Raw genomic sequence first — 122,145 nt, forward strand, 5'->3', positions numbered from 1 at the left:
GAAAGCAAAATTCTGGATGTTTTCTGTGGAAATAACATTCATTTCATTCTATACAATATTTTAAATGCATATCACATTCTAAAGCTGATTTCTTCAAAACTTATGTATTATAAGAACAATAAAAATAGAACAAGAACAAGAAATTTATTCAGGATCAGAAGTCACATGGTCAAGAGTACAAAGCATTGGATCACCCATGTGCAAAGGACACAGGTGGGGACAAATATTACATTTATCTTAATGCAGTGATGAAAATGTACAGCTTTTTAGGAATATGGCATGTTTTCATTATATAATGCACATAATAATTAATGAAACATTAGTAGACCAGCATTTGTGTGTTTTTGCTTACTATATTTAAGATTCTTTTTGTGGATCTCTACGAAATTTAAAATATATTTGGGTATGACATGGAAGCAGCATGAGCATATTTACTGATATTAAATATCTTGATATTGATAAAAGTGTAGGTCCCTGGATGTGATTTTAAATCTATAAATTGTGAAAGAATAGTGATAATGAGTAGTTTGGACTGCTTGGTATTCTTCAATAAAATATTTGTTATGCAGTCAGGAGCAGCTATGTGAAATATGATATCCAACTTATATCCAGTGCAAATCATCAACCCATCGGAATGTTCCAGTAATGAATGGTGAAAATGCCTATAAATGGTTTTAGGTCTTAGAAATACCAGCACCTATATAATATACAAAGTGAAATGGTGTGTGAGCATGCGCTTATGATTAAGGCACTTAAGAGAAAGAGCGAGTAGGTAGTGAGTATGGTTTTATGTTACTTTTTAGCAATATTCAGCAATAGCATCTAGAACCCGGGGTCTTGGGTCTTGAAGACCTTAACCACTAGAGATACCCCACCTGCGCCAGAAGAAGAAGAAATTATTTTCTCAAAAGTAATGCATGCTGTGATTACAAATTGTATAGACATAGTGATATGATACATTAAAAGGGCCACCCACAGCCAGTTGGCCTACGAGACCACTCATTACTTGATGAGAACAAATAAAAGATATAAAGAAGTGAAGAAGATAGTTATAACCACACACACGCACGCACACACACACACACACGGGTGGTTGGTTGTGTGTCCAAGCACTTGATAAATGTTACAAGGTTTTAAGCAGCTAGCTGAAGATATATGTGACTTGCATTTTGCATGTATGTCACAGCATATCAATACAACAAAGAAACCATTTTTCTTCCCGCCCCCACCCATCCACTTTTAATTTTCAGGTCATTTTGTAAAGCCTTCACTCTCTCCGACTTGTTAAGTTATGATAAGCCCATGCCATTACCGACATTATCTTGACTATAGCGTCTATTTTTGCAATGTTTTTGCTCACTTTCTACATTCAAATTTCGGAATAGTAGAATTCTTTTGTGGGCTAGATGGCACCAGGAGGCATAGGTAGCCACGGCTGGGTAACAAAGATTTGGAAACCAGTTCGCACACTGACTTATGATATCCCCTCATTGCCAATAATGGATTTGTCCACCCCCTTCGATTACCCACCCAATTGGAGAGGTTTGGGTGTGTGTGGGGTTGGGGTGATTCGAGGGAGGGGAGGAGGGGGAGTGACCAACCATTATTGGCATGGGTATATATTAAACATGCTATGCACACCCCTCCCTCACCTTCAGTCTGAATGAATGGGAACAAAGCCGGTGTGCAACCTCTCCCGTCTTTCATTCTGCTTAAGGGGTCAGTTTATCTCCGATAGACCCTTCCGTCTTTCATTTCTGTGTGGGTGTAAAGTTATATGTCCGATATACCCTTCCGTCTTTCATTCTGTGAGGTGTAACTTATATATCCGATATACCGTTCCCGTCTTTCATTCTGTGGCGGTGTAAAGTTATATATCCGATATACCCTTCCCGCCTTTCATTCTGTGTGGCTTAGTTTTTTATCCGATAGACCCTTCCCGTCTTTCATTCTGTGGGGGTTAGTTTTATATCAATATACCCTTCCCGCCTTTTCTTCTGTGAGGTGTGAAGTTATATATCCGATATACCTTCCCGTCTTTCATTCTGTGAGGTGTAATTTATATATCCGATATACCGTTCCGTCTTTCATTCTGTGTGGTATAAGTTATATATCCGATATACCCTTCCGCCTTTCATTCTGTGTGGCTTGAGTTTTTTATCCGATAGAATGCTTCCCGTCTTTCATTCTGTAGGGGGGTTAGTTTTATATCAATATACCTTCCCGCCTTTTCTTCTGTGAGGTGTAAGTTATATATCCGATATACCCTTCCCGCATTTATTCTGTGAGTGTAAAGTTATATGTCACGATATACCCTTCCCGTCTTTCATTCTGTGAGGGTGTAAGTTATATATCCGATATACCGTTCCCGTCTTTCATTTCTAGCATGGTGTAAGTTATATATCCGATATACCCTTCCGTCTTTCATTCTGTGTGGTGTAAGTTATATATCCGATATACCATTTCCGTCTTTTCATTCTGTGAGGTGTAAAGTTATATATCCGATATACCATTTCCGTCTTTCATTCTGTGTGGCTTGGATTTTTTATCCGATACTTACCGTTCCCGTCTTTCATTCTGTTGGGGTTAGTTTTATATCTGATAGACCCTTCCCGCCTTTTACATTCTTTGAGGGTGTAGAAGTTATATATCCGATATACCCTTCCCGTCTTTCATTCTGTGAGGTGTAAAGTTATATATCCGATATACCCTTCCCGCCTTTTCTTCTGTGTGTGGTGTAAGTTATGTATATCCGATGAACCCTTCCCATCTTTCATTCTGTGAGGTGTAAAGTTATATATCCGATATGCTGCCTTGCCGCCGTTATTCTGTGAGGTAATAAGTTATATGTCCAATTTTTCCTTCCCCGACTTTCGTTCTGTGTGGTGTAAGTTATATATCCGATATACCCTTCCCGACTTTTCATTTCTGAGGGTGTAAGTTATATATCGATATACCTTTCCCGCCTTTTATTCTGTGAGGTGTAAATTATATATCCGATACACCCTTCCCGACTTTCATTCTGTGTAGTGTAAAGTTATATATCCGATATACCCTTCCCGACTTTCACATTCTGTGAGATGTCGTATGATGACAATCAATGACTGTTTACCAACAACATCGCACACCTGTAATACTGCTAAAACAAATACATGCTCATGATATAGTCAGAATTGTACATTCGACTCTGCTTTTAGTAGAGATTACTTATCGACGTGGAAAAGGTTTGGCCTCTTCTATTAATATATCCAATATACGCCCTTCCCTCCTTTCATTCGCTGTGAAGGAAGTTATATATGTGTGTACACACACACACACACACACACACACACACACACACACACACACACACCTTGCCTTTCAGCTTGAATGATAATTACAATATTTTGTTTTCAACACTTTTATCTAAGGGATAGTTCATAATTGATGGGGTGTGATGCTGATCTTTATGGAGTAGCATGAGCAAAGTGAATAACCCACTCCCCTTACAATTTATTTACAAAGTAAGTGACACCCCCATGCAGCATGTAAAGTACTCTCTCTCTCTCTCTCACACACACACACCCACCCCACCCCTAGTATTTGTGTACAAAATTGATGTCCCTTCTACCTCCCCAGAACAAAGTGGGTGACCCCCTAAAATCATCACCGCCAGCCATAAATTATAAACAGTCCCAAATGTGATTTGTTTGGCTTCAGCTTTGAGCCATTACCCAAAACAGCTGAACTAAGCAACCAATTTAAAGGAGTTAAGGATCATGTATAAATGCAGCAAATTCTGTCCACAAACACCTGTATACGGACATGTTTTCACAGTTACATAACTAATTACGACAAAAAATCAGAATTATTTCCAGAACACAATGGGGTGTTTGAGGCTATTTCCATTAACGTTGCCGATTATATGATATTTATTACGTGATGTAAATTACATGATGCTTGCATTATAAAACAACACAGTTAATGAAAATGAACGCATCATTACACCATGAGGAGGTTTATGAAATGTGGACGCCGGCCAGGTTTGGAGCACGTTTGTGCCCAAGGTATAAAAATAAGGCCTCCCCAAGCAATAGCAGCCATTGTATCCTGAGAGCAGCATGAACCCCAAGATGAAGAAGATTGTGTGTTAGTGTGTTTGCTGGGGAGAGGGAATGACAGAGAATGCAACGTGCCTTATCTCGCCAGCCCTGTAAACCGTCACATGCCTGGATGCGTCGTGATAAAACGGGACGAATCCGCTACCATACAAACTAGCTTTAGATATATGGCCACGCCAAACAAACGTGGCCGAACGTGACAAAACTTGAAAGGACCGTGAGATGCCGGGGAATACACATGCCCCCGGTCCCACTACGTACCCACTACTGACCGCCTACAAGTACACAAGTTTTGTTACGGCCTGTTACGTGCTGTCAAGTTTCTTTGCGTTCCCCCCGTTTTACTACGGCCAAGCACTTTCTCATTAGATTATGAACCGTGACTGCCGGGGCAAATGTTTGAACAGTTTAAAAATCTGGCATAGCATCCACGGCAACCACGGACTGACATGTTCGCTCATTCAGTCCCCTACGTTGTCTCACGTCCATCCCGTTTGGTCCCCGTTTCAACACGGGGCTGCCGTGGCCACCGGGAACAGTGTAACCCTAGCATTAGTTGGTTGGTTGTTTAACGCCGCAGTCAACCCCCAAAAGTACTAGAATCTGTACTTTACTAAGAAAGTGTAATCCCAAATATAACATATGTTATAAATGTGTATTTGTTGGCTTTCACCCTGAAGAACCAATTTCCTCGAGGCTGGCAGATCTAACCTATCCCATTTGGGTAGACCGATGCACATGCTGTCAGTTACTGGATTGTCTGGCCCAGACTCGACTTTGAACAGACCATCGTCATATATAATGAATGCTGAGGGCAACAAACGAACCAACCAACCAAACATGCGAACCAACTAGATGCATGGTCATGAAGGGATAATTGAGGAACGGATGAAGAACAGGTGGAGGGATAAATGCAGAAAGAATGGTGGTACAAATGAACAGATTAAGAAATACTGTATTTATTACATAGTATGAGAGTTTTGTTTCTTAACGCCTTGTAAGAAGCAATGTGACCGCTGACCTAGACCAGAATCTGCTTCACAGTCTGACGTACCCCACTCAAAATGTGGTTGGACCGTTATTTTCAGTTTGCCCTGGCAGCGTAGACATCCTATGACCTAGGGGCTGACAGATACACCACATGTAAAGGCAACATTTCTATGTCTTTCACATAGCCCCGTGAACTAAAGTTGAGTCGGTCGGTCGGATTCCAATAAAAAAGAATAATATAAAATCTGAATTTGTTCATATCTGCATCAGAAAAGAAGATTAAGAACATCTATAAGTTATTTCTGCTTTATGGAAAAACCCAGACGAGCGGTCTTAAAAACCAATTTATTCTGTTTTCATTTGGTATTCAAGAAATATATATGTCAGCAAGATCATTTTGTTAGAACTTCCTTATGTGTATCACTTGTAAATGCCATTCAAAGACCAAGATCATTTGTTGTCAAATTTGCAGATTTAGAATCTATAACAAAGATTGTACTGCAAAGCAAAACCAGCAGAAAATATGGAATAGATTGAATCAGATGTTACTGCCACAACGTTAGACACCTCGACGTTTTATGTTTTAATACCTTAATGTATTAATGTTAATAATCAACAAATGTTAATACCAAGCGATTATCTTGTTTGTTTTATTAATTTTCACGACTATCTACAGCCTTCACCATACCACTGACACAGGCAGGAAGCAATTGAACGAGCAGTCAGTTGGTCCTGATTTCGAGTGGATTTTTTATCATTGGGTCGGTGGCCAATTTACAGTCGGGCGAAGAGAAACACAGAAATAAAGAATTTTCTTTAATCATTGCGAAATGTCTCGCATCACTTGATTGTTAATTGACACAAAGCATAGAAGGAATCAGTCACGACATAGGTATCCCATCATGGTGTTCGTAATAGTCTGTACAACAGCAGGCGGTGGATGGAAGTCAGGCAGTCCGAGCGCTGAAGTCATATCCCAAAAGTCAAGGAAGATAACTCTGTCTTTCAAGGGACGGAACTCTTCGTGGAGTATATCGCGGAATACCAGACCCCAGTAGGAGTACATTTCATGGTACGGTTGCCTGAAATAAGCATGCGGTCCTCTGACTGCCACTACGACATTAGGGGCCCGTTGCATGAGGGTTTTGGTTCTTGAGACCAGTTTTCTGACGTGCAGTCTGTAGACGTCTTGGTGCACCACGATGAAGTGGGTGTTCATGTACAACACAATGATATCTCGAGAATTGTTTTGGATTTTATCAAAATGGTGAGATTCGGGTTTGGTATACGTTTTCGGGTAGTGTATGAGTCCAGGAAAGTAGGGGAACTCATGGGGCTCCCAGTGGACGGAGTAGTTGTGATGAGGATGGAAGAGGACTTTAGGCTCGTGGGGTGCGGGGAACGACAGGAGCAACCCTCAACACGTTGTTCATCTCCATGAAGATCTGTATGCTCGTCGAGTCGCCGGGTATCCACAAATTCCTGTTTTCAGACATGCGCGGTAGGCCGGCTCTGTGATGGGAATAGTCACTACGCACAGTCAGGGAAATCCACGCGCCCCTGTAGAAGAATCCAGACGGCGCTTCAACCCGCCAGGTGGCGCGAGGTGACACGGCGCTGCAGGGGTCGACGTCTTAGAGGAAAGGACGCCCTGGTTTTCAGGACCTGCGGAAGAAAATATTTAATGAGATCCAGGACAAATACTTGCAAGTACGTTAAAGACTTTTTCATGTTACTATAGCTAATGTGTCATGCCTTTTTCTTTTAAGTTGTATATAATCGGAAAAAATAAAAGCCATACAAATAAATAGGTATTATAATGAAACTTTATTTGAGATGAATCTGTAATGAATGTTATTATTGTTGCCGTGCATCTGTATATACAAATGTTAATAACTGAGAAATTAATCGTGATTTCATATTACCTTTGGATATATTCACCGTAATATTTTGTACGAATAATTCCTGTTCTGTATCACGTGACCTGCAAATTTAAAAGTTTGTAGGTAAAAACATATATCTACATAGTTTACGTTACATGCCAAATAGTATATTTCACAATAACACTAAATTTGAACACGCAAATATCAGCGTTCACGAGATAATATGAACATCCTGATGATAAGAAGTAATGTTACATTATTTTAAATTGTTTACAGGAAACGTATATTAATGGGTATCTGTAAAACTTGGATTATGATGTGTGAGTTTCGTTATTTGTTTCCTTCAGTATAGTTTTGAAAGTAAGTGCAGGCAGAAATGGATAACCTTGAGTACAGAGCAGTCATAAATTTTTGGTCCTCCAGGGCCACGCGGCGAAGCACAGTGAAGAGCGATTGACAGCAGTACGAGTACCCCATGTGACAGCAGTACGAGTACCCCATGTGACTCAGTACCCGTACTGCTATACTGATGGAGTACATGCGATTAGATGTCACGTGACCAGAAACTAGCGACATGTGCATGTCACATATTACGTTTATGTGAATGATAAAAACCATTCTTCAATATCATACAGTTATTTCTATCTTGCGCATATCAGAAGTATTTTAGGCTGAAAACGTTTTGATAGCCCCTCGTACTTAGTCAATGCTCAAACAATTTACTTACGTCCCTTCAACTTCAACGGTGAATGTTGATTAAAAGACATATTAATATGAAGGTCGTGAATCGTGTACTCACAAGTCGTAAATAAGCTTCTCTATTGGCGACATCGGTATCCGTCGCCGATATGTCCACGTGTTCACCAACATGCTACAGTTGAGGTCTGGATGCAAGGGGCGGACACAGTAGTACGGCAGGTCACCGTTGTGCGCGGCCAAGTCGCAATATTCCGCTGGGGGCATTGGCCGCGTGAAACAGAGAGTCGACTCCATCGCGACGCCATTGAAGAAGTCTGCGTGCGCAGACCACAATGTGTCATATTGATGATATTTCCGATAAATGAGAGCGATTTCTTCTTTACGTTTTTCAATATGACAGAAAATGGTTGGCGTCCCAGCCCAAACTGCTCTAAAAAATGCCGGTGTAACTTCCGTTATTATGGTCCATGACGTCACCGGTAACGCTGGCTCCCAATCCACGTTCTTCCATCCATAACCGGAAGTAGTCTCCGCCGCCAGTTCGTCTGTTTCCGTAACTGTCGTATGTTTCTATTCTGACGTTGATGGTGTCGTTTAGGGCAAACGTTGTCTGTCCATGAAGGTACAGCCTAGACAACCGTGCGTCCGTCACCGTCTTGAGATCAATATCCAAAGGATTTCGCAGAATGTCCTCTTCCGACAAGTAGCGCCTCGGTTTCTCCACCATCTCCATGTTAGTGTCGATCTTTGACCACTGTTTCATCACGACGTATAATCTATAACATGCAGTGTTGAACAGGTTCAAAGAAAAAGTGAGTTCGTATATATGCCGCCTTGATGATACAGTATTTTATTCATAGCGTCAGCTCCATATGTGGGAGAATGCTTTTGTTGCCATGGAAATGATGCAGTTCTTAGACATTACGTTGGCCCTATAATTAAGGACATACATTTTGGCTATCAGTGTCTTTTCTTAATTAGTCTGAATTAGTGGCCGCGGGATAATGAATGGCAGAAAAACAGAATAAATAGACTCGACGTAATGAAGGCAAAGAATCTAACATTTTAGATTTTACTCACCTTTAGGAAACTTGTGATCGGTACATCCGGAAATACATGTACTGCAGTAATTATTTGTATTATTGGGAATCATTTTAAAAGAATCCAGCCCATCCCACTTTATTCAATGGACTCAGTGGGTATTTTATTCCAGCATTTACGTCCTACACTTCAGGGGTTCAAAAATCCAATCGCCCGACGCCCGGGACAAGTCAGTTTTCATTTCGGGCAAATAATAGTATCTTACTTGTCCGTGGGCTACTAGATAATTTCCACTTATGGTTTCAAACTGCAAATAAACTTAGATTTAATTTCGTATATGCTCAAAATGTAGCTATTAAATTTCGCAATGATAATAAAGTAGAGTTATCTTTCTTTGCTATTTATCACTTTTCAATAAATAGTCCAGTAAACATTAACATCAAATACCATTTTGATTTCTTCTTTCATAATTACATCATCATAATTATGTCATAAAATCAGGGCAAGTGTAAAAATTAGTCAGGACAAGTTACTTTCTTAAAGTGACTTGCCCTGAGGCAAGTAACTTTAAAATTTTTTTGAACCCCTGCACTTACATATCCCCTCGTGTTCATTCATGGAAAGATGAGGTTTATCTAGACTAACACTTGGTCTCTGAATATATTCAATTTTGATTGAAACAAATAATTCCGTTAAAAGTGATAAGGATGCCCAGTGACATGGAAGACTCAGAACCTGAGCAACTCTAGACTTGTTTCGTTAAGTAGTATAGCATTGAAGAAAGGGGTGGGTGGAAGGGAAATAATGCGGTTATAGAACTGTGAGATTAATGTTTACCTTGTTGCTTGTTGGTTGACTAGCGTCGTCATCTGACTGTGCATGTACAGAACGCTGAACATCCCCAAAACACACACGCACAGCAACGTCTTGGACGTCCTTGCACGTCTCCCTTGCCACATCATGCCTTGTGTGCGCCAGCAGTAGGCTCCTGTAAGCATCTGTGTATGTGTATATTAGTCGTGGCTGGGCAACATCTGCCACCACCTTAAAGGTCTTAACCTAATCACGCCCACCACACTGTGCCTTGATCTACCATAAATATAACACGTTCTGGAATCGCAATTATGGTAACAGGTATGTAACCTCTTAAAAATCACAAATTGTATTGGTGACGCGAACAGTATAGTTTCCATGTCCAATCGCTTCGTTCATATTCCGAGGAAAATATGTTGCAGTCTGCAATTTTTCAGACGCAGTATGTCTATAACTTTCCATTCTCTAGGGAGCGAACGAGTATTGTTTTACGCCGCTTTTAGCAATATTCCAGCAATATCACGGCGGGGGACACCAGAAATGGGCTTCACACATTTTACCCATGACGTTTGACAAAACAAGCATTTCACAAATAACACGTTATCGGGAATTTTAGCACGAAGCAGGCCAAATATGACACGTTCAAAACATTATTAAAATCCCCATCATATGCATGTGCTTTGCATTCTGTTACTCATAAACCCTATAGATCTTTCAGTGCATTACTACAAATGGCCCAGGAAGTTATATTGCAAGTTCAGTTGTAAGTTTTATTACATTACAATGGCCAAAAGGGTTATTCAGTATGTTGTAACAACACAGGGACATTTCAGAAGAAAAATGGCGTTATTCACAGCATTCCTTACGTTTACATATCTTCGTAAACATTCGTACACATTTACGTAAACGTTTTTTTTGTTAAATCAGGGTTTCAGACAAAATAATGAATTTTCTATGCAATTACCCTTAAACATCTCCTTTTCAGATAGAAACAGGGGCGGCGGGGTATTTAGTGGTTAAAGCGTTGGCTTGTCACGCCGAAGACCCGGGTTCGAATCAGTCAAAGGGTACAATGTGTGAAGCCCATTTCTGGTGTTCCCCGCGTGAATTGGAATATTGCTAAAGCGGCGTAACGCAAACTCAGTCAGTCAGATAGAACAGAACTGAATAAAGTTATTCACAACGTTATGTTAACACAAACATATTTAGAACCCCCAACCCCTAAAAACAAAAATCCCCTTTGTTACTATTCGATCAGTAAATGTCCCCGTATGAGTCATCGAAATGTGAGATGTTTGATGGATCAGATCCACCTTACTACGACTGAACGTGTAACAGAGCTATGACGTTTTCATGTCAACACATACATTATTACATTCGACCCGTGAAGATCAGGGGTAGAATAGGTCTTCAGCAGCCCATGCTTGCCACAAAAGGCGAATATGCTTGTCGTAAGAGGCGACTAACGGGATCGGGTGGTCAGGCTCGCTGACTTGGTTGACACATGTCATCGGTTCCCAATTGCGCAGATCGATGCTCATGCTGTTGATCACTGGCTTGTCTGGTCCAGACTCGATTATTTACAGCCCGCCGTCATATAGCTGGAATATTGCTGAGTGCGGCGTTAAACTAAACTCACTCACTCACTCATTATTACATTCATGGCAGATTATTGACATCGTGATATTGATATGTCCACAGGTGTGTTGTGGTTTGCAGACTGAACTATCAATATATTATTAAATGTAATGGATGACTTGCACCAAACTCCAGGTACATTGCGGCAGTCTGAAATAATTAGGTCTGGACCGGAAACTCCAGTCATTGATTGTAAGCAACAACACCCAGTACCCGCTGCACTCAGTGTAACAGGAGTATCCAAGCAGTTGGCGTTAAGGGCTCCTTAAGCCAGCATAGCTTCCTATTATTAACCTCTGCCACAGGCCAGAAAAATGTGACGATTCGTCACACCTTGCAATGTCAAATTCATCCATAAAACTAAAATGTACAAATTTCTTTTACTCATATATTTTTGACGAGTTTACACATCAAACTAAACATCTTTAATAGAATGGTTTTAGTTTCACTGAGAAAATATCCAAAACATGTGACACTATTTCGATTTGCGTAGCGATCCTTTGTTTACATAGGTTGTACGGCTCCACGTGCAGTCATCGAAGCCGACGGAGAGACAAACGATGCAGCCAGTTTGATATCTAAATATGTTATGTCATAGACCTAACTGTCGCAGTTGTGGAAGAATATATGTGTAACAATGTAAAACATTATGAAGAGAGCGCCGAAAAGCTTTCGTGAGTCCAATCTCTTCTTATTATGAATATGCACGTTTGATTACAAACAAGAGAAAAGTCCGGTCACGTGATATGCAAATTAGCCTGTGGCAGTGATGTCCGGCTAACGTTGACATGAAATCAACTATGGCACCGTGACTGCTGTATCCGCTAAGTCGGTTCTTAGATCGGCACCGGTTGCTGACGATCCTTTTAAACTCAGCATCTCCTAGAAGTGTGCAGTGCTCTATCCAAGTGACTTCATTGGTACATAATGAGATGACGGTCTGTACAGATGACGAACCTGTTTTGATAAAGAGATAAGGGCTACGTTTAAGAGCCCCTTAGGAACTGAAAATGCTGGGGTTCAAGTTGTTTTAAATAGTACTTCAGTGTTATCATGGGCGTGACAGCTTTACGTGGTAGGAGTTCCAGAAGTGATGCAGGTTGTGGACGGTTTTCACCATCACGGGCATGTTGCTGACACAACAACAGTTATCAAGGCGACTTTGGGATTCGAACCCTCGATCCTTGGAATCTGGCCCTCCCTAGAGACCAAAGTGTGATGGGAAATCACCCGAATCTGTTAATTCCGGAAGTACAGAATGGTCAGACGCCACGAAGGGGCGAGTTGGTTCCACGTTCGGAATCAACAGATTCGGGTGATTTTTCATTTTTTAAAATGATGTTTCCTCCCATGTCATGGCTAAGCTCCAATTTATTTGTAATTTTGCAATACGACCTTAGTGCTAGGTCAGTTGTACGTGTAAATACAAGATGAGGATTACAGGTGAATTATCTGCTTCAAAGCAAATTGCATGACGTCGTCATGTTTTGAGTAAAACACAAAGCGGTGACGAATACGTACCTTTGTCAACTGTCAACTCTCTCACAACACTGTGTTAATTCTCCCTTCCAAAGAACAGTCATTCCTAATGACTGACTCGCGCCAATCAGTATGTTTTTTAGCAAACATTTACACTGAAAATTCCTGTTCGCATCTAATTAAACAGTACACAATCGTCTATAAATACGCTTACTGTTTCCATTGCTCCAAAGGTACGACAATTACACAAAACTGATGATCGATTCAGTGTCCATCTCTTGCTATAGCAGTGTTTTGTACGGTTTGCCTACACACAATTAAACACCCAACCAAACCTTGCCAATGATTCGATCTCAATGCAAACACTTTGTTGTGTGTTAGCGTTTAGCTGATTTCAGGTTCCCAGTGTGGATGTTGACATTCCACCTATAACACATCAATGTCTGTCCGACTTCATTAGTGGACAATGATTTCAACGGGGCGTAATGGTGCAGCTATGATAGCCTACAGCAGTCTGGGTTTGGAAGTCAACACATCGTTTTTCGTACTATGATACTCTTCAGGTGACTCCAACAGAGATAGTCTTTCAGAAAGCCCTATGTACAGCGTAGTACGTTACCAAGGCAACATTTATTTTCTCACAATGGTGATTTAAGCGTGACTTCAACAACGCAGTGGGTCTTTTAACCTCTCGGAATGCAAGATGGGTGCTTGTAGTTTGTGTTTGACGTTCCTGCTGGGTACGTATGTAGTCACGGCTAAAGGACAAATCAACAGCACAGTGAAGACAGAAATTATAGGTCTACGATCAGAACTTTTAAGGAACCTGGGGCCCAATGTACCACCAATCATGTCCGAAGGAAGTGCTATCAAACTTGAGTTATCCTTGAAGTCGCTATATATCAATAATCTCAACTCAGCGACGGAGACTCTCCATACCACAGCTTGTGTCCTTATGACCTGGTACGACAGGTCTGTCTCCTGGTCACCTGGCAACCATTCCGGTATCCAACAAGTACAGTTCGACATGTCCGAAGTGTGGACGCCCGTGTTGGTGCTCAGCAACTCCGTCGGGAATTCCGCCCCTCTCTCCACCACCGTGCCTGTCGTCCTAACGGCTGACGGGAGGTTCATGTGGCAGATCCCAGCGACGTGGGCCACAACTTGTACGATTAGCATAGAAAAGTATCCTTTTGACGAACAGTTCTGTGATCTGAAGTTCACGACAGTTGAAGGGCCCCTGCTTGAAATGACAGCCGACGCCAACGACGATCCAAAAAACGACGACATCGGTATTCTGCCTGACGGGACTGGTGAATGGGAGATTCGAAACTTGTCTTTGGTTAAAGCTGGAAAGGAAGGACAATTGCCCGGTCTACAGTATCGACTACACATGAAGCGGAGGTACCTGTTCCACATGCTGAACGTTGTGTTCCCGATGTCTGTGCTGTCGTTCACGAGCACTATGGTGTTCCTACTTCCCACACGGTCGGGAGAAAAGATAGGCTTTCTTATGGCTGTGTTTGTGTCTAACGCCCTCTTCCTCACCTACAACCAGGAGTCGATGCCTCACACCTCCAACTCTGTGTCCAGTCTATCGCTATATCTCACACTCATCCAAGTTCAGGAGTTTCTCACCATATTTGGAACCATCATGGTGTACATAGTGTATGATCAGCGAATGGTAGACCAAGAGTTGAAGGTGAAGGTCAACAAAGTACAGGTAACTCCGGTTGACAGTGCCACCTCAGATCTCAGGAAGCGCAGGTCTTTAAGGGATCGTTTCCGAGAGACCCCAGCTGACCGAAAACTGGACTGCATATTCTTTTGTATCTCCTTGTTCTTAGCTATTACGGCGTACATGACTATTCTTTTATAACGATGCAAGTGAAAAGAAACACTTCAGTTCATTGTCACATTGGCAATATCATCAGTGATTCACGATATGTAAAGGGAGATTATGTTGCCATGTCGTTGCAGTATATAGAGTTATCCCCCTTGATGTAAACGCCACTTCAGAATATCTGGTCATTCGTTTGAGAGGCATATAGGCACAGAAACATGCATTTGTACCTTTCATATTTAATAGCATCTATATGATATAAGTCTAACAAATTTCGTTTTTGTTGATTTTAAAGGAAATCTGAACGTGGCCGAAATCTTACTCGTTAAAATCGTCTGCTTCATCTTCGTTCATGAAGCATACATAACACTGATACATAGGAATGTTTCCAAGAGGTGACATGTAGAAAGTGTAAAGGCTGCCTGAGTATACCTAAAGGATCGCGATGTCAGCCAGGGAATGTTTCCAAGAGGTGACATGTAGAAAGTGTAAAGGCTGCCTGAGTATACCTAAAGGATCGCGATGTCAGCCAGGGCGACTTAGTTTCTGTAAACGCTGCCCGAAGGAGGCGTGGATCGTGGCTCACAGTGTCGATCTTTGAGTCGATCATCGATCATTTACCAATTTTGTTGAGGAAGAAATACAACACAGAGAAACCACCCTCAGTGAACACAAAAAGTGGGTGAGTGAGTCTGGTTTTACGCCAATTTTAGCAATATTATGGCGGTTGTGGAATCGGGTCTTCGGCGTGACGAGCGGACGCTTTCACCATAATCTACCCCACCGCCCCGAACAAATTGTCACTGGAACATAGTAATGTTTCAGTACTATGTACAACTCTCGTTACAAACTATCACTGTATATACTTTCAGGATATAAACATGATGTTTTATTGAACAGTGCTGTCTAGACTGAAATGATTGTGTGGACCGTATTGATTTGTATAATATATTTTAATATCGTTTTTCTGCCCGCTTGTTGTTTGGTTCCATATGCAGTAATTTCCAGCAATGAGGCAGCTGTCTGTAAGTAATGGAATCTGGACCAAACAATCCAGTGATTGACATTATAAGCGAAGGTCCACACCATCACGTTGGCATTCAATAAACCATGTCGCCGTGCCTGACCATCCGATCAATTCCGTTGTCACTTACGACCAGCAACCTGGAATTCCCTCGGGCTGTGGAAGGTTCCTTTTGACAAACTCGTGTGGAACAGTTCCAGATGATGTGCTTGAGAGATAAGAAAGTTGGTTTGATTAAATACTCGTGAAGATCGGGTTATAAATTGCCCTTCAGCAGCCCACGCTTGTTGTAAGAAACGACTTACATTATTCGGGTGAATAGGCTCGCTGACTTGATTGACACGTCATCGTCTCCCAATTGCCTAGATCGATGTTCATGCTGTTGATCACTGGATTGTCTGGTCCATACTCACTTATTTACAGACCGTCGCCATATAGCTGGAATACTGCTGAGTGCGGCGTTAAACAACAACCAACAACCATGGTTTGATAAACAGATAAAGATTGACTGTTCTAGCGGCATTAAATGGCAGCCTAGCAAGCTTAATTGACTTATGTACACTTAAATACGTTTAATATATTTCCTTATTTTTGGCCTGTGAGTTTCTATTTTTGTTGAAGAGTTTGTATACACATAGTAAAGGATATCCAAACGGGCATACAATTCTCAAGAAATAACGTAAGTATTACTAACCGAGCACAAAATAACCTTCACCAACCGCAATAGCTATCAAGCTTGTGCAGTGGAGGATCTCTACGTATCCTGCGATCCGTAATGTCCCAAACATGTGATTGAAATCTCGACTCATGCCAAGTTAGAATTGCTACCGAGAAATTTCCAATGGCTAGTGCATGGCAAGACCGAAAGCTAGCATGTCGTCCTTGAATACTGACCTTGTGCTTCAGAGGATGGTCATATAAATGTGGTACAACAACCCGGTCTAGGATGATGTGAGGTACCATTGTCCATTCAGATTTTGCCTGATCGTCACAAGGTCGGTTTTACAGTCATATGAGAGGCATCCGTGCGCCACCAATTGCCCCCAGATTCCGTTGCCCGTATGCAGTGTGTCTGCTTTGCCAAACATGAACAGAAGTAGTCGACTTCCCCATGACGTCACATTCCAGTGACGTCGAACTTGACATCAAATAGTTGTGCTACGTTGTGCTCTGGGGATAACACCATACCTCTGATAGGCCGTCTGACTCTATGCCCGGCCGATTATAGGCGAGTTCAGGCCGTTCTATTGGACAAACAACGATGTTGAAGCTACTGATTCTGAGTGGGGGTGTATCTTTCTAAGGACTTGTCACTCGTGGTCCACCTGAACGCTGACAACCATTAACATCATCAGGTTGTTTTCTGGCCAGTCGATGGCTGACAACCAACATCTACTGCAACAGCCCTCAGTACCATGCCAGCATTCTGCATACCGATAACCATCGTTGAGATGTTAAGGAGACCCGATATCAACATCGAAATCCATTGGGTTTCTAAGTTATCGAGCTATTAGAACAATTTATTGAAACTTCTTATTTGCTTAATGACGGGCACACGCATTGCAAATGGCGTCTTTAATCTTAGCATCTGCACATCTAAAAAGCATAGTGCGGGCATCAGAATCATCATACAAAAAACAGAATTATGATGTGACTACAGCGCAGATTAAAAGTCATAGATTTTGCAAAACATTTTTTCCATGTCCACATTTCAAGCACATGTAATTGCGGCGAGATAGACGACCGTGCCCATTTTTCTAAATACATGTAACGTCAATAATTCATCCGCAGCAGCATTGTACGTGGTATTATTCAAGGCAACACGTCCGTTCTAATGAACGATCAGGTATTTCTATTGAGGAGGCCATGCTAAACAGTCTGTCCATTATCAGACAATTACTCTATTCCTGTTTTCCAACTCAATATATTAAGATTTAATCCGGCCTTGTGCTTCCTCTATTCCAGTGTCACCTCTGGTGCACACACCTGCTTATCAATTCAGCACCCATTAGCAGCTACGAAGCTGATAAACTAAATGTTTAAACACGTTTTGCGTGTTCTCACAAAGCTGTAGTTCACGTGACTTTCCACGTATCAGTGTCTGTACGATCCATTAGCGGACAATGATTCCAACGGAACGTAATGGTTCAGCTTTGATAGCCTACAGCATTCTGGGATTGGAAGTCAACGTATTGTTTTCCCCACAATGATACACCTCATATGACTCCAACAGAGATAGTCTTTCAGAATGCTCTACAACGTGGTATTTTGCCAAGGCAACATTTATTTTCTCACAATGGTGATTTTCCCGTGACTTCAACAACGCAGTGGGTCTCTTCGCCTCTCGGAATGCAAGATGGGTGCTTGTCGGCTATGTTTGACGTTCCTGCTGGGTACGTGGGTAGTCAAGGCCGAAGGGCAGATCAACAGCACAGTGAAGAGAGAAATTATAGGTCTACGATCAGAACTTTTAAGGAACCTGGGGCCCAATGTACCACCAATCATGTCCGAAGAAAGTGCTATCAAACTTGAGTTATCCTTGAAGTCGCTATATATCAATGATCTCAATTCAGCGACGGAGACTCTCCATACCACAGTTTGTGTTATTATGACCTGGTACGACAGGTCTGTCTCCTGGTCACCTGGCAACCATTCCGGTATCCAACAAGTACAGTTCGACATGTCCGAAGTGTGGACGCCCGTGTTTGTGCTCAGCAACTCCGTCGGGAATTCCGGCCCTGTCTCCACCACCGTGCCCGTCGTCCTAACGGCTGACGGGAGGTTCATGTGGCAGATTCCAGCGACGTGGGCCACAACTTGTACGATTAACATAGAAAGGTATCCTTATGACGAGCAGCACTGTGCTCTGAAGTTCACAACAGTTGAAGGGGTCCTGCTTGACATAACAGCCGACGCCAACGACGACCCAAACAACGACATCGGCTTTCAGATTGACGGGACTGGTGAATGGGAGATTCTCAACTTGTCTTTGGTTAAAGCTGGAAAGGAAAGACAATCGCCCGGTCTACAGTATCGACTACACATGAAGCGGAGGTACCTGTTCCACATGCTGAACGTTGTGTTTCCGATGTCTGTCCTGTTGTTCACGAGCACTATGGTGTTCCTACTTCCCACACGGTCGGGAGAAAAGATTGGCTTTCTTATGGCTGTGTTTGTGTCTAACGCCCTCTTCCTCACCTACAACCAGGAGTCGATGCCTCACACCTCCAGCTCTGTGTCCAGTCTATCGCTATATCTCACAATCATCCAAGTTCAGGAGTTTTTAATCGTGCTGGCAACCATCGTGGTGCACATAGTGTATGATCAGCGAATAGTGGACCAAGAGTTGAAGGTGAAGGTCAACAAAGTACAGGTAACTCCGGTTGACAGGGCCACCTCAGATCTCAGGAAGCGCAGGTCTTTACGGGATCGTTTCCGAGAGACCCCAGCTGACCGAAAACTGGACTGCATATTCTTTTGTATCTCCTTGTTCTTAGCTATTACGGCGTACATGACTATTCTTTTATAACGATGCAATATTATGGTTGCTGTTGGTGGAAGTTTGTTGTTTAACGCCGCACTCAGCAATATTCCAGCTATATGGCGGTAGTCTGTAAATGATCGAGTCTGGACCAGACAATTCAGTGATCAACAGCATGAGCATCGATCTAGGCAATTGGCATGAGCTTGACCACCCGATCCCGTTAGTTGCCTCTTACGACAAGCAATGGGTTGCTGTTGACCAGTTCCAACCCGGATCTTCACGCGTAAAATATTATGGCTAGATGACTGTTGTCCATTTTAAAGAGTTCAGACATAAAGATGAAAACGTCTTCTGACCAGCTTTATACTTATAAATACCGATGTGCTACACACACATGCACGCACGCACGCACGCACGCACGCACGCACGCACTCAAACACACATCGAGGCGGGAAGATCTTGGTTCTAATTGGCCTTCAGCAACCAAAGCTTTTCAAAATGGCGACTCACCGTATCAGGCTTGCTGACTTGGTTTAAGCATGTTATCTGATCATATCTGCTTATATCGTTCAAGTGTCAATGCCTGGAATGTCTGGTCCCGACTCGAGTTTTAACAGATCGCCACCGTGCAACTGGAATTTTGGCTGAAAGGGTGAGTTCTGACGGGGTAGTCATTAAATATCGACTTATGCCTTTAACGTCTCTATGTGTATGTTACTGATAATCACTGTCTGCTTTGAGTACGACCAGGGACCGGTGGGGTAGTCTACTGGTTAAAGCGTTCGCTCGTCACACCGATGACCCAAGTTCGATTCCCCACAGGGGTACAATGTGAAGCCCGTTTCTGGGGTCCCCGACGTGATATTACTGGATTGTTGCAAAAAGCGGCGTAAAACTAAACTCACTCACACTGTATGACCCACGGTTGTGACAGACGTGACCTCAGTGCGATCTTATGGGAAAGAGGTTGCATTGTGAAGCACCAAATGTGCTTAAGGGATCTCAATAGTTTTCAGGTTTCAGAGGTGATTACCTGTTAAATCATGATGAATACTATGTCATCAGTTTTAATGAAAACTCTTCAAGGGGTAGATTTCCATGTCATACAAATTGAATTATTTTTCAAGCTCTCTCAGGCTGTTATGGAAGCGTTTGAATGGTTTCCCGCTTGTGTTTACATGCTATATTGTGCTACCTTTCCTCTAAAGGAATAACACTTCTTCGGCTGGGTTTTCCCTCGTTTTTTAGGAGATCCTTCGACCCATGTTGCTTTAAATTTGGTAAAATTTATCGGCGTCATTTGTGAATTTCCCGATTCAGAAGATAAAACAGTAATTTACTTTTATTATATTGATAACATGATTAATAAAGAGCTAAATGTTTTCAGACTTCGCCGTTTTGTTTTAAATGAAATATTAAACCATGTCTGTATTTAAGGCAATAAATTCTTTCTAAAACACTTGCATATTGATACTGGGTATAGAGTGAGTGAGTAAAACGTACATTCAGAATATCTCAACTTTCGTCCAATTACTAAAGTAATTATATATCTTTCAAATTGAATTGTGTGATATGAATGTTAAGCACACTGACAGGAAATTTGCAAATAACATATCTTATACAGTGTAGATTAGAATATGTATACATAGATGGCGGTATTTCTACCTTGTACAATTAAGTGTCTTTCGACGACAACCAAAGGCAGTGCATTATTATGGCAATTTTTCACTGCTTCTGCTTGATAATTAGATATCTTGTGCATCCTTCGTTTCCATAAGATTTTATCCGCACTTGCTAAAGGACATCAAACCAATTGTTTTCCATACTATATATCAGAACTTTTCTTCCACATAGAAATACAAATGAAATAGTGCTCATGGTCCTAGATCGAAATGATTGTTGACACGAAAACATGACTTTCGTCCATGATGCACGAAAACCGATGACGTCATCGCAATTGTTTGACGTCACGTTTCTCAGGGAGATCCAGTCAGTCAGTGTGACGTCGGGAAACAGACAAAAGTACACGTCGGCCAATCTGCTTCAGGTGGGTATCTTAACTTTCCGTGTTTTTCGGGTAATAGTGAATTTTTAACAGAGGATTAATTTCCCTTGTGAATTCTTCTCGTGGAATGTTATGCTTAGGGGTACCTACTTAGGTTATTTCTTTGTTCCGGAAAATGTAATATAGATAGAGGATCTATTCCACATCTACATGTTGGTAAACTGGCAGGGGAATCCTACACCTAGAATATATACTCATGCCAATAATGGTTGTCACCCCCTTCATTTTTTTTAATTGGAGAGGGTGTGTGGGGTTGGGGTGGGGAGTGACAACCATTATTGGCATGAGTATATTTGTCCAACCCGTAAACAATGTAGAGGGGGAATGAATTATTCTCTTGCTGACACTGTCGAGAACCACAGTGTGCAATATTCGAAAACTAGTTTTAATTAGATCTGGAAGATAATTTAAATAACATATATGTTTTAAATTACATCTATGATGTTTTCAGTTGAATCTGTGAAATTGCCAGTTATTCAAATGTGTTTTATATTGAAGTATGTTACAATTTGAGCATCAGTGGTATCTCAGTTACGTCAATCGTCTAGCGTGGAAATAACCAAGCTATCATTGTGAACATTATGGAATATATTCAGTATGACATACAGGAAACAAAGGACACCGTACACCTGTTTAATGGTGAATGAATAAAACAAACAAGAAAAGGATATTTGAGAGTAATGAATGTGGTGATGATACGGGTATCCTTGTAGTTGTTGACCTAAGATTTGCATTGTTCCGTTTCCGCGTCTGTTCTAATCCTAGTAACGTGTATATTTTTTTTATTGATATTAAGTTTTGTCAGATCAAACTTTCAGGTGCAAATGTCCTTTTGCTCTTGTGCGTGTGCGTGCGTGCGCGCGCGTGCGTGTGTGTGTAAACAAAGATTAATGGTTTGAAAGTAAAAAATTCCACACGCAACCCCAGGCAGTTACAATTTGACATACAACACCCAACTAGGCCCGCCAAAATTTACAGATTCATGCACAAATCCGGTTTTATGCTTGACTCAAAGCCTAGGCTTACTTATAGGGCCTACATAATCTGAGAATGTCTCCGAGATTAAGGTAACCTCGGACACCTGTGTGGGGGCGGTGGGGTAGCCTAATGGTTAAAGCGTTGGCTCGTCACGCCGAAGACCCGGGTTCGAATCCCCACATGGGCATAATGTGTGAAGCCCATTTCCGGTGTCCCCCGCCGTGATGTTGCTGGAATATTGCTAAAAGCGGCGTAAAACCAAAACTCAGTCAGTCAGTCGGACACCTGTGATCTGTGGATCATCACCGCATCACCATCGTCCCCGTCATGTTGCAGATGTCGGAGACTGCGGTGGCAACGTTCAACTACATGGCAGAGTACCTAGCCGCCATGTACAGACACCTCCCAGCTGTTGTCACCAGAGTCTGCAACGTGGTCTACGACACCCTGGGGTCAGGCTCAACGTTAGTCGTCCAGGGGACCCAGAGTGCCAGGCGACGGATCAGCGCCATGATGGGCTGGACGACAACCAAAGACAAATGATCCAGTTCGATCCAGTCTGATGCAAATCTCCCTTGTCTGTTGAACGGAACACATTGGGCTAATGGCATGATTAAACTTTGACACAGCCATTACTGTTTTATGTTCTGCTCCGCGCACAATAGAAGATGCCTGTTGTGCGACAGCTGCTTGTTGCCATACCAACCAAACCAGTATGTATATATACTTCATTTAGAAGTGTGCCAGGGATATATTTGGATGATAATGGACAGAGTATTAAACAATTGATAATGTTTAAAGCGAGGTTGTGAGTGACCTTGCTTGTACGCCTATTACCCATTGATACAGCGACATCACAAATGTATATGACAATGATCTATTGGGGCTTCTGTTTGTCTACCACACTCAGCAATATTCAAGGTATATGCCAGCGAACTGTAAATAATCGGGTCTGGATCAGACACACCAGTGATTATGATTATTATGATGATCATCATGCCATCTATGTACAGAGCCCAACCACCCCATCCGTTAGATCGCCTCGTACGTCCAGGCGGTCTTTTCTAACCCACGGTCCGTGCTTGGCTGCAAATATTTAATACGTACATAACAAACAATAACACCAAAATATAACAATCCATTTGGACATTTAATTTCTAAAACCGGTCTTCTACAGTCCAGCCAGGAACCTCAAGTCATATCTACCGTATTCCTGTCACTCTGGCGTATTCTCTGCTAAAAAAGATTGAGACCCACCCGATTTTGTCGTGACTCAAAGTAAGGACTCATGACATATTAATAACGAGTGAGTGAGTTTAGTTCGCCGCTTTCAGCAATATTCCAGCAACATCATGGCGGGGGAACACCAGAAATAAGCTTCACACATTGTACCCATGTGGGGAATCGAACCCGGGTCTTCGGCATGGCGAGCGAACGCTTTAACCACTAGGCTCCAATAATAATAGGAGTACAATGAAAGAATCAGGTGGCCCTTGCGTTTTTGAGCAGTGAAGGTGAGGATGGAGGAACATTCGTTTTTCAACTTATCTTGCTTCGACTTCATTTCAGACAGCCGCCACATTACTGGAGTATTTTTGATTGCGTTAAACGAACAAAACAAACAAAACTCAGATGCATTTTTTCTCATAAACGATGGATCAAATTCTAGTTGATGACGAAAACTAACTTTACAACACCCAGAAAGATGAGAATCTTGTGCTTTAATCTTGAATAATTTATTTCATCACAAAAAGAGGCACAACATATTTTGTATGTGCCTTGTCCAGGCGACAAACGGCCAGACCATGACATTGTCACTATGGACAGAAAATGCAAACGAAGAATCTTCCTCTCATAAATTTATTTTCTATTTCATACAAAAATATACATGTACTCACACAATATGGAGTAAACAAGGGGTATTTTGCAAAGTAACACATGTCAACTTGCCAGTTCTTTACACTGACATGGCACTTCACCAATCTCTAGACAGTGGTAAGTCAGCATACTGAGGGTTTGCATATTGAAACATGCATAGAACACCTGCAGGCGCGCAGCAAGCCAGTTTTTTTTGTGTAAGCCCGATAGGTTGCAAAGCTTACATTCAGATAGTATTGAGGGCTTGACCATGCTTTCTAGCAACAATCATGTGTAAGCCTGGGCTTTTTGTTTTAAAGGTAGCTATGCCCCTGAACACAGTGGGCGAAGTCGGCCATACGTACTGTTACATCGCATACCAAGCTATCATCATGAGTTACAAACATTGTATTTGGATTGCCAAGGAAACTCTGCTTATAGTTTGAAATATGAGCTAAATCTTTTGGTGCAACCAACTCTTCATATTCCTAATCCAGCTCAAGGTATGTTGTGACTCAGTTGGAACAATTACCTCTTTTCATCCCAAACAATTATATTATGTGGTGACTTAATAAGGACAACCAACTCTTTATATTCACTATATTTAGTTCCAGGTATGTGGTGCCTTGATTAGACAACCAACTCTCCATGTTCCTAATACTTAGTTCAATGTAGGTATTAACTTATAAAGAAGAACCAACTCTTCATATCTACAACATATTTTCCACCCAAAACAGTTCTCTGCCGAAGGTGCCCAGAGCACAGCGAAACTCTGTATTCCTAAACACCTTCAGACGGTACAGTGTTCTCGCTTCATGAAAATAATCTTAAAATGTGTGTCAACAAGATATTCAAAGTTTAATTCATATTCAAAAAGCATAAAAAAAGTTTAAAATCTGAGACAACATCTTTGCTTGACTCGCCTTTCTTCAGAACAGACATTTTTACACCCTCACGAGAGGACACACACTTTGTTGATATCCTTTTGGTGAGTCATTTCCTTGTTCTAACCTGCCAGCACTATAAAAATAGGTCTTTGAGCTACAAAAGGATCACATCATTATATGTGTACATATGCACACACTTTCATGTATATACACATGCATTCATTGACACACCTGAGCTTGCATACACATGCACACCTTACCATGCACACAATGCTGTAACTGAACATGCACACACACACACACGAGACACACAAGACACACACTAGTTAATCACAGGAATGTAAGGAAGACCTATACAGCTCCGTCTCACAATGATCAGGACTGATCACGTCTCCCCAGCCTCTGCTGTTGATGCTGCTGCCTCTGCTGAAGGAGTGACATGTTTCTCTGGGACCACACCCAGGTAGTCGCTGGTGTGGAATATCTGGGGCTGAACAAAGCCTGGCTGTTTGGACCGCCGCTCAGGATCCTGACTTCGTTTCTGTAAACCAGAGATGTTTGCTGTTAATGGATGTCCACATAGCTAATGCCACGGAAACAGTGTACACTGTTTGTTTGTTTAATACTGTACTCTACAGTACTCAACCTGTATGACAGTGTTTCTTTAAATAATGACCCTTGACCTCACAATCCAGTGATCAACATCATGAGCACTAATCTATACTGACTGACTGACCGACTGAGTTTGGTTTTACGCTGCTTTTAGCAATATTCCAGCAACATCACAGCGGGGACACCAGAAATGGGCTTCACACATTGTACCCATGTGGGGATTCGAACCCGGGCCTTCAGCGTGACGAGCCAACGCTTTAACCACTAGGCTACCCCACCGCCCACTAATCTATACAAATTGGGACATGGTTTCACTGATGTAATGGACTTGGCAAATCTGACCACCAGATCTTGTCAGTAACCTCTCAAGGTCGGCATGGGTTGCTGAAGACCGATTCTAACCTTCATGTGTTAGATGGCCAGGGAATGGTCATGTGATATTGCTCTTATGGTGGTATATGGCTGTTTCACAAACTAGCTAGGTTGGGTTGGTTTGAAGTTGAACATAATAAATATAACAACTATAATGATAATGAATATTATTAGTGTGGGCAGCACTGCAAAATATACCCCCTAACATCTAGTGTCTGAGAATTTAAGAAATAACAGTTTCACAAAAATTCCAAACATCTACCTGCACCCTAACAGTTTTACTACCAGTACCTTTATATCTGCTCTTAAAATATTGTGTGAAAATCAAGACCAATACACAAAGCATGCTCACAGGAAATGAATGGCCCTCTGATTCTATCAATATGCAATCATCATGCAACCACCCGATCCCCTTTTTCTGACCAGTCAGAGATCCCTGAGATTAGTCCAATTACCCATCCTTCATCTACAACAGTAGATAACCAGGTACGAAAGTGCGCCACTCACTGGACTGACGATGGAAGAGATTTTCTTCATGAAACCACCAAGAGATCCAAAGTCGTCTTCCGCCTTGCTGACCAATTCGTCCATCTTGCCAACACTCTGCTTCACCACGCCCACAAATGCCTGTCATCAAGTAACATTGAAATAAGACACCACTGTCAAATCTACATCTGATGTCCATACACAAATTGAAAATGGATTCAAAAGAGATACAGCAGAGTGCATACACTGAGATACCGAAATTTTGTGTGCACCTGAAACACAGGCAATTAAAGGCTTGGAGGCCCCAAGACATATAACAAAGAAAAATGCTCGAGTCTACACTTATACTCAAGTGATGTAACAATTTCTGCAGCTGTAATATCGTCCGATATCAAATCTCAACCTCCTCCTACAAACCAAAGCAAGCCATTTAGCACCACTCTGCATGAATATTGGATTTAACTCACAGCCAGCTGTACAAGAGGATATATCCTTAAATGTATTACAACCAGGTACACAACACTCTGAGGCAAGTAAGTGTATCTATACCTCCAGTTTGTCAATCTTCTCAAATATGATTTCCATCTCTGCACACTTGCTCTGGATGTCAGGGACTGTCTTGTTGAGACACAGTGTGGTATCGCTCCGAATCTGAAACACACTACTAACTGAGACACAGAGCTACAGATAACTGTTTGGGTCATTGAGTTATGTACTCGCTTGTGTTCATCTCAATTGGGTATCCTATTTTTTCTTTGAGTAACATAATAAATTGTACCCACCTCACTCAAACTCAATTGTGAATTTTGCCATTTTCCATTAATTGTAAAAATATAATAAAGTTTAAATGTTGGCTTACGTGTTTGTTATATATATTCGATCTGTAATATGAGAAACGATAAGAAAGACTGCAAGTTCCATGTGTTGAAATAGAGCCTCTCAATATACCTCAGTTATTTTATCCATCCACCGGTACTCAAGCTAAGATTTGACATTTGTGTGTGTATGAATGTGAGACCAAATTTATTGAATATTTACAAAAATTCAAGCGTACTTGTAAGCAATAGACTTAATAGGAATTGAGTTGTTATATAAATATTTGCGTAATTTATACAGGTATGCAGCTTATCTGTACCTCTGGAGACATATGTATGGGTGAGTGTATACTTCGTGGCCTTAATGAACTGACAGTGTTAGCATGTGCTCACTGACCTGCATCACAGACAGGTTTGTGTCAGCTGAGACCATGTATTATATGTCTCTGCTGTTAGTATGTGAAGTACTCTATTCACTTGAGTTTGTCCAGTTTTCACTTTATCATCCCCAGTATATGGCAGCATTATGCCACACAGTAACAATTATACTATAACAATTCAGGTTACACAGGAACCATGTAGGACTCTAATTATACACTTTGTCATAATCTCAAAAGTTATGTCATGATGCAATATGTTATTAAGTACATGAGAACAGTTACACCTAAGTCAGTGAAACACACACTGACTTAAGTACTCATGTACTAGTAAAAGAAACACAATTTCACAGTTCAGTTTCAAACCATTTGTGATCTTCCGGATACTAACTACATGACCTCATAATAATTTGATTAACATACAATGGCGCTAAAATGTCATCAGTCAGCCAGCTGGTGTTTATAGACTTATATTTATAAAAATATCATCAACCAATTTGCACAAGCCATGCCTCCCCTACCGCGGATGGACTTACGCTCCACAAAACCAAACAGAAACAAAGACAAACTCATCCATGTTGAATTTCTCACCATGTCCACAAGACCACAGAACTCGTCCAGTTTAGTCAGCATGTCCTCGATACTTTCACTGAACTTGCCTTGCTGAAACATATATCCACCATAATAAATAATTATTGCATATAGTATTACAAGTCTCTGCTGTGAGTATATTAAGCCCATAATATTTCATATTTAATGCTTAACAAATCACATGCAGCTGATCACATGCAAATGTTCCAGATCAATTAGGGAAATTCTCAGTGCAGTAATTCACGGTACGACAATTACATGTCGTAAACAAACAACCGGTTGGTCTGCGCTATATGGCAACCTACAACAGAATGTGTCATACTGCCAAAACCCAAGCTTCCCCTCATCTCTATCCATAACAGAAGGGGTGGTAACCACGCCCCTCTATCAGTCTGTCAGTCCGTACCTCCCGGGTGAGATCAAAGCTCATGTATTTGCTGTAGTCGCTAGCGAGGTCCTCGACGAGCTGATTGTCGTCCATGATGACGGAGTCTGGTGTGTTGGATCGCTCATCGATCTCTGATTTCACCGATGTTTCTCTCTGGAGTTCCATGGTCGAGCACCTGACATAAACTTCCGGGGAGACATTCAAAGGGACATAACTCTAGTTGTCTTACGTTCACGCAGACCGGGACACTACTGTCAAACCTGAAACTTTGGTCGTATCGGGCACTTGGGAAAATAACAGAATGCAGCAAATCAACAAAACAAATTTCGTTTGTTTGTGTGTGTGTGTAAAGGTAGGATATATATCCCACATATTCTAGAAGTTTTACTGTACATTGCTCGAATTAATATATTTGAGAATATTATAATTTAGCAACTACCTGAATGTTAAAAAACCCCACATAAGCTGTCATGATCTTGAAATTGAGCTTTGGCGTCACTGTGATGGAACTAAATTCCACATCCACCCAGCCTGCACATGTACGCAGTTAAGACAATTATACATCGACGCCAAGGTTTTTTCCACATCTCAACAACCATGAATATGACACCTTAATTGTTGTCACCGCCGAACTCTAACCTTTGACTAAGTTAACGAAATCTGTGTACTCAAACACATGGAAAGAAATGCAACTTCCGCTGTAATTCCTCCTATACATTTGTACAAATAAGCCTGAGGTCTGAAACTGCTGAAACATACACTTGACCTGACATAGATGGGTACCAGGAAGGATGGTATGGTGATATGACGTAAATCTTCCCCCTTTTCATAAAGAGGACGCAATGTAATGTAATGCTTTGATGTAGTTTTACTTTGTGGATTATTATCATTAATATTAATTGGCGATTGAATGAATAATAATATGACCTACACCTTGCAACATATGAGGTATATCAAGAGAGCCTGAAATAGATCGTGTCTGGATCAAACACACACGTTATGAGCAACGTTATATGCAGTTCGAACAATCACTAACAACAACAACAACAACAACAATGACAACAATAAAGGTATTAAAGGTCGCAATATTAATCATGTGTATTATCATAATGCGCCAAGTCCACGATTGAAAAGAGAGCATATTTGTCGTGCGCCAGGTTCGTGAAGTGGAAGTAAATTCACTGCCAAGTTGAGTGAGTAGTAAAATGTCTGAGAGTCTTTGTCCCCACTCACCAGGTAATGTATATCCCCACCCCAGCAGGTGTACCCCCGGACCGTACATTCATGACATACCAGCAACACACCCCTACAGCCCCTCAGCACTTTTCGCGTGACAGATACGTAGATACCATCACACTAGATGGCTGGTTGGGAATATAAACGGTCGGTGATTAATTTAGTCTTTGTCAAGAAATTAGCGAAGTGGAATTAGCTGAGTGTATCTTTCCTAAAATGAGGGTCAGTATCGTCAGAGTTGAAAGAATCAGCGAGGTAGAATATACCCGTCGACACCGCTCGTGTGATTACAGATGTTCTTGTGGGTGCAGTGTTAAAGGGTCGATCTAGAAGGCTGCTTCACGGTGGGTTAGTAATCCACCCACTGGCGAGATGTAGGGCTGTCACACAAAAGATCTTAGCGATAAGACATAACTTCCATAGTTTGTTTCGCACCTGTGAGTGAGACACCTATTTGAGATAGCTGGTATCTAACGTACGAGATCGAATTCAATGGTGATGATCTGTGTTCATATCATTACTGTCTAATCTCCTGATTGTAATATATTGAAAAGTTTGCCTTGTTTCACACGAGTGAGTGAGTTTAGTTTTACGCCGCACTCGGCAATATTCCAGCTATATGGCGACGGTCTCTAAGAAACCCTGTGATATCAGAAATATATAGCGGTGTTTTTTCATCTCATGTTGTTTTCATTATCATCTTCCCCTTGGAAATCAACAGGTATGGTGGAACCTTTTGTGTGGAGGGTCACGCTTGGTATGAGCAGTATGCAGTAGGCCGGAAGTCGTCACAAATGACGTCACTTTGATCACTTTGATCACTTTGACAAAATATACATCGACTAAATGCTATTGACTGACTGACTGAGTTTGGTTTTACGCCGCTTTTAGCAATATTCCAGCAACATCACGGCGGGGGACACCAGAAATGGGCTTCACACATTGTGCCCATGTGGGGATTCTAACCCGGGTCTTCGGCGTGACGAGCCAACGCTTTAACCATTAGGCTACCCCACCGCCCTAATGCTATTGTAGTGAGTTTAGGTGTGTAGGGGGTACTGTTCTCGTGTCTGTCAGATACCATTTGTCTTACAACTCGTTTTGGGACGTATCTTACTCCATTTTTATCGCGAAACACTGACAATCGTAGTTCTCAGATTATCGACTTGAACTGCCGGGACTATACATGTATTCGTGTTTAGTGCAGTGGGTAATGCTGTTTTAAACCACTAGCAATATTCTTGGGGTGGGTTTGCGAATAAAATTAACTGTCAAGTCGAGTCTTTTAAAAGAAAGAACTGGCATCTTATAATTTCTCCAGCTAAATGGGAGTTTACAAAATAGGTAAACGTGGCCGAGGGTTCAGATCCTAGATGTGATCCATTTCTCAACTATTTACGTGTTCTTGAATTACGTGAAAATAGTTATTGCCTATGGTACGGTGCATTATGGAAAGAAAGCTTTATGACTTTAATATTGTACCCATGTGGGGAATCGAACCCGGGTCCTCGGCGTGACGAGCGAACGCTTTATCCATTAGGCTACCCACCGCCCCTGGCATGGAAGAACCGGGTGTTCATAACCTTATTTAGAGCTGTACATGAAACACGCACCTGATTTATGAGCGTAAATATGATTAAAAAACAACAAGAAATATATGTATCTTTTGTCAACATTCACCGAGCATGGCGGTATCTCGTATTGCTGACGCCCCAGTTGGTGGTGACACGCACGTAACTATACAGATTACGGTGCCACACAGATAAAGACAAGCCAAGACGTCTTATCACCAATCTTATGTCACATAATAAGTCTGCAACACAAGGTAGAATTCAACGCACGCATGAACTGTGCAGGTGCGCGCTGGCTCACAGGGAATAACAGTACATGACCTCCGTCTGTTTATCGCGGGACTATTGACTAAACCAGTGAGCTCCGAAGGCGTAAGGCACGATCTGTATTACGCTGGAAGATTTGAATGTGTCTGTAACAATCAGCAGAACGATGGTGTCTAGTATCTGTGATGGAACCACACGAAGCAGGTGTATCCAGTCACGACAACGTTGCATGGACGGTGTCAGGGTGTAGAATGTCGTGAAGTACATGGGAGGGAGTTGGTGCCGTGAGTGTTCTGCTAAATCCCCAAATGCATCGGACATGTTCTGTTATTTTCTAATCTTAGTTCATTTCCTTCAAATGAATCGGGAGAGTCATACATGCAACGAATTTCAACGAACGTGAAGTGTAACTGTGTTGGTAGCAAGAGGTGTTGGACCAAGAATTGCAAATGCTTTAAGAACAATCTTCTGTGTAAGAGCCGGTGTCATTCAAGTCTCAAACAAGTAATGTACACGATATGCAAAACTCTATGTTGAAACTGGATAAAAAAAGTGGTCACTTTATTTTTTGTGTTTCTTTTTTTAACTTAAATGATTTAGCCATTTGGTCAAATGAGAATTTTAGTCTTTTGACTGACTGAGTATGGTTTTACGCCGCTTTTAGCAATATTCCCGCAACATCACGGCGGGGGACACCAGAAATGGGCTTCACACATTGTACCCATGTGGGGATTCGAACACGGGTCTTCGGCGTGACGAGCCAACGCTTTAACCAATAGGCTACCCCACCGCCCTAGTCATGTGACTAAATGACTGGTTTGCCGGTAACATATATACGGGATGTGTTCCGTGTTCCACACAATAATAGCTTTCCAAATCATTTCCAGAGAAGGAAAGAAGAAGGAAGTGTATCAAACGCGAATACACCGTAAAGCACCCTGGCAGAAACATTGCCACCCAAGGGACAACTGTCCTCTAGACATTCACTGAACCGGCGCATAAACAGCAACCAGCTGTTCTAGTGCTGCCGGCTGATATAGCAATCGGGATGGCCCTTTCATCTTTCGACAAAAAACATTTTCCTTGCTAAAAAAACTATCACTTTAGATCAGTATGAATCAACAATATATAATTCAAAATTCATATTCATTCTTAAATACCTCGTGAAGCTCAGCATTACAACTGCTAATATTTAGAAATCCTTGCTTGTCAGAGGCCAGCTATAACGGGATCGGATGGTCAGGCTCGCTTGGTTCATGCATGTCATCGTATCCCAATGGCGTAGGTTGGTGCCCACAGTATACCAATCACTGGGTAGCCAGGGCCATACGCGATTAATCGATGATCGCCAGCATACAGTTGAAATATTGATTGGTGCGGCAGAAGTGAGTGAATGTGGTTTTACGCCGCTTTTAGCAATATTCCAGCAATATCGCGGCGGGGGGACACTAGAAATAAGCTTCACACATTGTACCCATGTCTGGAATCGAACCCGGGTCTTCGCCGTGAAGAGCCAACGCTTTAATCACTAGGCTACCTCACCGCCCCGCGGCAGTAAAGAACACACACGCGCTCACGCACGGACACACACACACGCACGGACGGACGGACGGACACACAAACACATACGTATACCGTGATATCGGGGAGGTGTCTGGCTGGGGAATATGGTTACATGGTGTCTATTTTTCTCTTCCTTTCTGTTATTGATTCCGTCTATGACGACGACACTGATGCTTGTCAACCTCCCCGACTACATCCCCCGCTCTGACAGCGTGGGTGGATGCCACGTTCATCATCTCGTGTTGAATATCTTCAAAACAAAGTCAACTATCATAACTAACACCTGCGTGATTCCTTTCTCCAACATCAGATACGTGTCTGTCAAGTCCCCGCGGCAAGCAGCACGAGTTAATGGGCTCCATTGTTTCCGGTTAATGATGACGATCTTTGATATGCGAATTTTCTAAAGGTCTTAATGTAGAAAATTTCCATTTGATGGATGCTTCAGCGTTATAAAGCTGTTTTAACATATTTGACATTTGCTTCTAGGGTCTTTGGTCTCCCATGTCTTAGAAATGGTAATTTAATGTATACATACGTATTTTCCGCATTTAATGATGGCATATGTTATTGATCATCTGACATCTCGTGCTGTAAAATCAGTGGTTACTTTTAGCTTGTACTGTCTCTATTTACATTGTATTAAGTGCATTTACAGCTTTTGAAAGGTAGCAACTCCGATACAAGTAATTAACACCAATACCAAACTATGTGTACAGTGGTCAGCTCACTGTTATACCCTGAACAAGTTGTGTCTTCCTCCATGAACAAAATTGAACTTCCTCCACGAACAACGTTGGTCTTCCTCCATGTACCGCCTTGCAATCCTGCTACCTCCAGCAGGAAGAGTTAGTGAGTGAGAGTTAAGGCAAACGCCACAAAGAGTACTATCTCAGTTGGGCCGACTAGTCAAATTTGGTTTGTAAATCCTAAAGTGAAATAAAATATTTGCAGTTTAGTGTGAGAACAAACTAAATATATTCCCAGAATTTCAAATGGTCAGTGTGAAACCAAGTGGGTATTTGGGGGGGTCGAGGTGGCTCCATGTTTGTATTGGGACTGAACTTTGGATCCGATGTGGATTGGGTGGTCACAATGTATGATCTAGTTCAGCTGAGTGTGTCAAATTGTACCTCGACAGTGTGCAACTTATAACCCAAAATCCAGATAATGGAATTATAGGAATGTTGCACCAGACACCATCCACTCACTCACTCACCACCCTGTTGTATGTGGAGGGACCTCATGCTGGGCCACGTGTCTGTAAGCATACAACGTTGAACGCCTAATGTATATGTCATTACAACGCCCAGGTCACAAATCAGTTGAAGGTAATCAACGTTGGTCACGGAGAGTCTTTGGATGGGTGAACGTGTTTGGCAACTTTGCTTCTGAGAGTTTTTAGTCCTTCCCAACAACAATGCACACAAGACACATGTGGTCTCAACCTAAGCAAGTTTGTTAAAACATTCCCTCTGTTCACCCAGCAGTGACTGGGTACCCGGTTGGATAAGATGACTCTGAACCTTCTGGAGCCTCACAGGATCTTTGGATCGCAAAGATCAAGCAACAATCGGAGCCTCACGGGAGGTCAGCCATCATCATCATTGACCAGTATTTGACAAATAGATCATATTACCGTCTGTGTAAAAGCTCACAATTCAAGAGAGAGGAATGGGTCAGTGAGTATGGTGTAACGCCGCTTCTAGCAATATTCCAGCAACATCACGGCGGGGACACCAGAAATGGGCTTCACACATTGTACCCATGTGGGGAATCGAGCCTGGGTCTTTAGCGTGGCGAGCAACCGCTTTAACCATTAAGCTACTCCATCGCCCCTCAACAGATAGGAACAAAGGTGAACAAAATCATTTATGTACATGATTTATGAAAATAACTACAGCATTGATTTAACCCCACTCCAGGAAATGATCATGGAGATGTTTCCGGTCAAGAGGTGGTAGGCATGGTCAAGCTCTCGAGACTGTCCATCGCAGCGTCCACATCGGGAGGAGGTGGAGCGTCCACAGTCATCTGAAACAGTGAAGTATATTTCTGGATGCTTGCACAACAAATTTCACACGGGGTGATGCTTGGACTAGGTAAACCTGTCTGATATGCGATCGCAATTCGCCATACAGAGTTGCGTCCCTTTAACACACCAGAAACCTATAATTGGGATACGAATCCCGGTTCGACCATGTTATTATTTTTTCTATGTCTGTCGGCGCAATACGAGTGTTCGTTAAGTCCAACCAAAGAGGTAAATGTCTGTGACCTGCATCACTTCGGAATTTCTTCCCCCATTAAGCAGACACGCCGTGGTGTAACTGGAATACACTGCTACATAGTAGTAATATATTGTATCTGCATGAGTGAGTGTAGTTTTACACCGCTTTTAGCAATATTCCAGCAATATCACGACGGGGACACCAGAAGTGGGCTTCACACATTGTGCCCATGTGGGGATTCGAACTCGGTATTCGGCGTGACGAGCTAACGCTTTAACCACTAGCCTACCCCACCGCCCCAGTATCAGCATGAGAGACTATCACATACAATAATGATGAACACCCACCGGTTTCGCCCCTGTCTGCCTGACAGACTTCTGTTTCTTCTCCTTCCCCGATAACACCACTTTATGCAGCTCGCTAAACTCTTTGTCGGCGCTGGCCGTTTTCGTCTTGTTGTGGAAATTCATCTGAAAACATGAAAATGACATTTGTATACTTTTGCTACTTGACTTACTAACTTAGCATGTGTGGTAATGGTAGGTAGCATAGCAACTGTGTGTTACTTCCATAAGCACCGTCATCCATGAAGGCCAACTTCCAATACAGGCCAGTGAGGCAACTTGAGGATCCAGTCTTAGAATAACCAAGTCACCATGAACTCTAACCATCACAAACCAGAACCATCTAGTAATGTTTAATCATCTAGCATATCAGCTGATGAAACAAACACAACAAGTTTCAAATGAACGTTCCTTTACGTCCTTGAATCGCATTTGGAAGAAGTACACACAAAGGGGGAAATTTGTGGATGCCATCTTCTGTAACAACTTCTCTTGTGATGAACTCGACGTATTCTTACTCCTTCGCCATATGAATGAAAGCTAGGAAGCAGAGGATATCCTCCGACACGTCGTCTCCATACAGATGTTGACATCCATAAATGTCCCCTTCACATTCCTATATAACAATGACCCAACAACTCCTACCCCGACTCTATCAGACCCTACCGTTTGTCCCTGCAACCTCTAGACTACTTCATCATCTCACCTTTTTCAAATTGGTCGAGATTGTTTTTGTCTTTGCTTTCTTGACACCGGCCATTTTGTGTGAAATTGACTCCTTCCGTACACCATGGCTGATCTTGTTCTTCTTCCCCATGTTGAATCAGGTACCCGACAGCAGCTCCCGGCCCCTGACAGACGGAGAGACAGTTGACACTATTATTCATACAGAAACATATCATACTTAGTTAAATGCGATTTATGTGCAAAATGTAAATGTTGCCCACATCTACACTGATGTTAGTGATATAGTTTTCATTAATTCCCATAGACAACATAATGTTTGCTAACTGACATGATCGCTGCATATGTTTCAGTGGCCTCCTATGAACTCATTGCTGTAAAGAATTGAAAAATACGTCACAAACGATGTCAGCTTACGTTGTTCAAGCAGAGACAACAGAGCTGATGTCTCCACAGGGGATCACGAAATACATTTGTTTACTGATTTGTAGAAAAAAGACCGGTAATGCAAACACATCGAAATACATACAATGAACCTTCCTGAATCGGCATAACGGATTTTCTTTAACTAATGAACATTGGTCAAAATTGCGAAATGAACTGTCTCTGAACACATACTGCCTTAATTTCTCGCATCTTGTAAAATATTCCTTAAGAATTGTACTCTCAAGTTCTTTAAGGGCTAGATCTGCCACGGACCACAAGCACAGAGATATCAACGTGATTCGGGTCTGAGTAAACCTACAAGTACGGGTATGGACCACAAGCACAGAGATATCAACGTGATTCGGGTCCGAGTAAACCTACAAGTACGGGTATGGACCACAAGCACACAGATATCAACGTAGGTATCAACGTAGGTTTACTCGGGTCTGAGTAAACCTACGACTACGGGTATGGTGCTGACATACGCAGTAACATAATTATGGAGAACTCGAGTTCCAACATAAGGCATACGAATATACCAAGTTTGCCAATGAAGTCTCCCGCCATAGACTGCAGACCCTTGAAGTGCCGGGTGAGATTTGCTCTTCAACAACCCCTGCTTGTCGTAAGAGGCGACAAACGGGATTGACTGATACACGTCGTCGTACACCAGTTGCGTCGATCGATGCTCATGATGTCTATCACTGAATTGTCTGGTCCAGACGCCATAATTTACAGACAGCCCTGACTTAGCTGGAACATTGCTGGGGGAGGCGTGAAACAACAAACAAACAATCCATAGACGCTACTAAACTTTCCTTTATGACGGACAGGAGTATGAACAAAATATTTATGAACATATTTCCCCATCTTAACAAGGAGACTAATATCTGGTTTTACACGTTTAGTGGGTTCACTGCGTAGAGCCGTGGTGTGTGGTCAACGACGCAGTTGGGGTCAAAGGAGATTTTAATGACAGAGCTACAACGGTATAGTGATTACGCCGTGGACAGGAGGCTGGCTAGACTAACGTTTAGTCCCTGAATACATATAATTGTGACAGTAGCAAATAAACCCATTTAAATTGAAAAGAAGCCCAAGTGAGACCAGAGATCTGAGGAAATCTAGACTTGCTTCATTTAGGGCTTTAGCATTGCAGGGAGGGCTAAGCATTGGGGAAAATAATATGGTTCAGGGACTGTGAGACAGACTAGAGGCTGGCGGATGCAGGCTGATGTGAGGATGTGTGGGTGGGGAAAGAGAGAATGGCAAAGGTAATAATTGCCTGTTGCTTCTGCAAACAGAACAAAACACCTACATGGAGAAATTGGAGTACACCTCTACAACATTAAAAACTCCATCAAAACAGTACTGATAAGTGATCGTTCACCCCCCACACATTAAACGTTATTAAAGGTTATAAGAAGTTTGCCGTTATGATAAATATGAGATTGATACAATGCAGGAACATCCCTACTGATGTGTCAAAAACGCAGTCATGTGAAACGTACTTGAAATTATGGATATTAATGTTTGGGTTTATGTATGTTTGTTTGATTTGTCCGTGCACCGTACAAAACAGGAACTTGCACCCAGGTCCCTTTCTGCTGACTAGCTCAAATAACGTAAGTAAAGAAGTAAAATAGAGTAATATGTTCCTGATCAGAAAATTATTACAAAAATGTCCTTTCTCGAAAACATGGCGAAACCAACGAATAAATTCTTATAAGTCGCCTTTGTAGAGAGGTGCCAATGAGATCGGGTGATAAGGCTTGGTGACTTGATTAATATAAGTCGCTGTATAACAAATGCGAAGACTGATGATGCAGTTAATCACTTGATTGACTGGTCCAGGCTCGCTTATTTACAGAATGCCTTTAAAAGCTGGGATTTTGAGAAGAGCGGCGTTTAGCAATAAAAATACCCCCGAAGCCCCAAAAGTAGAATATGTCGCGCCTGACGGGCAGTTGATTTTTACTAGTTCTTGATGTGTGCGCATGCGCGAGTGTCTGAGATGGAAACCAACGACTTTCGCAGTTTTGACACTAAAACAAACTTTGTTTTCCACATTACTTTATAAAACCCAAACGTCCGTCTGTAAATCCACATATTTCTGGATAGCCTTTGGCAAGTGTAGTTAAACAACCCGCATTACATGAACGAGAGGAAATGATAGGATAATGCCGGACACGCTCCAGGAGCACAAACCAAAGGTACACAAAAAATACTTTAAAAATCTCAGTCAGCCTTTCCTAGCCTCGCATGAAGAATATTTACGACAGTTTTCTGTTACGAACAGCTTAAAGCATTAAAAATAGGATCACAACAACAACAACAATGAATATATATATTGCAGCACACACACTCACATACGCAGGCACGCACGCACGCTCGCACCCATACATACACACAGATAAATGTATACAAAAATTAAATATCCAAATATAACAGTTCTGTATCACTTGACCCTTCTCCCCATTCCCCAAAGCTTCAGGACCTTTCCCCAAAGGAGTCATGGACCAGAAAATGGCTCAGGGAATAATGTGACAACGATGTTACCTACATAATATTACCCTTCAGCTGTCAGAGCTGGGACAAAACGTGTTCAGTGTGCCGGGAGAGGCCTGACAAGCAATGATGTGGTTTGGGTACACTCCCGACACACAGGGAATATACCTGTCCCTGTCACAAGGGACGGGGGGTCACTGAATCCAGGCGGGATGTCGCCATTGTTGGGGGTAAGGGCTAAAGACGTGGATTATTATCCCAGCAGGGTGATCTGTGATGAGGACCGTCAAACGGCGAGAGGGACAGGTGTCACGATATCATCACGAGTTCATCACTGCATGCATTGACCGACATTATTGAAGGGAATTCAAGCTGGCGTGATTAAGTTTGCTTTTAATAGCATTGCTTTGAACAGAATGCCAGTAATATCATGGCGTGTCGACTTCACGTGGGAGGAAGCCTGAAGTGACGACTTCACGTGGGAGGGAAGCCTGAAGTGACGACTTCGGGTGGGAGGGATGCCTGAAGTGACGACTTCACGTGGGAGGGATGCCTGAAGTGACGACTTCACGTGGGAGGGAAGCCTGAAGTGACGACTTCACGTGGTAGGGAAGCCTGAAGTGACGACTTCACGTGGGAGGGATGCCTGAAGTGACGACTTCATGTGGGAGGATGCCTTAAGTGACGACTTCACGTGGGAGGGAAGCCTTAAGGGACGACTTCACGAGGGAGGGAAGCCTGAAGTGTCGACTTCACGTGGGAGGGAAGCCTGAAGTGACGACTTCACGTGGGAGGGATGCCTGAAGTGACCACTTCACGTGGGAGGGAAGCCTGAAGTGACGACTTCACGTGGGAGGGAAGCCTGAAGTGACGACTTCACGTGGGTGGGAAGCCTGAAGTGACGACTTCACCTGGGAGGGATGCCTGAAGTGACGACGGTCTGAGATGTTTACCACTTTGGTGAAACCCACGATCTAGGGTATGGTGCAGAGAAACCTGAGAACATAATGGGGGCGAACTGGGATTCGAACCGACAATCATAGGTTTCTGGTGTACCCAAGGGATGCAACTCTGAGAATTACAGCTCCTCTGACGGCTGGGCCAATCATAGGTTTCTGGTGTACCCAAGGGACGCAACTCTGAGAATTACAGCTCCTCTGACGGCTGGGCCAATCATAGGTTTCTGGTGTACCCAAGGGACGCAACTCTGAGAATTACAGCTCCTCAAACGGCTGGGCCATCTATGCCCCTTTTGAGGCGAAGTGTAACGTGAATGTGTAACCGTTTCGAATAGCAGGAAATTTATATCAGCCAATCTCTGCCAGTAGAGACGCATGTAACATTGCGTGCGTGAGTATAGTTTTACGTCGCTTAGAGTAATATTCCTGCAATAGGCTTGGGATTCAATGAATTGGCTTCGCACATCCTGACACCTGCACCAGGAACCAATGAAGGCCAGAAGAAAGAGGGCCACTGTGATGAATACTATAATGTACTCAGAACCTCAAAAAGGATTCGTGCACCTCCGATATCTTATGGGGTCGGTGGGGTACCCCAGTTGTTAAAGCATTCGCTCGTCAACGCCGAACGTCCGGGTTCGATTCCCCGCATAGGTACAATGTGTGAAGCCTATTTCTGGTGTCTCCCGCCGTGATGTTGCTGGAACATTGGTAAAAGTGGCGTAAAACTAGACTCACTCACTCACTCTGTGGCGTGGTGGATGTGGTGACTCGATCAGCTGGCCGCATCATAAAACATCGTTAAATGATGTTACTTGTTGTTGCCCTGGAGAGTGCTCGACAGTTTGGGGATAAAACAGGTTCGACTAGGACTCAATATACAGTAACTACGCTTGTAACGAACACGCTTGTACCGAACTGACGGACACAACAAACTGTCTCTTTTGATACAGGCCACGAGCTACATGTCAGTCGTCTCTGCGTAGACGGATCTACGATTACCACCAACAAATATTTATGGTCACTTTGAGTTCGTTATAACCGAAGTTTACTGTAGTGTGTCTGAAATGGGTACCCGACCGCGTCATACCAAAAGACGTTAAAATATGGTACTTGTTGGTCCCTGCCTGGCGCTCGGCATTAATGGGTACAACAAGGACTGGTCGGCTCGGAGTCAGTATAATGTGTCTGAGTGGGGTATTCATGCTTCACTGTGGTATGGTATCTCAGTGGGCTAGCACTATAAAACCAGCTTCAGTCTGGGCTAGTACAAGCAGCCGCACATACACATACACACGCATGCACGTCGTCATATGAGCGAAATATTCTCAAGCACGACGTAAAACTCAATTTCACCTCACCTCACCTCACCTCACCTCACCTCACCTCACCTGAACTGGGTAACTGCAGCAATATACAGTTGTTTTTAATCACTATACAGATAATGACCTCATCTGATATCACTTTGGGAGGTGGGGTAGCCTAATGGTTAAAGCGTCCGCTCGTCAAGGTGAAGACCCGGGTTCGATTCCCCACGTGGGTACAATGTGTGAAGCCCATTTCTGGTGTCCCCCACTAACGGGATCGGGTGGTCTGGCTCGCTGGCTTGGTTGACACATGTCATCGGTTCCCAATAGCGCAGATCGATGCTCATGCTGTTGATCACTGGATTGTCTGGTCCAGACTCGATTATTTACAGACCGCCGCCATATAGCTGGAATATTGCTAAACTCACTCAGTCACTCTGGCGTCCCCCGTTGTGATATTGCTGAAATATTGCTAAAAGCGGCTTAAACCTAAACTCACTCACTGATAGCACTTTGCATACTTATTGTCACAACCAATTCCTCTCATGTCTTATTATCAACAAATTCTTACAACGAAACAACACATATGAACACCAATTTTGTGTGGGCGATTTCATAACAGTGCCATGACAATTGCCCATACAACCCGGGTCTCATGTTCTCAGTAATGGTGAAGCTATACTGTCCGTGTATACGAAGTGGGCGTGTGTGTAAAGCCTACGGCTAGCTTCCCCCGCAATAATATTGCTGAAAACTCGAAATAATTCGTAACGCTCAACCGTTTTGGGAATAAGTGCGTAGCAACATCTCCACAGGTACATGTTTCGCATTCCCCTCATTTTATTGTTAATGTCGTTACCTGTGAAGATTCAGGTTAGAATTGGTCTTCAGCAACCATGCTCTTCGTAAGAGTAGACCAGCGGTATCGGGTGGTCAGGCTCGCGGACTTGGATGGCACAAGTCCCAATTGCGCAGATCAATACTCATGCTGTTGATCACTGGGTTGTCTGGTCCAGATTCGATTATTTACAAACCCGCGCCATACAACATACATACAAAACGTTTTCATTAGAAAATACGCTCTCAGTACCAATACTACCCCAGTAAGAATTCAGTGTCATTCAATGCGTAGAGTCAAGTGCATGACGTATTTTGTACTTGTATGTCTTCAAAAGCAATCATGTCTAATGTGGAACACAGTTCAATGAGAAACACGAGACCCAGGTATCTGTAACCATATTCCACCTCCCACGTCTACACGGAAACAGAATACACTCACGCGGTTAACACTCACGTCAAAGAAAAACCCTACCATTACACGGGTGACTGAGTTAGTTTGCTTGGCTGCCGTTTAACATTGCACTTAATGTTCCAACAACATGACGGCGATGACTCAATCCGGTGATTGATATCATGAGCATCCAATCACGCCATCGGGGTACGATCGAGGTACCGATGTATATACTACTCAAAACGTATTGTCGCATGAGGGCAGTGGGTAGCCTAGTGTTTAAAGAGTTCACTAGTCACGCCGAAGACCCGGTTCGATTCACCACATGGTTACGATGTGTGAAGCCCATTTCTGGTGTCTCGATGGAATTTTGCTTACTCACTCACTCACTCGCATGACAGAGTAAGGGTAGTAATATGCCTTTTGTTGTTTACCGCAGCACTCGGTGATATTACAGCTATAAGACTGGTGCCTGCAAATGATCGAATCTGGGCTCCATTTCACAAAGCGATCGCAGCGCTAAGGTGACCGTAACTCCCACACTTTAACATAGACTTACGACTAGAACTGCGCAATATAACCGGTTTAGCGGTATTTACCGGTTCAGACATGAAAACGATACGTATTGCGATATGCTGATAGAAAACCGGTATTTTGACATGCATTCGGAAAACGTCGTAACACTCGGAAATCTTCATATATTTCCTTGTTTCATTTGTGCCAAAAATTATTCACATTTTTATTTTATCATGATAACAAATTGTTAATAAAGCTTAATCAAGCATAGTGATTTCGTTGTGTTTTTGCTCTATAAATCAAGCAGTAACTCGATTATGAGTAGTTTTTTGTTTAAAAAAAAATACTTAATGCAGTATATTGCAATGCATATCGCAATACATGCTTTCGCATCGCAATATATCGCAATATGAATATTCTCTGCAATACCCACCCCTACTTACGACAGTCGTAGCGCTACGATCGCTTTGTGAAACACGTACCTGGTCAATCCATTGATTGATATTACGACCAACGATCCAACATCCGGGTACGATGTCACGCAACCAACCAAGTCACGCAGCCGGACCACCCGATCCTTTTGTCTTATCTCAAGGCTACGGCCATTTCATATCGTAATGTCTGTCTGACCGTTGTAGTGAGTCGCTTACCACTGTTCAGTTGTGTCGGAAGAACTTGATTCCCATCCAGTTGAGGAAGATACAGAAGACGGCGACGATGATGGTGCTCGGTATCAGCAGGATGTAGTACACGACGTCCCCGTCCATACACGCCTGCAACAACACATAGCTTTTTCTGAACAAGAACGAGTGAGTGAGTGGGTGAATGGAATAGGTCTATCCTCGCTCTGACGTCTATAGGTTTTATCATGGTGTCTATCAGATGGGCAACGTCGTACACCACCTACAAGATAACAACATGAACTGTTGATCAGATGGACAACATCGTACACCACCCACATGAACTGTTTATCTGATGGTCAATATCTTTCACCACCCACATGATAACAACATGAACTGTTTATCAGATGGACAATATCGTACACCACCCAAATGATAACAACATGAACTGTTTATCAGATGGACAACATCGTACACCACCCACATGAACTGTTTATCTGATGGTCAATATCGTACACTACCCACTCGATAACATCATGGGTTTATCAGATGGTCAATATCGTACACTACCCATATGTTAACAACATGAACGGTTTATCAGAAGGGGCGGCGGGGTATCCTAATGGTTAAAGCGTTGGCTCGTCACGCCGAAGTCCCGGGTTCGAATCCCCACATGGGTACAATGTGTGAAGCCCATTTCTGGTGTCCCCCGCCGTGATGTTGCTGGAATATTGCTAAAAGCGGCGTAAAACCAAACTCAGTCAGTCAGTCAGTTTATCAGATGGTCAGTATCGTACACCCAAATCTCGATAACAACATGAACGGTTTATCAGATGGTCAGTATCGCACACCAAAATCTCGATAACAACATGAACGGTTTATCAGATGGTCAATATCGCACACTACTCACATTACAAAAATCCTAACTGACTACAGTGAGTGATTATCAAAGGAGTGAGTGAGTTTTGTTTTACGCCGCTTTAAGGAATATTCCAGCAATATCACGGCGGGGGACATCAGAAGAGGGCTGTGTGAATCGAACCCGAGTCTTCGGTGTGACGAGGGAACGCTTTAGCAACTTGGCTACCCTACATCCCAAACTGGCTACAAGATGAGCTACATCGGACACCGTCCTTACAACACAAATACAATCACCTGTAAAAACACTGTCACAAAATACAGTTTCTGCATGGTTTCTCTAAAACCAGACTTAAATACAACTCGGCAAACCCTGTCCCGAAACAAGAGCAGATTTGTGGCGGGTCCAGATCTTAATTTGTTTTCCCTCTAAGCCAGCAGATTAACACTTTGACGAGATGTTGTTAGAATAAACATTGAACGTGTCACCGACGTTACAATCAATAACACCTCAATTACCACGTGTAATCCATGTGCAGTTGTCTGCAAGCCAAAGCCAGGTAAAAAAGACAGAAGCTGCCTATCTATCTTTATAGCATCGTGTTCCACGCCAACACCAACAGCTCACTGTCTCAAAACAGAAGAAGGGTCATATTATCCCAACACAATAAACCACCCTTAAAACTAACAACAGACGTACAGCAGGTAAACAAAACCGATCCTCACTGCACCGGAAGATTAGCACCGATTATCTCCCCTGACACGGAGCGCACAACATCAGTCGGGAGACGCCATTGAGGATCATGTGACACTACCCAAGGTGTTCGTTCATCCCTAGGTGGGTGACTAGAGGTGGAGGAGCGGGATGTAGTTTCCGTTCTGCAGGCGAACATGTAGCCGTCCTGCTAGAACACACCAAAGCGACTCGCGTGACTTGAACAAATACATTTGAACTTTAAGGTCGAGCTTAGACCCTTACTGAGAGAGCTACACACGTGACTAAACATGGATGCCGGTGTGTTTGTGAAGGGTCAGCAAGTCGGGGTTATTTGGTTGTCCCGCCAGGTCCTCGTAAAGGCTGTACAGGTCCGTACAGCGACACCATGGTGTACGGTGAAAGGCACACCGTTTCTGGGATTCCAGGCTAAGTCGCAACAATTGGTCCTTAGCATTCCGTGTTGGTCGATTTATTGCATCGGGTGGTCAGGCCCGGCTATCTAATCCAAGTTGTGTCAAGGTAACCCGACGGTATGGATCGTTGTTCATAATATCGATCACTGGATTGACTGGTCCAGACTCGAAATGACTTGAATATTGCTGAGGCGGTGATACACATCAAACACATATCAACATATCACATATACAACGGGGTAGCCTAGTGGTCAAAGCTTTCGCTCGTGACGCCCAAACCCCGGGTTCGATTCCCCACATGGAAACAATTAGACTAATGCTTAGTCTCTGAATATATATATAATTTTGATAGTAACAAACAAGCCCATTTAAATTGAAAAGGAGCCCCAAGGAGACCAGAGCTTCAGAACCTGAATCTGAGGAAATCTAGCCTTGCTTTATTTAGGGCTTGAGCACTGCAGAGAGAGCTTGGCAGTGGGGAAAATAATGTGGTTCAGGGACTGTGAGACAGACTAGGAAACAATGTGTGAAGCCCATTTCTGGTATCCCCGTCGAGATATTGCTGGCATATTGCTAAAAGCGGTATAAAACCTCACTTACTCAAATAAACAAAATCCGATCCTTCACGAAGTACGTTTGAATACACAGCAAGGTGCTAAAAGAGATCGACATAACCTCGAATAGGTCCCTGTGACAAGCATAAACTTGTCTTTCGATAACACTGGACAACTGAAGTCAGATAAATAATCCCGTGAATCGAGGACCTGAGAACCTCTTGTATAGTTCAATTCATATCATGTACGCTTGAAAACCGCAACACAACAAAAGCAATTCTACAACTGTCAGTGGAGGCATTCTTCCTTGTATACAGAGTGGGACGCATTTGCAATTCCGTTTCAGATCGACCTACTACCAATATGTATTCAATGAATTTCGTTCAGGAAACGCGCTGTATGTTGGCCATTGATAGTTTGAAACTCACGAGGCCGACCGACTTACTACACTGTCTTCGTGTGTACAAACCCCACACCATTTTCTGTCTGAATGAAACACGGCGGGAAGCTGATAATGTTCCGCCATTAGTGCTGAACGTCGGCCAAAAAAAATGACATTACTCTTAATAGCCCTGGTGTGTTTTCAGATAATATATTTCAGATGAAATAAATGTGATACAAACGTATTAAGCATACGGTGCACACATTACACATATTCCCAAATGAATAGATATCTGTACCATGGTTATGTCCTGTCTGTACTTCGGGGCAAAAAAAATCCCCAGTGCCAACGAAAGTCTCCCCGACAGACGCTACCCATATTTGTCTCCTCAGGGTTTTCCGGGCCAGAATAGATACCCGGGGCTCCTGTTATTCTCAACATGGTACCCGTGAAGGTCCGGGTTAGAATGAACCTTCAGTAACCCATGCTTGTTGTAAGAGGCTACTAACGGGATCGGTCAGGCTCGCTGACTTGGTTGACACATGTCATCGGTTCCCAATTGCGCAGATCGATGCTCATGCTGTTGATCCCTGGATTGTCTGGTCCAGACTCGATTATTTACAGACCGCCGCCATATAGCTGGAATATTGCTGAGTGCGGCGTAAAACTAAACTCACTCACTCACTCTCAGCATGATTATTCCGGGCCTGCAAAGAAAGTTTAATCCGGATACATTCCACGGAGTCGCTCCGGAAACGACAAACAAGGACAGATGGGCGGACGGACAAACTGATCGTTACATTTTCCCGTATTTCAAATCGGGGAGTACTGAATCGTCTAAAGTCACTTCTTCGAGTGAAGATACACCTTATACACAGACTCACACAATGTTATTTGTATTCAGATGCATACACGTGCAAAGTAACAGTCGGTTAATGATCTCTATTGATAATCATTGAGATATACAGTAGATAATCATTGTGATACAGATATAAGATCACCGTAATTTTATACTTTAATAGCCTAACGATAGACTAAGTCGCATCACCAACACCGCTCCGTTGAACGAACGTTAAATTGTATAATTACCATTCCAGGTACACAGTTGATAAATCGACTCCGTGTTCCCCCAACACCAAGAAAGATGAACCGTTTTCTCTTACATGTTTTGTTCGTAACCAGAGGAAATATAGCTCACTCACAGTGCAGACAAACAGATCGTTTTGGTCAGGTCAAAGGTTATCCTAGCTGAAGGAGCTAGTGTGTTGTTTGTGAAGGCCTCCGTATGATGATAACATGGGACGCGGAACCTCCTTTCACGCTCCCAGATACCTGACAGTGTCAGGGCAGGGGGAGATAACCCATATGGGGTTTGGAATGCAGGGTCTGTGACCCCTTTGTTCTTTTGAAACGAGAAGGAACACTGCAATATCTAAGCTGGTTATTTATCATGCACACTGGTTCGAACCTTGACATCATGCGTGACAAGCGAACACGATAACCACTGGACTAACTGCTGGTCTTCACTGTGAGAAAGGCCACACTCTACTATGACTAAGATTTCAGCAGCATCTAACAATATCCTAAACGGTCTCTGACAACACAATTTGATGTGAGGAATTGTGTCCCTTGTGTTTGCAGGATCCACTGATCTTGAGCTTACAGGTTTGCCTGCTTTAAGCAAATAAACACTTAACTTGCTCATCTCAAATGAATCTAAAAGTAATATTCAAATTTACAAGTTCCAAGCCATGATGCACTGGTAATATCGAAGTTAGTGAGAGACATCCCGCAAGTAAAATGTGTTGCATGTAAAAAACACCCCAATATAAATAAACCCCACTAAAAAGTCTTGAAACACACTAATCGATCAATGCAACGATAACAAACGGAAGCCAAGAGTGGTTGGTTTTGCTTTATCGCCGCTTTGAGGTTTCTATAAAATTCCCGTTCTTTTCGCGGTGTGTCTGTTTAACGTAGGAGGAAACCCCGAAGTGGCACAGGTTTCGTATGTTTACCACTTTGGTTAAACACACAAACACGAACATGGTGCTGACAATATATCCCGGGTGGTCCGGCATTCGAACCCACGATCTAAGATTCCTGGTTGGCTCAAGGGACGCAACTCTGTACAGCGATTTGTTGCGCCTTGTACCCCCTAAAGCCAGGAACTGTAAACATCAGCAGATCGGTACCGACCGAAATGTTGATGACGCATTCTTGAAATTGTGATCATGACTTTAAACATAAAAGATTCTTAACAAGAGTAAATCAAACTAAAAATCCTGAAATATCTTATATATCACGTACACCAAAATCACAAGAATACGCCGCGCAATCAGGCAGAAGTCGGACATTTTGCATGGGCGATGGTGTCGTTCGAGTTACAGCGCATATCCGCATATTACATTGCCAGAAATAGACGGTTCATCTTGTCATGTATAATGACAAACATCGCACGTGGAGAAAGCATTCCTGGTCTTTCATTCGTGTGGAGACTTGGCCATATATGGTATTGGAAGCCCCGTCGTAAATGACGCGCTGATTGACATGGTGTCCTATCGCAATATTCTTTCAGCATCTGTTTCATCTTTCGCAAGAAGAATTTTTGAACACGCGGTGTGGGTTTTTTTAATTTAAGATGTGGATCTGGATTTGAAGTGGGTGATCGATGGCCCTCCCGTTTGAACATTGCGCCGGGTTTGCCTGGTCCAGAATCCACCATTCACCGGCCTCCATGGTATCGCTGGAATACTGTTTGCTGAGGCGTTTAACAAAATGGACACACTCTCAAAGAGCTTGGAGATTGTGCCACACATGATCTGCAGTGGACAGTGTGTGGACAGTCAGGTTTGTTTTCAAAAATATTCCAACAATATCACAGATGGGGACACCAGAAATTGGCGCCACACATTGCACCCATGTAGGGAATCGAACCCGGGTCTTTGGCGTGACGGGTAAACGCTTTAACCACTAGGCTACCCCACCGCCCCTAACACTGTGGGCAGGCGAAATCATGCATAGACTTCCACCTCTCGGAGTATGAACTGTAGAGAGATGCATAGGGGTGGTGGTGGTGGGGGGTGGGTTTGGTGGTGTGTGTGTGTGTGTGTGTGTGTGTGTGGGGTGTTTGGGGTGTGGGTGGGGTGTGTGTGTGTTTAGTTTCACGCCACACTCAGCAATATTCCAGCTATATAGTCTGAATATAATCGAGTCTGGACCAGACAATCCTGTGATCAACAGCATGAGCATCGATCTGCGCAAATGGGAACCGATGACTTGTGTCAACCAATTTAGAGAGCCTGACCACCCGATCCCGTTAGTCGCCCCTTACGACACATAGTCGCCTTTTTGTGGCAAGCAGGCCTGCTGAAGACCTATTCTACCCCGGATCTTCACGGGTCGGACATCGAAAGAGTTCAACCAAGCTCAAAAAATGGGAAAACTGAGAATGTGATCGGGGGATAACAACAAGTAACAGCCCGTAGATCACCTCGCCAAAACTAAGACTCTAAAATACCAAAGCGTTCGTTCATCTGAGGTGGAATGGGGTAGCCCAACCGTTAAAGCGTTCGCTCGCCACACCAAAACCAGTGGTTCGCTTCCCTGTTTGGATGAAGTCAGTGAATAAATTTTTTGACGTCCTCGCCATGATTTTGTTGGGATGTTGACAAAAACAGCGTAAAAAACGTATATTCACACTCATTCATTTCTAGCATCGTCGGCACATCCGACTTCATACGCGTCCCCCATATTTAATGTCTAGAAGCTTCCGGGGCACTATTATCCCCCATTATACGAACCTATCATACTGACTGCACTCCCTGAATACCCACCAACCTGGATTACAAGCATGTAACCGAATGATAATTATTATGTCTATCCTGGCATAAAAGCCCCAAAGCATCACAATGATCAAGGACCGCCTCCATGGTGTAGTGGTTAGAGCGTCCGCCCGGAGAGCGGAAGGTCGCGGGTTCGATCCCCGACCGCGTCATACCAAAAGACGTTAAAATATGGTACTTGTTGGTCCCTGCCTGGCGCTAGGCATTAATGGGTTCAACAAGGACTGGTCGGCTCGGAGTCAGTATAATGTGTCTGAATGGGGTATTCATGCTTCACTGCGGCATGGTACCTCAGTGAGCTAGCCCTATAAAACCAGCTTAATTCTGGGCTAGTACAAGCAGCCGCACATACACATACACACGCATGCAGGTCGTCATATGAGCGAAATATTCTCCAGCGCGACGTTAAACTCAATTTCACCTCACCTCACCTCACAATGATCAAGGTCTTCCTCATGTCTACTGCGTCACGTTTTAGCAGATTAAACATCAACAATATTCTGGTTTTATTAACGGGCCTTGGTACATCGTATCCTGATTCCAGTATTCCTACCCCACCCCCCGTTGTGAGACAGGGTCGCGTCTCTGCCCCGTGCCCCATACCGATGAACGCGCTACCCAGGGTGATTTACATTTAAGAGAGCTGAAAGCTACGACAGTTGGACAAGAACACTATCGTCCACTGTTGTACAAACGTCCCGCCAGACAGACACGGGGGATCCTCACTGGCGGTGTCACGCTCCATGGACGGCGGACAAGGCTCCATTTTGAACTCAATCTATGGGAACAACACAACAAATCCACATACGGCTGGATGGTATTCAGTTATTATATGCTGCATGAAAAGAAATAAGAGTGGGTCTTAAACATCAACTGTGAAACATCCCCCGTGGCGGGAGGGCACACCTCAATGCACTGCGATGTCAGCATTGAGAGTGTCACGTGACCCGCCGTTCACAAACTTGCACAATGGCGAGGAATTATCGGTTGCGTTTTGGGCTGTGTGCCAAACGACATGCACCGGCGTGCGATAAGGCAACACTGGTTTGTGATTTTCGGCTCACTCTAGATGAAGTATTTTGATGTTTTTAACAGTGTTGTGGATGCAAACATATAAATAGTATCTGTGCCGACCCTCCGCAAAGTGAAGTATATCAGCGTAGAATGAACAAGTGACGTCAAGCGCCCCACGTGGAAGTATTTCATATTCTCAGCAATGGCGAAACGTAAGCGTATTTATCAGGCTATGTAGCGACCCAGGGTGTCAGGACACGCCACCAACCAGCGATACCAGTCACACAGTGTCACATCGCATGACCCGAAGACGTGACCAACCGACAGCCCACACAGGCACTGTAACCAGGGGCGGTGGGGTAGCCTTGTGGTTAAAGCGTGCGCCCGTCACGCCGAAGACACCGGTTCGATTCCCAACATGGGTACAATGTGTGAAGCGTTTTTCTGGTGATATTGCTGGAATATTGCTAAAAGCGGCGTAAAACCTCCACATACCCATGGACATCTGCCTGGACAGACAGAACTCTCTCTCTCTTTCTCTCTCTCTCACACACACACACGATAGTTTCAAAATTTTGCTGTGCCTGAAAGTTACTAGCCCACAAATGAATTTAATAGCCCGAAATTTGAATGTAGACACGGGTTTCATCATTAAGCTGCTAATATGATGAACATTTTTGATAATGCTAATTCCATCATCCACCGTAATGTAATGTCAGAGAACTTGATACCACTACATCTCAGATCTCATCATACAACATTTCTCCCTCATCTAAGACACTAACTGAATATAATAGCTAAATAATGCCCACACATTTACCACAACGCCATAGGTTGATGGTGTCAAACGTGGGTGGTTAGAAAACATCCCCTGGCGAAAATAGTTCTGAAAGAACTACACACTACACACATGAAAATGTCCATATTTAAACGAAATTAGAAGCTTGGATAATTTCATGTTCGAATTTCGTGTTCTGTCAGCCAGGTACATGTAGCGTATCGCCAAAACGCTGCGCGGGACCAGGCTGTCTACCGTGGGCTAGTTCACCTGTGTCGGCCCGCTTACTTGACTTGACGGTAGCAATGAGGGCAGAGCAAGGGTTGTACTGGTGAAACACGGATTATACACACACACACATGCCGGGATATACCATGACCACGCCGTGGTGCCGCCTCGCCTGGGTGGGGATACTAGCAACGATTTCTCTTACAGGTGAGTTTATGTATTGCAGGTGTGAACCTCAGGTGGGTTACCTGCCTGTTTACCTGTGTTCGGTAATGGACCTCCGACGACTGTTACTCTCGTACCTCTGTCACATTCCCACCATTAATTTACAACAAATGTACTATTTACACAAATATTTAAGAATATGTTGTACAACCTTATCAGAATCACTTAAAAACACGAACAAAAGAAATTATTTCGAAAATAATTACGACTACAATAGCGCAGTTACTCACCATAAATCATCATTTATTGTTGTTACACTACAAGGGGCTCTCGCTATTCGTCATTACTAATAAAATGATCGCGGATAGAAAAAACACACACGTTTAAATGAAAACTATCAAGTGCCTACATAATTCTCAAACAAACATTAACCAGTTAATTATTTCTGCGATGTATAACTTCTGTAATATTAATAATTATGTTATGAAATAACAGAATGATTAAATTCTGCAATGGTGTTATGTATTCAGTTCCCGGTATTTACATTCTGCCCACAACACAGTGAGCTGTTTGTTGGTTGACAGACCCTCGACTACACAAGGTGTTCTCAGACTCGGGTCCCACTATCAACACAACAGCTGTAGCCCGACGCGTCCCACGTGTTGGGTCACAAGGAAATAGACACATCTGGCTACATATTGCCAGTTTAATGATGATAATGAAGATGATAAAGTGATAAAGTTGCTATCTAGGACATGGATATTTTACTCTCAAAAATATTATGACTAGCACAAGAGTGACGGGCTGCATCTGATGTACGTGGTCATAGCTGATGATTTAACACTCTGCATACATGAACCATAACATAAGGAACAAGACAACGTGTTGGTCAGCTACTTACACTTAGCAATGAATTATTCATATTTAACGCTGAATCATTGAATCCTATTATTATTACTATTACTAGGCAATAAGAACATAACAATAATAATCTTGATCAGACACAACATAAAAATGGACATTTCAGAACGTTGACATAAGGTTAATAATCTACCTCGTCTTATCCAGTATACCGACTCGTCAGATTTGATGTAACGTTGCTTTAAATGATTAAACAAGTAGTTTGTAACGAGTATGAATCAACGTTGCTGTAAAGTTGAAACTAAGGAATGATATCATACATTTTCAAAATACATAGGCCGCCTTGTGTGGTGATTAATCCAGTTCGATATTCGAGTTGACGTTAGATATATTTGCAACTTTCTTCACTCGCTCGACGTCACTGTACCTCGATGGAGTGCATAGTTGCTCACATCACAGGATTGTCTGGTTTAGACTCGATGATACACCTGATTCAGCTGGAATATGTAGATATTCTGAAACAACTCGCACAGCACACTACCTCAGCCTCTAGCGCCATCTGGGAGGGTGGGGTAGTCTAGTCGGTAAAGCGTTCGCTCATCACGCCGAAGACCCGGGTTTGATTCCCCACATAGGTGTAATGTGTGATGCCCATTTCTGGTGTCCCCCGCCGTGATATTGCTGGAATATTGCTAAAAGCGGCGTAAAACACAACTCACTCACTCTGGTGTCCCCCGCCGTGATAATGCTTGAATATTGCTAAAAGCGGCGTCAAACTAAACTCACTAACTCTCTAGTGCCACCCCCCATCCCCAAGGCATGTTTAAAATACAGACACATATATGTGACAAATGAAATCACTGAGCCCGTGATGTTTGTGTTCTCTGATGTGATGATGTATATGTTGTGACACACGTCGCTGCAGAACCTAGTTGTCCCCGACCCCCACGTCATGTTGACTATAGGTAGGTCTACATCGCAGCCTAATTGTAATGGATGGCCACATTCAAATGACACACAAGAATTACTCTTAGGTTCAGGGAATCGTACATTGCCGAAAATGCCAAATTTTGGAGTCCCCACTGTGCAATATTGCTAAACTGAGTGTGACATTATAAATGTACGCACCCATTCATCAAGTGAAAAACTAAGACATTTAAAAATATGTATATCTTATTGGATTGGGCTGCCCTCTCTTACTGACGATTAACTGATTAAAGATTCGCTATCCATTCCACTATCATCACCTTCAGTCCATACCCATCCCCTTCCCAGCTCTTGCAGCCTATGCCCATCCCCTTCTCAGCTCTTGCAGCCTATACTCATCACCTTCTCAGCTCTTGCAGCCTATACTCATCACCTTCTCAGCCCTTGCAGCCTATACTCATCACCTTCTCAACCCTTGCAGCCTATACTCATCACCTTCTCAACCCTTGCAGCCTATACTCATCACCTTCTCAACCCTTGCAGCCCTCATCACTCATCACTCATCTTCTCAGCTCTTGCAGCCTATACTCATCACCTTCCTCACCCTCTGCAGCCTATACTCATCACCTTCTCAGCTCTTGCAGCCTATACTCATCACCTTCTCAACACTTGCAGCCTATACTCATCACCTTCTCAACTCTTGCAGCCTATACTCATCACCTTCTCAACCCTTGCAGCCTATACTCATCACCTTCTCAACCCTTGCAGCCTTCATCACCTTCTCAACCCTTGCAGCCTATACTCATCACCTTCTCAACCCTTGCAGCCTATACTCATCACCTTCTCAACTCTTGCAGCCTATACTCATCACCTTCTCAACCCTTGCAGCCTATACTCATCACCTTCTCAACCCTTGCAGCCTATACTCATCACCTTCTCAGCTCTTGCAGCCTATACTCATCACCTTCTCTCAACCCTAGCAGCCTATACTCATCACCTTCTCAGCTCTTGCAGCCTATACTCATCATCTTCTCTACCCTAGCAGCCTATACTCATCACCTTTTCAGCTCTTGCAGCCTATACTTACCCTATTCTTACATAACAGCCAACACACATCCCTTTTGATCTCTTCCGTGTATTGAATGTTCTGCAATAACATTGTTTAATCTTGACATAAATTTAATGCTGTCACTTTATTTTGGCCAAAATCTGGTGAAAGGGCGTGCGTTAACATGCCCAATGATGTGCTTAAATAACATCTCCCGAACAAATGGTCACATCAAATATAAAGGCTGGTAAAAACTGCATTCCAGTTAACACACAACTACTACATACACCTACTGCCTACACTTAGGGAGACGACACGGTACAACAAAGACCCTGTTGTAATTATATATATAGTTTAACCTGATTCCTTGCATCGCGCGCCAGTTAAGCGAGCAGCTAAAATCAGACGCTGAACCTGAGACTAATTCTATTTATTCAACACCCCGTACAGATCTGGCCGTGATGTAAAATTAAATGTCCTTTTCATGTGCACATGAATCAAACAATGACGCTCGCCCGGCGTAGCGAGTCTTAAAGTATCTCCCAGCTGTCACTTACAATGAAAAGTAGTTCTGCTTGCTCTTCCGTCAACGTGACAATAGCGTGACAGTTGAGCATGTCCATAGCTCGTGCACACGGCAATGGGCGGGACAAGATGGGCTGACAGGCAACCCGTGATGCTAATCCTATATATCAACTTGGACCAATATTTGTATTACTAATAACATTGTCAATGTGTCGTGAGCCCTGTCACTGTTCCTATACGTATGTAACATATGCACATAGTCGGAAATAGCAACAATTACCACTTAGACAGCATAGGTTGGCCATGTCGTTAGTGCGCTCGCTCGCTCGTGTACGACCCTAGTTCTAATCCCAACATGGAAACCGATATGATTGTAATATTCATCGCTTGTTCCATGCCGTATAATTTATGAAATTATGGAAATGAACATAAGAAAATAGCTTTGGGTATCGCTAATATGTCGTCCTAGATGTACAACTTTTGTGTCAAGCCGCGTTTTTGTGGTATGATATCAGTCTATCGATCAGTCTATCGATCAGTCTAACGATCAGTCTATCGATCAGTCTAGCAACATATGATAAACATGCGGATAAAGTAAATAGACACATTTCTAACAACCCTGGATGCGCTTGTGGATACCACAATGAAGATACTGTTCATCTTTTTACATGTAAGTTATACACTGCTATTAGAAATAATACCTACGTCTATGTAAATGGCCACAATCTCCAAACTGTGTTATACGGAATACCTCCGGCAAACAACAACGTCAATAAGAACATAATAGAGTCCCTGCATCAATATATCTTTAAGTCTAAACGATTTGACAAATTATACTAACAATTATATGCAATCAATTAATGAAGTGTAGCTGCAGGCTCAATGTTTATAAGCACCTACAACGCACATATATGATTTAATTTGTCGGTTTTTGTATCTTGTGTATTTTGTTTTAATGATATATGTACTGGTGAGGTATTGATATAAGCAGAGTTCTGCTTGTTTACCAAACCAGATTCTCTAGGAATAAAAATATGTTTAAACCATATGATAAACCAACCAGAAACTAAATAGTCTCATTTTTACACAGAAACTGTTACATATATTACTTATGACAGATTGACGCGGTGTGTTAGAATCGGTGTTCTATAACCTTAGTCTCAGTACAGATAAGGTGAAGACCCAGATGTAATATTGGCAACAGAAGGCGTGCCTTGTCCCGCTATCTTAACTCTGATACTCGTTAAAGTAGGTTTTAGAAAGTCTTTGAAAATATCTACTTGAAATTTCCATAACCCGTTAACTAAAATTTCTGCGAGGCCGTATGTACCACCAGCCCATTAAACTGTTTACCACAACACAGCAAACGTGGTATACAAATATCAATATTGACACATACTCTCCTCACGTCTGTAATCCCTCTTGACCGGCGCTGCCCACGTTGAGAGTGGTTTCATTAAACCTCATTAGAGCGATCTGTGGCTTGACCACTGGGTAGTACCGGGTGGGCGGAGGGGTCACCGCTTATCTTTGATCCTGGTCACAGACAAGACACCTTCTTTGTTCTGGACAAACATACCCGTCTTTGTTGGTACGGCGAGGCGTCATTGAAGTTGAGAGACACTTGACGTTAGGATCAGCGTGCCCCTCCCCCTTCCTGTAATTGTAACACCCCAGTCCGTCTCCTGGTACCGCATGTCCGTCTCCTGGTACCGCATGTCCGTCTCCTGGTACCGCATGTCCGTCTCCTGGTACCGCATGTCCGTCTCCCGGTACCGCATGTCCGTCTCCTGGTACCGCATGTCCGTCAGCCAGTTGGAATCCAAGGTCACCCTATACTGTGTGATTGACCACAGCATAATCACTCCGAACAGACCATTCCTTGTTTTCCCCCAAAATGGTGGACGCCAGGCAAGGCAACAACAAGTGCCATTTTGTTTACTCCGGTTAGACTGATTCCACTTGACCATGGAACTGGTCAGGTCATCTCAGATTAATATTTTATAGACGAACATGATCACTGGCTTGCGTCTGCATGGTAATTCTTTTAAGATCGCCAACAAGCTTAGTCAAACAGTTGCTTTTATATGAACCTGACTGTGTTACATGCAAGAGGTGACGTCATGAACGGTATATTATCTCTATTTGATGAACTTATTCGAACCTGACTGAAATAAAAGCGAAATCCAAAAGAATAACTAATTTCGAAATTCACTCAATTCCACTTCACTAATTTCAATATCCACTCATTTCCAACCCATAACTAACTCTGAAAATCGCAAGCAAACCCAGCTCTCGTCTACTTACTTCAGACCCATGCTTGTCGTAAGAGGCGACTAATGGGATCGGGTGGTCAGACTCGCTGACTTGGTTGACGCATTTCGTCGTAGGTCGATGATCATGATGTTGATCACTGGATTATCTGGTCCAGGATCGATTATTTACAGACAGCCTCCAAATAGCTCGAATATTGCTGAGTGCGGCGTTAAACAACACAACCAACCAACCAACCAACCAACCAACCAGCCACCAACTTGCTTCAGCATCAAAGCACATTAATGGTGCTCGAGTCAAGCGTTTTATTTCTCTAAACGCTAATTCGGGACTACCCATGTAATCTTATAATTTATTGATAAATATTGTATTAGCCCATAAACTTGATTATACCTATGAAACAATTTCTGGTTGTAATAAATGCCTCGGTGCGTATGTTCAAGTGCTGCACGGGCAGCTTATGTTGTACGTCAACACCTCAACACATAAACACGATATAAGCAGCCAGTGATGTTGCCTATCAACACAGTCCTGAACATTGGTGTAAAATACCTTAGTAATCCATATGATCTCAGCTGAACCTGTCGGGCACTCTGTTGACCTCGTAACAGTTTAACACCTCTGGGATAAAAGCGAGCATCGGCCACAGAATCTCCAGAAGACAGGAAATTCCCGTACACGTCTGTAACCCATCAGACCACTGTAGCAATACTATTTGATTAGTATTAAGGTAGATAGTATATAAACTCCGGTCAGGAAATCCCCTTACCCGTTACATTAGATCTGTATGACAATACAATTCGATTAGTATCAAGGTGAGTAGTATATAAACTCCAGACAGGAAATCCCATAGCCCGTTACATTTTGTCAGTGTGACAATACTACTCGATTAGTATCAAGGTGAGTAGTATATAATCAACAGACGGGAAATACTGTAACCCATATCATTTTGACAACATGTTACACTTACACTTAATTAGCACGATTAGTATCAAGGTGGACAGTATATTAACTCCAGACAGGAAATCCCATAGCCCGTAAATTCCATTAGATCAGTGTGACAATACTACTCAATTAGTATCAAGGTGGATGGTATATGAACTCCAGACAGGAAATCCCATAGCCCGTTACATTAGATCAGGGTGACAATACTACTCAATTAGTATCAAGGTGGATAGTCTAAACTCCAGACGGGAAATACTGTAACCCATGTCATCTTGACAACATGTGATACTACCACTTAATTAGCATGATTAGTGTCAAGGTAGATAGTATATAAACTCCAGACAGGAAATCCCATAGCCCGTTCCATTAGATCTGTGTGACAATACTACTTGATTAGTATCAAGGTGAGTAGTATATAAACTCCAGACGGGAAATACTGAATCTATTTCATTCGACTCGTGTGACAATACTACTTGACAAGTGGTATTATGAATGAAGGATATTGGTAGCTAATGACCCGCGGGTCAAATTACATACACACCTGTGTGATGCAGGTTCCTGTGTTGTGGATCGACATAGCCTTGCTCCAAGGCTGTACTGAATGCTAAGCCCGTGTATAGTAATTCTATCCTTTAAAGAGGCAAGTCTAGATAAGCGGACAGTAAGGACGCTATTCTGTCATCTGTATTTGTTTTACAACTTTTCATTGAATCTATAAATGATTACCTTAAAGATTTGTGCAAGTCTAGGGTCGGTATTATGTGCCGGTTACTAAGGAGCAGGGAGTGGGATGTACCTGGCTGTGTGTGGCGGGGACACCGTGTTCTGTGAGCTCACAAAGGCCCAGCCTCGGTAACTATATATCGGACATGTCCATAAACTGCTTGTAATTGTTGTCGGTCTTGGATTTCCGCTAAACCTTGCCAAGGGTTTATCTGTCCCTGGACAAACGATGTAGGAAATTGAGAACACCTCTGAACCTTAGACATAAAACAAATGTCGGGAGGTCTGCATTAATTATATATTGTTAGTCATGATATTATCGGAAACATTTCCATCGTAATCCCCTCCACGGAACGGTGAACTGGTAAACCGATAACTCCAGGGTAAACGTTCTACCTCAAAATATACTGAGCGAACTCGACAAAGAGGCTGTTCGGCATTGGTTTGGTTGTTGTTTAACGCCACTCAGCAATATTCCAGCTATATGTCGGCGGTCAATAATCGAGTCTGGACAAGACAATCCAGTGATCAACATCATGAACATCGATCTACACAATATGGATACGATGACGTGTCAACCAAGTCAGTGAGCCTGACCCCTGATCCCGTTAGTCGCTTCTTACGACAAGCATGGGTTGCTGAAGACAATTTCTAACCCGGATCTTCACGGGTTCTGTTCGACATTGATTACTTAATGTTTTATTCTCGTGTGAGAGTAACACACTAAAACTTTGATACGTGTTTTATTACTTGGTTTGGTTCAGTGTGGCTGCAATATCACTCTGAAGTGAGTACAATTATCAACCAGCCCTTCTGGTAGAACCTAAGTCACGTTACAGGCAACAACGTCCATCTTATGCTGATCACTCCCAAATTACGTTGAATCGATATTTAAGATGTCGATGGTTTATATTACCGCTGCGGAGACGTAGCACCGCGAACGGCTACACAACTACTACGAACTGAGAAACGTCGTTATCCAGCTCATTACAATAGGGTAAAAACAACCCCCGCTTTACACAGCCTACTCAGTTAATGAGAAACTCTGAGAAAATACAACCAGGCACGCAAAACATCCCAACTACTTTACCGTAAAGTCGATTACGCTTTCATTTCTTTTGTCGGATCCTCACAAACGTATTTTAATGAACAGGTGAAGTGAACATCTCGCCAATCTAGATATCACCTGTCTGTTGAGCGCTGTAACTTACAAGCAACGTATACCGTGACTCCTCGTAACAACATGGCGTAATGCCGCCGACCGCCTTGGGCGTTGTACATTCTGCTCCGCTTTATTCGAGCATATTTAAGTGACGTTAATTGTTCTGGAATAGGAATTTTACAGCACTCGCGATCCGGAAAAGTTTCATGTCTTCCATGACTTAAAAGAGAAAACGCTGATACGTCATTGTGGAAAGGGGCGGTTCATTGTGATTTTACAATTTACATTAAACTGTAATTTTGTTGAATATATATCATCAAATTTGGAACTAATACTGTTTATTTTTAGATTAATTTAACGAACGTATAAGTATAATAATAATAATACACTTCCAAAAGAGGATTGGGGTTAAGAGTACCACACACTGAGACAGACACACATAGACACTGTCAGTTAGGTTTTAACTCTTGTCTACATGGAAAATATTTCAAGTAGGCATATTTCGTTTATCACTTCACAAACGATTTATTCAACGTGCTTTCATTTCATTTTATTCTCAGCGTTATTATTGTTCTTACTTAAAGAATCAAATACATTACGGTTGTTGAACCTTTCCAGTAGGTTTCAATACCTCCTCACCCATCAACAACACGAATAGCAGTACCTAACAATAACATATATCTCGCTTGAAGATAAGGCATTTATTTACGACCATAATGGTACTTCCTTCAGATGATATAATTGAATTGAACAAAAGTTTTCGATTCTATTAAATGGTAATAAAAATTGACCGCGTTCCCACAAGTCCCCAGCACACGGCATCAGTTGCATCAGTACATGGTCCCTCATCTGGACGATTAAGTGCGTCTCGGAACGACAAACAGCTAAAGTGGTTGTACGTTTGTAAAGACATAAAAGTGTAGTGAGAGTACCTGCATGTAGCCTTGCGGTGTCCCAGTGACCTCGGTTACATCCTCTATTGTCAGGTGCCTGCCAGGGCAAGACTTAGCCAATACTGCAATTCCCGGAACACACTGCACCTGCCAATCAAGGAATTCCTGTTCAGCTAAGCCCATTTGAAACCAGCCGTGCAAGAAAGTGAATGATTTTGAGGAATTTCAGGCGCATAGTTATGTTGGTTATCTTTACGAATGACAAACAACGCAAAATGTGCATTGTCGACATACCTGTTTGAACACGCGAAGTTTGATTCGCCCCAGACTTTATGAAACACGTGATTTGAATTAAATCCTTGAGACAATGTCGCGTTATATAGATGTCCGTATATAGACACTTAACTTGTAACCTCCATCCCCCCTACATAGATTCCAAGTTAAATGGGTCCCCTACAACTTATGCTGGACGTAAGAGGCGACTTTACTGAGCAAATAGTGCCGCTTACCTCGAACAGTAATAGATCTACAAGAATGACCTCTACGAGCCCTCTCGGGGACAGTTTGGCCATCATCCTGTTTCAGCTTTTCAAATATGACTGGTTATGTTAATTTATAGCAAATGGCGTGGTAAGAATCTAGACCCTTCTTCTCTTTGGGCTTCCTTCCACATAAGGTGCTCCGCCATTATCCTTGATATTTCTTTCAAAAGGTGTTAATTCCATGTCATTCACTCAATAATTAAAAAGAAATATTTCGTTTTCGTGTTAGTTTTTCTTACTAATCAAAAACTTTTCAATTGATATTTTCATTAAAAAACAAACATAGCGCTCTGAGGTTCGCGCTCTGTTCATAATCCATCAGGGTTGTAGGTATATTTGGTGACGCCATTCTTCCATCACAGTAGGTCAAATGTCAGATATTAAGATGCTGCAGTTGTCTGTGAAGCACGTATGTAAATACCTGGTCGCCACCCTGATACCCGTCAGTGGCTCTGTGTCGGACAGGAAGGGGGATTGTCGCATGCCTGTTAATACCCCCAGATACACAACACGTGACCGGTAGAGGCAGGTGAAATACCATGGCTTAATCGTGTAATTACTTACCAGGGACCACTCCGCGCATATCCCAACAACCGGGGTTTATGCTGACTGTTTCACTCTTCAAACCGATGGCACCTTACCATAAGAGAAGGGGCGGTAGGGAAGCCTAGTGGTTAAAGCGTTCGCTCGTCACGCTGAAGACCCTGGTTCGATTCACCACATGGGTACAATGTGTGAAGCCCTTTTCTGGTGTCCCCCGCCACGATATTGCTGGAATATTGCTACAAGCGGCGCAAAACTAAATTCACTTCAATAAGAGAAGGCCGACCCCTTAAAGCCCATCACTGTCGGTCAGGTCGGGACGATCACAGGGATGGTCTGGCTAATCTGTGTTTGAAATTTGAAACAAAAACAATACCCCAGGCTGAACCCACTGACTTTAGAACTGAACACTCCAGGCCTCGTTTAAAGACCCTAGACCCGCGAAGTTCCAAGTCAGACTTGGTCATCAGCAACCCATGCTTGTCGTAAGAGGCGACTAACAGGATCCGGTGATCAGGCTCGCCGACTCGGTTGACACAAGCTATCGTATCCCAAAATCGTAGATCGATGCTCATGATGTTGATCACAAGAAGGTCTGTTTCAGACATATTGCTGTGTGCGGCGTTAAACAAACCATCATTATTCAGACTGTCAGTCGTGTAGGTAATTGCAACATTGGGGGACCGAACCCAGTACAGGTCTAACATCCGGGGAGTGAACCCAGTACAGGTCTGACATCCGAGGACTTATCTCGGCATAGGTGTAACGTATGACGCATACATTCTCATTCAAGGACTATTATCAGATTTCAATACCCAGTATTACAAACATAATACTCGTTTAAGGTATAATTGCCCAGATATACATACGGTCGCTAGGATGGGTAAAATTACTTTTATAAAATATCTTTTTAATAACGTTAACGGGTGGTTTGTGCAGAACTTACGTCCAGTGCAAAGAACCCCGAACATCCGATTTTTCCGTGTGCAAAATCGGGTTTCACTAGACAACTATTTCCAGTTGAGATAAAGACACTTTATGCGCAAGTAAAACAATAGGTTGGCTTGGTTACCTTAAGTTTTAGGCGAAACTACAAATGGACACAAACTTCAACATGATTGTACACTGTTGGCCGCAATGCTAAGTCCACACATTCACGGACAAATGTTGACCAGTCGTATCCATTAAAGTCAACAAAGAACGCGTATGCGGATCTGTTCAAGAAGTCGTTTGTTTCTTTTGTCTTCACAGTATACAGCTGAACTCGTTTCACCTCCTCGACACAAAGCCACGTGAAACTCGACCAGTTTGTTATTCACCGACAACAAAACATGCTTCTAAAGTGACAATATCATTTTGTCGTTGAGAAAAACAACAAAGGTAAAGTCATGGATCGGCAGACATTTTCATTACTGCCGAGATAGGGATACACGTTGTTTGGTCTCTACACAAACACCACCTGGAAGCAATTCCTTAAAACATACTCCACAAGTTTAATCTGCTTTTAATATCGACTCAAGAGAGTGCAAGGCTGTTAACAGAAGGCTAGGAATGCAACTCCGCGCTCAAACAGGTAGCGAAACTATGCAAGAACGCTGGTTACAGGTATATGTGATTATACGGTAACTGAACGCTGTCCGTCTGCTCATCAGTCACACCTGGACAAACACTGACCGGGAGTGAGAGAGGGAGGGTATGGTCAAGCATTGGAAAACTGGCAATAGCGTGGTGAGGTCAGAGAAACATGGATAGTATCCTCTGTTAGAAAACAACGCGGCTGTTATTTGCACCCCTTCTGCCCATAACGCATGTTAAGCTATAGTTTCAGGGTGTAAGAGTTGTACATGTGAGCCTCATGGATAGTTCTCGTATACAGGCAGCCTCGTGGTTACAGTGTTCAATATCACATGGGTACAATGCGTGAAGCCCATTCCTGGAGTTCCTCCGATGTGCTATTGATGGAATTTTGTTAAAAGCGGCGGATAACCTCTGAATCATTCACTCAATCTGGTGTACAGGTGATGACGGTGATATCTCACCACTAGCTATTGTTCAGCTATTCACCACCATGGTCTTGAAAATGGATTTACGAACTTTCTGAGTCGCCAAATTAATAAACACTTTTGATCCGCCGACAAAGGTGAGGTGAGAAAGGTATTAAGAAAGGTATTGAGGGGTGGGCATCCGCTGCATCCCAGTTTGTGAATCTGGAAATGCTTACTTCTAAGGTGCAAGATCCCACCAACGTTCAGGACCTCACCATGAGTCATTAAAGCCACCTATCCCCGCTAATCCTGTCCATCCCACCCCCATGTTTGTTTTCAGTCACACGTACGAAGGTTCGGTTTATTACGACTGGTCGTGTACATCATCCTTTCACTGGGTCCAAGATAAGCCCCCTGCCCGAAGTTCTCAACACTATCAATTGGAGATGCCCCCGGGGCTTCTGATTTCTACCAACGAAGACCAGGTTAATTACTGGAGCACTGGACAATGGTCACTCTGTTACTCTACCCACCTTCCCTTCCCAGCCATGCATGGAGCGTGTCCATCTATCTCGACCCAAAGGAACCATCTGAAGGTCATGCCAAGGTTATGGACTTAATGACAAAGCTGCATTATATTTCACGATCATTTTCCTTGGCGAATAAACACGGGTTATATTTCAAGCAGTGAAAGAAAACATTCGTCAGGGGGATAGCGTCATCAATTTTCGCTTTATGCTGATGTTTCACAGGATGAGAGTGGAAACCTGACACCCGTCAAGCAGTCCAACGAAACATGGATCACAGTTTTCGCACTCGCCAAGCTCCCATTATGCGGCTCCCTGAGCCTGCTACTTCAAACGGGGCAGATTTCTTAAGCTGTTAAATGAACCGAGACACGGACACCCGTCCCCTTTCATATCCGCGGGGACAGAAAAAAATGACAATGGCTAATCTGAATGCTGATTTATCGGCTGTTGCCTCCCACGGAGTAGCACAAGGACTTCATAAGCTGGTTGACCATGTACGTCATGTTGAGATTTCCAGACGAGGGGACTCTCTATACCACCAGGGGGTGGTCCTTACTACTGGCCATACCAATCCTACCCCTGAGGCTTGCTCCACATCTCATTGGGATTCTGTCCCATCCGTTGCTACGTCGAACACTGTAATACTGTCTGCATCACATCCCTGAACAATATTATCTTCACTTCCGACCAACCCTTGCTGTGGAGCAAAATCCTTAGACGAAGCTTGTCTAGATTTTCCTCGGACTAACCTGTCACTGGGCTCCTTTTCAGATCAAAGTCATTTGTTTCTCTTAAAATTACACATTTGTATAGATTAAGCGTTGGTGACAAAACCCCACTGAGTCCTGTGTAAAACAAGTTAAACAGATTACTTGGTTATGTGAAAACACATCAACATGTCACTAGATAATGTACTATGGTTGTGGAATTGCGTAGATTGATGTTCATGCTGTTGATCACTGGATTGTCTGGTTCAGACCGCCACCACGTAGCTTGAATATTGCTGTATTGCTGAGTGCGGCGTAAAACAACAAACAAAACATAACTTTGGTTGTATTAATCACCATTACTATAGTCCGTTTGGCTCAAAAGCGGACACGGTGAATTTGCAATATAACTCGAAAACTAATAAACATAACATACTCAATGAAACGCTGATCATAATCAAAACATCATACCCACTCTGTGAGGTTTTTGCAGAATTTTTGTCCTAAAAATAAAAAAGTTGTTTAACAAACTATCATTAAAATATTGACACAGTTCACTGTTTGTTACGAGGGAGGAGTGCAGAGAAAGGGACAGCCAGGTGTTCGAGAGGCACGTTCACAGACAAAGTTACTTATTCATTAACCTTTGCTGTGCCGTCTCCATCCGTTCTCGAACACCTGGCTGTCCCTTTCTCTGCACTCCTCCCCCGTAACAAATAGTGAACTGATTGTTAAACAACTTTTTTTATTATTAGGACAATGTGGTATGATGTTTTGATTATGATCAGCGTTTCATTGAGCATTTTATGTTTATTAGTTTTCGAGTTAGATTGCAATTCATCGGTCCGCTTTTGAGCCAAACGGACTATTAACTACTACATTTAGCCTATGCCATATTGTGGATTAAACTTTGTATACAAGTATACATTTCTAGTCTTTGAGAGCAGCGCCACTTGGGAGTAAAAACCGTACTCTAAGTTAGGCAACTACATGCCAGCAAACAAAATGGGCGACCTAACTCACTTAGCCACCAAGGTCTCCAGTGTGAAAGTCCCGGTACAATACTGTTGAGCGTTATCTCTCTCCAGCAGCTATAGACACAAGCTAAGTCAATGCCGACACTACGCGCCATCCTGTCAACGGTACAGGGCCCTGTTGTGTAAAACAGAAATCATGATAATATGCACGCCAATTACAACAAAAGTTATGCACTGGATATGTAATCGCAGCTAAAGGGAACATTTTTCACCGAATCGCGATATGACACTCTATAATTCATAAATGGATATCTGGCGCCGCTGTTGATATAGCAGTCAGCTTAATATCTATTCCGCTACTACAGATACACTACATTGCTGAGATGTTAAAAGGCTCTCTACATTCACTGCTCAGATTGGGTCATATCTCACAATTTTGGGCATTAATTGAAGGCAGTAAATGAGCGAACAAACCACTGTCTTCCTCTACTCGTATGGTAACAAAGCTCGAACTAGCAGACTAATCTTGATCGTTTACCTCATCGGTCAAGTCATGTTTACCGGCTGTTTTACACGCTTAATCGTATTTGTCCTATCAGGTAGGATCATGTTCAATTCCCCCAGCGGGGCCAACTGCGTCTTTATACACTGACGTGTGCGTGTTATAAAATGCCCGACTATTGTGCCCTTGTTGCACACCCTGTTCATCTGAGGCGATCGCAGATCCCATACTTAACAGACTTACGGCGACGTTAACGATCCCATACTTAACAGACTTGCGACGACGTTAACGATCCCATACTTAACAGACTTACGACGACGTTGCAGATGCCATACTTAACTTTACTACCAACAATTGGTTATACCTACTTGGGTTGTCAGTCAAGACGTGATGAGGTAATTTTACGACGATGTCGTATTGGCCACAGTCGGTTTACTCATGACTATGCTGAAAACGGATGGGGATGGACCCCCCATGTGTGTCTCTTGCGATGAGGTTTTCACCATCAAGCATATTCTGCTTGAATGCGTGGACTTATCGTCTGCAAGGGACTCACATTATGATGCAACAAATCTGAAAGATCTGTTCGCCCGCGTGAGCGCTCATCTCATAGTGAACTACCTGAGGGAAGTTGATCTGTATCATAAATTGTAACTGTCAAATGTAACTATCATAAATTGTAACTGTGAAATGTCACTAACAAATTGCCTGCCTTTAAATTTGGTGCATTGACTTTTTCTGCTTTTAAATGACAATGTAATGGATAAATGTTTTTGAAATAAAACTCATTCCGAGTATGTACTTACAATGTTTATTAATGCAAACTTGTTCTCGTCACTATATGGCTGGAATAATGCCGATGTGACGCAAACTCAACTCAACCCATACTTAACAGACTTACGGCGACGTTAACGATCCCATACTTAACAGACTTACGGCGACGTTAAGGATCCCATACTTAACAGACTTACGACGACGTTGCAGATGCCATACTTAACAGACTTACGGCGACGTTGCAGATGCCATACTTAACAGACTTACGACGACGTTGCAGATGCCATACTTAACAGACTTGCGGCGACGTTAACGATCCAAAACTTAACAGACTTGCGGTGACGTTAACGATCCCAAACTTAACAGACTTACGACGACGTTGCAGATGTCATTCTTAACAGACTTACGACGATCGCAACTCTTGTTTTTAACACACTTACGACGACCGCGGCTTTAACACAGACCTGAAAGAGGTTGTGCAGGACAGTCTCGAAGTGAAGTTTCAAACCTAGTTTCAAGCTAGCAATAAGATTTGTGACTAGGATTATACCTGTCATGTCGTGGTGGGTGCGGGGCTGTTGTTTCCCGAGGTAGGTTCTGTTATTTAACACCTGGATAACATAAGCCTTAACCGGAGGGTCATGCGGTAGCGGATTCCAGGTAAATAATTTGCGCTGGGTACTGGTGAAAGTGCGCCATCTAGCGGCAGTAATTACCCGGCAAGTGTAACATTAATGTACGTTCATGCAGATAATATTAATTACATATGTTGTAATAAGATGAAGTGTAACACGGTCAAGTGCTCTACACCCTTTATTCGATAAAGCTAAGCGTGACGTGGTTTGTGAGTGAGTGAGGAGGGTTTTTCACCGCCTTTAACAATAGTCAAGGAATACGAGGGCGGAAGGAATCCCCAAGTAACCTAACACAAAAGATTAGCTGTCTTTCCTCAAGCACCTGACATTCTATGACTGTTATTACATGAAAGTTCACCAAGAGCTTCTGAAATATCAGATAAGACAAACGCCCGGGGCTGATGAACTGTTTGCACAGTTGCAACTGTTAGCCCTCCCCCAGATGCAGACAGGTCTCGGTCGCGACCAACAACAGATTTCTGGCCCCTCCGCTATGTTACAGCACACTGAGTAGTATTTACCTAACTACTAGCAACCTTGCACGGCGGGCCCCGAGGGTCTTGAGGCGAACAATGCCTCCACTGTTAGTCTACAACAGGCTTGTGGTATGAAGATACTCTTGCCCCAGTAGCTGGACCAAGGATAGGCTTCATCAATGTCAGATTACCGCTACCGACTCAAGTTCCCAGATCCTCGGGGATCACTCCATCAGGAAAAATCCATTCAGACAAAACTGTTTTAGAAAACCGGATTCATCAGGTTCAGGAGAACTCGTATCTGTGTCCCAGGTGTTGGATATGCTCCGTTAATGAGTTGGCCGAAAGAACAAATACGGTTTAGTTGAAGGCGATGCAGGTTGAAGATCGCATTACATCAGACTAGGTGGATCAAAGGTCGTCTTTGTAAGATCAGTGTTGGTTGGATGGTGCTATTTCTGTGTTGATACATCGGTATAAGATGGAACAGGCCTGAAGAAAGCACACACAATCCTCGGGACACTTAATTTCTGCGCGAAGCAAGTAAAACTCGGATCGTGTGATCACAATGCATTCATGACAAGCTATGTCCAATACGGACGACCTTGATCAACAATTTCAAACTTCAGGGTTCGAACAGATCAGCCATCAAATTCAAGACCTTTTATTGGAGGTTTTGAATCAACAATTTTAAGGAACTATAGAAACACATAATACATACGTATTTGAAAACACACAATGTCGTCAAATGTGGGACTGGGAAAGTTGTATTTGCGATAGAGAATATTTAACACCCACTGTCAAGGTATTTTTTATTATGCATTACTTTCCTGTAAAAGCATAACTTGACAAGTTTTGGTGAATATAGGGCTTTTTTAGGGTAATTAGGGCTAAATCAAATTAAGGTCCATTTCGGGTAAAATCGGACGGGCCCTATTGGCCTGCAATAAATATACGTGTCTATCTATTTGTCACAATACTTTGCAGCGTGTTGTATTTAGACGTTTTTAGTTTTGGGGCAATTTTGTTCACCTCAGCAAAATTCCGGCCATTTACATAAATCATCGAGTCGACCGGACAGTCCAGTGATCATCTCCATGTGCATCGATCTACAGAATTGGGATACGATGTCATGTGTCAACCAAGTCAGCGAGCCTGACCACCCGATCCCGTTAGTCGCCTCTTGCAACAAGCATGGCCGGGTTACTGAACACCGATTCTAACCCCGGGATCTTCATTGGGTTTATGGGAGGTTGCAGTCAGTTTGCAGCTTTTAAAGTCAGTGGGTTCTGATGGCAGCCTAGCATTTGTCTGTTCAAATTTCAGTCACTGATCTACGGTCATGCTAATTAACCTGGCTTTTCGTGTCATCAACCATCTGCTTGCGTGGTCCAGGTTCTGATAATATACAAGCATGTATTATGTACAATGTTTTATGACGGTCTATACTGTTTAGCAACACTCATTAACTATCCCCGATTATTCACTGTATCTATCCCAAATCTACCATAATATCCTGGCACCATTTGCCACCACGCTTCATTTCGGAAGTGACGTCACAATCATTTGACATTCATCTCGCTCTTGACAGTAATTTAATGGGAATGCTACTTTAGTGTCGTGCGTTCTGAATCCGATTCCGTTAATCCGCCTAGCAACTACAGGGTATTTTCAAAACGGAATGTAATACACGGATAATCGAGTATGTCATTGCCCTAGTATGCACCAGTGACGTTTTAGTGACATGGCAGACTGTGGCGTACGAGCCCTTTAAATCGCTAACAAATCTGAAAGTAAAAAATCTTTCAACGGGTTGTTCAACATGAAATGTCAGGACATATAGTACAGGCGCATCTTATTCAGAAAGGGGCAACGTGTTGATTATTCATAGCGTAATAAAGTCAAATAACGGATTCACACAATCTGCACCCTGGTAGGTTTATGAATTATGCATACGCCTGTGACTGCACTTATTCTAATATATTCAAGATATTACAGATGACATAAGAATATACCAGCTGTGCAAGGCTTTGCAAAGTGATCTTTTATCAATTAGGCATACATTAGTCGAGTTTAATCAAATTAAACCCGAGAGGCCACAATGTCGACCGTGGACGCCAGTTAGGCTACAAAGTGTCTTTTATCCGACATAAACCCGAAATAGTCATTATGTAAACTCCGGCAGTTGTGTCAGAGGATGCGTATGTGCGTATTCAGTTTAATGTGAGACTTTAACAGTTTATACACAATACCGGACGCCGTCAACCGGAACAAATTATATGAGCTCAGTTTGATAAACACAGGCGATCCGTTGTGTAAATGTTGTCCCAGTCGCAAACATCCATCAGTGACAACTTAAAGAGGAATTGACTGCCTTCACTGTAGTACAGTGGTACAGTGTTTGTGTGCTCAGGACCTTGAACTCGCCTTGTCAGCTATGTAAAATGGGGGTGAGTGAGTGAGTGATCATGGTTTTACGCCGATTTTAGAAATATTCCAGGAATATCACGGCAGGGGAAACGGGCTTCACAGATTGTACCCATTTGGGGAATCGAACCCGGGTCTTCGGCGGGACGAACTAACGCATTAACCACTAGGCTTCCCCACCACCCCTATTTAAAATGTACTGACAACAGTCATATATATTTTACGTATAAAATTTACGTTCCCATATGTAATGTCGGGGACAATGCCAATTTACAATTACATATAAAGGCTTAGGCATATAAATATACCCTTGACATTCCCATTGTCTAAATGTACGTCAGTGGTTTGCCTGGTCCAGAATCAAACCTACACCATCGTCATGTACTAGTACCTGCAACACTGCCATTTCACATAATTAAGTCATTTCATTTGGCATGAATTGTAGTTCAGAGAAGAACGCCTTTGTAGTACTGTGAAACACGCACACGCACACTGACTTGGACAACGTGTGCATGGACTTAACGTGTCTTACGCATGGGAAATAAGTATAGGTATAGATAGATAGATGCTTTGATCCAGACTTGCCACATCATTTTACATATATATAGTTTTGAGTTACCATGGTTACTGACGCACGTATTTTCTATTTCAGCTGGAAGTCGATACCATGAACAGTTCGACAAGACTGTGGAAGCCTTCCTCCTCGACAACGGCTACACAGGGGGCGCTCTGGCCGCCATGAAAGATGGCCGAATCATATATGCTCAAGGGTATGGCGTCACGAACGAAGGTCGCGAGGTCAAGGACACGACCCTCTTCCCAGTGTCATCCATATCCCAGTCTTTGACAGCCGTTGCAATTCTTCAGCTTGCAGAGATCGGCGCCCTTGACCTTGAAGGAAAGGTTTTCGGCCACGGCGGATACCTTCACATGCTGAAAGCCCACCGACCTGATTCAGTTGACCCAAGGCTCCACGACATCACTGTCCGACATCTCCTCCATCACACTGGGGGATGGGATATGAACAAAGCCCCACTCTTCGACGTCATGCTGAATCCCTACTATCTGATGAAGGGTTACAACGTCCCCAACATCAGCCACATCATGAACTCGCCCCCGCCGCTGTCGCACTACGACACGATCCGGTACATGATGTCTCAAAGACTGGACTTCACTCCCGGTACCAAGACTGTGTACTCCAATCTTGGCTACATCATCCTCGGTCGAATCATCGAGGAGGTTGGTGACACAAGCTACGAAGACTTTATTAAGCAGAATGTGCTGAAACCTTGCGGTATGTGGCACACGCGTCTCGGAAGCAAGGAAAAGATCGACAAGATCGACAACAGGTCGAACAGGATGTCGAAGGACAGCAGCGACTGGCAAGATCTAACTCTGTATGACGTCCTCCATCCTGCTGTCATTGACTCCGCTCTCGGTTGGTACTCCAACGTGTTCGACATGATGCGCTTCCTCCGATGTATTGAGCATCATGACAGTTCGGGACTGATTAATAAGAATTCGTGGGACACGCTGGCCCGCCGACCGGAAGCAGCGCCCGTGCAGCACAGCGCTAACTGGTACGGAACTGGCTTCAGAGCCAGCATCCAAGGAAACATATGGCAGGACGGATACAAGCATGCCAATGACGTTCTGCTCTTCCACAGCCACAAACACGAGCACGCCATCCATTTGCCTGATGCTTGGGTCCTGCTCCTCGACGGCCAGAAACTGAGGCACCTGAAGCACAAGTCCCATGAACTGATGGAGTACCTCGGGGTGGGCTTCTCCCACGATGAGATCATCCTCCGCGACCTCTCCGACGTCCAGGTGCCAGCCACAGTGGTCAAATTCAGCGTTGACGAACACCACCTGCACGCGTACATCAACGCTTTGAAACAAGAGAGTTATGACGTGACGTGGATCAGTGGCCACGATGCTCATCGTCACACCCGCTTCACGGTCATAGCCGAGAAAACCGAACAACCACACGACTACCTCGTTGAGCACGGACTCACGGAAAAGAAACTGTTTTCCAGAAAACTTGCTCTCGAAGACGAAGGCTTCAACATGACATATCTACAAAACTACAAAAGCGCATCCCACGACGAAAGGCACGCCTTTTTAGCCGTATTCCGAAAATCAGCCTTTGACAAGCACACCCACATGAAGTGGGGGATCCACCACTACCCCCGCCCATACGACAAACTCCTTGGTCTGTACATAGAGAAGGGCTACTACCCGACAGTGCAGAGTTACATCCACCACGAAGACGAGGCTCTCCTGTCTTTCATCTTCCTGAAGCGGGACAACCAGCGCAAAGTGAACTTCAAGGAGTACCATGGCCTCAGCATCCCACAGCTCGAGAGGATGGTTCGCTCCAACGCCAACCAGAACCGGAAGCTGACGTATGTGGACGTGTGCATGGTGTACCGGAAGCCACGGTTCTCCGCAGTGTTCACAAACCAAAACCCCAAACAGTGGATATTCGTACCCGAACTCGACCAAGACTCTGCAGATAAGATTATCCGGGAAAAGTTCGCAGAGGGTTACGTTCCCAGGAAAATAGTCGGTTATGCGCGGACTGACAAGAGTGTTAAATACGCCTTGTACGTGGAGAAAGAGTAGAATAGTTTGGGTTACTATCACTACTCGGGTGTACTTCATACATAAGTACCCGCTTACCGTCTCGACGGAGGACACAAAATGTAAAATACAGTTTTCGATCTGTTCAAGATTGGGTTAATACGATCATTTGGCGTCTACCTCTGTTCAGAGATGACAACTTTAGAAGATTAAAGGAAATATATATATATTACTCAAAAACAGTTAAACATATGATTATTTTCAAATGACTTTAGTTAATCTCGCATGTCCATGACAGATTAATTTTCTAGTATATACGAATTGAGTGTTTTAAACTTCTTTGGAGTTCTATATTATATTCTTTTAATGATAAGACGCAACGACTGTATTTAACTACAGTTTATTTTAATTTATTACCACTGAATTTGTCAAAGGTCTTTTTACACGTCGTATCGAGTTAACAATTTCATACATGTTATTTTAGCAGAGTGGAAAATGAATCTTAAGGATTAAAAAATATTAATCAGCAGTAACGTCAGTCGTATGGAAAACAGCTGCTCAGATGGAACTTTGGATACATTCCTTGACACTAACAACAGTACCACATTGAGACATATACTAACTTCCATGCAACTGCTTGTGTGTAATGTTCGCTGCCTAAAATCCTCTGGATAGCATTGCCATGTTGTATAGTTGTGACGAATGTATTAGCGTATCTGGTAAATTATGTGGAAGGGCTACACCGCTCCTGTCTACATTACTACAAGTGCTATATGGTTAATTATCGTATGTATTGTCTACAGATAAAGGGTTAAGTGTTACATCGAGGCTACCAGAATGGCATTTATGGAGCTTGTACATATGTGTCGTAATCTGTACATAATATCAGTGTTGTGTATGTCCAAGTAAATGTGTGTAATAAAACCATTGTACAAAAAACGCTCAAACTTTATTGTGAAGTATAAAAACATGAGTATTGTACCTCAGTATCTTAAGGTAACCGACACAAATCAACTTGGGGGGCGCAACATAATGACATACTCGGGTGTGTCCGTGAATATATTATCACGCCGTTCACAATTTCAACGGAATCTAGCCCTGATTCCACACGGAGACCTCATTAGCAGAGATCACGGCTACAGGAGCACGAAACAATGGCTGATTTCCTGAATCCCGAAGACATGACTGCACAGTTAAGACTGGGTGAGTGACGGTCTGGTTTCCGGGGTCTGGTGCGCTGGGGCTTCACGCTAAATGAAGCGCCAGCGCAGCAGTCTTTGGGAACCAGTCTAGGTGAGTGACCACTGATGAGCAACGTTTCGAACTGAGATGTTGAGATACCAAGCCATTTCGTTCACGCGGATATATTGGATGCATTTGCGCGTTTCAGGATGTTCAGATGCATACTACTCAACGTCTGCTAAGGATCACACCTTTGACTAAAGATAACAATTTGATCTTTAAAATTAATGTGTACATTAAGTAGTATGTAAACCTACTCCATGATAACAACGTATGATGTGTGTCGACGAAAGGGTTCGAGCCAATCGTCCAACCGAACAGGGAGTAGTCAACATGGCTATTGCACGCAGAATAATTGGTTTCACCTCTAACTACCACTTTTATGGTTTCACAATACTGTTTGTATTTTATTGTTATGAGGTAAAAATGCATCCTTAAGCCCATTAGAAAATTACAACAGATTCCTTGTTCAGATTTGCGGGTTTTTTTTCGTGGGAGTTGGAAGGTTGGGAGAGCGATGGTGAAAGAGTCGCGAGTTACAAGGACATGGATAGAGAGATGTGTTTGTGCGGTTTTTGCGAGGTGAAGACAGAGCAAAGTCGTCATGAGTGACAGAACATATTGTTTTAATGTAAGATTAACCGACAAACCAGTTGAACAGTGAGTCACCGATGAGTGCTGTCTGGTATTTTTCCAAGCACGACACCCATGAGTTCAAGGTCAGATGCTGTTGACCTGTTTATCAATAATAAAATTTCTCCCATTTGAATACAAAATTGAGGCTAGTTAGTAACTGGCATTTTGATTGGTTACCCTATTTGTGTCTGAGGTGCCACTCAAATTCGGTAAATGGAAATCAAGGGCAGGTAACTTGAAATTACCAGAACCATGGGCTAAGAGCTGGTTTACCGAAAAGGCTAGTCCAAGGACTATAGAGGAAGTGGCTACTGATCACGTTAGGAATTGGCATTTTTCAAGAAGCATATTACATGTACATTTGATTGGGAATTCCCCGTTTTAAGTGAAAACAGAAGCGGAATGGACGCAATTAACCATACCTTTCTAGGAATGTGGTAATGAGACATTCACACTGGAAGTATTCTGCCCCAACCATATACACGATACTCACTTTTCTGGACTTTACCTCTCATCCCATGACATGAACGATTAGGTGACCCTTAACATCTTGTGAGTAGTATACAACTATGCACATATGCTTGCAACATGTTTAAGTAGCGATGACGACGACGACGACGATGATGAAGCGTACGCTCACTACCCGGAAGTATACATGTTGTTTTACACCGCACTCAGCATTACTCCAGGTGTATGTGGGCGGTGGCGTAGTCTAGTGGTTAAAGCGTCCGCTCGTCACGGTGAAGACCTGGGTTCGATTCCCCATATGGGTACAATGTGTGAAGCCAATGTCTAGTGTCCCTCGCCGTCATATTGCTGGAATATTGCTAAAAGTGGCGTAAAGTCATACTCACCAACTCACCCCAGGTGTATGTTAGCGACCATACAAGACAGTGGTTAATATTATGAGACCCATAATTCACGTCGCCGGGCACGATGACATAATATCAAGTCGCTGACCCCGATCGCGACCTCCCTCATGAAGTCGCCTCCTCGAACTACCGGCATCGATCGAAGAGCTGAAGACCATGTATGTACACAGTGATGTAAATGTACACCAGACATCAATGAGTGTACTAGCCTGTGTCACGTTAGGCGTAACGGTAAGGCATCAACAGGTAATGAGCTGGATATAATGTATCTATAATGGTGACATGTAAAATAATTCAAACATACACAGTAAAATAATAAGATCTCTTTGTAAAAGAGGTCTCCGGCAAATACCTTATTAACTGACTCAATACTTTAAAAGAAATGTTACTTGGGCTACCAATAAATAATTCATAATGAATTCATAGCAGTGATACATCGCAACTAACTATTAGGATAAGTATTGTATGTCCGGGAAAGTATAGTTGTCCTGGATAAGCCATGAAAACACTATGCCCGAAGACCTCCTCTATATTGCCTGTATAACTGATGTCAGTACAACACTTTTGATACGAATACTTGCATCAAGGTTAGTGGGAGTGCATCAAAATATTGTCGAGGTTAGATTTAGTAGTGATTGATCAGGAAACTTGAACCGTATATACCATTGATATGTGTTCTATCGTTTTGCTGTTGTTTCACGCCGCACTAAGCAATATTCCAGCTGTCTGTAAATAATCGAGTCTGCAACAGACAAACCAGTGATCAACAGCATGAGCATCGATCTACGCATTTAGAATACGATGACAAGTGTCAACCAAATCAGCGAGCCTGATCACCCGATCCCGTTCGACGCCTCTTACGACAAGCACAATCTTAAGAACAATTCTAACCCGGATCTTCACGGGTGTCATAACTACTGATGTTCATAAGAATCTCGTCATATAGTGTTCACGTTTGTTACGTAAAAAGGGGAACGGTTTACGACGCCCCGATCTCAGGACAGACATGCAGACAGATTGTTTTATATACAAAACAGCACAATATTGTGTCAATCACGGGATGTACAACAATCCTGTTGAACAGGTAATATAGGCGAGTCAGTACATAGTGAGTCTGCTAAGAGGGAGAATACTTCAGGTTAATACCTTTGCTGTATGTGTGTTAATTCCTATGTGAGAACAAATTCATCGGCGACAATATCCATAGGTTAAACAGCAATGTGGATAAATGTGTTCAATATCTCGACTTAACTGTTCTGTCCTATTTCTAGTAATACTGCACATGTTACTGCGAAAAGTCTACGCATATTATACGACGCATAGTGTTACCATAGTGTTACCAACAAACAATGAACAAAGATGGCGAAAGCAGTAGTGGCGTGGCATTATGCGACTGAATACTGAACATAACCATGTATGGTTAGTTTGTTGTTTAACACCGTGCGCACTGGGCAGCAATATTTCAGCTAGCTAGCTAGCTAGCTAGCTATCTATCTAGCTATTTAGCTAGCTATCTAGCTATCTATCTATTTATCTATCTATGGCGGGGGGTTGTAAATAATTGAGACCGGACTAGACAATCAAGTGATCAACAATAGTGGCATTTCGATTTCTGTAGCCGATTGACAACACCAATTGAAGCCATTTATAACAAAGTTTTACAACTGATAATGAGCGCATTTAACGATATGATCAGGAGAAAAACAAACAAACAAAAACACGTCACAGAACACAACATGATTACACATCACCATCACCTCTCTCAAAATGTTGTACGTCCTACTTTTAGTTTTATTCCCGTTTGTCTAACAAGTTCTGAGTACAGCAATAAAAAAAAGATTAGTTTCATTTTTTCTATCCAGACATAATGGCTGTTATGACCACATCGGCTGTTTTTTTAAGGGACTGGCAACCGATAATCTCTGTCAACCTCAGTCCGTGCGGTGATCAAGGTTAACAGAGTTGCTTCCCTTGTATCGCAGGACGGGAAAAACCTGATTTCACGACGAAATAGTTCTTGCAGAGTATTTGTTACTTACATTAAACTATTCTACTTCTAGCCATCTAGTATCACTATAGTGACTCTTAGACACGTCATTAGTATGCATAACTGCAGTACACAGTGTACACAACACAAGGCATGGCCACACGACGAAAGATCAACACGCTTCATATACCATCTTGGGATATATATGTAAAATCGATTCACAGAGAAACTTACCTGAAATAAATCGACTTGTCCCCTGAAGAATTATTGTCACCACTCACGCAAACGGAATCTCAATCGTTACCACCGGGGTAATTGGCGGTGAAAACTGAAACACTTCGTACCTACTCGTATCAACAAGTACACGTGTTTTACTTCCGGAAATGTCGCCAGGGAGAACTCGTTGTTGTATTTTATCACTTACGCCACATGTGTAATATGATGCCGTGTAGAGTACAAATGATAATGATATATTAAACCATGTATGAGTATATACATTTCTAAATACAAAATACCATATCTATTTTAGAAAGGTGGAGTATTAGTCCTAATAGAAACTATAGTTACACAATACAAGGATAGCTCAGTTCGTCCTTGACATTTACGGATCTGGCGCAATATTTTGACTTTCTTTCTCTGTGGCTGCTAATACAACGGAATGGCCGAGGGTAACTATTTCTCCCTGGACGACATACTGGCAACACAGGAGAAAATACCATGTAAACTTGTAATGCCAATTTATCGTTTAGGTGAGTATATTTTCTGGCGTACTGATAAATGTTTTGACTTTGGAATCAACCTGCTTCGTCTAAGATTCAGAAATACCGATAGGTAATTGGAGGTCCTAAATTTAGACACCCCCGGGTTGTAATCGTATGTTGACATTTCGGCATATGTATGTTTACTGTGTGTTTGTGTTTACAGGTATTTGAAATAATTCACGGATCTTGTTATCATGATTATTCATTCACTATCTGCATGATGCTGATGAGTGAGAGCGTGAGTTTTGTTTTACGCCGCCTGTAGCGGGGTTCACCAAAAACGGGCATCACACATTGTACCAGTGTTCACGAATGGTGTTTCAAAGTAACAGGACATTGGGTCCTGTAAGTTTCATATAGACCCATAGAATAAAATTAAACACACATTTCAGATTTAACATTTCATATAATTGGCACTGAACTTATTAACAAACATACGATTTGTAAACAGCAAACAAGTGTCACATAAAGTCAAAGTCATTGTGAAATATACAGACACTGGGGCTGGCATGTTGTAGACTTCTATTGGACCACTGGCAAATCTGCTGGATATGTCAGAGCGTCAGACACTATATGTGAACACTGATTGTACCCATGTTTGGATCCAACCCAGGCGAACGAACACCTTAACCACTAGGCTAAGCCCCACCTCCTCTCTTAATTAATAGGTGGATCCAGTTCAGAGATAATCGTTTGTTTGTTGTTTAGCGCTGCATTCAACATTATTCCAGCTATTTGACCATGTTGACAGCAGAAATATAATTAATGATTAAACACATTTAGCAGAAACATGTTGCATATTTGGCACATTCACACCATACATGGTTCAGACAATATCTCTGGTCAGATATAGAAAATTTACTGGACTTGGGCCAGCATACCAGTTGCAGAATAAAACACAGAGCATTGTTTTTAGATAAGTAGTTAACTTGAAATGACTATGCAGGGTTTATTTTGTTGCAGGGTATTTGGATCCAAGTTCTGAAAGCGATAACATTCCAGTAGACACTAAAATAGAACTTCCTTATTGGATGGCACGAGCATTGTGTAGTCGTAAACGCCACATTGTTAGCGTTGAAATGCCCAAACAGTACAGGGAAGGTTACAGAGAAATATTGTCTGCTGACGCCAGTGTTGTGGACCTGCACAAGTTGGGACCATTCTTCTACAGCTTTGGTTCACAACTCTTAAACTTCGAGCATCCAGAGGGAACTGATATAGCAAAGTGCTTACTGAAGGTGAGAAATATTAACCTGTACTGATATGAATGTATTATCCTGAAGATAATAACTGATGAGAACTGAAGTAGTAAATCAGATACAAACACGATTAGGCCTATAAAAAAATAATGTTCCGATTACCCGACCAACACTTGAACTCTGGTGCCGACCCTATATTTTTTAAGAGGTATGAATAAAATAAGCTTTCAGATACCATTGTTTTTTCCCGACACAGACGGACATCGGTCATTCTGATGGAGAAAGTCGACATGATGGCTGCAAGCTTGGTTGAATAAACAATTACACATTGATAAATGTGTTATTAGTTCGTACTTTACTTCTAAATAAAAATGTGAAAAAAGAATATTCCTACCTACCTACCCTAAATTTTAAAGATGTGTAATCGGAACCACCGCATTTTTTTTATTCAGCCTTAACATCAAATGGTTACATTTGGCATAATTACAAACAGGCAAACATGTACTGGCTATGAAATGTCCCATCTCTTGTGTTTAGGATTTGTACCATAGACCTGATAACCAATGAGGTCGGATGCCTCAACCACATGATCAAAGAGATTAACCTTTGTTAGCGTGCTGACAAGTTAAGAATGTATTCCACACCATCCACACATGAATCAGCAAAGCAAAACCTGTACATGTACAAATGATGTGAAGGCCAGGCCAACTAGTTGGACTTGTGGAGCATTTTCCAGGGTAGTCGATTGGTCACATAATTGGCTGGGTCATTCTCTCCACGCATCAGGCAGCTCATGATATACATGGGGCAACGGACACAGCCTGTACCAGATTCAAGGATTCCAAAATAGATTTGATTTGCAATGATAGACAAATTGGTTTCTACGTAGTTGTGTTTGCATTTTATATGCTATAGAAAAATTAAATATTGCACCTCATTGTAATTTTATATTTGTGACAAAATCGTGGTAAATGAATGAAATGGAATAAAAGTTGTTGGTTGTCAGAAAGTACATACTGGTTATCTGACATGATCTGCACCAGACAGTTTGTTTCAATTAATAACATTGTTTACATTCCTGTTACATATCATAATCATAATGATATCAATAACAATAAATGGGTATCTGGTGGATAAGTCATGAGATTATTAACCTAAATAACCTTCTAGTGCCTCTCGGGCAGCTTGGGTTATCCGGGATGGGTCCTAGTCAAATTTTAAAAGGGCCTTAACTGCTGAGTTTGTGCTTGAGGCTGACAGGACCAGCCAAGTGTGTAAACTGAATGAGATCTTTACAAATGAAGACTTAGTATGGATTTGTCATAATCATAAATGACAAGTGTTTTGTTAATAAATAACCATTTCATACATCTATTCTTTCTAGTAATCATTTTCTTTCTAATATTGAAAAACTGTCTATTAAAAACAGGACTAGTATGCATAAAATATACATTGTATAGATGTATAACCTTTTACTGTAATACACTTCTAAGAAAAAGATGCTACTATTAATTTTTGTAAATGGGTCCTGTTTGACTAGGGGTCTGAGGCCCTTTTGACCTTTTGATGCGGCCTTTTTGACTAGGGGTTTGCATCCCTTTTGACTTTCTTGCATCCCTTTTGACTTTTCCATTTTTGCAGCCCTTTTGTCATGCAGCCCTTTTGACCGTTTCCATCCGGGATAATATTGATCAGGTTGTATGTTGGCACTTTGAGTGTGCCCCTCCATGGTGCAGACTTCAGCTCATTACAAATGACCTTATTATTATTATTATCTTGAGTGCAAATATAAACACCCACCTGTCTGGAGGAATGATTTGATTTTTTTATTAGAAACATATTACATTCATGATCATTGTTCGAGTGTCTGCTGAGGTTGTTTACCATGTTTAGACTTTGTTTTAACATGGAATGTTTGGGATTGACACTAGCAAGAACAAGGCCTAAAACAAAACGTTTTGGTTCCTATTACCCGACCGACCCTTGAATTCTGGTGCCAACCCTATTTTTTTTAAGCGGTTTGAATAAAATAAGCATTCAGATGCCATTTTTATTCCCCGGCACCGCCGGACATCAGTCATTCTGATAGAGAAAGTCGACATGCTGGCTTCAAGCTTGATTAAATGAACAATTAAACATTGATAAATATGTTATTAGTTCTTTAAAAAAATCTTACCTACCTACCTACCTACCTACCTACCTAACAACCTATCTTACTACCTACCTACCTAACAACCTATCTTACTACCTACCTACCTAACTACCTAACTAACTAAATGTTAATGAGCTGAAATCGGAACCACAACATTTGATTTATTGACCCAAGATATGTAACCAGACTGATAACTGACTTCATAGATGATGGATAATATTTACATGTTTAATCAGTGACATCTTTTGGCATGTGTCACATGATTTATGTAACTGTTTATATCCATTGATTGGCTATGTCCCAAGCCTTTTATCTGACTGATACATACACTTTGAAATTGTCTTAAATATATAATTTATTTACAGACTTTCCAGTCTAGATTCCGTAAAATAATGGATTCTTCCCAGAATGCCTTGAACGAAGACAACTCTCAACTGACTGAGCGACTGGACGAGACAGAGAAGGTTTTGTTTTGTGCTGGACAGAAGGGACTCAACAATTTCCTCCGATGGGAGAAGAGGGAAACCGAGAAACTGGTGATGTCAGCCATGGTTCAAAATCACAGGAAGAGGAAGCGAGCTATCATGGAGAGATCCTAACAAACAGAATCATCTCTGATGCACTAGAAATCATCACAATTGTACAATGAATTACTAATAGCAGCAAAATATAGACAGGATATTTTGTCTGGCTCCAAATTCAGCAGAAAGTCTGTTGCCCATGTCTTGTCAAATTTAGTGTTTTCAAGGAGGCGTGATTTAAATAATCCATTTTTTATGTATGTTCGCACTAAAAATTACCGAAAGTGATGCCAAGAGTTGATTTTTGTTTTGTAAACGCTTAGGTTGGCAGTCTGATTAACATTCCTACTGACATCAGATGATCAGAGCAATGTTTCAGATATAGTATTTAAATCTTAATGATGCCCCTTAGATTCTAAATGTAACACAAAGTATAGGTTAAAAAACTGATTGGAGATCTGTCTTCAGGTAAATAGGTAAATGTTTTGTTGCCAGTGGGGAACTTTCATAGGGTGTACGTTTTGTGGCTTTGAAGTCCAGGTTTGCCACCCACACAGTTAGGTTTACCAAAGTGTCAAATGTCTCTTTTACTGTTTAATACTGCTCTCTGCCATGTCGGTAGGGTTGTTTGGTGATAAACATTACCAGTTGAAATGCCGTACAATTGCTTCTCACTTGTGTAAGGTTATTTGATAGTTAGAAGGGGTACATTTTCGTTTGTCTGTAGACAGTGATAGAGACTGTTAGGACACAAGTGACAGAGGAATGCAGATTTGTCATTGTCGAGTACTGTCCTTGTCACATGTAATTATGATAGAGCAATAATGTGTGGATGTCAACTTCTTTATTATCAGGAACACAAGGAATATCCTCCCTGAGTCAGGGAGCATATATACGTACATGGAAGAACAACCAAAGTAACACCATAACAAAGCAGGGCCTAGATTTTCGAAGCTCTCTTAGCGCTAAATAGTCGTAAGTGCCATACCTTAACATTAACTTAGGACTATGTTAGCACTAAGAGAGCTTCGTAAATCTAGGGCCTGGAGTCTTATTTCTTTTGCTGTTACATGTACATATATACATGCTCTCTCTCTCTCACCGGTGAAGGTCCGGGTTAGAATGAACCTTCAGTAACCCATGCTTGTTGTAAGAGGCGACTAACGGATCGGGTGGTCAGGCTCGCTGGCTTGGTTGACACAAGTCATCAGTTCCTAGTTCTGGATTGTCTGGCCCAGACTCAATTATTTACAGACCGCGGCCATATAGCTGGAATATTGCTGAGTGTGGCGTAAAACTTAACTCACTCACTCATAGATATCTCATCACGATTTATCTCCTTTTGACCACTCAGTTGCAGAGCCAATCCTAAAACTAAATTTACTCACTCACTCACTCTTAGTTTTCACAATTGGAACTTTGTAGCGAGGGTCTTGAGGGAGGAGGTTGTATTACGAATGTAAGTAGTGAGTTGGGTCTAAATGCTCTAAAAATGATGACATCAAAGACTGGATAACATTAAAATCTCTCTCTCTCTCAAACATTATGTAATCACTGCAGGGGTGGAAATAACTTTAAAATTGCTAGTGTACTCCGGTACAGTGGCACATGTAAAATCACTTGCCCTTGTGATTTTTCCACTATACCGGCCGTTTTCTTGTTGATTCTTTAAATAAACAACATAATTAACATTGGAAAGTCAACTGGACACCGGTACAGTGTGATATACAAATTTGCTTGCCCGACAGAAAAAAACGCTGGACTCGGGCGTCTGGGAATGGGTTATTTCCACCCCTGCAGTAATCCTCCAGATGTTGTATTTACTTCTATTTATTAATAAATATTCAACCATTTCATTTGTGCATATTTCTGCATTGTGTTTATTGAGGAATGTAGACGTCTTTTTAATATCCAAAGACTGAGATGGATGACAGGCCTTTGTGGGTTTGAAAGATCGTGCAGGTGTAAAACATGTAGACTAGGATGTTTCTGGGCCATGTACACACGGGAGACTTGAGTGTACCGGCAGACTGCGTTCTGTTCAAGACGATCAGCACCTGCTACTATATGACAGTCTCTCCATAACCAGAACCCCATGGAGAATTAAGCATGTGTTTCGTGACGTATGTGAACCACATGCCAACATTAATCAGTCATGAGGGTCAACGTGCGGATGTCATGTCCAGGAACTCTGACGGACTCCGGTCGTCTTCTTTAATACCCACACAGCAACATTCTCGTCCCGTACACTTCAGTAGCTACTCTTAAATGTCAAACGTCAGTACAAAAGAATGTGAAGTCTTGACCTTCCTCAGAAAAGTTAGGGGGTGATTTAACACCACTTTTAGCAGTATCATGGCGGGGGGACACCTGAAAAAGGCTATATACGTTGTACCCACGTGGGGAATCGAACCCGGATCTTCTGTATCACAAGCTGAAGAGTGAACATGAACAATTACCAGGTGCTTCCTGAACTTGCTGAGTGTAGCAAATCCACAATAAGATAACAAAGTGATTTATCCCTTGTCGAGTAAGTACTTGTAATCATGCAGTCGTCGGTATGCCAGCTATATTGCTGAAGCCGAATCGGGCCTTCAATCGCCCTTTCGGCAACACTCGTACCTTTCCGTAGCATGCAAACAGCTTGTGCGAGGGTGACACGAGTTAGTCCGGAAGGAACCCCGTCAACAACCCTTAAGGATCTATCTCGCCTGGTGCTCAATTTCCCTCTACACCGGTTACTTAGGGTCTATCTCGTCTGGCGCTCAGTTTCCCTCTACACCGGCTACCTAGGGTCTATCTCGCCTGGTGCTCAGTTTCCCTCTACACCGGTTACCTAGGGTCTATCTCGCCTGGTGCTCAGTTTCCCTCTACACCGGCTACCTAGGGTCTATCTATCTCGTCTGGTGCTCAGTTTCCCTCTACACCGGTTACTTAGGGTCTATCTCGCCTGGTGCTCAGTTTCCCTCTACACCGGTTACCTAGGGTCTATCTCGCCTGGTGCTCAGTTTCCCTCTACACCGGTTACCTAGGGTCTATCTCGCCTGGTGCTCAGTTTCCCTCTACACCGGCTACCTAGCTGTCTCAGGTAAGTGTGTTGTCACAGGGGCTTCGTCTATTCCAGTTATAACGCTACACACCTGTCCTACTGTGTACAGGTAACACTACAATGGTTCATCTAACTGAGCACGGCGTATTATGTCTACTTGCATTACTTCCTTGATGAGCTTCTTGACCTCAATACTGAGATTTATCCCGATTTATGTGGATGTATGTATCGTGGGTATGTTATCACTTCATCCTACATCCAGCTTCTAACGCTTCTAAAATACAGGATTGTTTATGTGTAATGTTGTTGTTGCATGAATGTTGTGGCTTGTTTTGTGGATATTGGACATGGGCGTTAAAGGGGCACTGATCCAGAGCGATTAATATTTCCAGCCAACAGTCTAATTACGAAGCCAAGCTGGAGCCTTGTCAGCACCTACTCCCTCGACCGTGACGGACACGGGGACTGGGCTACTGTCCACCTTGGCAGAATTTCTTAACCTAAACAGTGGGACATTAGGAAGGGTGGATGCCCTTCAGATGCCGTTATTTGATTGGCCAACGCTTGTACATTTGCACATTCTATATAAATTCGCGGGAATATTTACTTTCATCGAGTGCTTGACTCGGAGGAAGTGTAAGACTGGAAGACGTAAAATCCATCTTTCCAAGCTTGGAAATGTCTTGGAAAGATGATGTTTCCAAGACATTTCCAATTTTGGAAAGATGATGTTTCCAAGACTTTCCAATTTTGGAAAGATGATGTTTCAAAATTTCCAATCTTGGAAATATCCGCAAGGGAGATAACTGGTGGGTGATGGTAAATTATTGTTCTGCATGGGCTAATTGCAATAGTGGCATGGGGCGGCGTGAGTGTTTCATGGGGTCGTTAAGGCGACTGGCGGTAGTCTTTGATGTTTGGTGTTGTTTTAGTAATGATTGTTTAAGGGGTTAACGAAAGGATTATCGACTTGACTAGTCGAAATTGCAGTGAACACATTTTAAGTGTTCAATGTTGTGGGTGAAAAGTGAATTTGTCACGTTGAGTTTAAATATGTATCATCATAAGCTTATATCTAGTCAGTGAGAGTTAATTTCGTACAAGGGCCACCGACCCGTTTTACAATTATAAAGATGAAAATACAATCCAGCGCCATATATAATATTAAGCTGTATGCTAACGTGTACAATGTCTAATTTAATCTTATACTCTATATTCAAAAACTTCGCTCTTTTTGTCAATGTTTCACATGGATTATTTATGTAGTATTGTGGGAGAAGGCTGTTTCTCAGATCACAGTAAAATGAACATTCAATAAAGAATTGGTACTCTGATTCAATGGTAAGTACAATACACAGAGGGTAGAATCACTCATGTTGTTTTATATTTACTTTTCGCCCTTATTCCAACATTAAAGGATGGTCTGAACAACGAAACTTACTCAAAGCAAAACGAATCGTTGCGTTGCTGTCAATCGTTGCGTTGCCGTCCTGGGGGGTCGAGTGATGGTGTCACCATGCACTAATTTCCACCGGACCCCGCAGTTCGTGCTAAATCATTTAGTAAATGAGTTATGTTTGTGAGTGCGAAACAAGCGTTGTGGAAGCTTGGAACGATATCTTAAATTTGTCCAGATCACTTCGCGGAAGTTAAAGAATCAAACTACTTACTACTTGTAATACAATATATATATGATTGATGACCAAACATATTTTCCATGACACAACTTGAAGCATAAAGATTTCTTTCTCGGAAGCGAGGTCGTGGTGGAAGTGACAATAAATATTGTAAGTAGTGTTATATTGACACCCACCTCGCTTCCTCGAGAGAAATTGTTATGATATAAGATATGTCACGCAAATCCTATTGGACATCAATCAAATACATATTTTACTACCAGTAGAAAGTAGTTTTGATTTTGTAACTCGGTGAAAACAAACCTAAATAGCATTTATTCTCAGACTCGCGGATGTTCGCGCTGCCATTTTTAATAATCGTAACATGACGGGCTAAAGTCTGTTAAAGAATTAATGAGATTATGGTTTGTTTTCATCAAGTTAGAAAAGCAAAACTACTTTCTACTCGTAGTTAAATATGTATTGGAATCATGGCCAACAGGATTTGGCATGACACAACTTATAACATAACGATTTCTTCCTCGGAAGCGAGGTGGGGGTCGAAGTGACATACTGCGCAATAAATATCTTGCTACATTCCCATGGTTAATGTCCACTCACCAGTATGTAGATACTAGTCAACGTGCGTCTTTCTATTTGGTCTTATAATCCTAATTAGTTTATTATCAGGCGATCTGCCTTTACTTATAACTTGAATATCTAGACATTGTAAATCATAATTCGCACACACGCCCTAGTGCATGTTGTCTGTCTCATTACTTCACGACGAAATCATGGATTCTGTGGAATGCTGCGACAAATGAATAAAAAAAAAAATGCAATTATTAAAACTAAAACAGGTAGTTATAATGATGTCAGGCTATTACTTTGTTCAAGGAATGTATCCATCAATATCCACAAAAACGAGCCGTATGCCATTCACCTGCAGCTGTTCCAAATGATGTGTCTTTTAACAGTCTAATACATGTTCACGAAAAGTGATATATCGTTTCAGGTATTTCACATTGGTATATAGTCGCATTGGTCACCCAAGATAGCATACCTGGGAACTAATTGCATAATCTCCGCCATTCTTTACAAAAAAGTAATTTAGTTAGCCAATAATGAGAATCAATGTCTTGGCGGTTAATCCTTTGAAAGAAGGAAGTTGTTTTACGCAGACACAGACACGACAGAGTGTATTTAGTATTGATTAGTAAATCTACATACATAAACACAACCTTTTGACAAATCCGCTGTGTAAGATAAAAGTATGGGTTAATCCTTTGATCGATGTTTATACTGTTGAGTATTTAATCCAGACACAAGAAATGCAAAATGGGAACCTTTGTCGGGTTATCTAAGTGGTGTTACCACTAATTATACCTGTTATAAATTCATTAACTGACCATCAAGTGAATGATGACAAATGACATGTGTAGGTTTATACCACCTAACACGGGTTACAACAAGGGAGTATTAATTGCTGTACTGGGCCGACACTATTTTGAGAATACGGACAGAACTTAATTGTTGCAAAAGAAATACATATAAGCATTTGCTGTGTGCTAAAACTGTATTTACCTATTTACCTAAGTAAATTTTCAGAGTCTTCTAGCAATAGCAAAGTGCAAGGATGTGTTAAAAAGGAATAACGCAGTCAAACAGTTGCTGTTCGAATTGCATGAAATATGCAAAAAGCATGACATATTCAAGAACAATGTTTCCAATTTTGGAAATATGAGATTTCCAAAAATGTACAATTTTGGAAATGTCCACAAGGGGAGATAACTGGTGGGTGATGGTAAATATTATTGTTCTTTGCACGCCCCAGGACCTAATCCCTTGTTGATTGATGAGTGAGTCAAGGCAGTTAAGAGTCACCAATTAACAAGGCCTACTGCCTTGGCCTTATGCCTCTTAAAGAAGTCTCTGGAAGTAAGTTAAATCTTTGATGGGCATTAAGAAGTGGAATGCATTACTGTGACCTGATTTTCACCTGATGAAGGAGCAAGCATATGCTCCGAAACTTCGTGTTATTCACAATAAAGAAGTAGACATCCATAAATCTTGTTTTTCTTATTAAAAAGGTAAGTTATTAAATTCTGCTGAGCTGTAGGTTTGTTAATCATGTCGCGATGTGATTATCGCTCTAACACACCTGAGAGATTCGTCAACAGTGTGGTATGCACAGGCGGTGAAAATTGTATTGTATTACATTGGGTTGGTTGCATATTGTTAACATTATTCCATGGTCAATATCGCAATGTTTCTGAAATGGTAGTATACGGAAGTTTGTTCCACATTTTTGATAATTTATAGAGTGATTCTTATCAAATTAGATATTTCTTTATCGTCCGAACAGAATTCACAAATTACGGATGTTTAAAGTGTGTGTGTGTGTGTGTGTGTGTGCATGCACGCGTGTATAACATCTATAACTTGATAGGTATTAATTAAAATCAGGCCGATTGTAACCATAATGACTATATTGGATGGAACACTCCAAGAACAAAAATAATTTCACTCTTCAAAAGGAACTGGAACAGTAACATTTTTCATGTTTTCATATGAGCTTCAAAACATTGAATGACATAAATGCTGTATGATGAAATGGATCAGAGAACATTAGAATGGCATACGTGACGTGTGAATGACACGTGTAATGGTCAAAAATATATAATGACTATGTTAGTTGACTCATGACCAGACACGTCAAACTGGTACCGATAGATTTATATCTAATATGTAAAAATTCAGTATTTCTTAGTACCTGAGTTAGAAAACACGACTTTGGAATGAGATGTTTTAATCTGAGATTAATCTGTTAGGTAGCAGTTTATTTAAGTAGAACTTAAATCAACTTCAAAAGATTGGTCATTCGCAAAGTGAAGCAGATTTCACTTATACTGCAGTAAACAGTAAGGGGATACACAACGAAACATACCACTTATGTGATAACAACTCCCTGTTTATTGCATAGAGCGGCATGTCGATGTACAACGTTCAGGATAGACAAGCTGATTGAATGTTGATTGATTCCATCACTTGGACAAAGGAGTGGATTTAGACTTGTTGATCTTACTCTCCTCATGCCCCCCAACGATGTGCTACTTGCTGAATCACCTGGTGTTAATTTGCTGCTAGTCACTATGCATATATACTTCTGTTCACCTGGTAACTGTTATCTTGATAACGGCGTGAGAATATACATGGAAATTCCCCCCTCTATCGTCCTTTGGTCCAAACAGATGAGTTAAGAGAAATGTTGATGTCCCGTCCGTTAGCAAATTAACATTGGATTATAGAGACAATGATAGGCCTAAGTGTTGATAGAAGAGGATATTCCGGATTATGCGAATGAGAGCACACCTAATGAGAAAACGAGCCAAATATATGTATAAAGATAGCGTTTCATTTCAGTCTCAGCATATAAACATTGAAATATATAACACATAAAAAACATAGAAGGCGTAAGCCACGAGCGGTAACGGAGACTATATGGACAGATTTTATTTAATCATGTTACAACATGCTACATATTACAGGATTTTTTTATAAATAGTTATATTACATCATATTATGAAATGTTTCAAAATATTATATAATTATAAATATAGATACACATTTATAAGTACATTATAAATATATTAAAGATGTGAAAGAAGAGACGCTGAATCAGCAAAGTGTCTAACAGTTAACATTCCATTTTATTTTGAAACTGGTGTCTCAGTTCTTGAAGATGTCGTTCAAGGTATCGGTATTTCTTCGTCGTGGGTTGTCTTTGGCCTTCGGCATATTGCACCAACGAGGTGTAGGAATAAACTTATGTTCAAGTTGAGCATTAGCCATTTCGAAATCAAATGTACACTTTCATGCTTCTTCTCATTACATGTATATATCCCAATGTAATTAGAGGGGAACTGATCCAGAGCGATTAATGTTTCTCGCCAACAGTCTAATTACCAAACCAAACTGCAAGCTTGTCGGTATATGCTCCCTCGACCGTGACGGACACAGGGACTGGGCTTCTGGCCACCTTGACAAAATTTCTTCAACCCAAACAGCGGGACATTAGGAAGGGTGGATGCTCATCAGATGCTGTTACATGTATTTGAGAATACCCCCAGTAGTTCCTGTCTGATTGCAATAAAGTATACCAGCAGTGTATATGCTTTTCGGATTTTTTTAATGCATAGATGGCATAGTGACTGATCCAATTTTTCAATTTGATCTTATTTCTGTGTTTTTTTACCTCGATATTTAATCATGCCATGTAAACATATGATGTCTATTATATTTATGACAAATGAAAATGTACTTAGGTATATACAATTTTAACTTCAGTACACATCCAATGCTTATATGTATTTCTTATGCAACAATGAAATTCCGTTCGTATCCTCCAAACAGTGTCGGCCCATAACTTTTTTCAGGCAATTAACATTGCATGCAATTCAGCGATTACTATCCCCCTTTGCTGTAACCAGCTGAGTGTTTGGTGGTATAAACCTACACATGTTATTTGTCATCATTCACTTGATGGTCGATTAATGCATTTATAACAGGTATGATGGTAATACCACTCAGGTTACCCGCCAAAGGTTCCCATTTCGCATTTCTTGTGTCTGGAGTAAATACTCCGCATTATGAATTGATGGTCTGATGTGACAAATGTATTACATGTTATGTAATATGCTCATGGAACTGCAGCAAGACGAATTATCAGCTGAGATACAAAACAAACATTGATCAAAGGATTAACCGATAACACGCTGATTGATTAATTACTTTTTTCTTGCACAGTGGATTTGTCAAAAGGTAATGTTTATGTATGTAGATTTACTAATCTATACTGATTACACCCTGTCCTGTACCCTGTACCTGTGTAAAAACAACATCTTTCCTTCAATGTATTAACCGCCAGTAAGTTGATGGGGGTGTTCCTCTTTTGCCAGTCGGGCAAGTTGTTTATTTAAGGCGTAAGAGGATATAAGTCGATTTAATGCTTAATGGCTAATTAGATTACCTTTTTAAAGAATGGCGGACATCATGCAATTAGTTGACCAATGAGATTATACACCAATGTGAAAACTGAATCGATGTATCCCTTTTTCGGGTATTAGACTGTTAAAAGACACTTGGCATGGAACGGGATTCTTTGTCAGCTGCAGATCAATGGCATATTGTTCCTTTATGTGGAGGTAGTGTCCCATTTTTGACAGCGTCTTGGTCACTGATTCGCGAAGTTTCGCTCTCAAACCTGGGATAACTAGCTGCACCAATTAAGGGCAGTTATGTTAATGCAATCACCTGAGAGAAGTACAGAACAAGTAAAATTCTTCAACACTAATACAAACTAATACGAGACGAACTGCCAGCAGGAATGGTACCATTATATGGAGATATCAGTGCCTGAAAACAGCCTCAGTCACTACAATAGCAGATGGGACTGTTGTCAGAAGAGGGGACAAACAGCATACACATCCAGACCAAAGCTCTATTGGCTCCTATATCCAAATTTGAGGCTGTCAAAATCGGGACTTAACCTATGTGGATATTGATGGATACATTCCTCGAACAAGGTAATAACCTGACATTGTTGCAGACTTTAGTCGGTTTTATTTCTAATATTTGCATTTTGTTTTCATTCATTTGTGGTAGCATTCAACAGAATCATTTGTTTTCGCCGTAATGAGACAGACAACATACACTAGGTCATACCTAGGGTGTGTGTGAAATATGATTCTTGTTGGCATTCTATAAAATGTCTAGATATTACAGTCATGTTATAAATACGCTATAAGTATAATCGTATGCTTTTTATTAAGTTTCAAAATGCATGCCAAATATGGCAATATAATAATTAGGATTATAAGACAAAATATATAGACATACATTGACTTCGTTTTTTTCAGTCCTGACATTTTTTACCACTGGCAGATGATTAAACTTCAAAGTGTTTTCATTCCATTTTCAAAATGATGGAAATATTATCGAGTAAAAAAGATTTTATTTTTGTTGATCAATCTACACCTATACGATCAATTGCGCATGCGGGTTGCGCAGCAAAGGTCACGAACCAATCGAAAGTACTGGGATATCATCCGGGTACTCAGGGGAGAAAAGCAATAACAAAAGCAACAACCAGTGCGCGGAAATTGCTCTGGATCAGTGCCTTGTTAAATGTGTTTACCATATGATTGTTTTGATCATGTTTTTACACGGTCGGCTTCAGTGTGCGATGTGTTCACTTCCATCAACCACCAGCTTGTAATAACACGTCACATGAGATTAGCCATGTGCTAAAATAACACCCAAACTTTAAAGCGTACCCCTTGTCAATGTCCTGAGCCTTATAAGAATCGAAAGGTCGGCTTCCTGAGTCGACATCTCAAACTATGGTATATAAGTGGTAATAATTCCCGAGCATTAGAGAACAGATTGGCTTGTTTGGAATTTAATGCTTTTCATAAACTAGAATCTCATAAGCTATTTGTCTCTGGAATCATCTGTAATATGAACTTGTGTAGTGGTCTCTCTAGAAATTATTTAACGTTATCTAAAATTAAACATTTAGTCACCTTTTATTGTATATGACCAAATTAATTAGTTACACCAGGGAGACTCTATAGTATCCCTGGTTACACTATGAAGTTTTTTAAGAAGGGATTCATTTGGGTTCTTTTTTGCCCCAGTCCGCCTGTGTGTGGACAATATAACCAATTATCTATTATTAAGTTCATGATATTTCGTGAATACACTAACTGCATAACACCGTCTCTGACCACAAACCCAAACGGGTTGCTCTCTATTCGCTCACAGTCTTAAAACAACATTTCATGGTCTGTTGACTGTTGATTTCGCAATGATAAACCACCTAAACGGTCCATCCCTTGTGTCAGGTGTTAATTAGAGGGTACCATTAAAGAATGTATTCTACTACAATAAGCCTATTATTCCCTGGCAAGGGTTCACTTTTATGACATGTAATAAACCTTGGCCAGTCAGTCAGTGGGTCCGGTAAACTTTTATTTAATCAATGATGTAACGTAGGTCTATGTAATTTGTGTTTATGCAAACCGTGACAGGTCAAAACATATTTGCGCTTTTGTGGATAATAAGTAAACCATACACTTAAAACTGTATTTTGGAAAATGCTAGCCATATCAGGGCAAATATGACAGTTAATGCCAATTTTTGACACCTAGAACAACAAGGATGCAGACGAGAGAAGTTATACCAGGAATAATCTACAGCGTCTTATAGTCTCCCTGGTTATAGTTGATCGCATAGGAGGACGAATACACTCCTAGGAGGACGAATACACAGTCTATACACTCACGGGGATCCTTGGGAAAAGGAGAAACTGAAAGAAGTAGTGGTAAAATCCTTCCTAAATTTCCAAAGATTTCCAAGCCTTGGAAATATCATCTTTCCAATTTTGGAAATTTTTGGAAATATCATCTTTCCAAATTGGAAATTTTGGAAATCACCATTTTTTCTTGTGTTACCATATCTCTTTTTAATGAATGTGAAGATACATAAATTTACGAATCTATGTAAATATGTTATGTATCTCTCCAATGTGTCAGTAGCTCTGTTGATGTAAGACACATTCCTAAAAAGGCAATAAAGTATTATTATTAATAATGTAGCCCAGACAGCGAATGGGACTTCTCCCAGGAAGCGCTGCCTAGTCGAACCCACCAAGAACTTTCCGGAGAATATGGAGGCTCCCCAACACTGCAACCTTCTGCATTACACAGGGTGTCAGAAGGGCTGTGCTCCTTGTAGAGCACCCAGGTATTCTCCTGATCTGCGCCAAGATATCAGAAGGTACCTAACCAAGGGCACCAAGAACAATGGTGAGCCTGACAACAGTGTACTTGGGATGCAAGCAAGACATTTCAAAGGTGACGTCCGCATATTTAGCATGTTTTTCCTGAATCTTGCCAATTACATAGCTGTCAAAAACGACAGAAAATTCAATAATATAAATAATTTTCTTTGGCTTTATGAAAAAAGACAAGATCAAGTTTGTTGGCTGGAATTCTTCTGAGGCTGTATATGGGCCTACTCTAAAGAAGTTTTAAAACACCATTTGGACCTCGGAGTCAAAGCCACAGGCTTGGCGAAGACGGTAATCTAATCACCGAGCCATGCCATCATGTCGTTTAAGATATGCTGTTTGTGCATTCACTTACAAGGTGTTGGACAGTCTCTGTAAATTAATTGTATAATCGATATTTCATATTGATGTTTTCTTTAAGAATCACATTTTGGCGATTGCGAGTGGAAAGTGACTGGTCCTGAGCAGCAACATGGAAGCTCTCAGTTTCATTTTTAAGACCCACCGACTGCATCCAGGCGAAGGAGTCTGTTGAATTACTGTTCAGTTCCAAACGCTGCATGTACACACGATGCAATGGTTTCTTAGAAAGCGTCTCCACAAACCACCAACTCTGGGCAGAGTTGTTGAAAGACTTCTCTGGTTTACTCCCTTCGCTGTACCGTTCAATAGGATATCGCCATTAAAAATAAATCAACCTTATGTTTTAGATTCTGTCCAACAACCTTGGAACGCTTCAAATAGCTATTGAATTCCTTGCTTTCATCATGAGTCTTGACATGCATCACCAGAGAATCATCTGATACGTAAAAATGTGCCAAAGTACACAATAGAATTCCATCATGAAGACCCTCCACATTAATCAAACCCTGTGCTCCATAATTGATTAGCATATATCAACGATTAAGAGAGGAACGAGGGTGGTGGGCTCTATTATCAGAAATGATCCTTCTGGTCATTCGGTCAACACTCTGAATGTCTTGTTTTGTCTAATCAACAACTCCAAAGGAATAGGAAAGGATTGGCACAGCAAACGTATTGGTGGATTCGATCCTGTTTTGAGCGTTGAGCTCAGAGCTCCAGATTTTCTTTAACCGAGATTTATACTCGGTCCGAAGTTTGTCTTGAATTGGGGCATTCTGGAGCTTGTCTCGAACTTGCATTCCAAGATAGGTGTAGGCCTGATCTTCCACATGATGCTCAATGACTGCTCCCCCTTGTAACTTGACCGATCCATCATTAACTACCTTGCCACGTTTCAAATGAAGAGTGTTACATTTGTCCAAATTGCATGCAAATATGGTTAGAAAAGGACCCGACAAGGAGAACCTGCTCTTTCAAATTGATATCTCCTCTGGCAGAAGTTCGATGTCATCCATGTAAAGGAAAGGGGCAAGAGGTTGGGGATCTGCGCTGAGAAGGTCTGGGATGGTAACCCTCCTCTTTATTGAGCAGAAAGCTCAAAGGATTTAAAGACAAACAAAAAAGCAAAGGACTAAAAGAATCCCCCAGGAATATACCCCTTCTGAACAGAATCCGAAGTCTGCACCTGCCCTTGCCAGTACATCTCAAGTTGAGTCGACCAGCAACTCATTAAAGACTTGAGTAAATCAAGTAGTCCCTCAGGGAGGTCAATACAATGAAGAGACTTGAAAATCCATTCATTAGGGACAGGGTCACATGTTTTTGTAGTCAATCCAGCACATGGAGAGGTTTTGGTGATATATTTTAGCCTCTTTCAAAACCCTTTTTTTTGTACAAGAAGTTGATCCGTGCACCCCAACACCCCTTCCTTGCTCACTTCTGCTCTCTACAAATTATATCATTGGAAGAGCAGTAAGATTATACAAGTGTTGTCAAACACCCTGTGAATATTTAATTTGTGTGTATTCAAACATGTAACAGGGCGAATGTTTTGGGGATCAGTCGAGTATCCTTCTTTTGAAGGAGTATTGTGTGACCTTTGCAGAACCATGGAGGAACATCACTTTTGTCTAGAAGAGAACTGACACAGGTGAATAGTTTCGTGTACTGGTTTCGAATGCCATCAGGCCCTGGAGCTGTATTAGATTTGAACTTTTGATAATAAATATTGGTATGTTTTTTTTTTCTTTTTGTAGGAGAGATGGCGACCTCCCAGAAGTTGACAGAACACTTACTGACATTGGGTCAGGACACGGACAAGCTGTGTAGGGCACTTGAAGCTGGGCGAGATACACGTCCAGGATGACGACGTCCTGGACCTGAAGGCTGCTCTTGAGTTACAGGACACCATTAACGTGGGAGTTCATGGAGATGCAGGTGGAGCATACCCCTATGACGTGACGATACTAGAGGTGAATGGTATAGACACAGTGGTAGTTACAGACAGCATCAACAAAAGTGTAAAGTCCTTCTACACCAGGAACAGTCAACCAGGTCACAGCAAGCTCAGTCTGGAAGGTGAACCATGGGGTATAACAAGGCTGAAACACAAGCAGGTGGCTGTCACGGTGCCGGATACTAATCAGATTGTAACAGTTGAAGTGAACCCTGACCTGGTGCTGCTGTCGACAATCACAACCAGCAAGCAGTACTGGGGTATAACGTCTCTGACACCATCAGCACTAGCAGCAAGTGCCGAGTCCCCACCCTGTGTTGATATCCTGGATATGTCGGGACACGTGTTGAAGTCAGTTTGTCCAGACCACGAAGGTGGAGACATCTTATTGTATCCCTGCTTCCGCTGTACTACGAGGACGGGAAACATCCTGGTGTCTGACAATGGAACCAAGTGTGCTGTGTGTCTGACCCTCGAAGGTGTGTTCAAGTACAGACCTACAGGAGACACAGTACTGAAGGATCCTCTTGGTATCACAAGTACCAGCACAGGTGACATCCTGGTGACAGACACCTCACAACACAGAGTCATCCATCTGACAGAGTCAGGACAGTTTGTTAGAAACATACTGACATCACAGGATGGTGTCCACCATCCACGGGGACTGTGTATTGGTGGTCGTGGTCTTATGTACCTGTGTGCATCAGATGGAGTGAAGGTGTTTACATGCTGTAAGTGAGTGAACGTGTCACAATCCTTCCTTTCAATTACACAAAATTATATGTTACTTGGAGGGATATGATCTGATGCACTCTGAAATAACTTTTTACTCTTGTGCTTAAACTTATAGTCTAAACATTTCACTGAACATTGCCCTCTGGAATTATAATATCATATTACTCTTGAGTTTAGTCTTATAGTCTAAACATATTTCTGATTAATGTGTAAATTGTTTTCGACACTATATGGCTGAAATACTGCTGTTGTGACGTTAAACATCAACTCATTCAGTGACTCACTCACTCACTCTGACAAATCATCCATGACTTCGATATGAATATAACGAATCATACCTGTTGTAGAAGGACACACCTTGAGATGTAATGTGGGGCGGTGGGGTAGCCTAGTGGTTAAAGCATTCGCCTGTCACGCCGAACACGATTCTCACATTGCTGGAATATTGCTAAAAGCGGCATAAAAACTCACTCACTCACTCTCTCACCTTCCTTCCTTCCTGCAATGTGATGGGCATTAGTGGAAGTCTCTGAGGCGTGTTTTGACGTTGACGTACACGTCGATCGACTTCATCCCATGGGTGTTCTGTCGGGTTTAGATCTGGTGATCGGGAAGGCCATGGCAAGACACTGACGTTAGAATTGGCAAGGTAGCGGACCGTGACGCGTGCTGTATGTGAAGTAGCGTTGTCTTGCTGGAACAACTCCGTCGGTCCATAATCGAAAGTATGTGACGTGCAAGGACTTTACCGATTTGCTGATTCCCCCCTTAAAGAAATCAGATTTTTGTGTACTTGATATGACATCCCACACCATGACACTGTCTCCACCGAATCTGTCGAATGCAATTAGAGACAAAACGTTCATTTCCTCTGCTTACTTGCTCTTTTCTCTGTGATGTTTAGGGGAATATTTCCTCAAACGCTTCCAAAACAAGGGGAAAAGTTTAAATTGCCACCTTTTTTGCTGAAGCTCTTTACAATCACCAAAAGATGACGTTTTGGAATGTAAGTTGTATACATTTATATGTGTATTAAACACCTGTCATTATTCTCTTCTCAACAGACATGTTGTGTGATCTGCACTACAGGGCAATAATCTTTTTGCACACCTGTCACAACTTACATACGTTATTCTGATCACATTTATGCCGACGGAAGTTCCGATCTTGTGGTTGCAGACGCCGGCAGAAGGTAACAAGCTGTGGAGGTTAAATCGGTATTGGATGGGGGGGTCGTATTTCATCGGTACCTAGAGTAGCCAAACTAGTCAAGGTTTGGCAGCCGTTGTGACCAACCGATTACCAATTAGATACAGTAAACTACTATTGCACGCATACACATGAATTGCTTTGCCAACTTGTGACTGTGATCTTTGAAGAGCAATAAAATACAGCAAACGAATGAATATTTTATCATAGGGAGTGAGTTTCGGTTTCACGACGCTTTTAGCACTTTTCCAGCCAAATCATTGCGGGGGACATTAGAAGGGGCTCTACACATTGTAAGTGTGTGTGTGTGCGTGCGTGCGTGCGTGCGTGTGTGTGCGTGTGTGTGTGTGTTGTTAATAGATACATGCAGTGTTTATACCAACGTGTACAGTTATATACACTCTGCCTGTTATCATTCATTCACCAGATGAAGGAGTAAGGATATACTCAGAAACGTTGTGCTCCTCATAATAAAGAAGTTGACATCCATAAAACTCTCTAAAACATTCCAAGCCAATTTCGCTCAACCATACTTTTTAATCGTAGTATATTTGTTATTTTAAATTTCGGCTAAATCTTCCTACCATCGCCAGCGGCTGAAGGGAAGGTGTAAATCCAACTAGGGTCCATGCAGGCAGCAAAAGTAATGTAAGTCCCCATGGTTCCTAGTATGGTGATCTACCTTCAGCTGTTGGCGATCTATAGCCTGTGATTTATAACGTATTGTCTACTTTAATTAAAATGTTTTAGTTTTCCATGCTAGTTTTATATCTATCTGTGATGCTCCAGTTATTTTACAGTCCGTCGATATTTCTCGTCACTATATGGCTGAAACATTCCCGAGGTGACGTTAAATTTTAACTCACTCACTCACTCATCAAACTCTATTCCTTGTGTGTATCACTTCTAAATGCCATTCAAAGACCTGACGTGTAGATATACATAATGTACTTGACAACATACAAGAGAGCTGTTGATATCATCAGCTGTTCAAGATCACTTTGGGCAACTAAGTATTTGTCTGAAAACGGTTACAATAGAAAACGTGTGTGGAAATTCAGGATTAGGTTTGGCCATTAACTATGGTTTTATTGTCGTGTAATCAACCAATGCCTGGCTGAAATCAAGGGCAAGGATATATAGTATTTACATTTGACTTGTCAGTGAGTCAGGGTATGCGTCAGTTACCATGATGTAGTGTATATCAAATACTGCCTGGCTGAAATCAAGGGTAAGGACATATTGTATTTACACTGGACATGTCAGTGGGTCAGGGTATGCGTCAGTTACCATGATGTAGTGTATATCAAATACTGCCTGGCTGAAATCAAGGGTAAGGACATATTGTATTTACACTGGACATGTCAGTGGGTCAGGGTATGCGTCAGATACCATGATGTAGTGTATATCAAATACTGCCTGGCTGAAATCAGGGGTAAGGATATATTGTATTTACACTGGACATGTCAGTGGGTCAGGGTATGCGTCAGTTACCATCATGTAGTCCATGATGAGTGATGAAGGAACAGTTCTGTCTGTCCAGGCAGATGTGCGTGCGTTTGTGAATGGTGCCCTGCAAGTCTTGGACCATCTGTTACTGAAACCAATAAGTATCAAGGAGATCCCCCTGTATCACACTCACGACTAGTGGTAGTGTAGCATCACGGCTAGTGGTAGTGTAGCCTCACGACTAGTGGTAGTGTAGCCTCACGACTAGTGGTAGTGTAGCCTCACGACTAGTGGTAGTGTAGCCTCCTTTCTAGTGGTAGTGTAGCCTTACGGCCAGTGTTAGCGTAGCCTCATGTCTAGTGGCAGTGTAGCCTTACGACTAGTGGTAGTGTAGCCTCACGACTAGTGGTAGTGTAGCCTCACCACTAGTGGTAGTGTAGCCTCACGGCTACTCGTAGTGTAGCCTCACGGCTAGTGGTAGTGTAGCCTCACGAATACTGGTAGTGAAGCCTCACGACTAGTGGTAGTGTAGCCTAACGACTAGTGGTAGTGTAGCCTCACGTCTAGTGGTAGGATAGCCTCACGACACAACTGGTGGTAGTGTAGCCTCAGGACTGGTGGTAGTGTAGCCTCACGACTAGTGGTAGTGTAGCATCCTTTCTAGGGGTAGTGTAGCTTCACGGCTGGTGGTAGTGTAGCCTCACGGCTGGTGGTAGTGTATGGTCACGACACGACTGGTGGTAGTGTAGCCTCACGACTAGTGGTAGTGTAGCCTTACGGCTAGTGGTAGTGTAGCCTCACGGCCAGTGGTAGTGTAGCCTGACGACTAGTGGTAGCGTAGCCTGACGACTAGTGGTAATGTACCCTCACGACTAGTGGTAGTGTAGTCTTACGTCTAGTGGTAGTGTAGCGTCATGACTAGTGGTAGTGTAGCTCCTCGTCTAGTGGTAGTGTAGCCTTACGTCTAGTGGTAGTGTAGCGTCATGACTAGTGGTAGTGTACCTTCTCGTCTAGTGGTAGTGTAGCCTTACGTCTAGTGGTAGTGTAGCGTCATGACTAGTGGTAGTGTAGCTTCTCGTCTAGTGGTAGTGTAGCCTTACGTCTAGTGGTAGGGTAGCGTCATGACTAGTGGTAGTGTGGCCTTACGTCTAGTGGTAGTGTAGCCTCACGACTATGGTAGTGTACCCTCACGACTAGTTGTAGTGTAGCCTCACGTCTAGTGGTAGTGTAGCCTCACGACACGACTGGTGGTAGTGTAGCCTCACGACTAGTGGTAGTGTAGCCTCAGTGGTAGTGTTGCCTCACGAGTAGTGGTAGTGTAGCCTCAGGACTAGTGTTAGTGTAGCCTCACGTCTAGTGGTAGTGTAGCCTCATGACTAGTGGTAGTGTTGCCTCACGTCTAGTGGTAGTGTAGGCTCACGACACGACTGGTGGTAGTGTAGCCTCACATCTAGTGGTAGTGTAGCGTTACGGCTAGTGGTAGTGTAGCCTCACGGCTGGTGGTAGTGTAGCCTGAGGACTAGTGGTAGTGTAGCCTCTCGAATAGTGGTAGTGTATCCTTACCACTAGTGGTAGTGTAGCCTCACGGGTAGTGTTAGCGTAGCCTCACAGTTAGTGGTAGTGTAGCCTGACGACTAGTGGTGGTGTAGCCACACCACTGGTGGTAATGTAACCTCACGTCTAGTGGTAGTGTAGCCTTACGGCTAGTGGTAGTGTAGCCTCACGTCTAGTGGTAGTATAAGGTAGCTCTATTTATTTATCACGCGCTTATATTGAGAAGAGATTCAATGTAACGTGTGTGTCGCATGTTGTATATGTTGTACATATCATACATATTTATTCTGTATATGGGCCTCTGGCCTTCATGCAATAAACTGATACTAGTGTAACCGTACGACTAGTGGTAGTGTAGCCTCACGACTAGAGGTAGTGTAGCCTCACGGCTAGTGGTAGTGTAGCCTCACGGTTATTGGTAGTGTAGCGTCACGACTAGTGGTAGTGTAGCCTCACGCCTACTACAGGTGTAGAGCAGGTAGACTACAGATGTAGAGCAGGTAGACTACAGATGTTGTGTGTACGGTCAAGTGACATACGTCTGAGCTGCCTTCTGTTCAACAAGATGAACACCTGTTACTGGATTGACTTGACAACTGAGTGGCGAAAGGGAGATAACTCGTGATGACGTATTTATATGGAGCAATAAAATACAGTGAGTGTGAGTGAGTGAGTTTAGTTTTATGCCGCACTAAGCAGTATTCCGACTGTGTGGCGGCGGTCTGTAAATAATCGAGTCTGGACCAGGCAATCCAGTGATCAACAGGATGAGCATCGATCTACACAATTTGGACATGTCAACCAAGTGAACGAAACTGACCACCCGATCCCGTTAGTCGCCTATTACGACAAGCGTAGGTTACTGAAAATCAATTTTAACCTGGGTTTGCAAGGATCCAATAAAGTGCAGCGAACGAATGAATAGTTTATCACCATTTGAGCTGTTCCCGTGTGTTGTAAATAGATTTTTACAGTTTACATGCCTACTTGATGGTCAACGAAGCACTCAGTTTTCCAGCCACATGTTGATGACGGCAATCTGTATATAGTCGAGTGTTGGCCGGATAAACGAGTGGTTGCGATTATGGCAGCACCCAAGCAGTCCGTGTATGACAACAATTATTCTTCCAAGTGACGGAGCCTATTCATATCGTCCGACGTACGACAGACAGACGTTCCTTGATCCTTGATAACCAGAATCTCATGTGGAATGAAACATACGGTTCGTGACCTATGTTAACCACATGTCAATCTTGACCAATCTGTACACAAGTCTGTGACTGTACCGACATCATTCAGTTATCTTGAGGGTCAACGTGCGGGTGTCATGTCCAGGAGCTCTGACGGTCAGGAGCCCTTCACTGATACCAGCACAACACAATTCTCGTCCGGTATACTTCCGTATTTACTCTTAGATATTAAACGTCAGTACAAATAAATGTGAAGTCTTGACGTTCCTCAGAAAAGTTAGTGAGTGATTTAACACCACATTTAGCAGTATCACTGCGGGGGACGCCTGAAAAGGGGTTCATACATCGTGCCAGTGTTGGGGAAGCGAACCCGGATGTTCCGAGTGACCAGCTGACGAGTCAATATGAACGTTCTCCAAGATTCAATTGCTTTTCATATGCAAATCAACCAACAGACAACATGTGGAGTGTAGCACATTCACAATAAGATAACGGCGTGATTTATTCCTGGGTGAGTGAGTGATTCAGTTATGCAGTCATCCAGCAATATCACGGATTTAGTTAATAATATCACAGCCATAAGTCAGCAACCAATAAATAAGGGAATCGTAACACTGGGCGTTCAAATCGATTTCAAAACACAATCACCCATTCGGCATCACTCGTCCTTTTCCGTAACATGCAAACAGCATGTCCCTGAATGACACGAGTTGATCCGGAAGTCGCCTGGTGCACAGTTTCCCTCTACACCGGTTACCTGGCTGTCTCAGGTAAGTGTGTTGTCACAGGGGCTGTGTCTATTCCAGTTATAACGCTACACACCTGTCCTACTGTGTACAGGTAACACTACAATGGTTCATCTAACTGTTGGGTCATCTCCAGGCACATTCTCAAATCCGGGCACCTGATATACTGCAATATTTAGACTGAGCATAGTGTATGAAGTGTCTACTTTCATTACTTCCTTGATCGGTCTGTTGACTTCATTACTGAAATCTTTCCCGATGTATGTTGATGTATGTATCATGTGTGTATGTTAAAGTTATTACTGAATTGATCTTTGATAATTGCTACAGCACAAAATGTGGTAAAATCCCTCTACATTACCACATTATCTGACATGTGATGTACCGGAATCCGAACTTAACGTCTCCTACTTTCGATATGGTAATGAGCGGGTATCGCCATGTGACACTTTACACGGTGCAGAACTGCATGTTGTAAAGCTTATGACGGCGATTTGCAAAGATCCATTGACAAGGTGCTCACTGACAGGCTACATATTCATGGTGTTCCGTGACACCAGAACATAAACAGTCTGTTATATACACACTGTCAACCTCAGAAAATAACAGATTCCCTTAGAAAAATAGCGCAACTCATACAACAGCACGGGGGACCGACCACATAACTTTCATGGCAGTGTTACATGAACTAAAAAGTTCTCATAAACATTCTTTTTGTAGCTCAACGGTTCTAGTATGTCAGGCAAGAGAGGGAATTTACAAGTTGGAAATAATCAATAATAATCAAACCAACAGACCGTCACTTCATCCAGTTTCAAGCTTCTAACGCTTCTACAATACAGGATTGTTTGTTCGTTCGGTGCACTAAATTGTGAAATATGTGAAGTAATGGATGTTCTATATTTTACGTATGACCAGGAAAAGAAAAAGAAAGGCATACAGACAGAGAGAGAGACAAACGCGCACGCACACGCACACGCACACATCATATACACACAATACAGACGGGTCAGTTTAGATGCGTCTACGAATGTTTGCTCTCATTGTCGATAGGATCTGCGTACGTCTGGAATTATGTTTTAATTTAGCTGGATTCGTTTATTGTTTCAAGTGCAGGATCCCTTGACTCGGCTTTTGTAGCTTCAGACCTGTCTGTATATCAGGACTACAAATATGGTCGGTGTTGGTGTGATGAATGTTGTGGGTTGGACAGTGGATAGTGGATAGTATGTTCATGTCGTGCCTGTTGTCGTTTTGTAGGAGAGATGGCGACCTCCCAGAAGTTGACAGAACACTTCCTGACATGCACCATATGTACAGAGGTGTTTGACAAGCCCTGTACACTTGTGTGTAATCACACCTTCTGTCGGAAATGTGTCGTCAACTACACCAAAACCAGACCAGAAGCCATCAGTGCCAAGTCTCTCCTGTGTCCATGCTGCAGGAAGATGACGAAAGTGTCTGACCCTGAGAGACCAGTGGAGGAGTGGGCGGATGACGTCAAGCCTATCTTTGTCATCCAGGGACTGTTGGACTCGTTTGGGCCTGGATCTAAAGGTGAGTATTTGTGGGTTGTACTAATATACGAGTTGTTTGTGATCAGGTAACAGGATAATTGATTATACATAATGGGAACATATGCGGACCTTAGAAGATATTTAGCAATTTGTGGCTCCTGTGATATATATAAAACTGTTCCTGATGTTGTTTGTAAGGAATGAGTACAAAACGAACATGTACAGTGGACATGTGTTTCTCTATCAAGAGACAGTATGTGAGAGGCGACACGACTCAAGATCTACCTCAGAAACATTATTCTTCATCCGAACAACAACGGATGAGACAATTCAAAACATATTTACATTACTGAGACGTGTTCTGATGTTTCTGATACATTTTCTCACCTCATAATGCGCCACATCTTGTCCTATAATACGTTGTGATGTCACGAGGTTAATATCACCACCTGAGTAAAACAATAACGACCGAACTTGCGCGGTCGATATTATTTTTCTCAGGTCAATAAAACCGATATCGATTCCCTCATACATTGTCTATCACTGTTTTAATATACCACATCTAAAGAGAAACGGGTTTTAATGTAAACTTTTAATGCACCCACTGTGCCCATCTATCCGAGTGATCTGATTGGCTGATCAGCGGGGAAGCCCTTCGTTCGGTATTCCTTGTCTATTTTAGTAACCCAAGTTAATATCGTAATTTATCAGAAAACTCAATATCGTGTTTTGTAGTCAATCATGTGACGGTCTTTTGACAAATCGTGGTACAGGAAAAATACTACCAATATAATACATTGTGATGTCACCAGGTTAATATCACCACATCTAGCCCTATAATACATTGTGATGTCATGAGGTTAATATCACCACATCTAGCCCTATAATACATTGTGATGTCACCAGGTTAATATCACCACATCTAGCCCTATAATACATTGTGATGTCAATAATACATTGTGATGTCACCAGGTTAATATCACCACATCTAGCCCTATAATACATTGTGATGTCACCAGGTTAATATCACCACATCTAGCCCTATAATACATTGTGATGTCACCAGGGTTAATATCACCACATCTAGCCCTATAATACATTGTGATGTCACCAGGTTAATATCACCACATCTAGCCCTATAATACATTGTGATGTCACCAGGTTAATATCACCACATCTAGCCCTATAATACATTGTGATGTCACCAGGTTAATATCACCACATGAATGAATGGTTATTTCAGATACAACTAACTGCAGTTATTGTAAGGAGGAAGGGGAGACAACTCCAGCTACATCTTGGTGTTCTGTTTGTGACGACGCACTGTGTGAACGATGTACACGGATGCACCAACGAATCCCCTCTTCCCGTCACCATGACGTAGTTGACCTGTCTGGAGAGACAAGGGTCAAGGTGAATAGAAAGGTCATGTGTAAAGTTCACAAGGACGAGAGGATCAAATATCTTTGTAAAGATTGTAAAACAGCTGTTTGTCAAACATGCTGCACCATCCATCACAGGAAATGTGACATGGTTGTTGAAATTGAGTCAGAGATTCCTGCAATGAAAACCGAGCTGAAAAGGAATAAAGAGAATTTGTTAAAGAAACACAATGAGATGAAAACACATGTTGGGAAAACAAAACTCCAGGGTCGGTGAAGAATTGGCGCTTCACCTACAAATAGAATCAAATATCAAGTCTGCAAGTCTCACAGCAATAGAGGTGATCAAAGTCAAGGAACGGAAACTTCTGTCTGAACTGAAAGAGATGTCTGACAGACACATTGGACAACTGAAGGCAGACATAAAGTCAGGTGAGATGTCAGTACAGATGTACCAACAACAGACTGAGCTGATAGACCAGGCTCTACAATCTGAGTGTGACATGGATGTGTATGAGATGTATCAGGGATGTGAGGCCGGTGATGTGGAGGCTGTCGGAGTCGTAGACGTGAAGGAGAAGGGAAGAATAGACAGGATAACATTCAGACAGGACACGGACAAGCTGAGTAGAGCACTGGAAGATCTCCATCTGGGTGAGATACACGTCCAGTATGACGATGTGCTGGACCTGAAGGCTGCTCCTGTGTTACAGGACACCATTGGACCTGAAGGCTGCTCCGTGACAGTGAAGGCTGCTCCTGTGTTACAGGAGACAGTAGCAGGAGATGCAGGTGGAGGAGACCCCACTGACGTGACGGTGTTAGAGGTGAATGGTACAGACACAGTGGTAGTTACAGACTACAACAACAACAGTGTAAAGTCCTTCTACACCAGGAACAGTCAGCCAGGTCACAGCAAGCTCAGTCTGGAAGGTAGACCATGGGGTATAACAAGGCTGAAACACAACCAGGTGGCTGTCACTGTGCTGGATACCAGTCAGATTGTAACAGTTGAAGTGAACCCTGACCTGGTGCTGCTGTCGACCATCACAACCAGCAAACAGTACTGGGGTATAACGTCTCTGACACCATCAACACTAGCAGCAAGTTCCGAGTCCCCTCCCTGTGTTGATATCCTGGATATGTCGGGACACGTGCTGAAGTCAGTTTGTCCTGGCCACAGAGGTGGAAACATCTTAAAGTATCCCTACTTCCTCTGTACCACGAGGACAGGAAACATCCTGGTGTCTGACTGTGGAACCAAGTGTGTCGTGTGTCTGACCCCCGAGGGAGATGTGGTGTTCAACTACAGACCTACAGGACACACAGCACTGAAGGATCCAGGGGGTATCACAAGTACCAGCACAGGCGACATCCTGGTGACAGACAACTCATAACACAGAGTCATCCATCTGACAGAGTCAGGACAGTTTGTTAGAAACATACTGACATCACAGGATGGTGTCAGTATCCATACGGACTCTGTGTGTTAGTGGGCGTGGTCGTATGTACTTGTGTACAGACAACGTAGTGAAGGTATTTACATGTTGTAAGTGAGTGAACATGTCACAATACTTCCCTTCAATTAAACAAAATTATATGTTACTTGGAGATATATGATGTGATGCACTGTAGGAACTTTGCACTCTGAAATAGTTTTACTCTTGTGTTTAATCTTATTGTCTAAACATATTACTGATTACTGTGTAAATGTTTTTGGTCAAAATATGACTGAAATACTGCTGATGTGTCAGATGTGACGTTAGATATCAACTCACTCACTCACTCCCTGGTGTTTAATCATTCTGACAAATCATCCATGACTTTTGATGTGAATGTGACGAATCATACCTGTTTTAGAAAGACCCAGCTTGTAATGTTATGAGGGTTGGTGGGGGTAGCCTAGTGGTTAAAGCGTTCGCTCGTCACGCCGAGGACCCGGGTTCGATTCCTTACTTGGGTGCAATGTGTAAAGTCCATTTCTGGTGTCCCCCGCCTTGATATTGCTGGAATATTGCTAAAACCGGTATAAAACCATGCTCTCTCACCCACTATAATGTAATGCAATATAAACAGTGTTTGCACTGAAACAATGAAAGCTGCAGGCCCTAAGGACCCAAAACCATAAAACGGTGTAGGTCCTGATCAGAATGTGTAGGTCCTATATTTTAATATGGAAATAATACTCTCAGTTATAGTCGGTACTTCTGTTTTCTGTTCAGATACATTGTCTCAATAACACCATATGGTACAAAATCATGTAGAATATTGCTATTTTGAGTTTAATCTAAGTGACTTTGATGAGCAATTTTATACTGAATTTACTAAATAGGTTGCATGTTTTATGGCATGTTTGTGATAAACCTGAACAGCTGTTACTCTTTTCTAAACAGACATGTGTGATTTGCCTTACAGGGGAGTCATCTTTGCTCACATTTTAAACAGTGTTCGATACAGGATCGTTTTCATCTAGTTGGAGCATGGAGCAGTTTAGAGTAGCCATTGTGGTTGCAAGATCACCATTTAGATAAGTACTACCAAACTGCTGATGTTAAACACAAATGTTCGATACCAACTTGTGATCGTGTTTTGATGCACAATCCGACAGCTCTGTTGTGGAGCGGGTACGTTGGTTTGACATGACAACTGTGCGGTCAAAGGGAGATAAGTCGTTATGAGATGTGTATGAAGAGCCATAAAATATAGCGAACGAATGACTATTTTATCACAAAGTGTACACTTTTGTGTGTTGTAAATAGATAATTCCAGAATACATTCCTTGATGTTCATCGGTGCTGCTGATGACGATATCTTTAAATACTCGAGTGTGGACTGGATGGAACCCCCGTGATTCCTATTATCGGCAGCATCCAAGTAGTCGGGGTATGACAAGAATTAATCTTCAATGTGACGGAGCCTGCTCATATAGTCGCACGTACAGCCACGTACAGCAGGCAACCAATATTCTTTGCCTGGAGGTCATATTAACCAAGATTCTTCACTAAGAGGCAAGCACAGAATTCACGTTAACTACGATTCCTCACGTGGAGACAAGCAAGGGCCCAGCGCATGTAACCCAAAAGCGCATGTAACCCTAAACCCAGTCTCAAAGACTAACCGTAAACAATCCTTCACATATTCACAGACACCATTTCGACAAGTGGAATTAAAACATCTTTCAAACATTTGGTTATTGGAACAACTTGTTAAACATGAAAGCGAATGTCATGTGAAGTTTGCTGTGTCAAAACAATCGAGGAGATGCTGAACGTTCTGGTTAGCACATTACGTCATGGCCACAAGACATGAGCATCCCTATTAAAGTACTGTCGGAAATAGATACTCTGTATCACTAAAATTTACACAATTGGAAATAGTATATGTCTAAATATACAATCGGCGTATCTAAATACCCACGCGATCAGTGGGATGCGTAATAGGATATACAGATAAGCATGTTTACTCGTAAAATCGGGCAAAACTTAAATAGCTGCTGAAAACAACAGATCAGACTATATATGGCAATTAGGTTGCTTAGCCTGGTATGACGACGCCCCGTCGACTCACCTGGCATGGAATATGGAATGCATGTGCTGCCTACAGGCACAAGGGGTCATCTCAAAGATGTTTATGCTGTTAAATATGTGTTGAATATGTCTCATCTATTGATTAACATTGCACGTGTCTTTCTTTCATAAAGTTTATGTTGAGATATGTAAAGAGTATGGAAAGCTTAAATCAGTCATCGTATTAAATGTCCATATATATAGGTGGCATGACCAGAAGATCACTGGAGTCATGACGACGGGTCTGACACGATCGACGTTAACGCCATGGTAGGGGTCACTGTTTCCGGTACACGGAGGTTATGATATCTGGCGTTATCCATAACGATGACGCTAGGATTGTCCAGACAGGAAAGGAGCTGATGTTCCATCCACTCAAGGAACGCCTCACCGTTCATCTGGTGTCCTGGTGTGTACTGGTTTTGCTTTTGAGACGACTGTCCCTCCTACATGTCAATAGCCATCAGGGCTGCACTCCAGGTAGTTCTATGATATACCCTGTCATATCTCAAAGAGTGGTTTTTCCCAATATCTGTCCCTCTCCTGCACAAAATACTTGTAGACAATAGCAATCAGCAATCAGAGACACAGGTGAGACAGGATATGCTGCTTCATCCAGGAAGTTTAACTTAGGTTCAGGTTCGATGATTTAAGGTCAATGAACTCTTGCTCAGAAAAAGATATTAGATCAAGGTTTTGATGAAACAACATCTGTGATAAAGTTTTCAGGCCCTGTGTGGTTCTCTGCTTTAACCATATCTCATTCAGGTAACCAATTGACCTGCCTTTGCATGTGTTTATGATGGGTCTCACAGGTGAGACAGGATATGCTCACATTTCCAGGGAACACCTGATGAACATCTCTAGTAAAGATTCACAACATGCTCACAATCGACCCTGTTCTTGTCAGAGTTTTTTGTGAACATGGAACGGGCAAGCCATAGGGCAAGCCATGTCTACCCTTTTCACTAACACCTTATACCAGGAATAATTTCTTGTTATCCGTTCATATAATCATCACCGCGAGTTGGCCAGTGGAGTCTGTCTCAGTAGTTAATCGAGACTTGATGGTCTCAGGAGTTGATGTTTTTAGATTATGTATACAAATAAAACTACGTAGATAACGGTAGAAGTGTCAATACCGACTCGATTATTTACGGACCGTAGCTATATAGGTGGAATATTGAAGAGTATTATCACATCTGCTGTAACTGTCCTGAAACATTGGAAGTATGCACCCGTCTTTATACAGTTATGCATCTTTTGATATGTGTGTTTATACGTTACATAGTTCCCAGGAGGAACCAACTAACCTTGAGGAAGGTAGTAAATGGTTTGTTGGTTATCCCACCTGGCAACCACTTCAGACAACAGTCACATGGAGCAAGGGCCCTGCTCCATCAGGTCCATCATGACTCCAAGCTTACTGTGAGGAAGGTAGTAAATGGTTTGTTGGTTATCCCACCTGGCAACCACTTCAGACAACAGTCACATGTTGTGAACTTTGCACCAGTACGTATTGCGAAAAACAACTCGACGGTTATTCCCGGGCAGATTGTCAAGACCTGATATCTGACTGAATTAAACATTTGGGCTAAGTTATTGTGGGTTGTACTAATATACGCGCCACACGTAGCCCTAGAATCATATCATGATGTCACGAGGTTAATATCACCACATGAATAAATGGTTATTTCCAGATATAACTAACTGCAGTTATTGTAAGGAGGAAAGGGAGACAACTCCAGCTACAACTTGGTGTTCTGTGACGACGCACTGTGTGAACGATGTACACGGTTGCACCAGCGAATTCCTCTTCAGGTCACCATGGCGTAGTTGACCTGTCTGGCGGAGACAAATGTCAAGGTCAAGAGAAAGGTCATGTGTAAAGTTCACGGGACGAGAATCTTTAATATGTTTGCAAAGATTGCCGAAACAGCTGTTTGTCAAACATGCTGCACCATACATCACAGGAAATGTGAGTTGTTTGTTGAAATGAGAATTTGTTAAAGAAACACAATGAGATGAAAACACATGTCAAAAAACAAAACTCCAGGGTCAAAGAAGAAACATCAAGTCTGCAAGTCTCACAGCAATGGAGGTGATTAAAGCCAAGGAACGGAAACTTCTGTCTGACCTGAAAGAGATGTCTGACAGACACATTGGACAACTGTGTTGATATCCTTTGATATGTCGGGACACGTGCTGAAGTCAGTTTGTCCTGGCCACAGAGGTGGAGACATTTTAAAAGTTCCCCCACTTCCTCTGTACCACGAGGACAGGAAACATCCTGGTGGGAACCAACTGTGTCGTGTGTCTGACCCCCGAGGGAGATGTGGTGTTCAACTACAGACCTACAGGAGACACAGCACTGAAGGATCCACGTGGTATCACAAGCACCAGCACAGGCGACAACCTGGTGGCAGACAACTCCTTACACAGAGTCATCCATCTGACAGAGTCAGGACAGTTTGTTAGAAACATACTGACATCACAGGATGGTGTCCACCATCCATGGGGACTGTGTGTTGGTGGTCGTGGTCGTATGTACTTGTGTGCATCAGATGTAGTGAAGGTATTTACATGCTGTGGGTGAACGTGTCACAATCCACTCTTTGCATTATGTATAGTTATATGTTACCTTGAGGGATGTGATGCACTGTAGGAACATTGCACTGTGAAATAACTTTTACTCTTGTGCTTAATCTAATCTTATAGTTCTAAACATATTACTGGTTAACTGTGGTACATTGTTTTCGTCACAATATGGCTGAAATACTGCTGTTGTGACGTTAAACATCAACTCCATTCAGTGACTCACTCACTCACTCTGACAAATCATCAATGACTTCGATGTGAATACCGTATAACGAATCATACCTGTTGTAGAAGGACACACCTTTGAGAAGTAATGGGGTTGGTGTGGGTAGCTTAGTGGTTAAAGTATTCGCCTGTCACGCCGAAGACCCGGGGACGATTCTCACATGGGCGTCCATGTGTGAAGCCCATTTCTGGTGTTCCCCGCCACGTCATTGTTGGAATATTGCTAAAAGCGGCATAAAAACTCATTCACTACTCCCTTCCTTCCTGCAATGTGATGGACATTAGTGGAAGTGTCTGAGGCGTGTTTTGACGTTGACGTACACGTCCATTGACTTCATCCCATAGATGTTCTGTCGGATTTAGATCTGGTGATCGGGAAGGCCATGGCAAGACACTGACGTTAGAATTGGCAAGGTAGTGGACCGTGACGCGTGCTGTATGTGAAGTAGCATTGTTTTGCTGGAACAACTGCGTCGGTCCATAATCGAAAGTATGTGACGTGCAAGGACTTTACCGATTTGCTGATTCCCCTTAAAGAAATCAGATTTTTTGTGTACTGGATATGACACCCCACACCATGACACTGTCTCCACCGAATCTGTCGATCTGTCGAATGCAATTAGAGACAAAACGTTCATTTCCTCTGCTTACTTGCTCTGCATGTTTTCTCTGTGACGTTGAGACGAATATTTCCTCAAACGCTTCCAAAACAAGGGAAAAGTTTAAATTGCCACCTTTTTGTGCTGAAGCTGTTTACAATCACAAAATGATGGCGTTTTTGAAAGAAATAGTTTTGGCCGCAGCTACATGAGTCCAATATTCTCAAAATCACCTATGCGTTTCTTTTTTGAAGAGTGTAAGAGTGTAAGATTTGATTAGCATTTGTTTTACTGAATTTTTAACATTAGTTGGAATCTAAGTTGTATATATGTGGTATGTGTATTCAACACCTGTTATTATTCTCTTCTCATCAGACATGCGGATCTGCATGACAGGGCAGTAATCTTTTGTGCACACCTGTCATACGTTATTTATGCCTACGGAAGTTCCGATCTTGTGGTTGCAGACGCCGGCAGAAGGTAACAAGCTGTGGAGGTTAAATCGGTATTGATGGGTGATCGTATTTCATCGGTACCAAGAGTAGCCAAACTAGTCAAGGTTTAGCAGCCGTTGTGACCAACCGATCACCAATTAAACTAATGCACATACTGAATTGCTTTGCCAACCTGTGACTATGATATCAATGAAGAGCACTAAAATACAGCAAACGAATGAATATTTTATCACAGTGAGTGAGTTTCGGTTTTACGATGCTGTTTCTCTCTTCCACCCAAATCACGTTGGGGACATCGAAGGGGCTTTACACATTGTAAATTGTTTAGAATCGATGTCGGGTCTTCGGCGTGTCGAGCGAATGCTTTAAGCACTGGGCTACCCGGACCCTATTTTTGACAATTGTTTAGTGAGTGTGTGTGTGTGCTCGCGTGCGTGTGTGTGCGTGTGTGTGTTGTAAAATATATACATTCAGTGTTTATTCCGACGTGTACAGTTATATACTCTCTGCCTCTTATCATTCATTCACCACATGAAGGAGTAAGGATATACTCAGAAACGTTGTGTTCCTCATAATAAAGAAGTTGACATCCATAAAACTCTCTAAAACATTCCAAGTCAATTTCGCTCAACCATACTTTTAATCGTAGTATTTTTGTAATTTTAAATTTCGGCTAAATCTTCCTACCATCGCCAGCGGCTGGAAGGGATGGTGTAAATCCAACTAGGGTCCATGCAGGTAGCAAAAGTAAGGTGAGTCCCCATGGTTCCTAGTATGGTGATCTACCTTCAGTTGTTGGCGATCTATAGCCCGTGTTTTATATTGTATTACCTGTTTTAATTAAAATGTTTTTAGTTTTCCATGCTAGTTTTATATCCATACATGTGATACTCTAGTTATTTTACAGTCCGTCGATGACTGGTTATTTACCTACTTATATGTATTGTGTATGTCCACCATTTCTCCTACTCTCCACTCCAGTACTACAAACAACACAACAGTTATATGGTATGTCATGTGCGGTGCACTCTTGTTTATTTCCACTAAACTCCATCATCATCATCATCATCATCACTGCCATCAACATTAACTCTACATCATACAAACTCAATCAACATATCATAATGATCATTGTAATATATACAACTTATGACACTGTCATTCGTGTGATATACAAACAGGATCACGTATTATCAGCTCACACCTTATACAAATGCTCGACGTTTTTCTCGTCAGCGCGCACAATATGCCAATACTCACACGTATTATCATGGCTCGTCAGCACGCACAATATGCCAATACTCACACGTATTATCACGGCTCGACAGCACGCACAATATGCCAATACTCACACGTATTATCATGGCTCGTCAGCACGCACAATATGCCAATACTCACACGTATTATCACGGCTCGACAGCACGCACATGTGCCAATACTCACCCGTATTATCATGGCTCGTCAGCACGCACAATATGCCAATACTCACACGTATTATCACGGCTCGACAGCACGCACAATATGCCAATACTCACACGTATTATCATGGCTCGTCAGCACGCACAATATGCCAATACTCACACGTATTATCATGGCTCGTCAGCATGCACAATATGCCAATACTCACACGTATTATCATGGCTCGTCAGCACGCACAATATGCCAATACTCACACACGTATTATCACGGCTCGACAGCACGCACAATATGCCAATACTCACACGTATTATCATGGCTCGTCAGCACGCACAATATGCCAATACTCACATCGTATTATCACGGCTCGACAGCACGCACAATATGCCAATACCCACACGTATTATCATGGCTCGTCAGCACGCACAATATGCCAATACTCACACGTATTATCACGGCTCGACAGCACGCACAATATGCCAATACTCACACGTATTATCATGGCTCGTCAGCACGCACAATATGCCAATACTCACACGTATTATCATGGCTCGTCAGCACATACAATATACATATTCTCACACGTATTATCATGGCTCATCAGCACATACAATATACATATTCTCTCACACGTATTATCATGGCTCGTCAGCACATACAATATGCCAGTACTCACACGTATTATCATGGCTCGTCAGCACATACAATATGCCAGTACTCACACGTATTATCATGGCTCGTCAGCACATACAATATGCCAGTACTCACACGTATTATCATGGCTCGTCAGCACATACAATATACACATTCTCACACGTATTAACATGGCTCGTTGACACGTACAATATGCCTGTACACAACATCAAACAGTGAAAGCAAAATCACTGAACACAAATGAACACATTTCATTCAGATGATAAAAACATACCCATAAACCGACCACAGGTTAATACTAGACTCGAGCGCACCGCAACTGGAGAATGCACTTCTGAACTCCCGCCTTTCCTTATAAACCCCATAACAGAGCCATCTAGCGGACATTCTTACATCAACAAGTAGTACTTTCCTACGCAAAGGAGGAAAATAATTTCAATCTTATTCGTTCCTCAAACGAAAGAAATTGTATTTCTCCTACTCCACTCAGTACTACAAACAACACAACAGTTATATGGTATGTCATGTGCTGTGCACTCTCGAGACCAAAAGAACGGGGGCTTGAAGACCCAAAGAAAGAGACACTTTCAATCTGTTTTCTACACTGACCTTTACATAGCCATCTTTAGCCCCTTCGCTCCTCCACCGTCCATGCCGTTTGAAAAGCCTATCAGGAATTCCCCGATTTGCAGCAACACTCGCCCCACCTGATCGCAAACCATAGCATTTAATGTCAGGCACATATGGTTTAAAGGCCTCAATAAACACTTCTCGTAGCCGAGTATATGACATTGATTTGTTATCTGATCTAAAACAATAACTTTCGTTTGTTTTGCACATATTCCTAAACACAAAGGAATCAGAGTCAGCGTTTTAGCAAAATGAAGATATTTCCAAAATGCCTTTCCAAGCACTTTACAGGACACATTTTGTATTGGTTCTACCAATAACCAGCCAGGCTCCATCCCGATACATCTGTTTTGAACTCTCGATTAAAACTGTCATATAAGCATCATAGAAGATGGGATCGTCATATTTCTACATTCAGTAATTCAGAGGAACGTAAGAAACCAGCAAAGCAAGAAGACACATAGATACAGTTCTCAAATTATATACACTAGGCTCAACGCATTTTATCATCAAACATCTTTTCAAGCAATTCTAACGTGATAGGCTCGATTTCTTCTTCACGGGTTTCGATAATTTTCCCCTGGCTGCTTCTAGTACATTAACAACTAGGGCATTATCAGTAGGAGACGATGGCCAATAATATTATGAAAGTGCCTAATGCTATAAAGGCATTTTGCACCGGCGAATAAGATTCTGATCTTTGTATCACGGATAAAAGATATACAGCACTATGCAAGGGACTTAACGGTAACACGGTTGGCATACCGTTAGTAATCGCCCATTCTTTCCATGCACGGAATCCATACTCGTACTTTTTGCACGTGGACGACGCTCTAGCATGAGACAAAAGAACCGGCACATCTCCAGCTATATGGCTCCACACTCGGGGTAGCGTCCCTATCTCCTCGGAAAACACGTGCAAAAATACATCTGTAAACACAAAATTCAATGTGAACACAAAGCGCCAACATTTGGAAATTTAAATTGCTCATACCAAACAAACCATTTCCTTGTCTACTCGGCACATATGCCTCTTTACAAGTGGGTAAATACACAATGTCCTTCACTTTGAAATGAATGAACCCCCGAACCCAGGACACAATAAAGGCCAAAAGTTTGCAGGGAATACCATTGAGGTACTATCAATGTGGCTTTACAGTGGCCTCTTAGCCAAAATGTTTTAACACCCTGGCCACTAAATACACTGGCGGTACTATCCAGTTATTTCCTTCCGTCCAGCTCATAGTAAATGCATCGACTCCTCGTGAACCCGGATTCCAAAACCTTGAATAAAACCTGGCGACTTTGTTGTTATAATATGGAAGCAAACAGGTCTACCTCGCTATGGGCCCCTACATGGAACTAAGGTGTTGAAAACATAGTCAGCTATACCCCAATCGTCTGTGTCTATGATTTTTACTGGGGTAATCAGCTCTCTCGTTCTCAGAGCGAGGTAACCACTGCATTTCTAAGTGAATCTGGCATTCAATACACAAGTGGAATATCTTCAAAGCAATGTTCTGCAAATGCTTCTGCTTCATAGATCCTTTGGATACAATAATGTCAACATTCTTGTTGTCGGTAAACCATTTGACTCTCTGCTATTTCAACTTGGACACAATACTCTGCATAACCATATACACAGCCTTTATCTCCTCGATGGGGTAGAGCTCTCAGCTTTAGCCTCATCAGGAGACCACTGACCATGTGACTGAACGTCACCAAATTGAACACAGTATCCACCATACCCGACATTACTTGCATCACTATATACAATCCCGTGTAACGGTATTCTGCTCTATCAAACACTTCTCAGTATAGTTTGCTTATGTTGCTTAACCAAAACTGAAGCTGTTGGATGCTTAGTTCAGAGAGAAGTACACTGTCATTCCATGATACAATATCAACAGTTTGCATGGACAACCACCTCGTCATAAGCTGAGCAACAGATCCGAGCACAATACTCATGTTTATTATCTGGCCCTAATTACAGAAGCAACTTTTCTAACTCGGGTACAGTCCCGTTAACTGACAACAATCCTTCAACACACTGCATAAGTTTGTCCACTTTCCTCTGTGGTATAGACCGAAGCCATTAAACGTGTATCAATGATAAGCCCCAACCATTCTAAACATTGGCACGGCTCCCCACAGTGATTTTTCTTAATTCTACGCTTAGGCAGGAGGCCTGAAGAAATGATATCCTGCTTTACAATATTCGCAACATCTGCGGTATTGTATTTAGAGTCACAGGCAAGGAGGCCATCATCTAAGAAGGTAACGATGTTATAACCCTTACTCCTCCAATGCTTTACTAACTGCCGAATTACCTTGTAAATACATATGGTGCTGAGGGACAACCTAAAAGGTAGTACAAGAAACTTATAAAACTTTCTAACCGTGCTCCTTCCTCTTCCATGCAAATCCAAAACTGAGTATATGATCTTCAAGGTATATCTAAATGATGGTAGGCAGAATGAATATCGAATTTAAACAATCGAATCATTTTTGTATATATAACAAAGCTGTCCTCCAGTCTTCATATTTGACCGATTCCTTCCATATATGTGTATTCACCACCGAGAGATCCAGGATCAATCTCTTTTACCTGAAGACTGAAACGGAAACAGAGAGGGGGTTTACGACTGTAGGTTTTGAGAGCATTCCAACAACCAAACCTTTTCGTACCAAATCAGCTATAGCCCTGCTGCAAAATCTTTATGCATTATTGCTTGCTTATTGTTGTTTAAATCCATATCAGGTGGAGTAGAATAAAAGGGAATCTTTGTAACCATTTTCTAGAATGTCAAGCACAAAGTTGGAGCAACCTATATTTCTCCAAAATTGTACACTGTCCCTTTAATCTATTGCTTCACTATGATATCGGCATGGGCCCTGCTCGTATTCAAATAACTGATCTGATGGATTCTGACAGGCAGATTTTTAATTTCACCACCTTGAGGCATTGTTTTGCACCACTCCACTTAGATCTGAGATAACTCCTGACTGATTCCTGAATTTGAAATTAATTTGTTAAAATTACATTTAAAAACTCACCTGGCTCTCTGGCCAGACTTGAAGTACCCTCTGCTTTAGGATTGGTCCAACTTCAACCAAATCTCGTCTAGCTT

At 42.2% G+C, this 122,145-nt stretch overlaps 9 protein-coding genes across 12 annotated transcripts; 7 read left to right on the forward strand and 2 right to left on the reverse strand.

The window, feature by feature from the left end:
• Window positions 1–13,346: 13,346 nt before the first annotated feature.
• Window positions 13,347–14,522, forward strand: LOC124272683 (acetylcholine receptor subunit beta-like). The gene has a single exon (XM_046707866.1). It carries the CDS (start codon window positions 13,347–13,349, stop codon window positions 14,520–14,522), a length of 1,176 nt encoding a protein of 391 aa, XP_046563822.1.
• A 3,344-nt stretch (window positions 14,523–17,866) lies between these two features.
• Window positions 17,867–19,039, forward strand: LOC124272685 (acetylcholine receptor subunit alpha-like 1). Its single transcript, XM_046707867.1, has one exon. It carries the CDS (start codon window positions 17,867–17,869, stop codon window positions 19,037–19,039), a length of 1,173 nt encoding a protein of 390 aa, XP_046563823.1.
• Window positions 19,040–20,891: 1,852 nt separating this feature from the next.
• On the forward strand, window positions 20,892–22,663 carry LOC124272681. The gene is made up of 2 exons (XM_046707864.1): window positions 20,892–21,041; window positions 22,374–22,663. Exons 1-2 carry the CDS (start codon window positions 20,907–20,909, stop codon window positions 22,578–22,580), a joined length of 342 nt encoding a protein of 113 aa, XP_046563820.1. The 5' UTR covers window positions 20,892–20,906; the 3' UTR covers window positions 22,581–22,663.
• Window positions 22,664–23,883: 1,220 nt separating this feature from the next.
• Window positions 23,884–28,618, reverse strand: LOC124272687 (biogenesis of lysosome-related organelles complex 1 subunit 4-like). The gene is made up of 5 exons (XM_046707869.1): window positions 28,441–28,618; window positions 28,035–28,106; window positions 26,801–26,902; window positions 26,273–26,392; window positions 23,884–25,322 (listed from the first exon to the last, which is right to left on the reverse strand). The coding sequence occupies exons 1-5, from the start codon at window positions 28,585–28,587 to the stop codon at window positions 25,167–25,169; spliced, it is 597 nt and encodes a 198-aa protein (XP_046563825.1). The 5' UTR covers window positions 28,588–28,618; the 3' UTR covers window positions 23,884–25,166.
• A 6,300-nt stretch (window positions 28,619–34,918) lies between these two features.
• Window positions 34,919–80,008, reverse strand: LOC124272689. 3 transcript variants are annotated; one of them, XM_046707873.1, is made up of 6 exons: window positions 79,854–80,008; window positions 62,238–62,345; window positions 43,916–44,038; window positions 36,341–36,485; window positions 35,638–35,760; window positions 34,919–35,093 (listed from the first exon to the last, which is right to left on the reverse strand). In XM_046707873.1, exons 4-6 carry the CDS (start codon window positions 36,449–36,451, stop codon window positions 35,010–35,012), a joined length of 318 nt encoding a protein of 105 aa, XP_046563829.1. In that variant the 5' UTR covers window positions 36,452–36,485; window positions 43,916–44,038; window positions 62,238–62,345; window positions 79,854–80,008; the 3' UTR covers window positions 34,919–35,009. The 3 variants fall into 3 exon arrangements, with proteins under 3 accessions (XP_046563829.1, XP_046563828.1, XP_046563830.1); XM_046707872.1 differs by lacking the exon at window positions 62,238–62,345; XM_046707874.1 differs by lacking the exons at window positions 43,916–44,038; window positions 62,238–62,345.
• LOC124272688 lies at window positions 52,684–75,819 on the forward strand. Its single transcript, XM_046707871.1, has 2 exons — window positions 52,684–52,882; window positions 72,949–75,819. Exons 1-2 carry the CDS (start codon window positions 52,807–52,809, stop codon window positions 74,922–74,924), a joined length of 2,052 nt encoding a protein of 683 aa, XP_046563827.1. The 5' UTR covers window positions 52,684–52,806; the 3' UTR covers window positions 74,925–75,819.
• Window positions 80,009–80,179: 171 nt separating the features above from the next.
• On the forward strand, window positions 80,180–84,902 carry LOC124272682 (DNA replication complex GINS protein PSF3-like). Its single transcript, XM_046707865.1, has 3 exons — window positions 80,180–80,368; window positions 81,344–81,618; window positions 84,097–84,902. The coding sequence occupies exons 1-3, from the start codon at window positions 80,278–80,280 to the stop codon at window positions 84,328–84,330; spliced, it is 600 nt and encodes a 199-aa protein (XP_046563821.1). The 5' UTR covers window positions 80,180–80,277; the 3' UTR covers window positions 84,331–84,902.
• A 13,166-nt stretch (window positions 84,903–98,068) lies between these two features.
• On the forward strand, window positions 98,069–111,249 carry LOC124272686. The gene is made up of 3 exons (XM_046707868.1): window positions 98,069–98,148; window positions 98,943–99,048; window positions 109,642–111,249. The coding sequence occupies exons 1-3, from the start codon at window positions 98,069–98,071 to the stop codon at window positions 110,266–110,268; spliced, it is 813 nt and encodes a 270-aa protein (XP_046563824.1). The 3' UTR covers window positions 110,269–111,249.
• LOC124272690 (E3 ubiquitin-protein ligase Midline-1-like) lies at window positions 105,895–109,448 on the forward strand. Of its 2 annotated transcripts, none has more exons than XM_046707875.1 (3): window positions 105,895–105,996; window positions 107,233–107,529; window positions 108,733–109,448. In XM_046707875.1, exons 1-3 carry the CDS (start codon window positions 105,927–105,929, stop codon window positions 109,146–109,148), a joined length of 783 nt encoding a protein of 260 aa, XP_046563831.1. In that variant the 5' UTR covers window positions 105,895–105,926; the 3' UTR covers window positions 109,149–109,448. The 2 variants fall into 2 exon arrangements, with proteins under 2 accessions (XP_046563831.1, XP_046563832.1); XM_046707876.1 differs by having other exon boundaries at window positions 105,981–106,066.
• Window positions 111,250–122,145: the final 10,896 nt, after the last annotated feature.

This window comes from Haliotis rubra, unplaced genomic scaffold (assembly GCF_003918875.1).
Source record: "Haliotis rubra isolate DU_JTF1 unplaced genomic scaffold, ASM391887v1 Scf1719, whole genome shotgun sequence".
Taxonomy (NCBI): Eukaryota; Metazoa; Mollusca; class Gastropoda; order Lepetellida; family Haliotidae; genus Haliotis; species Haliotis rubra.

Excerpts from the sequence above, each read along its gene's own strand:
- LOC124272683 (XM_046707866.1), top strand. The coding sequence starts at position 13,347 with ATGGGTGCTTGTAGTTTGTGTTTGACGTTCCTGCTGGGTACGTATGTA.
- LOC124272685 (XM_046707867.1), top strand. The coding sequence starts at position 17,867 with ATGGGTGCTTGTCGGCTATGTTTGACGTTCCTGCTGGGTACGTGGGTA.
- LOC124272681 (XM_046707864.1), top strand. The coding sequence starts at position 20,907 with ATGACTTTCGTCCATGATGCACGAAAACCGATGACGTCATCGCAATTG. Across the intron at positions 21,042-22,373 it reads CGTCGGCCAATCTGCTTCAG|ATGTCGGAGACTGCGGTGGC; the intron begins GTGGGTATCTTA and ends GTCATGTTGCAG.
- LOC124272687 (XM_046707869.1), bottom strand. The coding sequence starts at position 28,587 with ATGGAACTCCAGAGAGAAACATCGGTGAAATCAGAGATCGATGAGCGA. Across the intron at positions 28,107-28,440 it reads GCTTTGATCTCACCCGGGAG|CAAGGCAAGTTCAGTGAAAG; the intron begins GTACGGACTGAC and ends TATATGTTTCAG. Across the intron at positions 26,903-28,034 it reads TCTGTGGTCTTGTGGACATG|ATTCGGAGCGATACCACACT; the intron begins GTGAGAAATTCA and ends AGTGTGTTTCAG.
- LOC124272689 (XM_046707874.1), bottom strand. The coding sequence starts at position 36,451 with ATGGGGAAGAAGAACAAGATCAGCCATGGTGTACGGAAGGAGTCAATT. Across the intron at positions 35,761-36,340 it reads TCTCGACCAATTTGAAAAAG|ATGAATTTCCACAACAAGAC; the intron begins GTGAGATGATGA and ends TCATGTTTTCAG. Across the intron at positions 35,094-35,637 it reads GGCAGACAGGGGCGAAACCG|ATGACTGTGGACGCTCCACC; the intron begins GTGGGTGTTCAT and ends TCACTGTTTCAG.
- LOC124272688 (XM_046707871.1), top strand. The coding sequence starts at position 52,807 with ATGCCGGGATATACCATGACCACGCCGTGGTGCCGCCTCGCCTGGGTG. Across the intron at positions 52,883-72,948 it reads AGCAACGATTTCTCTTACAG|CTGGAAGTCGATACCATGAA; the intron begins GTGAGTTTATGT and ends TTTCTATTTCAG.
- LOC124272682 (XM_046707865.1), top strand. The coding sequence starts at position 80,278 with ATGGCCGAGGGTAACTATTTCTCCCTGGACGACATACTGGCAACACAG. Across the intron at positions 80,369-81,343 it reads AATGCCAATTTATCGTTTAG|GGTATTTGGATCCAAGTTCT; the intron begins GTGAGTATATTT and ends ATTTTGTTGCAG. Across the intron at positions 81,619-84,096 it reads TAGCAAAGTGCTTACTGAAG|ACTTTCCAGTCTAGATTCCG; the intron begins GTGAGAAATATT and ends ATTTATTTACAG.
- LOC124272686 (XM_046707868.1), top strand. The coding sequence starts at position 98,069 with ATGGTTAGAAAAGGACCCGACAAGGAGAACCTGCTCTTTCAAATTGAT. Across the intron at positions 98,149-98,942 it reads AGAAGTTCGATGTCATCCAT|GACACGGACAAGCTGTGTAG; the intron begins GTAAAGGAAAGG and ends ACATTGGGTCAG. Across the intron at positions 99,049-109,641 it reads AGTTACAGGACACCATTAAC|GAGACAGTAGCAGGAGATGC; the intron begins GTGGGAGTTCAT and ends CCTGTGTTACAG.
- LOC124272690 (XM_046707875.1), top strand. The coding sequence starts at position 105,927 with ATGACACGAGTTGATCCGGAAGTCGCCTGGTGCACAGTTTCCCTCTAC. Across the intron at positions 105,997-107,232 it reads CGGTTACCTGGCTGTCTCAG|GAGAGATGGCGACCTCCCAG; the intron begins GTAAGTGTGTTG and ends GTCGTTTTGTAG. Across the intron at positions 107,530-108,732 it reads GTTTGGGCCTGGATCTAAAG|ATACAACTAACTGCAGTTAT; the intron begins GTGAGTATTTGT and ends TGGTTATTTCAG.